The sequence below is a fragment of the Sus scrofa genome, chromosome 11 (assembly GCF_054392235.1).
Source record: "Sus scrofa isolate SSC_HxYL_T2T_F1_AM1 chromosome 11, Sscrofa_HxYL_maternal_Yorkshire_Landrace_v2.0, whole genome shotgun sequence".
NCBI lineage: Eukaryota > Metazoa > Chordata > Mammalia > Artiodactyla > Suidae > Sus > Sus scrofa.
In genome coordinates this window covers 58,510,995-58,655,173 of record NC_139393.1, presented here as the reverse complement: position 1 = coordinate 58,655,173, position 144,179 = coordinate 58,510,995, and the positions used below count along the sequence as shown (strand labels likewise).

The window sequence follows — 144,179 nt, the reverse complement described above, 5'->3', positions numbered from 1 at the left end:
ATGTAGCCAGAAATACGAACTTTCCAGCAAGCGTACATTCAGCCTCAGTTTTACCCTGGACATTTTAGCCCAGCTTATGATTTTTTTCAGATGCATGGACCAGAAAGAACCATGGACTAACTGCCTTTGTGCGACAGAGCCAGGAGCAGGACCAGGAGCAGGCCTTTGACCAGGTCTAGTCTTTCTTAGTCACAATTCACAAGAAGAAGGTCTTTCCTTAAGATATTGAGTTGTCTGTGTATCTTTCTCCATGAGAAAGTATCTCCTCCAGGCTCTTACAGAGCCCCAATGAGCAAATGGTTTTCCCACTTAAACAACAAAGAAGATCCTACAGTGGAGCTGTGGCCAAATTTGTCCTCTTCGTTTAGGAAGAGGAACTGTATACATCACTTTCACTGCTAAGAAGGCCGTTCATGATTTTGTTCTCCACAAAATCACTCCATCAAAACAAAACCCCCCTGGATCCAGATATCCTCAAAACTTGGTGCCTTTAGATTCTTTTATCTGGGCCCTCAAAGGACATAACTGGTAGACAAATTACCTGGAAACTCAAGCCTTGTGCTGCATACTTTCATGAATGATGTAAACAAGAGGAAATGAGGAGTTCCCACTGTGGCACAGTGGGTTAAGAATCCAATGGCAGCAGGTTGGGTGGCTGCAGAGGTGCAGGTTCAATCCCCAGTCTGGTGCAGTGGATTAAATTATCCAGGATTGCTACAGCTACAGCATAAGTCACAGCTGTGGCTCAGATTTAATCCTTGGCCCAGAAATTTTCGTATGCTACAGGTGCAGCCTAAAAAAATAAATTAATTAAAAAAAAAAAACAAAAAACAAGAGGAAATTAATTCAATGTTTCACAAAGAAAGAGTGACGCCCTGGAAGATGGCAGTTTCCGAGGTCATTCCCATTCCGACTGTAACAAAATTATGATGATTTGACAAGAAGCAGGGTAGTGAAGTTCTTAGAACAATTGTTTTTTCTTTGTTTGCTTGCTTCTTTGTTTGGGGGGGGGTTTGCTTTTTAGGGCCACGCCTGCGGCATATGGAGGTTCCCAGTCTAGGGGTTGAATCGGAGCTGCAGCTGCACATCGGGATCCGAGCCATGTCTGCAACCTACACCTCAGCTCAAAGCAACACCAGATACCTGACCCACTGAGCAAGGCCAGAGATTGAACCCACATCCTCATGGATACTAGTCATGTTCATTACCACTGAGCCACAATGGGAACTCGTGTTAGAGCAGTTTTAACTATGCTATGGGATCCTAAATGGGATTCTGGTATGATAAAAGGACATTAGGTAAAAACTAAGAAAACTTAAATAAATGATGGGCTTCAGTTGATAACAACATCAATATTGGTTCATCATTTATAACAAATGCAACCTACCAATACAAGATGTTAATAATAGGAGAAATTGGGTGTGGGGTACATGGGAACTCTGTAATATCCTCTCAACTTTTCTATAAATCTAGAACTGTTCTGAAAAACAAATTTAGAAACATAGGGAGAGGAAACTGATGAGGGAATATATGAAATAGGACTTGACCCAGAAATAATCATTATTGAAGCTGGATCATGGGTATAGGGAGATTCATTACACTCTTCTCTCTACTTAATATGTTTGAAATTTTCCATTGAAAAAGTTCCTTAAAAATAACTTTCAGGACTTCCCGTCATGGTGCAGTGGTTAATGAATCCGACTAGGAACGATGAGGTTGCGGGTTCGGTCCCTGGCCTTGCTCAGTGGGTTAAGGACCCGGCATTGCTGTGAGCTGTGGTGTAGGTTGCAGACGCGGCTCGGATCCTGTGTGCTACTGCTCTGGTGTAGGCCGGCGGCTACAGCTCCGATTCGACCCTTAGCCTGGGAATCTCCATATGCCACAGGTGCAGCCCTAGGAAAGACAAAAAGACCAAAAATAATAGCAACTTTCAGTAAGAAAACAAGATTCAGAAATACTATCTTGGACTACAGTTTCCGTCACAGTTCTATTTAAACATAAGCAAAATTACCAACTACTAAAAAAAAAATTTAAATAAGAAGCTTGATTTTGGAGTTCCGTCATGGCACAGCAGAAACGAATCCGACTAGGAACCATGAGGTTGCGGGTCCGATCCCTGGCCTTGCTCAGTGGGTTGAGGATCTGGCATTGCCATGAGCTGTGGTGTAGGCTGGCAGATACAGCTCCGATTAGACCCCAAGCCTGGGAACCTCCATGTGCCACGGGTGCGGCCCTAAAAAGACAAAAACAAAAAAACAAACAAAAAAAAGCTTGATTTTGACACATCAGTTCAATCTAAAGCACCATTTGTTTACTCAAAATAGTTCTCTTACATGATATTTCTAGCTACCACAGACAGCAGACAGCTGTGCTATTGAAACAGATTTGTGTGTATGTATAAATTTGCAGATGCTATACATCTATTTGCAATTAAATTGGCCCATGTTAATACTCCCGAGTTGACTTACTCTCTAGCTTTAAGATTGCAGCTTCCTTTTGCTTTGCTATCTCCATCCACTAGGCTTAGGTTGAAGACTGTGCTAATGAGCTGGCAAGTGTCTATAATTCAATAGCCACCACAGGCAACCCCAGCTCATATGTTCCACACGATTTATTACACAATGGTAAATATGTAGCTTTTTTGTTAAAGTTGAATAAATATCAGAAAAATGGTACTTGATATGCCAGCATCAAAAAGTTTACTAACAATAAATGCTGGAGAGGGTGTAGAGAAAAAGGAACCCACCTACACTGTTGGTGGGAATGTAAACTGGTTCAACCACTATGGAAAACAAAATGGAAATTCCTTTAAAAACTGAATACAGAGCAATCGTGTGGTTCAGCAATCCCACTCCTGGGTGTACATCTGGAGAAAACCAGAATTTGAAAAGATACAGGCACATCAATGTTCATTGCAGCACTATTCACAATAGCAAAGGCATGGAAGCAACCCAAATTTCCATTAACGGAGGACTAGATGAAGATGTGGTGCATACATACAATGGAATATTACTCAGCCATAAAAAAGAATGAGATAATTCCATTTGCAACCACATGAATGGACCTAGAGGTTATCATAGTAAGTAAAGTCATAGACAAATATCATATAAGGTCACTAATACGTGGAATCTAATAGAAATGATACAAAAGAACTTATTCACAAAACAGAAACAGACTCAAATACTTTGAACCCAAACTTAACGGTTACCAAAGGGGAAACGTGGTGGAGAGAGATAAATCAGGAGGTTGGGATTAACATATACCCACCACTAAATATAAAATCAATAAGTAACAAGGACCTACTGTATAGCACACGAAAATCTACTCAATGCTGTGAAATAACCTATATGGGAAAAGAATCTGAAAAGGAATGGCTATGTGTATATGTGTCACTGATTCATCTTTGTCGTACTGAAACTAACACAGCATTAAGTCAACTATACTTCAATAAAATTTAATTTAAAAAGTAAAAACAATATCAAGCAAAAAAAAAATCTTCCAAAATGATCATGACATGAGGAAAAATATACTCCCACACATTTCATTTTCCCTAGATAATTTTACTCTCAAAAAACTCATCAAACTACATAATTAAACACAATAAAAAAAATAATTAGTGGTAGGGTACCTTACAGTAATGGTAGATGTCAGTATTTTATAAATAGGGAAACTGCACAGAAGATTAAATCCAAACTCACAGAACTGGTAAGTGGCAGAGTCAGGTATATAAACACAAGTCTGAACAAAGTTAAAGCCCATGGTTTTTGAATTAGATCAGATGCCTTTCTTCTAAAATACTCAATACAAAGGCTTAAGCTGAAAAATCTAAATTGCTCCCTTAACCTACAGTCAGCCTGTCTCTTCTCCGGGAGAGACACCAATGGGTCAACACTAGCATTCTCGCAATTGTGCCATCAGGTTCAAAGACACACCTCTAGCCTACGTTTTGTTCTTCTTCTCCCTCAATTCCCTGTACAACTCATTTTTCTTATTTTCACATTCATCAGGGTAACCCAGTTGTTCTTATTCCAAAATTATTCAATCCCCAAACAATGGTTTTGACCTATTTTGCCATTGGCAAAGGTGTGGGGGTTTATAAGGTTATTGAGTTTCCACTGGACAACACAAGGGGGGTTTGCTATTATTTATGAAATATCTAGACTGCTGGTGTCCCACACATTTACGTTTGAAAGCCAAGTTGACCCCCTTGAAGAAACAGCCTGCAAGGAGAATTACGTGGGAGTCATACAAGCTATACTTGAATATTAACAAAGAAGAGTCTGGAAAATAGGAGCGCACACTCTTAAAATGCACTCAGTCATTTCAAACCTCACCTCTCGGATTTATACACTGTCGTGCATTTATTTACAAATACTTAGGAGACCTGCTTCGGGCTTGATAACACACTGAGAATGACTAAAGGAGCAACTTCCAAGGTCAACACCTCACCCCACTTACCCAGTTGACTCGGGTAGATGAGACCCAGCCCTGGAAAGTGAAAGAAAAACACTGCATGTGCACAACCCCCTCGGCCCACTGCTCTGTCTCCAAGACCTTTCTGAAGGGGTGATAATACTGTATACCTGCTCCGTGAGGAGCTGGACGAAAGAACCAATGAGAGAAATACCTGGAAACGGGGCACTTTGTGAACTAAGGTTCAGAAATTCAGATTTTACCCAGGTAACACTTTAACCAGCTGCATTATTTCCATGTGCCACCCAGAAGACTCACTCTTTGGCCCTGCCATTGTTTGAGAGGCTTCTAGGGGAAAAGGCCAGATTCTTGCCGGGGGCCTCAGCAACATGCAGGGTTCTTGGGAACCCTGAATTCTAATGCCGTTGTTAATCCTTTGCAATTTTTTTTTTTTTTCGAAACACTGCATGCTTTAGCTTCACCTACAAAAGACCTAACAGAGATTTTCTACAGAACAAACATCAGCAGAGGGAATAATTGTAAGGCCCTTTACGAAAACAACTGTTAGGACTATTTAGAGAGAGCCAGCAACGTACAAACTTGTCCTCACTTGCTGAGAAACCCAGGAGCGGTTCTGTTGAACCAGCCTTACTCACACAGTAGACAAGCCTCCCAGCCTAGCTCATGACGGGTCTTGTCATAATTCAGCTGGAGCCACTGGTAAATATCCACCTGTCTATTACTCATTAATAGAGAGAGAGGCAGGATGTCAGCTGTTTCCGTGACTTGGAGAAACATAGGCTTTGACCACCTCTGGCTTACTCTCAAAGTAAGACTAGAAACAATAAGGCAGACAAAGAAAAAAAAAAAGGACAGGAAGATGCAATGTCAAAAATAAAAATAAATCATCATTGTCTGATGGCTACAAAGATTACAGCCTTTAACTTGCTTTGCAGGTTTTCATAATTCAGCTTTGGCGGTTTGGTCATCTTCTTAGAAGGGGGGGGAAATGTCTCCAAACCGAACTGTATATTAGGAAATTGTATTCTGCTAAGGCCGCTAGGTGTTTCGAGCTTTATTACTTGCCAAGCCCCCTCCGTCGCTGTTGTTTCAACCATGTAACTGGTGCTGAATTCTGTTTGGGCAGTAAATAATTTGTCATCATAGGTTTAATTATGACATGATTAGAGATCTTCTAATGTGAATATTAAACAGAATTGTTTCCTGTTTTCACTTTTTTGTTTGTTTTTTTTGTCTTTTCTAGGGCTGATCCCAAGGCATATGGTGGTTCCTAGGCTAGGGGTTGAATCAGAGCTGTAGCCACTGGCCTACACCACAGCCACAGCATCGCCAGATCTGAGCCGCGTCTGCGACCTACACCACAGCTCACAGCAACGCTGGATCCTTAACCCACTGAGTGAGGCCAGGGATCAAACCCAAAACCTGGGGGTTCCTCATTGGATTCATTAACCACTGAGCCACAACGGGAACGCCTCCTGTTTTCAATTTTAATCTCAGGATGTACTTCCTATGTCAGACACAAAGCCAGTGACTGTCACAGACTAAGGTGGAAATTCAATGGCTCAACCCAACAACACAAGTTTACTTCTCACCCATCCAACAGTCCAGGGCAGGTGTTGCTGGAGGGCAGTGAACTTTCCATCACACAAGGGGCCAAGGACCTAGGCTATGCCCAGGTCGTGTCTCTCCCATTCTCCCATTCCTCAGCACAAGGGCACCACTGGCATTCAGCAAGGGCAGGCACAGGAAGCATGAAGCAGGCACACCCCGATCAGATGGCTTGGGCTCAAAGTGACACACATCACACGAGGGCAAAGGGACCCTCAGGTGCACTCCTTTCTGGGCAGCCATTTCCAGGGAGTCTACACCTTGGAGGAGGAATATAAATTCTAAGGGACAGGGAGCTCTCTCCGCCACAAGCACAAACCTACAGGGATGAGATGCACAAGGAAAATTATTTTCAAATGCCTCCCCCATTCATTAGGCAATGCCTTAAAGTTTACATAGTCTTTCATTTACGTTAAGACTGTGACCACCTGTTGTAAAGCTAATATGCTTCCAACTGTTCAGTTATTTACGTTGTGAACAGCTTTCTGGTCTCTCCTTTATAGAAGAAATTGGAAGGTGGAGGGAGCACAAGAAGATAAGAGCCTGAGAATACAGAGGGGAGAGGAAGGACTGGAAGGAGGCAAATTCCGACCCTGGCGATGGACAGCTGAGCATCCTGAATTCGGGAGCTCTGGCAACTCAAGGTCCGTCACACATGCAGCCAGCCAGGCTCTGGCCCTACCACCAGGACTAATGTTGGCCTTCTGTCAGCTGCCACGGCAAAGTCCTGGCTTAACCAGCTCCTAAAACTGGTTCCTTGCCTCCACATCCGAGCAGTGACTTAACTTTGCATGGCCATTTCATAGACATTTCATATAATCTTTGCAATAATTAATGAGCAGGATAGGCATTATTATTCACTTTATAAAATAACAGAATCACAGGCAGGTTAAGCACTCAGTCAAGTTAAGGCAGCTGTTACATGGCAGAGCCAAGACCTGAAATCAGACCTCTCATTCCCCATCCAATATTCTTTCCAATAGGAAATACCATCCTACTGAATATGCTTCTTTCTCCAGGCGTGGAGTTTCAGATACATTTTCTGGCACCGTCCCCCCGCCCGCCCCCCCCCCCCCGTGTCTAAAGCTCTGCTCCTTTGATGCCTTTATCCCACAGATAATTAATTATGGATCATTACAATCTGCCAAGCACTTGCTGACCAGACAGGCTGCTTCCCCTTATAAAGGTTAGTCTATTCACCAACAAATAAGTGTACACTTTTACATAATGATAAGTGCTACAAAGAAAACAAATGGTAAGTACAAGAAATGCAGGTGGTAGATGCAGAGAGACGGGGAGAGGAAGCCTACTTGGCCAAGGCTGTCAGGAAAGCCTCTCTAAGGGCTTAAGGCAAGACCTGAGAAATGCTGGGGCAGCAGCAAGAAGAAAGTGATGGAATTGAGGGTGCGAGTCTCTGGGCCAAAGACGAGATGGACAGGTACAAGGAAGGAGTGGGAAGGGTGCCCACTGAAGCAGGATGGGGGAGAGGAGCAAAGATGTTTGCAGTGGAGTTCCCCTTGTGACTCCGCAGATTAAGAAGCCAACTAGCATCCCTGAGGATGCAGGTTTGACCCCTGGCCTCCCTCCGTGTGTTAAGGATCCGGTATTGCCATGAGCTGTGATATAGGTCGAAGACATGGCTCAGATCTGGTGTTGCTGTGGCTGTGGCACAGGCCAGCCGATGCAGCTCCAATTCACCCCCTAGCCTGGGAACTTCCATATGCTAGGGGTGCAGCCCTAAACACACACACACACACACATGTGTTTGGAGAAGTGGCAGGTCCAATCATGGAAGAGTACAGATTCTACTGGATTTGCAATTGAATTTGCAAATTGACCTGGATCCACTGAAGGGTTTTTAAACAGGAAAATGATGTGATCACATGTATTAAAAGATCCGTCTTCCTGAGCTGTGGAGAGGAAGGGAGACAGATGAAGAGGCACTGCTGTGGCCCAAGAATGAGACGATGGTGTCTGGGTAGGGCTGCGGCAGACAGATGGAGCTCAGAGCAGAGCTGAGATATATTTTGGAGAATGAGAGGGTGGCTGATGGACTAGCTTTGAGCAGCACGAGAAAGGGAGGAATTCAGTTTCTCTTTTCAGGCCTTTGGCTTTTGCAACATGTTTCAAGTGTTCACTCACCCTGATGGCAAAACCCAGCTCAACTTTTGAACTAGGAAAGGATGGGACTTAGCTTATTTGACAGTGTCCGTGTTTCTCCATTCTAAGATGCATTTTTTCCATATTTTAATGCTTCTGAAGTCAGGGTGTGTCTTAACATCGGTATCAAAGGAAAGCTCCAGAGCAGTAAGCTGTGACAACACCGTCATCGCCTGTAAATATGCAAACTTAGCCCAGGTATCTGCTCAGACGGTCAGGTCACCCATGTTATTCGTGCCAATTGCACAGCAAATGGTGCATTTTAACATGTTTTATTTAACACGTTTGCATAGAGATTACACCAGAAAGCAGTCTTGAAACAGTATTGTGTATGCAGAAGAATAAGAAATAAATAAAGCAGGAGGACACAAATTTACTAAAAATGAGCCACATATTTGACTCTGGATGGCTGACTGTTTTAACATCAAACAATGAGCTAGTGCTTTCTCTGCTCTAAAACCTAAAAAGAGCCGCTAGAAGATAAACTGGGGCTGAGGGCGGGTGGAGAGTGGCTGGAAGAGCTGTCATGGAGAAACACATGAATGTATTGCCTGTCATACAGCAGGCAACGTATTCAAAACAGTATAAATTGCTCAACCCATCCATTCTATGGTTTCATCACAGAATTGTCAATGCTAGGATAGGTTCATTGGAGCCATTCACGTTCTGAAAACCTAAAACATTCAGCTGACTTCCAAAGAAGCTGCTTGAACCCTAGTGAGATGAAATTTAATTAATTGTGGAAAGATGCTATGTCTGACATTTTACCTGGACTTTGATGTTCTCTGCTTTAGGATCTTGACTGCCTTGTTAGGGGGAGCGACACCTCCTCCCAAGAAAGCTAAATGGACATGGGGTGTCTCATGTCTAACCCCTGCCCAAGAGGCCATCAGGCATGACCATGAGAGAAAGAAGCAACTACTTGGATTCAGAGGGCTAATTCAGCCTGATCGGCAGGTGGGTAACCAGAGCTGGTAAGAGGCAGCCAGCCGTATACAGGAGCTCTGGGCCGAGGGGAAATACCTGGTACTGAGAGGTAGCATCTTCAGGCAGACGTGGCACTGATGCATGGACCAAGCTCGACAAACCATGCTGACCCATGTCAGGAGCTTGGTGTGGAAACTAATATCCAGCACAAATGAACATCTCCTCAGAAAAGAAAATCAATCATGGACTTGGAGAAGAGACTTGTGGTTGCCTGATGGGAGGGGGAGGGAGTGGGAGGGATCGGGAGCTTGGGCTTATCAGACACAACTTAGAATAGATTTACAAGGAGATCCCGCTGAATAGCATTGAGAACTATGTCTAGATACTCATGTTGCAACAGAAGAAATGGTGGGGGAAAAACTGTAATTGTAATGTATACATGTAAGGATAACCTGACCCCCTTGCTGTACAGTGGGAAAATAAAATTAAAAAAAAAAAAAAAAAAAAAAAAAAAAAAAAAAAAAAAAAAAAAAAAAAAAGTTTGATCCTGTGTTAAAATGGAAAATCCTGCAAGAAAAGTAACAAAAGGATCTAAAAGCAAAGTGCCAAGCTGGATCACTCTCACTGCAATTATCCTAATTCTCCCTTATCCTATTGTGAATGCTCATTTATTCACGTTTTTTTCTCACTTTTGCTCCTTAGTTGAGAAACAAACCCATGCTGGAATGTTAATAATCTATGTTTGTAATTAATGTCTTCTTTGCCCTAAGTAATTTGCCTTTTAACAGCAGTTGTCTGGAAATATGTTCTGATTGGTAACATTTTCAAGCCAATAGAAACTGTTTTCACACGCGTGTCATCCCTTCCTGATCATCATTTTTCAATCTCTTAAATTCCATTTCTTCTCATTTCAATACTGTTTTGGAAAATCAATCAGATTTCCCACGGAAACTTGTTTTTCAGTCAAAAATTCCCAGGAAATTTCAATCTATACCAAGTTTTTTCCTGCAAAAAGGAAAGGAGAATTATCATGACACTTAGCATGAGTTGGTGGGGAGGGGGGTCATTTGAAAAAAAATAATTGACGCACATTCCCATTGTGGCTCAGCGGAAATGAATCTGACTCGTAACCGTGAGGACATGGGTTCGATACCTGGCCTCACTCAGTGGGTTAAGGATCCAGCGTTCTCATGAGCTGTGGTGTAGGTCACAAATGCGGCTCAGATCTGATGTTGCTGTGGCTGTGGTGTAGGCCGGCAGCTACAGCTCCAATCAGACCCCTAGCCTGGGAACCTCCATATGCTGCGGGAGCAGCCCTAATAATAATGATAATAATATTGATGAATTATTCCCTCCATTTGCTATTCCTCTTAGCAACCTGGCAGGACTAAAACATCAAAAGAATCTTACTTCCCAACAAAGGATGGCATTTTACAATTTAGAATATGGATGTTTTTATCCCCTTTCCTGACCAAACAGAAAGTACTAAGCCCAACCATTCAATTGAGTAGTACGTAAACAATCCTAAATATTTATCAAACAGCCCCTTCACTTTGCGCTGCACAGAAATACACACAGGTGTGAATAAAAGAAACATGGCTATGTCTGTGTTTGTGAGACCAAGACCTCGTACATCAAAACAGCCCGTATTCCATTCCCATTTTCTTGTTCTGTCACTCATTTAACACTGATTTAATACTTACAGAAGATAGTTGATAGAAAGACTTTCCATCAAAGAGGCACAATTTAGGTCACATATTTTGCTTACTCTAAGTCTTGACGCAAGTGGCAGTGAAAACAGGTTATTTTCACACCCAGCCTATAGTGATCAGTATTTGAAGCAAAAAGGAAAAACAACAAATCCATAACCACCCCATTTAATCTTTAACCTTGACTGTGTCTCTATCCAATTCTGAGGAATACACAGAGGAATTTTTTTAAATTGGAAGGGGGAGGAAAATAAAATCTATGTTCTAGAGAGCTGTACCTACTTAGAGCAAAAAAAAAAAAAAAAAAAAAAAAAAAATTCAAGGCAGACCCTCTTTGCAAACTTCCCTCTCTCAAACACATGGTTAAATAATTTGCAAAATGCGGGGAGCAAAGAATTTTTGCTTTCTTCTTGCACTTTCCACACCTTCAGCAAATTTTTTGGTTCATCACATCCCCTCCTCACATTCTATTTAAATGACATTAACATTTGTACTGGGAAAAGGATTGATCTTATCAACTTACTTAACAAAGGCAATGAAATTTGAAACAGACTGTGGGAAAATGTTAGCTCAATGGATGGTACTATATTTCTGTTTCTCTTTTCTGGGCCAGAATGTCAAAGAGATAAGTCCCTGAACTCACAGCAGTGACTCTCCCTGCCCTGGCTGCACATTGCCTGGCAGATGGCCGAGGGTGAACTAATGCTCTTTAGTAACTTAAGTACAAGATGAAACCAAAGCCAAGTTATTATCTACTATCTCACTTTTTTCTCTCAATCAGAGAAGCAGCTTCAAAATTCACACCATTCTTTTTTTTTTTTTTTTTTTTTGGTCTTTTTAGGACCGCACCCTTGGCATATGGAAATTCCCAAACTGGGGTCAAATCAGAGCTCCAGCTGCTGGCCTACACCACAGCCAGTGCAACACAGGATCCAAGTCGAGTCTGCGACCTAAACCACAGCTCTCGGCAATGCCGGATCCTTAACCCACTGAGCAAGGCCAGGGCTTAAACCCACATCCTCACGGGTTTTAGTTGGGTTTGTTACTGATGAGCCACAATGAGAACTCCTACAACACCATTCTTAAATAGTGAAATGTCTTCCTTAAAAAAACAAACAAACAAAATACAAAAAAAAAAAAAAAAAAAAACAACCTTGAGTTATTTTAAGGAACAAGCCCAGGAGAGAGTTTATGTATTTGTCTCAAAGCTAAAAGAACAAGAGGTTTTTGATAAGTTAATAGCTATTTTCCAGGCAATATTTTTCTTTCTCTGAAAAATGTGTTGATGATATCTCACACCTACCAAATAGTACATAAAACATTCTTTTACATACATTTTATATAGAACGTATATCACGAAAAGATGTTACCACTGTTATCAGACCACTCACGGGTCCCTCTCCTTGAACACCCCCCCTCCTCTCCAAGGGCAACCATCATCCTGAATTTATTAGATATTCCTTCCTTTTATACTTTTACTTGCATATGTGGATCACTAAACAACTTGTTTAGTTTTGTCAGCTTTGAGCTTTACATAAATAAAATCACAAAGTATGCATCCTTACATGATTTGCTTCTCTCACTTCACATCTTTTAAGATTTATCTATGTTGACAGTGGAGTTTTCATTCATTTATAGATACTGCTATATAGTATAACTACACCAGAATGTATGTACACATTCTAGAGTTGATGAACATTTAAGATTTTTTTTCTGGTTCCTGACTTCTCAGAATCCCACTACTCTGAACATGCTTTTATATACCTGATTCACGTTCCTGGGCAGGAATTCTTCCAGTTTTATCAAAGAATCTTAAACAGAAATTCTACCTTTACAGGCTAGAGCTAAACTCTTTTGCAAAAAGGTTCCACCAGAGAGCACCCCCACCAGCAATGGGTGAGGTGTCCATTGATCCACATCCCTTCCAATTCTTGGTGTCATCTAACTTTTCATTTTTGCCAGTTTGGTAAGTGTTATAAGGCATTTCATTCTAGTTTTATGTTTCACTTTAGTGATTACAAATAAAACATTTCCATGTGTTTTGCAGCCAGTCAAGTATCCTTTTCTATAACAGACAAGTCTATTCATGTCTTACCTATTTCACTATCGAGTGCACTTGTGTATGTAGATTAGTAGGTGCTCTTTACATATTTTTTTTTAAGTTTTTTTTTTTTTTTTTTTTTTGTCTTTTTGCTATTTCTTTGGGCCGCTCCTGCGGCATATGGAGGTTCCCGGGCTAGGGGTCGAATCAGAGCTGTAGCCACTGGCCTACGCCAGAGCCACAGCAACGCGGGATCCGAGCCGCGTCTGCAACCTACACCATAGCTCACGGCAACGCCGGATCGTTAACCCACTGAGCAAGGGCAGGGACCGAACCCGCAACCTCATGGTTCCTAGTCGGATTCGTTAACCACTGCGCCACGATGGGAACTCCCTCTTTACCTATTTACAATAGCAATCCTTTATAGTTGCAGATGTTCAGAGTATCTTCTCCCAGGCTTTCTGTTCAACTTTTCATTTTCTCTGTAGTGATCAAAAGTCGTTCATTTCAATGTGGTAATTCATCAATTATGCTTTTTAGGGTTTCAATTTCTTGTGTCTTAAGAAATCCTTTCTTGCACAAAGCCTATAAAGTTATGCTTCAATGTTGTTTGCTAAAAGTTTTATAGGTTTGCTTTTCACAGTAAGAGCTTGAATCCAGTGGAACAAACTCAACCAGCTTCCCCTGTTACCAATTTACATAATCAGAGTATAGTTATTAACATCAGGAAACACTGATACAACACTACTAATTAAACTCACTTTGTTATAATTTCATCAGTTTTCCAATGAAGATTTTTTTTATGGTCAAGAATCCAATCCACAATCCCACATCTTCTTTGTTAGCTCTTGTACATCCTAAGTCCCCCCAATCTGTGACAGTTCCTCCGTCTTGCTTGACCTGAATACATTTGCTGTGTACTGATCAGTTATCTTGCAGAATATATACCAGTCATGGTATTTATGCTGTGTTCTAATAATTAGAGTGGAATTATTCATTTTTATTAATACCAAAGGTGGGATGCTATGCCCTTTCCCCTTTATATCAAGGGGTTTATAATGTCAATATCTTAACCATGATCACTTGGTGAAGGTGATATCTGCCTGATGTTACCACTGTAATATTTTTTCTCTCTGCGTGACAAATTATCTTGGGAGAGATACTTTGGACTATGTTTTAATATCTTACTTCTCTTTAAAGTTTATCCACTGACTTTAGCATCCATTGGTAGATCTTGATGGCAACAATTATTACTGATCTGTTTGCCTAACACAGTGTTTAGGTTTCTGTCATTCTCTCTATGTTCATTCATTTGAATTCTTCTTTAAGAAAGGGCAATTCCAGAGGGTCTGTCATGGCTCAGTGGAATTGGCTCTGACTAGTGTCCATGAGGACACAGGTTCGATTTCTGGAGTAGCTCAGTGGGTTAAGGATCTGGCGTTGCCATTAGCTGTGGTGTATGTAGGTCGCAGACACAGCTCAGACCTGGCATTGCTGTGGCTGTGGTGTAGACTGATAGCTGTAGCTCCAATTGGACCCCTAGCCTGGGAACCTCCATATGCTGTGGGTGTGGCCCTATAAAGACAAGGAAGAAAGGAAGACAATTCCTTAATCCCATTTATTCAATTATTTATATCGGTATGGACCATCTATTTTAAACTATGGGCTATAATACAACACTTAAGTATGTTGTTCCTCAAGTTGGTCTAGTTTTGAGCCTTGGAGCTTCCTCACTTTGGTTCCAGTGGCCTTTTGACATGTTCCAGTCTTTCTTTTTCTATCATTCCTTTCTTTTGGTACCACAGGATAGTCCATTTCATCATGTATATTTTCTGCCCCTATCCTGTAAGGAATTTTCTGAGAACCCCTAGTTCCTCTAATTAGAGAATGGTATTTAGAAACCAAGATCTGGGTGCTAGGATTGCTTATTGCTACTGGGGTGTCATTGCTCCTAGACTCTCAACAGGGAAGGCTATGAAATAAGCTCATGTATACCTACACAAACACACACCTGTGTGTGTGCATATGCATGTGTGTGTGCGTGTGTGTGTGTGTACTCAAGTGCCTTGAGTTCATATTGATATTTCTGATTCTAAATCAGCACAAGATTCATTTTAGCCTTCCTTTTCTTATTTTACCTTTTTCTTATAAACTTGACTCTCAGTATCTACAATGCATTTTCTTATTCCCTTAATCCTAGTATACTCATAAATTACATGAGTATACCTAGAAGAAACATTTGCTAACTAGAGAACAGTTTGTGTTTATAGGGTTGGGGCTTTTTGTTTGGTCTTGTCTTTAGCCTGCAACATCTAGTCAAAATACTTTCCCAGAGTTACTCAAATTAGTTCTTAGCACTTCCATTCCCTTCAGTGAGGTTATGTTATTCATAATATAATCAGGTTCGTTTGTCACTATCTACATTCCATTTGGGGACCACTACATCCTGGTTGACTTTTTGTACATGAACCATTACTGTGGTTCTTAGAGTCAAAGATATTGAAATTTTAGCCTCAGAGAAGAGTATAACGCTTCCCTATCCACACAATCCCATTCCCATCTGTCCCTTCTCCACCCATTTTCCATCTACCTATTTTTCCCTAGTGGTTACCTTCATACATATATCTTATTTATTTTTTGCTGTTTAGGACCACACCTGCAGCATATGGAAGTCCCCAGGCTAGGGGTCGAATTGGAGCTACAGTTGCTGGCCACAGCCACAGCAACACCAGATCTCTGACCCACTGAGTGAGGACCAAGGATCAAACCTGCATCTTCATGAATACTAGTGAGATTCATTTCCACTGTGCCACAGTGGGAACTCCCATATATCTTGTTTAATGCCTTTAGTGTCTTGTTTTCTCATTTAGCTTTTTACCATCTAGTTTTTCTTTTAATGTCCATTTATTGCTTATACAGCAACCAACTTTTTCTATTTTCTCCTTCTCCCTTTAACTCCCAACCTTTAGTTGCACTATTTCTACTTGTGTTACAGTATGACATTTGTAAATTCATTTTCTACCCTCAGTCCTACTCTTATATAGTAGGAGTTGCAGCTTTATATATTTTTAAATGCTCACCTTCAGGCCATTTGCTGAAATTTTACCAGTCACCACAAAGTTGGATAAAGTTCATCCTCTAATAGATTCCTCAAGAGGAGGTGAGTACGGAATTCCAAGTTCTATGTTGAGAATTGTTTTTCTGTAACTTAATATTTAACAGACACCTTGGTTGTATGAGAAACCCTTGGTTATCCACTTTTTTTTCCCTTTTTGACAGCCATACCCGCGCCATATGGAAGTTCCCGGGTGAGTGGTTGAATTGGAGCTGCAGCTGCAGGCCTACACCACAGCCATGGCAACACCAGATCTGAGCCATGACTGTGACCTACAACACAGCTTGTGGCAATGCTGGATCCTTAACCTGCCGAGCCACAATGGGAACTCCAGATTTTCTTTTTAAATGTGCTCTCTTGCTGCCTTTGCTTTGTGAGTGAATTTTCAAAAGTCTGATCCCTAACTGTCTTGGCTTTGAAAGTTATTTGAATGTTTTACAGGAAGGCCTTGAGAAATTTATCCTAATCTCTGAAACCTAACACTGATATATTTTGAATTTTATGTGTAAATAATCATATGAAACAAGTGATATTTTTCTTGTTTCCTTTCCAATTCCCTTCCATCCTTCCTGTTTCTGCCTGCCACCATGGTCCAAGCATGGGCTAGGACCACTTTCTCAATTATAGCCCAGTCTAGTCCTACTCCCTGTGAATAATTCTCTATAACTCCTGGCTCTGTGCTCTTGGTCCTGCCCTCTGAGTCATCCTTCCTTTTCCATAAAAATAGCCTGAGGTTGCAGCAGAGTAGAATTCTAAGCTTATTCCTATTGACAGTAAGTTGGAAATCCAAAGTTTCCTTTTCACTTTGTGCTGGCTCTGCCCTCTTCAGTCCAAGCTGGTATAAGCAGACATTTAACTTAAATATAAAATGCTAAGACAGAAAGCAATAAATTAAAAGTATACTAAACACTTAAAGAGGCAATTAAGAAAATAAGCAATTTTAGGCTCTGGTGCCAGGCAGACTTTGGTCAAATGTACAATCAACCACTTGCTAGCTCTGTAAACATGGGCTCATGGGTGTTCTATTTCAGTTCTTTTATCCTAAAATATGGGTGAGGGGTATAAACGAGTAAACTCTTAAAATTCTTTCAGGAGGGAGTTCCCTTCATGGGTCAGCAGTTAATGAACCTGACTAGTATCCATGAGGACTCGGGTTCAATCCCTGGCCTTGCTCAGTGGGTTAAGGATCCAGAGTTGCTATGAGCTGTGGTGCAGGTTGCAGACGAGGCTTGGATCTGGCATTGCTGTGGCTGTGGTGTAGACCGGCTGCTACAGCTCCAATTCGACCCCTAATCTGGGAACCTCCATGTGTCACGGATGCAGCCCTAAAAGTTAAAAAAAAAAAATTCTTTCAGGAGTTCCCTGGTGGTGCATCAGGTTAAGGATTCAGTGCTATCACTGCTGTGGCTTGTGGCACAGGTGTGATCTCTGGCCCCGGAACTTCTGCATAACACAGGCACAGCAAAATAAATAAAACACTTTCAGAACTGCTGCATGGTGGAAACTAAATACATTCTAGTTATTGCAAAATGGTTGTTATTCCTTCCTACCCAGCATTTATATAAGTTCAGTACAGATTAACAAGGAAAAATTTGACAGGAAGAACTGAGCAAAGAAGGATTACAAGCTATTTAGCCATTTTTATCAATGTTCTTAAAAATATAATAGTGGTACAGAGTTCCTGTCGTGGCGCAGCGGAAACGAATCTGACTAGGAACCACGAGGTTGTGGGTTCGATCCCTGGCCTTGATCAGTGGTTTAAGGATCCAGTGTTGCGGTGAGCTGTGTTGTAGGTTGCAGATGCGGCTCAGATCTGGCATTGCTGTGGCTGTGGCGTAGACTGGCAGCATATGGCTCCGACTAGACCCCTAGCCTGGAACCTCCATATATGCTGCAGGTGTGGCCCTCAAAAGACAAAAAACAAAAAAATTGTGTGTGTGTGTATGTGTGTGTGTGTGTAGTGGTAGGATTATTATTTGCAGTTTTATGTTGTTTCATTTTAGTTTTTAGGTAACAGCTGCATCATTTAAAAAAAAAAAGGCACTGAATAGAAGTTAGAAAGCTTGGCTTTCCCTACTGGCTCCTCCTCTGACCAATAGCTGCTTGATGTGAGTAACTCACAACACTCTTGAGGCTTAGTTTTTATGTCTGCAAGACAGGAATTCTATTCCTACCCTACTTTCTCTCCATGGTGACTGTCACTATCAAATGACAGTGAAGCCGTCAAAGGAGGAGAGACCCACCAGAGTGCCTACTGGATGCCAGGTGCTTGATACACAGCATCCCATTTAGACCTCTTGCAAAGCTTCTTGATGTCTAATTTCGAGCAACATATATATAATGAAACGGAGACTCAGAAAGTTTAAGTCCCTTGTTTTGGGTCACTTGCTAAACAGGAGAGCTGGATTTGAGCTGAGGCCTGTCTCTAGCCTGCCCACTTTCTCATGACATTGCACTTGGAAAACCATCATCCTCTTGGCATGATGTCCCGGATCACGTTCACCAGGACGAGTGAGGCAGGTGTGGGAAGACAGAGCACAGATGTGCTCACGGAGGTGGGGGTGGGGAACTGGGGACAGAGCCAGTGCGGGAAGATGAGTCAGGAAGCCAGAGCCCAGGTGGGTGGCAGCAGTGCAATCAGATAAATGTAGGAAATCTCAGCGCAGGGAATAAAACATCTAGATGGAAAGGCATCCATAAGGGCCCCCGAGGTGGGGAGGCTTGCAGCCAAGGCAAGAAACCAACAGGAGCCACTGGGACCTCTGAGTCAGTGATCACGGGGCAGGAGTGGTTCTCCTGTTTTGTGCACTGCCTCACTCCCTGTGCCTGGTACATAGTAGCTGCTCAATAGTAATTGTCGGATAAATGTGGGGGTCTAAGAAGACGATGACAGGGCTCCAGAAAGTTACTATGAAGGTGAAGCTGGGTTGTCAGAACTAAAAGATCACTTCCATTTAATCTGCAAGAATGACTGACTTACTGCTGAGTCAAGAAACCCTGGCGTACAGAGACCTCTAATCAAAAGTTGAAAAAAAAACTTGGAATTCAGGTAAGGTTGGACCTGCAGGAAAGAGTCAAATGACTTGACTATAGAGGAAGAAAAAGAACCAGGAGGGGAAAAAATACACCACCACCACCACGTCCATCTCTTTCTCAATCTTGTATTGCTTCATCAAAGTCCTACCTGTCCTAATCCCATTCCAGCTGCCTATAAATGTTTTCTCCCTGCAACCTCTGCCCTGGATCAGTGAGCACTGGCTGTCTGGGGACACGTGCAGCTGGACTCTGAAAACACTTTCTTCAGGGGTCCAGATCCTAGGTCTCACTCAGAGTTCTCTTTTGAAAAAGAAGCCTAGCTCTCGACTCTAGATCATTCCCCCAGAATTCAGTCTGTGTGTCTGCAGGCTCAGGATTTTGGAACCCTTTTCATTGATGCAAACCCCAAATTTGTGACCTGATTCTCTTTGGATACAAAGCATTGACATCACTGAAAAGGACATATCAAAATGTACCATTAACTCTCACCAGCAGATAAGAACTGCCATACTGACTCCTCCCTAGACTAGGCCTGGGTCTGTTCCTTGATATGTGAACTTGTGGGGAGGGACAAAGCCTCACATAGTCCCATCCTCAGTTTGCACCCTCTCTCCTCCATCCCCAACACGACCTTGATCTCTCTCCTTGCTCCATCCCAAGAGCTTAGCCAGGAATTGCTGTCTGGTTTCATGGCCAGAACGTTTTTGAAAAAAGTTTTCTATTACAGTCGATTTACAGTGTTCTGTCAATTTCTGCTGTACAGCAAAGTGCCCCGTTGTACATATACACACATTCTTTTTCTCATATTATCCTCCATCATGTTCCATCACAAGTTCTAGATATAGTTCCCTGTGTTATGCAGCAGGATCTCATTGCTCGTCCACTCCAAATGTAAAAGTTTGCATCCACCAACCCCGGAACTATTTATGATATGCAGGTGCTGTCTTTATTTTGCTAACTCTCCCCAAATATGAGCTCTGGAAAGCTGCTTTACTTTCAGAACTACTTAACTCAGGATAAGGTATAGGTCTTACAAACGATTAGAAAACTTTGGTTTAAGGCAGCTACTCATAGAGTTCCCGTGGTGGCGCAGTGGTTAACGAATCTGACTAGGAATCATGAGGTTGCGGCTTCGGTCCCTGGCCTCACTCAGTGGGTTAAGGATCCGGCGTTGCCGTGAGCTGTGGTGTAGGTTGCAGACGTGGCTCAGATCCCTCATTGCTGTGGCTATGGTGTAGGCCAGTGGCTACAACTCCAATTAGACTGCTCGCCTGGGAACCTCCATATGCCGCAGGTGCAGCCCTAGAAAAGATAAATAAATAAATAAATAAATAAATAAGGGAGCTACTCATACTCTGCTCTAGTTACTGAAAACTGCAAAGTAAAGGTCCCTGTGGTCTTGTACTACATCCGTCTCTGGACACGGAGAAAATAAGTGTATCCGCCGAGTTGGACAAATGAGTGGGTTAACAGGGTTCTGAGAGAACACTTAAGCAACAGTCATCCTCAGTAAAAAAAGAAGAACCATCATGAGGCTTTACATTTATTTTTCTGTTATGATATGAGCTCAATCAAAATATCTGCTTGTCATATTTATATCCAAGGGAAAATAAGTAAAAGCAAGCGTTGTCTGTATTTTAACACCTGATACAGAGTGCAGACACTCCTAAAATATTTACTGAAGCTTAAAGACCAAATTAATCAAGCAGTTTCCCAGAGTGGCTCAGAATATGAGAGTCAAGAGAAGCAGAACATCTAATTATATTCTAAAATGAGGAAAACGGGAACCACTAAAAAGATTGATTTGAAGACCGCATAAAAGGCAGATGTCATCAGCAAGACTCTGAATTTTGTTGAATGTAGGACAAAGAGGAAAAAAAATGCTTTTATCCCAACTCTATTTTTTCACAGAGGACACTGACCCATTTTGTCCCTCAGAAAATTACTGCATGTGGGAATACAATTGCTAATGAAAAACCTTTGGGGAGTGCCTGTTGTGGCTCAGTGGGTTACAAACCCAAATAGTATCCATGAGGACACGGGTTCAACCCTGGCCCTGCTCAGTGGGTTAAGGATCCAGAATTGCCATGAGCTGTGCTGTAGGTCAAAGACATGGCTTGGATCCCTTCTGGCTGTGGTGTGGGCTGGCAACTACAGCTCTGATTGAACCCCTAGCCTGGGAACTTACATATGCTTCAGGGAGGCCCTAAAAAGGAAAAAAAAAAAAAAACCCTTTGGCTTCCTTTCAGTTCCTAACATGCGAGGGTTCATGCCATGGTTATCAAGAGAAATCTGCAGAAAATAAAGCCAAACAGAACTGCAGATCGTCCACTGGCTTAACCTTGTCAAGCAGGGATGAGACCGGAAGTGCCAGGTGACCCTGATGGACAGAGATGAAAATCAATGAAGAAAACACACTGCAGAAAAGGGTTGTGAAAAAGTTAATTCGGACCATGCTCCACCTTGGCCAAGACAGAAAAAACTGATAAACGCATTATGTGTTCCAGCAAACGGGTTAAGTTCCAGCAGCCTTTTGTAACCTTTCCACACTCCTGTTTACACAATCTTGATGCCAGGCAGTTAGGGTCATTTGGAGAGATAACATTTCTAATTGTAAAAATTATATTCCTCATGTCCTAATGCTGAGGTTATTACAGCTCAAAAAAAAAAAAGTAGAGCATGTTAAGGTCATAAATTAGAGCAAAAAGATCTGGAGGCCATAGCGATTTTTAATTTCCTAGGATTTTTTTTATTTTAGTCTTTTTAAGTTGCAGCAAAATATGCATAATGTAAACTATACCATTTTAGCCATTTGTTGATGTTTTTGGCCACAACCAGAACATGTGGAAGCTCCCAGACCAGGGAGCAAATCTGGGTCTCAGCTGCAACCTATGCCACAACTGCAGCAGTGCCAGATCCTTAACCCACTATGCTGGGCCGGAGATCAAACCAGTGCCTCAGCAGCGACAACGCCAGATCTTTAACCGGTTGCACCACAGCAGAAATTTCAGTTTTAGCCATTTTTTAATGTGCAGCTCAGTAGTATTATTTACATTGACACTGATGTACAACAAGTCTCCAGAACTCTTATTCCTGCAAAAAAAAGATTATATTTCTATACCCACTAAACAACTCTAACCACTATTTGACTTTCTATGTCTATTAATTTGACTACTCTATGTAATTCATATAAGTAGAATCATATGGTATTTGTCTTTTTGTGTCTGGCATATTTCATTTAGTATAATGTCTTCAATGTTCCTTCATGTTGCGTATTTGTCAGCATTTCCTTCCTTTTTTAGGGCTGAATAATATTCTGCCATATGGATGTATCACATTTTTTTTAATCCATTTATCCATCGTAGGACATTTGGGCTGCTTCCACCTTTTGGCTGTTGTGGACAATGCTGCTACAAACTAGTATTTTATTACATTCTATTTTAGTCTGTGTTTAACTGTGCCTCAGACCTGCATTCATGACAAACTCTTATCAAGTCACTCACACTCCTGCTGCATAGGAAGACTGACCACAAAAATGTGATAGGTCTTTTGCTAAGATATTGAATTTTATTAAAGAAAGGCAGAGTCCCCAAACATATTCCATGCCCACAAATTTCTTGTTCTCTGCTGCTGGATAGCACAAATTGGACAGGATAGCAGAACGTCCTCTGCAATTTTCTGAACCTATGCAACTCTGCCCCCATCCTGCCTCCTGTGTGATGCTTTAATGTATACCTGTAAGACACTTGCAAATATCTTAGGGAAGAGCTATAACGTGAAAAATTATATCCCACCCTGGGAGAAGGGGAATATGTCAAAATCTGGACATATTTTGGCTCCCTGGCTTTAAAATCTCACTTCCCAGGAAAATGTCAAAAGTATTCCTAAGAAAAAAATCATTCAAGAGTAAGTAGTTTTGGATTTAAGACAGTTCCTTGACAGTAAAAGGTTTATTAGCTCAACGAAAAACTCACTTCTTGGAGTTCCCGTTGTGGCACAGTGGTTAATGAATCCGACTAGGAACCATGAGGTTGTGGGTTCTATCCCTGGCCTCGCTCAGTGGGTTAAGGATCCGGCATTGCCGTGAGCAGTGGTGTAGGTCGCAGACGCGGCTTGGATCCCGAGTTGCTGTGGCTGTGGTGTAGGCCGGTGGCTACAGCTCCGATTAGACCCCTAGCCTGGGAACCTCCATATGCCGCGGATTCGGCCCTAGAAAAGCCAAAAAAAAAAAAAAAAAAAAGAAACTCACTTCTTTGCTAGAACAAATGAAAACTATCTCAAGCACGTCACATGGGAACCATTGCACCAGTATGGTCTATAACGTGTAATGAGCATCTCACAGGTGACCAGCCAAGTCTGCTTCCTTCCTGTCAGATGACCTTCACCACACCCTTGAGAGAAAGGACAGGAGTCATTAGATCCATTTCAGAGGTAAGAAAACTCATGTGCTGGGTGCATAAATGAGCTGCCACAGGCAACATGATCAGGAAATGAGCACATCAAAAGTAGGACCCTAGACTTTTCTGTCGGACATGGAACTGAAGAGTGTTTGTAAATTGCTATGAAAGATTCTAAAGTCAATTCTGTCTGCAAAGTCTAAAAAATATTTAATGTTTGTACTTTATGTCTTGGGGAGTTTTAATTTTGTTTCGTAATGAATTTGACTGTATTCTAGAAAGTATATCAGTCCACACAGTTTGAAAATTGAAAAAACAAATCCTTCACCAGAAAACAAATCCTTCACTGTTGGACTCAAATTCCTCTCAAGTGCAAATCAGTGCCTACACGGGTATGGGTGACAATCAGCCTGTATCAAGAATTCTACAGGTATACCTATAAATGTAATCAAACTCATTAAGCAATTTAAAAAAAAAAAGAATTCTACCCATCACTTCAAAATACTTTGTAATAGTTAAGAAATGCAAATATTCACAAAATATATTCTAAGCAGCTTATAGAAAACAGCATATAATGCCCAAAGAGGTCAAGGCTGCGTTTTAAAATAGCAGACATCAAGGACAGAATCTGAAAGCAAAGGTTCAAGGTTACCCGCAGGGGCACAGGATGGCGTGTTCTTTCCTTACGGCGCAGAGAAGAAACCACAGCCCTACCCAACCACGGCCCCGGTGCTGACCTATCCAGGGAGCTCTGGCTGTCAACCATTCCCTAGGACCCTGAACCTCCCTGCTGGAAAGGACCTCCAGTGCCTTCTTGTCATCTTGGGTCACTCCAGGAATAAAGGGTGAAGAGGGTCTCTTTGGCACCCACCTGAACCACCACATCATTGGCTGGGTGCATTCCTGTAGCGTTTTCTCTGTTCCCTTTCAGATGATCATTAAAATCAGGTTCAATACAATTTATCGCATTAAAATCAGATTCTTTTTTGAGATAATAAACTATGTTCTACTGTTTCTATCTCTGATAACCTGGTCCTTTGAAGTCACGAAGTTTCTAACAGGAACTGCCGTGATCATTCTTGTCAACATGAATTGTCTCATGTTCAGCGTTCCTTTCATTGCCTTAATTTTCAGGTAATTATACTCCTTTGTTCCACCCCACGTAGCACTTCACCTGCCTTGGTATTTATACATCCAAATAATTGCAGAGGGTTATCAAGGCCTATCTTTGCTGTCTCTAAGCCAGCTCGAGCCTATTTAATTCCCTTCCCTGTCCTCCTCAGTCAGTCCCTCCAACCCCTCCATCATCTTCCTGACTCCGTGTCTGAACCTTTTCCAAGAAAACGTCTACATCTTTCCTGGTCGCAGGCTCCCGGAACAAATGCGGTTTTCAGGTGCCATTTCATCAGAATCACTTCCCTACCCGGGGGTAAATCTCTTGAATTCTTCACATCCCTTTGGTCTTCTTCCCCCTTCTCATAGCCAGTGTGGGTCCAAGGCATTTCTTTGCCCAAGGCAAAATGAGGCTTCTTTTCTTTTATGCCATGTAGTTGGATTCGTTTCAGAAAGGTTCACGCACTCTCTCTTCTACACCCCCCCCCCCGCAACTGTCCCCTTTTGCTCCTGAATTTTAGATACGCTGCTAAATTATATGGCTGCAAGACACCATAAATAAATCCAAGGTCTTGTAGTATTTAAAAAGGTGGCAAAAGTGTGGACTCCGGTTATTCATTTCTAAAAGCCTGAGTGTCCTCCTCTTTAAAAGTGGACAGTAATGATCCAAATAAGAAAATGTATGTGGAATTAAGAGGATACAAAATTATTTATAATAGCTAAGGAATTACATAAAGTAAGTTTTTAGGAGTTCCCGTCATAGCTCAGCAGAAACAAATCTGACTAGCATCCATGAGGACGCAGGTTCGATCCCTGGCCTCACTCAGCGGGTTAAGGATCCAGCATTGCCATGAGCTGTGGTGGAGGTTGCAGACATGGCTCGGATCCTGCGTGGCTGTGGCTGGCGGCTACAGCTCTGATTTGACCCTTAGCCTGGGAACCTCTGTATGCAGCAAGTGTGGCCCTAAAAAGACAAAAGAAAGGAAGGAAAGAAGGAAAGAAAGAAAAGATTTTAATTCGGAGTCACAAAATGATTTGGTAAAAGTAAACACTGCATGCGGAAGAAATACTACTGGTCATCCACACTTTATACTCTCTCAAAAGTCTTCAAAATCACGAAGAGTCTATTGCTTACATATATACTGAGTCAGCGCTCGTCCTACCCAGGAAAAGGAAGCTACATACCCCTTCGCGTCTCTGTCCTTCCTTCCATGGCTCCTAAGGAGCAGCCTTTGTGAACCCATGAAATTTCATGTTTGCAAAAACCGTATTACGAAAACTACTTTTCAGTCAGGGTCTAAAGGGAAAGATATTTTGAGAGTGGCCAGATTACCCGACTCGTTTTTTTAAGTTAAACTTTTTCTGCAGGAAATGTTTAAATAAAGGCATTTGCTACAGCTAGCGTTTCCAAAGGCAGGCCACTGTACTGAACACACGCGACGGCGACCACGCACAGCTCTTGTTCCAGAGTAACAGCATTCCTTTTCCTCAGCTTTTCCGTCACATCCTTCACCCCCGCTAACACTCCCGGGGTCAGGATGATCAGCCTACTGGCAATTTCCGCACAGCCTCCCACAGAGCCTCCCATAAAGACCAGAGTTATTAGACAAGGACTCACCTCTCAGTTCGCAAAAGGATAGAATGTGCTGGATGTCGATGCGCTCCAAGCCAGGACGCTCGCCCCGCCCCACCCATATTTATTGGGTGTGTTGATGGCCAACAGCTCTCAGTTGTGTTCACCTGCAGTAATTGCCTTGCAGTGAAAACAGCCCCCTCACCCATGGTTCATGGCCCCACTCACCTGCATCCAATGATTGGTCAGAGAAAGACCTTAAAGGCTTAGAGTTGGCTGAGTTGCAAACCATTGTAGTTCAACTTCCCCGGGGGCCCAGTTCTGCTTCCTTCATTTCCTCTAGAGTTTGAACTCCCACATTGTCCAATAAGCCTCCTGTACCTAAATCTTTGTCTCCGAGTCTGCTTTCCAAGAACCCACTGAGGTCCAAAGAAGCAAACTCAGAAGTGGGATTTTGAATAAGGATGAACAGCTGGCCTGTTGGCCATAAGGACAGGGAGTAGAGGGGGCCTGGAAAGCTCCTGGAAAAGGTAGCAGTGCAATTGTTAAAACTTTCACCAGTGGAAGTACCTACTGTACATCACAGGGAACTCTGTTCAATATCCTGTAAATAACCTACATGGCGAAAAGAATCTGAAAAAGAATGCATGTATGTATATGTATAACCGAATCACTTTGCTGCATACCTGAAACTAACACAGCATTGTAAATCAACTATACTCTGATATAAAATAAAAATTAAACTATAAAAAAAAACGTTTTCACTAGTGGAAATCCAGACCTGGGTACCATGGCAAGAAATGCATGGGCTGATGCAACATATCAGACATTTGGATACATGTTGAGATCAGTAGATTCTATGGGGAAAGACAAATTCCTGAAAGTGACAGATCACCAATTAAAGTGTTCAAGCCAAAGGCCTCCTTAAGCTGTATACGGAGAGACTCTTATCTTTTACAACGAGAAGGCAAGAAAAATTGGGGATCTGACCCAGGACTTAATTGAAGAGGAGCAGAGCTCCAGAAGAGGTTGTATTCTCAACTTGACCCATGCACTACGCCAAAGTCAGGGCTTGGATGTGGAGGTCCTGAGAACATAGAAATGAGGTGGAGATATCCTGATACAGTAGAAAAATCTTGACCCCTCAGATGTTTCCTGAGCCTTTTGGACCTACGGAAGTGATCCACTCCTCCTGTTAAAGGCTAGTGTCTATTCGAATAATCACTCAGTCTATGATAAGGAAGAGAAGGGAGTTTTGCTTGAGCCAAGGTGAGGACTGTAGCCCGGGAGACAGAGATCCAAGAAGCACAATGACTGAGGCTTCTGTGGCCAAAAACTGCAACTTACATAGGTTGTCAAGAATTAGGATTGGAACTGGCAAGAAGCAAGGGTGCTAGTGAAGCAAGAATTGGTTGGAGTCTAAAAATGGTTGCATAGTGACAAGGAGAGACCTCAAGACTCTAAGGTTGTAGCTGGCCGCTAATAGTAGATAATTGTTTTGCAAATGGGTGGTTTTTGCAAATTTGACACAGTTTTGAAAATTTGAGTTGTTGGTGATGCAGAAACACATCTGAAACCATATCCACGACGGCCATGCAGCTCCATTTTGGATGCCTGAACCTCAGTTACTCCATTTGATTTTTAAATGATTTTAATTATGTCAGCACTACAGATCTCCTTTTCTTAAAAATGGCTAAGGATGGAGTTCCCGTTGTGGCTCAATAGTTGGCGAATCCGACCAGGAACCATGAGGTTTCGAGTTTGATCCCTGGCCTCGCTCAGTGGGTTGAGGATCCAGCGTTGCCATGAGCTGTGGTGTAGGCTGTAGATGTGGCTCGGATCCTGCGTTGCTGTGGTTGTGGCGTAGGCCGGCGGCTACAGCTCTGATTGGACCCCTGGCCTGGGAACCTCCATATGCCATGGGAGAGGCCCAAGAAACGGCAAAAAAAAGACAGAAAAAAAAATGGCTAAGGAACTTCTGCCTTACACACACACACACACACACACACACACACACACACACACACCATTCTTGACCTACTCCCACCTCCTGGCCACCAGGCAATAACTAGGACTGAGTCAAAAAAAAAAAAAAAATTCCTGCTGAAAAAGTATTGGATCTGCTAACAAAGCAAAGAGATTACAGCTTCGTACTGTCACAGGACCCCAAGATGTACCAGCAGGAACTGGAAAGTACAAGAGTGAAATTTAAGTACTGCAGCAACAGGAGCAGAGTAGCCACCTGAGCTGGAACGTTCTGTGACGACAGCACTTCTGTGATACAGAACCTCACATAGAGATGATACGAATGTGTGGCTAGATTGGCTCTGAGAAGCTTGGAGAGAGCGCCAGCCCTCACTGAATGAATAGAAATGCCTCAGTTCTCATGGTTCATGGTAAAGAAGAGATCAAAGACCCAGAGAGGTGGGCATGCTGGGGTGGAACGAGTAAATGGTCAAAGTGAACACATAAATGAATAAATCATCTTCCCTCTCCTTGAAAAGGTACATTTATACGTTGTTGCCAGAATTTTTCTTCTAAAACTCAAGCCTGATCAAATTGTCACACACCAAATAAAATTCAATCGAATTGTTTCAGATTTTTTTTATTATATATGCCTGGCATGTATTTGCCATATCAAAAAATATGTGTTACATAAATGAATGGACCTACTAAGCTCTCACGACTGCCTTCCTCCCATTACCTTCTCTTCTAAATATTTCTCATTTGCAAGGACAGCCACGATGATTTTCTCACCCTTCCCCAAAGACAACAGCCCTTCACAGCCTGTGCCTTTGTATAGTATAAACTGATCACTCTGCCTCAAATGCTATCTCGACATTCTTTTTGGTTGTTGTCTTTTTACAGCCACACCTGAGGCATATGGAAGTTCCCAGCCTAGGGGTTGAGTCAGAGCTGCACCTGGGGCCTACACCACAGCCACAGCAACACCGGATCCGAGCTGCATCTGTGACCTGCATCTCAGCTCATGGGCAGTGCCAGATCCTTAACCCACTGAGTAAGGCCAGGGATCAAACCCATATCCTCACAGAGACTATGCTGGGTTCTTAACCTGCTGAGCCACAATGGGAACTCCTCAACATTGTTTTATTCGTTCCCCCAACAAACATTTATGGAGTGCTACACACTCCCTCCCTGCCAACTCCAATTCACTCTTCCCAGCATCCAATCTGAGTGGTGTCCTCTGGGCCATGGTACCTTGAACCTTCCCACCTAGAAACCTCCCCTTTGAAGAGCTCCTTTTCAATAGCTGTCTTTCCATTTCGCTGGGTGCACTTGGAGCAGCAAGACCACCCTCTAGCTCGGACCCTGGCAAACAGGAAAATTGTTGCAGGTACCTATTTCTTTTGTCTCCCCAGTCTCATTTCAATGTTCTTCTTCAGCATCACTCCTGCTTCTTTGGGGAAACTCCTGCACCCTCCCTCTGCACCCTACTCTTTGCAGCTCCATCTGCTGATCACAGTTGATTACTCACAGACTTCAGACATGCCCTTAGTCACAGAGATGGGCATGTGACTTAGCTCTGGCCAGCAACACCTCTCCTTGGAGATCATGCTTGGTCCAAGGATGGGTAAGTGACCCAAGCCAGACCCATGAGAGTCCTTCTCTGGGATGTTGTATACAGACTCTGCACAGGCAGGACCTCCCTCTTCCCATGGGGGTCACTAAATCAACACAGCCCATGGCCAAGACCTCCTGCTCTCACCACTTGAAGGGAGCGCATCTGGAACAGGGAGAAAATGGCCAATGGGCAGAGGAAAGCAGAGCAGGCAGAGCAGATCTAACATTCTTTTAGTCTTTGAAGTCCCCGAGGCCAGATACAGCCCTAGTCATTTAGGTAAAGCATCCCCCAAAAACTGTTGAATGAACACAAGTGAAAATTTTTAACATACTTTCAAAACAGTGTTCATTGTCAAAACTCAATTCGAATAAATGATTTTATAAATTATTATTGAGCTTCTCCTAGGGGCTGGGCATTCTTTTACATGTTAGGCTGACATAAGCAAATACCTTACTCTTTTCATAACATAATGCCATTTTATATTGCTATTTGAAATTAGCACTTAACCTCAAAAAAAAAAAAAAGCCCTAAACAAGGGCTAAAAAACCTAAACAAGCCCTTAGAATTTCCCTAGATGTGTGTATTTTCCAGTGATAAACCCAACCTTCTTTTATTGTGTTTATAGTCTTTGTTGTTGGGATGATTTGTACTCCAATGTGAAAGCAGATAACAGTCCCCCAAATGGTATTGCTATTGGATCCGTCATGTAAAAGTCAGCTAAACAGTAAATACAATACACCAAATGAGGTCAGAAAGAAAAATGTATATATGGCATTCAAGGATTAAATACATGAGGTATAAACTCTTAGAGAATAACTCAAAACTGTGACATGTATTTTTTCCAAGGCACCAAATAATGAGGTTGGTAGTTTCAAGCAAATTACTCAGCTAGGCCTAGGTGTGTTTACCAAATCTGAATCTACGTATCAGAACCATATAGCCTTTTAAAACTATAGCTGTGTGGGTACTTACCTACCAGTAAGAATCTGAATCAACACATTTAAGATAAAGCCTAAGCATCCGTATTGTTTCTTTTTCCATTCCTAAGATCACAGCAATGCAAAGTCAGATTTGAGATCTAGAAAACAGCACAGCCCTCCCATCTGATTAAATCTTTCTTTTTCTCTAGCAGTCATCATGCACACTCAACTTTTTTTGACGTCCAGTAAGTGAGATATAAAGATAATATTGAAGAGACGGTCAACTTATGTCATTGAGGTCCCTCTGCTTAGGAAACACATGATATATTTCCATACCTGGAGTTCCTGTCATGGCTCAGTGGTTGACGAATCTGACTGGGGACCACGAGGTTGCAGGTTCGATCCCTGGCCTTGCTCAGTGGGTTAAGGATCTGGCTTTGCTGTGAGCTGTGGTGTAGGCCAGTGGCTTCAGCTCTGATTAGACCCCTAGCCTGGGAACCTCCATATGTCACAGAATCAGCCCTAGAAAAAGACCAATAAAATAAAATAAAATAAATATTTCCATACCCAAGAATTGGGGGGTTTATGAAGATCTCAGAACATAACTCTCCTGAATGTCAAGAGTCTTATAAATCTTAGGACTGCAATGGCAGCCACATTCTACTTAAAATCTTGAATTTTAGAACTTACATAGACTTGGAACCTCATTCAGTCTAACTCCCTCATTTTACAGAAGAGGAATCAGAGATATTGATGTTAGTGCACTAATGGATTTCATTCAGAAGGCAAACGAACTCTGAAATGTATATTTTAATGTAAAATTTTCAAATTCTGCTCTGGTGAGCACAGCAATCTCCCTCACCACAAAATCATTTCCAAAATACTGAAACTGGAGTGTCTGTCTGTGGCGCAGCAGAAATGAATCCAACTAGGAACTATGAGGTTGCGGGTTCCATCTCTGGCTTCACTTAGTGAGTTAAGGATCCAGTGTTGCCATGAGCTGTGGTGTAGGTTGCAAATGCGGCTTGGATCTTGCATTGCTGTGGCTGTGGTGTAGGCTGGCGACAACAGCTCTGATTAAGCCCCTGGCCTGGGAACCTCCATATGCCATGGGTATGGACCTAAAAAGACAAAAGACAAAATATATATATGGAAACTGAACCCTGGAGTCCATTGTGCCACTGGCTCAATCAAGAGCTAATTCCATCTGTAAAAACCTCTCAGTTGGCAACCGTGACTTCCTTCTATCTGTTAAAATGGTTGGTTGACCTGATCATTTATACAGCCTCTAATTTGAAAAACAAGGAAGATTCTAGAAATCAAGTTGAAAAAAATGGTGACAGATGATTGTGCTGTGTTCTAAGATGGACAATATTCTAAAACAGGGTAGATCATAGCTTAGGTTTATGGCTCAGGTTTATTTTCAGGAAACACTCAAGGCTTCTTAAGTTTGATTAGTGAATCTAAGCAGAACACATAACTTTCTAATCATAACCAACATCATGTTCAAAAAGAATACTAGGAGTTCCCGTTGTGGCTCAGTGGAAAAGAATCTGACTAGTATCCATGAGGACGCGGGTTTGATCCCTGGCCTCACTCAGTGGGTTAAGGATCCAGCGTTGCCATGAGCCATGGTGTAGGTCACAGACATGGCTCGGATCCCACATTGCTGTGGCTGTGACATAGGGCAGCAGATACAGCTCCGATTCGACCCCTAGCCTGGGAACTTCCATATGCCAAGGGTATGGCCCTAAAAAACCAAATATATATATATATATCACTTGTTGGTTTTCAAGATTATTCTACCTCAAGTGAAACTGATTTAACTTTCTTTGTAGACGTGCATAAATTGGTTCTTTTGTATGCAGTGCCAGTTTTTATAACATCGAGAATAAATGCACTGAAAAATGATATAGTTCTTAAAAGTTATCTGTAAATATTTAAGGCCTGTCTAGTTGAGGACACTTGTGGCCTTAGGTGACTTATAGTATGTCACCGTTTTATATAGCAACACTCTGAAGAAACCTGTCAAGTCTAGACTAAATTTGCATAAGGCAAGACTCAGTATGAAACAGATCTCAGATCATGTCACACATTTTTATCACACATATGAAGCTGGTCAGAGTCAGGATGTCCACACTGGATCAACCACAAGTCTGCAGGGCTGTTTCTGGATTATAAAAACTGAAAGTCACATTCAGGTAGCATATGTCATTGGGTCAACTCTGCTTCACACGACAGGGAAATATCCTGAGCAAGTAGGTGAACTTCTAATTTATAACAGAGGGAGAAAAAGAAAGAGTCAGATCTTGAAGGGAGATTATTTCTTTTGCTATTAATTCCTTCAGGCATTAAGCCCATATTAATCACACTCATTACAAACTAGGAACTTAGATCTGGAGCTCTTTGTTGATAAAGAAATAAAAATGTAGCACATGCAACTTCAGGATGTTTTTGCCAAATGAAATATCTGCACTAATTCATAAGGTTCATTTACTACTGACCTCAAATTTTCCATTTATCCCCAAAGTACAATCAATTAAACATTTTTTTTTTTGAGAAAGAAAACAACACTGATCCCTAGAATAGAGGTGTTGGCATATGTGGTGCAAACAGGAATATTTCCACTGAAACAAGTACATCTCTAAGAAATAGCTCCTCTTAAAGCCTAAAGCAGCGAGGAATCAAGAGAGTTGGGTTAGGCTGTGCAAGGAAGTTCTTTACCTCATGGCAAGTCAGAGCACGCAAAGACGGCAGAACTATTTCCTAAGATTTGCACAGTGGCTCCTCACACACTGAAAGGACTATTGAGCCCTATTCTCTGCACTTCCCCAAACAATGACACTGTGATTAGAGCACACGGCCAGCATTGATAAGAAGATTTTTATTCCTCACCAAGTTGACTTCAAAAAGTTCAGGTTTCATTTGCAGAATTTCTCAAGACTTAAACAAGTAACTAAGTATCTGTTTAGGTCACCCTTACTGAAGGGTGGCATGAGAGGGAGGCTGGTTACGAAATGTTAACCCGCCCATCGCCATGGTTATCTGAACAGGATGACCTGGTGTGGCTATTAGGGTCCCAAGGCCACAACAAGGCATCTTAAACCTTGGGAAATACAGACACAGGATACACTAACAGAACTTGCCAAAACACGGCTGTGAAATTACAAGGGCTGTTTAGTTAGTATTTACAGTCAGTGTTTCCCAGCCAAGTCTCTGAGGACAAAAAGCAACTTGGCATTGCCAGGATTCATCTACTGGCTCAGACTTTCGGGACTCATGAGACTTTATGAGAGCAAAGTTGTTTTTGTTTTTTTTTCCACTATAATGCCTATTACAAAACTGATGCGTGACTTCAGGAGAATATGTGACCAAACCTGATGACCTTAAACAACAACAAAAAAAGGTTGGTGGGCGTTCAAAGGACACTTTTTTCCTATTTTCTAAAAACAAATTGGTCCTGAGAAAGAGAATCAAACATCCTTGGCTTAAAAATAAAAACTAGACAAAAAAGAGAGAGAAAGAAATGAAAAGATACACCACTTTTTGATAGAAAGGCAAAATGTCAACTTGAATTTTCCTAAATCAATATATAAATTTAGCTTAATTCTAATAACCATACACATGATGTTTTAATTAAAATTAAAATTAGTTTCATTTTAAACTAAATGAAAAAGAAAACTAAAAATAAAACAGCAAAAATAACTTCAAAATTTGATGACATAATAGAACATTTCTACATGTTAAAGAATACATATATATCTTAAATCACAATGCTAAAAAATGAATTTTCATTTCAATGAAAATGAAATACTATTTGAAATTCATGTACACAGTGGGGAAAGGACAATCTCCTTAAGAACTGGTGCTGGGAAAACCAGAGAGCCACATGCAAAAGAATGAAACTGGACCACTGTCTTATATCATGCATAAAAATTAACTAATAATGGATTAAAAACTCAGGCATAAGACCTGTAACCATAAAACATCTAAAAGAAAACTTAGGGAGTTCCCATCGTGACTCAGTGGTGAATGAATCCGACTAGGAACCATGAGGTTGCGGGTTTGATCCCTTTTAAGGATCCAGCGTTGCCATGAGCTGTGATGTAGGTCGCAGACTCAGCTCGGATCCCACGTTATTGTGGCTCTGGCATAGGCTGGCAGCTACAGCTTTGATTAGACCCCCAGCCTGGGAACCTCCATATGCCATGGGTGCAGCCCTAGAAAAGACAAAAAGACAAAAAAAAAAAAAAAAAAAAAGAGAGAGAGAAGAAAACGTAGGCAGGAGGCTCCTTGACCCAAGATCAGGTAATGATTTTCTGAATCTGACAGAAAGCAACAAAAGCGAAAACAAACAAGTGGGACTACATCAAACTAAAGAGTGTCCACACAGCAAAGGAAACCATTAGCAAGATGAAAAGTTCACCTACAGAATGAAAGAAAAGATTTGCAATGCATACATCTGATAAGAGGTTAATATCCAAAACATATGACGAACTCATATAACTTAATAGGAAAAAAGTTTTTTTAAATCACAAGATCTGAAAAGACTTTTTTCCAAAGACGTACAGATGGCCTTGCATCCTGGTACATGAAAACATGTGCCACTTCATCAATCATCAAGGAAATGCAAATCAAACCACAATGAGATAATCACCTCACATCTGTTAGAATGGTTATTATCAAAAAGAAAATAAAGTGTTGGTGAGGATATGGAGGAGAAGGAACCTTGTGCCCTGTTTGTTGGTGGGAATGTAAACTGGTGCAGCCACTTGGAAAACAGTATGGAGGCCCTTAAAAAATTAAAATAGGAGTTCCCTGGTGGCTCAGCAGGTTAAGGATCTGGCACTGTCACTGCTGTGACTCTGGCTACTGCTGTGGAGTGGGTTCATTCCCTGGCTGGGGAACTTTCACATGCCATGAGCAAGGCCAAAAAAGGGGTGGGGTCATTCTTGGGACAGGCTGCATACCCATAAGAAGAAGAGAGAGAAAAATACTCGATATACTTATTTATTATGTGATGTGATATAAAACAGTTTGTGGAAAATGCTTTTGAGACACCATATCTGTGATAGTAAGGAACCAATCTGGGATCTAATCATGATTCTAAAATATATTGTAATTCAAATTAGATTTTTTTTTCTTTTTTTCGGCCGCACCTGTGGCATACGGAAGTTGCCAGGCTAGGGATGGAATTGGGGCTGCAGTTGCCTGCCTAAACCGCAGCCACAGCAACACAGAATCCAAACAAAATCTGTGACCCATGCAGCAGCTTGCAGCAATGCCTGACCCGAGTGAGGCCAGGGATTGAACCCCAATCCTCATGGATAATAGTTGGGTTCTTAACCCCCTGAGCCGCAATGGGAACTCCTCTTCAAACACCTCTGTGCTGCTCTCCCCCATTCTGCTTCAATTCCATGGGCTCCCTTCCCACTCCTTGCACCTCTCTGTCTCTTCTTTGGCCCACATCCTCAATTCCACCACTTTCTTCTTGCTGCCACCCCAGCATTTCTCAGGTCTCAGGATTAAACTTTACGGAAAAACAACCAGGAATTTTACGGATGTAGACGGTTTAACGTTATACATGGGCCAGTGCAAATTTAGCTAATCTAAAATTTTCCGGAAAATATTTTATTATATGTATTTGTCCACAGTACGGTTAAAGATTTCCATCTGTCTAATAATCAGAGAGGTAATATTTAAGCAAAAAAATAAGAAGAAGAAGGGAGTTCCCATTGTGGCTCAGCAGGTTAAGAACCAGACTAGTATGTATCCATAATGATGCAGATTCTATCCCTGGCGTCACTTGGTGGGTTAAGGAGCAGTATAGTTTGCAGACGTGGCTCGGATCTAGTGTTGCTGTGGCTGTGGTACAGGCCAGAACCTGCAGCTCCAATTAACCCCTAGCCTGGGAATTTCCATATGCTACGGGTATGGCACTAAAAAGAAAGGAAAAAAAAAAAAAAAAGAGAGGGAGGGAGGAATGAGGAAAGGAAGGCCCCAAACAAATTGAGAATAATATTTAGAATTCACGTCGAAAAAAATCTGATTTATCTAACAGCAGGATCTTCTAAATATCAATAAGAAAAGCCCAATAAAAAGTAAGTAAAGATTAGAAACAGATGTCACTGAAGAGAAAATATGTCTCCTAAAACTAGGAAAAGATCTTCAATCAAAAATTGGTTATAAAATGCTAGTTAAACTCTACTAAAATTCCAATTACCACCCATCTGATTAGCACAGTTCAGAAAGTGTGATGATATACAGTGAAGGTAACTGATCATGAACCAAGAATTCAGTTGCTGCTGGTGGTGTACAAAGGAGTCCAACCTTCATGGAAAGCAACTGGCAATATCTATCAAAATTTCCATGCACAAACTTATGGAATTCATCCAGTGGAAATACTTGCGCAGGGGCAAAAAGACATTGACATAAGGATCTTCACTGCAACACTGTACTAGCAAAAGTTTGGAAACTGCCATCAGGAAGGCACTGCTTGAATAACAAGACATCGAAATGATGGCAGACGCTTGCTTGTCTATCAGGTGATCATTCTCCAATATCTAGAAAGCTAACAGGTCATATTTCACCAATCCTCTCCCCCACCCTAGGAGATCAGTCTTGGAAAGTGTAAGTCAGTCTGGGTCATTGCATTCTCCTTGTTGGAATACGATAGTTTCCAGACCACTGTCTTTGGAGGAAAACAGTGGCTGGAGATAGAGGCTGAAAGGAGATTTACTTTTCTCTAACTACTCCTATGAACTCCTTGACTGTTGCAACAAGGACATGTATGTATGAAAAAAATACATAGAATTCGTAAATAACATCATCCTTTTTTAAATTAAGGAATCAAGGCCTAAAGATTAAGTTTGGGGAGGTTTTTCAAAAGCAGTAGCAGAAATGAAACCTCAGCCTACATACTCAATTCCAGTGATGCCCAGCCTGTCTAGATATAAGGTTTGCCATTATTTGCTTTAATAGCATCTCTTCGCTTCCCTGGGAAATAGTTTAGAGACTGAAAGCTAGAAGATCAGACAGAGTAGTTCAAATTCTGTCTCTGCCACTCCTTGAGAGCTATATGAGTTTAGGCAGGTAATGGCCTTAATTGAACCTCTGCTTATTCAGTATCAAACAGATAAACAGGAGTTTCCACCGTGGCTCAGCGGTTAAGGAACCCGACTAGTATTCATGGAGACATGGATTCGATCCCTGGCCTTGCCCAGTGGGTTAAGGATCTGGTGTTGCCGTGAGCTGTGGTGTAGGTCACAGATGCTGCTTGGATCCTGCGTTGCTGTGGCTGTGGCGTAGGCCGGCAGCTGTAGCTCTGATTTGACCCCTAGCCTGAGAATCTCCATAAGCTGTGGGTACAGCCCTGAAAAGAAAAAAGAAGAAGAAGAAGAAGGAGGAGAAGGGAGGGGGGAAGGGGGGAGGAGGAGGACGAGAATACTGAAACCTCAGGGTTATGATAATTTAATTACAGTTGACCCTTGAACAACATTGATTTGAACTGCAGGGGTCCTTTTTATTCACACGGATTTTTTTCAATAAATGTGACAGTACTACTGGCCTCTCCATTGGTTGAATATGCAGGTGCAGAATCCTGGATACCTGGATACACAATTGACTATCAGTGGCTTTTAATATCCATGGCTGGTCCTGGAACCAATGCCCCATAACACCAAGGAAAGACTGTAGTTTAAAAGAGATAAATTAGAAAAGGTCCTTAGCCCTGTGCTCCAGTGGATGTTGTTAAAACATGTTCATTTAAGGAAAGCAGATATAAATGAACTTTCGGTTCAAAATTTGGGGAATTTCTCAGGACTTCTTAAAATAATTTGAAAGACCGCATCAGGCATCATAAAACTAAGATTGGGATAACTCCTTTTAAATTAGCAAAAGAAGAGTTTTCTGGGCAGTGTTCCTCACACTTCAGCTTTGTCCAAACATCGGAATTACTTGGTGAGTTTTTTAAACTCCTGATGCCCTCTTCCCACCTTCAGCAACTCTGATTTAATTGGTTTGAGCTGCAGTCTGGGCAGCAGAATATTTTAAGAATTTTTGACGTTCTAATGTGCAGCCAAGGTTAAGAGTCACTGGCACAGATTCTTTATAAATTCATCTGCTCTTAATTAAGTTATAGCTGTTCTGATCATGTTGGTAGAGGTTTTGAGGGCTTATGCATTTCCCACAAAGGTTAGAAGTTTCTTCAGGACAAGAATTATCTCTTTCTTTCTAATTCTTTTTTTTTTTTTTTTTTAACCTCTGCCTTCTATCTTTCCTTTCGTCCCATTAAGTGCCCAGTTGAATCTCTATCTTCTGTGAATGGATTAGCTATTAAGACTGCAAGCTCTGACAGCTGCTGGAAGCCTCCCTCCTTTAGCGTTTTCCTCCTCAGGTGGTAGGTAACCTGCTTAATGAAAATTTGGGGGACACGCCTGCCACACTGCCATGGCTCCTTCTATAGGCAAACATTGCAGAAATGGGCTCTGTTCTCAGCCAAAGCAGCCATGTTCCCTGTTGTCCTTCTTTTCCTCCCATTTGTTTTCAACTTTTACTGGGTTAAATAATGATGCACATGAAACTGCGCCCAAAAGTAATGAAATACTTCGCTTTTTCTTTCAGACATCTAGGGAAAGAGTGTGATACAGCAGAGGAGCACTGGATTTGGAGTCAGGACATGGGTTCAAGTCCTGATCTACCACCTATGCTGAAGAGTCTCTTGCATCATTGCTCGACCTCAATTTCCTAACCCATGAGACGGGTAATAATAATATAGGGTTGTTAGGACAATGAGATAAAATATAAAGCATGTTTCAAATATTAATTAATATGATTGTGAAAGGAATCAGTGAAAACTTTAGGCAATAGATTAAACTGATTCTATGTAGCAATCATTTAATATCCCTCATTTAGAATAAAAATAGAGTTCCCACTGTGGTGCAAGAGGATCAGGGGCGCCTCTGCAGCACCAGGATGCAGGTTTGAACCCCAGCCCTGGCACAGTGGGTTAAAGGATCTGGTATTGTGGCATAGGTCACAACTACAGCTCAGATCTGAACTCTATATGCCATGGAGTGGCCAAAAAAAGAAGAAAAAAAAAAAAAGGGATAGAAATAATGTCTTTTAAGTATTTCCTTGTTCAGCAAATCTATCGGATCCCACATCCCTATCTAAAATTTAACTTGGTTGTCGTTATACCAACACCGTAAGATTTGTCATCTAAACACAAAGCAGGTATGTCATTGTTGAGCTACTCCTTTTCCCAAAGAACTCTCAGAAGGAAACATGATAAAAAAAAATAAAATAGGAGTTATCATCATGGCACAGCGGAAACGGATCCGACTAGGAGCCATGAGGTTGCGGGTTCGATCCCTGGCCTTGCTCAGTGGGTTAAGGATCCGGCGTTGCCATGAGCTGTGGTGTAGGTCACAGACACAGCTGGGATCTGGCATTGCTGTGGCTGTGGCGTAGGCCGGCAGCTACAGCTCCGATTGGACCCCTAGCCTGGGAACCTCCATATGCCGCAGGTGCAGCCCTAAAAAGACAAAAATAAAATAAATAAAAAGTAAAATAAAACAGGAAGAAAGCTAACGGGCATTAGCTAATTCATTCATTCTGCAGATGTGTGTTGAGAACCTGCCAGTGTCTTACGATCCTGCAGGGTGGCAAAGACCGGGTGAGGAGCTGTGGCTGAGGTACCGACCAGGACCAGCAGGGAAACGTGTGATTAATATTACCACTGGGAGAGATGGCCATCAGTAGCAGGAGACCTCACAGAGTCAAAAATTATAAAAGGAAAGCTTGATTTCACCGGCTCAAATGGAACCCAGGCATGGAGAACAAGAAGATCTGGTGGGTAAGACAGAGCACAGTTGGCTAGAATAATGAAAGCAGTTCAGTGCACCCGGAGCACATGAGAAGGAAAGTGGTGAGAGAAGAGGCTGGGCAGGTGAGCAGGAGCCCTGAGTCTTGGAACCCAAGTCAAGCATCTGGATTGTCTCCTAGGGGCATTGGAAAACCATTGAAATATTTGAAGCGAGAGTGACAGCATCAGATTTTGAGGGTTTATGTTTGTGTGTTTGTTCATTGGGTGGCTGTGTGGAGCCTGCGTCCGAGAGCAGGAATGAGGCGAGGAGACTGGATGTAATACTCCGGGGAAAAATACTTGTCATCTAGTCTTGTGTTGTGACAAATGGGATCAAAGGAAAGGACACAATCTTCATAAAACTTAAATCTGATCTTGTCACTCTTCACACTTTTTCTATTGCTCTTAGGATAAAATTGCAAAACTTCTTAGTACGGCTTAAAGGGCCCTTCCTGTCCTGGCCCGTCCTTCCGCTTATACACTGAGCTGCTCTGCTGCTTGTATGTACTAAGCTCTTTGGACTTTGAGGTCAGTCACACCTAACCTGCGGAGGAACCTCATGTAGGTCATAACTGTTTGGTTCACTGAGGAATACATGAATGAAGTGAATGATTTAAGAGAAATGTAACAATAAGATTTGTAATCAAGGAGATTTGGGAGTTGCCATCATGGCGCCATGGTTAACAAACCCAACTAGTATCCATGAGGATTTGGGTTCGATCCCTGGCTCGCTCAGTGGGTTAAGGATCTGCCATTGCCATGAGCTCTGGTGTAGGTTGCGAATGTGGCTCGGATCCTGTGTTGCTGTGGCTGTGACACAGGCTTGCAGCTACAGCTCTGATTGGACCCCTAGCCTGGGAACCTCCATATGCCACAGGCTCGGCCCTAAGATAATAGACCAAAAAAAGAAAAAGAAGAAGAAGAAGATTTGGAGGGGAGAAAGACATCGAGGATGAAACAAGGTCTCTGGCTTGAGTAACTGGTTGGTTTAGGGCACCTTTGGAGAGGAGGCAGAGAGGATGGTTCAATTTGGCTAATTTTTTTTTTTTTGACTTTTGTCTTTTGTCTTTTTAGGGCCACATCTGCGGCATATGGAGGTACCCAGGCTAGGGGTCCAATCGGAGCTGTAGCCGCCAGCCTACGCCACAGCCACAGCAACAAAGGATCTGAGCCACATCCGCAACCTACACCAGAGCTCACGGCAATGCCGGATCCTTAACAAACTGAGCCAGCCAGGGATTGAACCCGCAACCTGATGGTTCCTAGTCTAATTCGTTTCCGCTGCGCCCGAGGGGAACTCCAATTTGGCTAATACTGAGTTTGAAGTGGTTGCAAGTTCTCCAAGAGGAGAAGCTAAATAGCACTGTATCTAACTACTTAACCTATGCCAGATTCTGTGCCAGGCACTTTCCCACATATTATCTCATGCAATTAACTAAAGCCAAAAGTAGATTAAAAAAAATTAACTATGGTGATCTAATTTTAAAGGAGGCTCTACATTAAGTATGTTCATCTAGACTCTATGAGTAGCCCATATCTATTCATCTGGGGAAATGAGCAATTTAACCCTGGAGGAGTTAAACTGTCTAGCAATTTCAATCACTTCATTTCCAAAGTATCCCTATGGCACAGTTATGGCAAGACTTAGAAACCAAAACCAAGTATATATGGGTTGGTGAATAATCGTGTTCCCATGGAGAAGTTTTAGGTTGTCCTAGTCTTTTGCATGACTAAAATGACTAGATCATTTTAAGTAAGCCCAACAGAAATAAAGAGGAAAATACCCTACCACCTTCAGCCAACCAACACTTCTTATTCCACAGTGCTCTCAACACCAGATCTGTAAAGGTTCTCTTCTCCTACTTACCGCAAGGTATTAAAAGTCAGATCTGTGAACTATTTCTTCAACCTAGATAAGATACTTTATGCATCTTTATTACATCGCTCCCAGATAATATACTTTATGCATCTTTGCTACACATTGTTAGGTGCAACATCAGCATTTCCATGGCAACCTTCAAACCTTCAGACTCTAAATTCCCCAGCCATAGAACTAAACTCTTTGCTCCTTATTTTAAAACAGTGTTTCTCAAAGTATGATCTGTAGCCCAGCACACTAGAATTAACAAGGCTGCTTTCTTAAAACACAGTCTTAAATCCTTACTCTCAACTCTAAGTCAGGGTTTCTCAAAATGAGACCCAGGAAACTGCATTTTGAAAAAGCTGCCCAGATGCTGCTTATTCACACTAAAGTTTGAGAATTAGGATTTTTTTTTAAAGTAAGGTAGATAATTCTCATTACATATCTTGCTATCGGAAACAGTTATAGGAAAAAAAGAAATAGTTATGGAATGCCTTTTCGCAAAGAAGTAACATACCAGAACAATAAATACATTCAATAAGTTAATAAAAACTTGAATCCACAAGTGAAAACAAGAGACTGTTTGAACACTGAGTCGGACTCCTTGAAACAAAAATTTTAAATACCTACTGCTGCCACCAGCATAATTGCTGGAGAACTGAGTTACAAATAATTTACACAGAACTACTAAATATCAGATAAGTAGTCACTGATTACAAAAAAGTAAGCTAATTGAAAGGAGTGCTTTATAATCAAGATATTATTGAGAGGAGGGAAGAATAATGTTACAGAGTAATTCCTAAGTTATGAGGATTTTATTTTTAGCTTTTGTTTTCTGTTTTGTACATGTTTGGTTTTTGGTAAGTGCTTTTCAAAGAAGTTTCCTAAAAGGATGGCAAAAGTGATTCAAACTTGAATTAAACTCTCAATTACGGCCCACAAATTTTTATTCAATGTGCATCTCATTCTCCTAGAAAGAGTGTATGTGTGTGTGTTTAATACTCAACCTAAATAGGGATCTTTTGGTGTGATTAGAATTCTTTTGTTTTCCAAGACAAATAAATTCTGTTATTTGAGAGATGCTGGACAAATAGAGGTATGTGAGACTAGATCTCTGCTTTTTCTCTGCATTTTTTTTAAATTTGAAAAAAAAGAGAAGGAAAAGCATCATGTCTGTGAACAATTTTCAGTCACAAAGCTGCGGTCTTTTAGTATTCAGAGACTGAAAGGTTAATTTTTAAGTACTTTTCCAAAATAAATAGAAAATTCCATTATCCATCAATTAAACATAGGTAAGAAGTAACAGACATTGACCAGCGGAGAGATACATATTATGCATGCAAAGAAAATTAAAACTTGAGATGTTGGGTGGGGGGGGCTGTCGTGTGCTTTGATGTACAAAAGAACCATTGTTCGCGTGGGACAAAACCTCCCCAGTATGGAACAGAGATAAAAAGGAGGGAGTTTCTAGCAGATCAAGGTCAGCTGAGATCTATGAATAACATAAATGCTATTAATCTAGCACCGAATGAATCACGGGAGTGCAGCAGGGTATGGCTGGGTGGCAGAGTTCGTGGCAGGAGTGTTTTATGTCACTTTGTATTAGATAATGAGCATATTCATCAAGATTCCTGTATACTATCCGAACTGGCACAGAAGAAGCCTAAAGAAGCTTGAGAGAACAAATCAAAGAACAAGATCTGAAGCCCAGAAAGGTAATAGGATGTTCAAACAGTGCGGCAAGTTGAGATGTTTGAGGCACCCATGCAATCTCACCCCGCAGGAAATAGCGTGAGAAAGGACTTCTTAGTCAGTCGGATGGCGAGCAGCTTATTATGGATAATGTCGCCTCCCTCATTATGTCCTAGTTTAATAGTTAGAAGAGAGGCAGACAGTAATACCTTAAAAGACTGGATGCCGGAAGCCACGGAATTCTTTTCCTCTGATGACTCATTTCAAATACAAAATGACGGGAACTATGTCTAGTCACTCATGACGGAGCATGATAATGGGAGAAAAAAGAATGTATACATGTATGTGAAAAAAGAATGTATACATGTATGCTGTACAGTAGAGGAAAAAAGCAATGTATTGGGGAAAAAATAAAAATAAATAAAATACAAAATGAGCTGCTTTTCTCAGGGAAATATTTATAAAAATCAATCGTATCATTCTTTGTTTTTTCAGATTCAAATGTATGGGATCTCTTTCATCTAAGTCTTACTGAAATATATATTTAAAATATTTTTTATTTATTTACATCCTAGACCCATACCTCTTTTTTTTGTTTGTTTGTTTGTTTTGGTCTTTCTGTCTTTTCTAAGGCCACACCCACGGCATATGGAGGTTCCCAGGCTAGGGGATCCAATCAGAGCTGTAGCTGCTGGCCTACACCACAGCCACAGCAACACGGGATCCGAGCCATGTCTGTGACCTACACCACAGCTCACGGCAATGCCGGATCCTTAACCCACTGAGTGAGGCCAGGGATTGAACCCTCAATCTCACCGTTCCTAGTCAGATTCATTAACCACTGAGCCACGAGGGAACTCCTAGAGCCATACCTTTTAAAAACACAATTAAAGGTGTTGAAAAAAGGAAAAGAGATGAAAAGGAAGAAGAACTGAGCAGAAGATAGAGGACTTGTAACTGGTACTAATAAACTAATCCAAAAGAAAATAGGGAAAAAAAATCAGAATAAAAGAGAAAGTAAAAATAAGGAAATAATATCAAGATGAATTTTTTTCTTTTTAGGGTGGCCCTAAAAAGTTCCCAGACTGGGGGTCAAATCAGAGCTACACTGCCAGCCTACACCACAGCCCCAGCAACTCTTGGGATCCAAGCTGTGACCTATGCCACAGCTCATGGCAACACCAGATTCTTTAATCCACTGATCCTTTAACCCCCATTCTCATGGACACAATGTCAGGTTCTTAACCCCCTGAGCCACAGCGGGAACCCCAAGATGATTTTTTTTTAAAAATTCAAACTAATATATAGACTACAAACTAATACATTTTTGCTAAGGGATTGCATTTCCATCAGCCCAGTGAGACATAGAACCTTATAGAAATACAATGAAAACACATAAAAACCAAGTACCCTAGACAACTGACCCATAATGACATCTTCATTTGAACATAGCTAGTCACGTGTATTGAGCTCCTATTTCCACCTTATTCAGTCTTTTTTCAGTAACTATTAAATGTCTTGAATTAGTCATCAAGGGTACTACAGTAAACACAACGTACGTAATTCCTGTTTTATTCCATTTTGGTGGTTATAGAGGGTTGAAAAGTGTTCTCCAAAAATTCACATCAACCCAGAACCTCGGAATGGAACCATTTGGAAATGGGGTCTTGGATAGGATTTTGAGATGAAGTCAACCTGGATTTAGAGTGTGCCCTAAATCCCAGGGCTGGTATCCTTAGCAGATTTGCAAATGTAGAGAGACACACAGGGAAGGCAGTGATGGGACCTGGGAGGCAGAGATGAGTGTGCTGCATCTTCAAGGCAGGAAAGGCCAAGAATTCCAGCAGCCCCCAGAAGCTAAGAGAGCAGGGGAGTGCAGGGTGATTCCCCCCCTCACCCCCGCCCCAGAACTTCCTGAAGAAACCAACCCAGCTTACATCTTCAGAATGGCAAGTGAATAAACTTCTGTTGTTTAAGCCCCCATGTTTGGTGTCATATTTGGCAGCCCTAAGAACCTCAGACGGTGGTAAACAGTTAATGCAACCATCAAAACACAGATTATAGGAGTTCCCGTTGTGGCATAACAGAAATGAATCCAACTAGTATTAGGATGCAGGTTCCATCCCTGGCCTCACTCAGTGGGTTAAGGATCCGGCATTGCCATGTGTTGTGGTATAGGTTGCAGACCTGGCTCGGATCCTGTATTGTGGCTGTGGCATAGGATGGCAGCTGGAGCTCTGATTCGACCCCTAGCCCGGGAACCTTCATATGCCGCGGGAGTGGCCCTAAAAAAGCAAAAAAAAAAAGCAACCCAGATTATAGTACCCCTGAGCATAGGAGCAGCCAGAGGAAACAAGAATGCAGATGGGTTGCTGTCTTTAACAAAATCCTCAAGAAAGGGACCAAAGAAGGAAGGTGAGCTCACTAAGGAAAGGGACTTGGAGATGATGTAGCGTCATCCTACTCACGTGCAGCTAAAGAAACTGAAGGGATCTGTGCTTTGGCGTCCTTCCCCCTTCGTCCCAAGTGAGATGCACATGGTCCACTCTGTCTCGGGCAGGAAATCTCTGTCCAGCTGGGGCCCTAAATGATTCAGTTGGGTTCCCAGAGAATGGGAAGGTCTCACCAGTAAGATGGTAGCTACCAAGTGCATTTATTCTAGGGCACCTACCCTGTAAGCCACAATGGGAGGAGCAAGAAATATGAACTGTCTTCCAGAAATGCATCCACCATCCCAAGTATGAGACCGCTTACCATCAATCTGTAAGTAAAGTCCAGCCAGAATATCATGGGCTACAACTAAACATTCAAAACAAGGTAGAAGAAAGTGAAAGTGGGAGTACCCGTCGTGGCTCAGTGGTTAACGAACCCGACTAGCATCCATGAGGATGTGGGTTTGATCCCTGGCCTTGCTCAGGGGGTTAAGGATCTGGTGCTGCCGTGAGCTGTGGTGTAGGTCACAGACGAGGGTCAGAATCCCGTGTGGCTGTGGCTGTGGCGTAGGCTGGTGGCTACAGCTCTGACTGGACTCCTAGCCTGGGAACCTCCATATGCCACGGGTGCAGCCCTAAAAGACAAAAAGACAAATAAATAAATAAGGGGAAAGTGTAGAATATTTCCATCAGCGGCATTTAAAACAAGGACAGGATGTTGCTAACGAGCTTAGAGCAGACCAATTCTGTAAAACCAGAAAAGTAGGACAATGCCTGCATGCGCACACGCGCACACACACACACACACACACACACACACACCCCTATTTAATGGTGTTGAAGGACCACAAAAGTAGCCAAAAACTTGAGGGGGTCAAGATCCTTGGAGGAAGGAAAATTCAATGAAAGGATGGACAGGAAGTGGCTGCTGAGAAGGGCAGAGAAACTGATGGAAAATAGGAGCTGTCTCGTGAGACAGGAAGGTCAGCCACAAGAGCTCAAGACCACCAGGAGGCTCAAGATGCAAGAAGATCCCAGAGAGAAGAGAAACACAGGGAAATAAGCCGTCTTGCTCTCGAGACACTCGTGCATTTGTCCAGGGCGCAGGCCGAAAGAGAGGGAAGCAGATCCAAAACGTGCTTTGCTAAGCAGCTGAAACACTCAGCAGAGCTACTGGCAGTCTCGCCACACTGAGGGATTTAAAAAAAAAAAAAAAAAAAAAAAAAAAAAAAAAAGGTGTAGGAGCTGCCAAAGTGGGGGTGCCCAGGCACACATTTCAGGGCTTTGTGGGAGACAGCCTACATCTTCAAAGTCAGGGCAAACCCCCAAATTGGGAGCCTTAAAAAAAAAAAAACACTCAGACTCAAATCAGCTTGCTCCCTAACTGGATTAAGGTGACCTGCTTCTCTCCCCAACTGCCTTGTGGAAGCTCACGAAATTCCCTCCTAAGCAAAGGAACACCTTTGAGCCCTTCTGCAGAGTTTCATACATGAGGTCCAGCCTCCCTGGAAGATGACCAGACACACTCAGAGAGAGTGTGGAGGGAAAACCATCGGAGAACCAGACCCAGCTGTGGTTCCGAGACTGAGATGCTCAGACCCAACCTTTAAAACCAGAGCAGATTTCCACCCCGCTTTAGCACAGACAACTCCTAAAGGGCCACAGACTTAGAACACCTGATACTAGAATGGGACCTGGCGAGGCGTCTTATTACTCAGAAACAGGCTTGTCCTCTGAAGGCTGTTGTTCTGTGTAGAAGACCCTGGGTAAGAGGAGGGAAGTCAGACCCCAAGGCTCGATCCTTGACCCCTTAGTGGTTACTCACATGAAGCCAGTACTTCCCAAACTCCGAAGCTCTTGCATTAGGGCACAGTACTTGAATTTGTAAAGAGTAAAGCTGAATTGGGCAAGAGGATAGAAGAGGGTAGACGGCCTTCATCTGAAGAACAGGAAGCTCAGAATATCAGCAGGGAGATAAACCACAAGGTCCTACTGCATAGCACAGGGAACTGTATTCAATAGCCTATGATAAACCATAACGGAAAAGAATATGAAAAAGCATGTGTGTGTGTGTGTGTGTGTGTATCTTTTTTTTCTTTTCTTTTTTCTTTTTTTTTTTTTTTTTTTTTTTTTTTTTTTGTCTTTTTAGGGCCGTACCCGCAGCATGTGGAGGTTCCCAGGCTAGGGGTCTAATTGGAGCTACAGCCACCGACCTACACCACCGCCACAGCAACTTGGGATCCGAGCCGCGTCTGCAACCTACACCACAGCTCACGGCAACACCGGATCCTTAACCCACTGAGCAAGGTCAGGGATGGAACCCGCAACCTCATGGTTCCTAGTTGGATTCGTTAACCACTGAGCCATGGCGGGAACTCCATATATATACACACACACACATATATGTATATCTGAATCACTTTGCTGTACAGCAGAAATTAACACATTATAAATCAATTACACTTCAAAGAAATTTTTTCCTGCTATTGATTTTATTTTTTTTTATTTTGAAATGATTTTTTTTCTATTATAGCTGGTTTACAGTGTTCTGTCAATTTTCTACTATACAGCAAGGTGACCCAGTTACACATACATGTATACATTCTTTTTTCTCACATTATCATGTTCCATCACAAGTGACCAGATATAATTCCCGGTGCTATACAGCAGGATCTCATTGCTTAACCATTCTGACGGCAATAGTTTGCATCTATTAACCCCAGATTCCCAGTCCATCCCGCTCTCTCCCCCTCCCCCTTCACTTCAAAGAAATTTAAAACATATATCAATAAATAATTTTTAAAATACCAAAAAAAAAAAAAAAGAGTATCAGCAGGGAATTTCCTGTGAGTAGCAGTGGGGGTCAGACCCTAACACAGACTGACTACAGGAAGAAAGAAAATGAAGTTCCCACGTAGAGTTCATTATTACCCCTTTATTTTTATTCATCAGAAGCTAGAGGAGGGGTGGGAGAGGGGGCTTGGAGAATTTTAGTCCCCCTTTCTCTCTCACCCTGCCTCCACATTCATTAAGTCACAAATTAAAGAATTGATAAAATTAAAAGACAAGCCTTTCCATGACCTAGTTCAGTGCTCTTTCTTTGGTCTTTCCTGGCTTCCCTGCTCAGATACTGCATTTTATCCTCTTCCCTTGAGGTGCCCTAAGAGCGATGCAGGCTGTCCCGACTTTCTCCCCAGCCCTGGCACAGGGACGTCTCGGGGGTCACAGCTCCTGGGATGAGACAAGCAGGTGGAAAGGAAAGAGAGGGGCCCCTGGCTTTCCCCACTGGTGCCTCAGGTGGGCTTTGTGGAGGGGAAGCCCTGGGGCTGACAAGGACACAGCCGGGAGGGAACCTCAGCTCCACTGCACCGGGGCAGGGGACAGGCTTTGCTCTGGCCCCACACGCCCGCCCGAGCTCTGGGTGCCTCTGCACACTCAAAACCAAGGAGACGGCTTTTGCCCGCTCACTCCCTTCTCCTAATTACCTTCAGTGGTGAAGCAGTGAAGGCGGGATTCCTCCTCTTGGCTGGGAGTCTGCATTTTTATTGGCACCGTTCTACCCCCGAGACAATAGCAGATTGTCTGTGCGGTGCGCAGAAGGATCTTGTTCGGGCAGGCGGGCTCCAGTCAACATGCTCCACGTCCTCGGCAAAGGCCGCGCCGTGGGCCTTGTTCGAACCCGACTTGCAAGTCTCTTTTATAAAGATGATCACCCTAATTTCAACGGGCCAGGCATGGGGAACTCACGCAGGACTGACACCAAAATACGCCTGGAGTTCCCATCTGGGGCTCAGCGGAAACAAATCTGACTAGCATCCATGAGGACATGGGTTCAATCCCTGGCCTCTATCAGTGGGTTAAGGAGTCAGAGTGGCCATGAGCTGTGGTGTAGGTTACAGACGTGGCTCGGATCCTGCGTTGCTGTGGCTGTGGCGTAGGCTGGCAGCTTTAGCGCCGATTTGACCCCTAACCTGGGAACCTCTATATGCCACAAGTGCGGCCCTAAAAAAAAAAAAAAAAAAAATTAATTAAAAAAAAAAAAAAAAAAAAAAAACTCCTAAAAGAATCTGAGGGAGAAGCAGAAGCAGAGGGAGGATCTACCCCAGTTAGAAAAAGCCCTTCTCTTCCTCATACCTCTGACCTGGTTAAGAGCCTCCAAACAGCTTGGTGTTGGGTAATCCTAACCACAGCCATCACCCCGATAAGGCACTTTCCTGGCAGGAAGGTAAAGCACTTCAAGCAAAGCAGAGCTCCCTAGCAGGGCCCAAGGGTCTGGGCCCCAAACCAGCAAGCACCCTCTGACACCACAGTTCTGCCTCCACCTCCGGCCAGTCCACTGTCCCCTCAGCACCACGCAGGTAACCTCCAGGAAAGGCTCTCTTGGGGAACAAGAAATCTGAGCTAAGAGAAACCATTACTGAGACCCTCGTATAATCACGGTTGATGAAGCACAAAGCATTTTGGACTTCCCTGTCTCAAACATTTATGGGAGGACAGATTTTAAAGATAAGGAAATAGGGAGTTCCCTCTGTGGTGAAGTGAAATTGAATCCAACTAGTATCCATGAGGATGTAGGTTTGACCCCTGGCCTCACTCAGTGGGTCGGGGATCTGGCACTGCTGTGAGCTGTGGTGTAGGTCATAGACGTGGCTTGGATCTGGCGTTGCTGTGGCTGTGATGTAGGCCAGCAGCTGCAGCTCCGATTCGACCTCCTAGCCTGGGAGCTTCCATATGCCATACGTGCAGCCCTAAAAAGCAAATAATAAGGAAGATTCGTCAAGGTAACGTGTCTTGCCAGAGGTCACATGGCTCACAAATGACAAACCTGGTTATAAAATAAACTTTATGGGAGTTCCCGTCATGGCGCAGTGGTTAACGAATCCAACTAGGTTGCGGGTTCGGTCCCTGCCCTTGCTCAGTGGGGTGACGATCCAGCGCTGCCGTGAGCTGTGGTGTAGGTTGCAGATGCGGCTCGGATCCCGCATTGCTGTGGCTCTGGTGTAGGCCGGTGGCTACAGCTCCAATTCGACCCCTAGCCTGGGAACCTCCATATGCTGCAGGAGCGGCCCAAGAAATGGCAAAAAGACAAATAAATAAATAAATAAATAAATAAGCTTTCTGGGGAAGAAAAGACAAGCCCATCCTTCAGAAAAATTCCATATAATTTACGGAGATGCTCTGCCCTCAAGGAAGTGGAACATAACTGTCCCTCCTGTGTGCGGTATGTCCTCCCAGGAGGATGACATGAGATCATGGGGGCGACTTTGCAGTGAAGAAGCCTAACACAATCACAGCCACCAGGTGGCCAAGGTCAATATCAACTGTAAGCGATGTTGTGAGTGTGTACCCTTGACTGGATGTGATGAAAATGGCACGTTACCTCTGCTGTCTGCTTTCCCCAAACCCATCATCCCAGCCCAGTTATGAGAAAAACAGCAAATTCCCACCGAGGGATGTTCTACAGACACCTGACCAGCACTTCTGGAAAGTGGCAAGGTCAGCACAGACATGGAAAGCCTAAGAAACTGTCTCAGCCTGAGGAGCCTAAAGAGATACAACGATTAAATGTAATGTGGCATTCTAGATGGAACCTAAATAAAAAACAGTCATTAGGTGAAAGCTAAATCTGAATACATCATGGACTTTAGTTCATGAGAATGCATTGATAGTGGTACATGAATTGTAACAAATGTGCCATACTAACGCCAGATGCCAATTACAGGGGAGACTGTGTGCTGAGTATACAAGAATGCTCTGTAGTAACTTCCCAACTTTTCTGTAAATCTAAAACTGTTCAAAAATTAAAATTTCATTTCTGCCCCAACATCTCCGACAAACACCTTTCTATCACAACACACCGTCCTTTGTCTTAAGTAAGCCTTTTCTTGGTACGTAATTCAGTTACTTAAGTCTAGTTCCCCAATCAGACACTAGATTCTGAGAAGGCAGGGACCACGCCAGGTTTTGCTGAGTATTAAACCCCTACCACTTTTCACAGTGCCTGACATATAGGAGGCGCTCAATAATGCTGAAGGAAAGACACGAGTCCCAAGGGTGTTTAAAAGAGAGTTCTCTATTAAATTCAAGCATGCAACCCTAGGTTAGATAGGCTGCTAAAACATTTAGAGTATCAAAACAAGAAAATAGGATCCCAGTGCAGATTTCAACTAAGGTATTAATTCTGATGGTGACGATTAACATGGACATTTAAGAACAAGGTACAAACCACATGATCCAGCAATCCTACTCCTGGGCATATACCCTCAAAAGATGAAAACTCTAAATCAAAAAGATACATGCACCCAAATGTTCACAGCAGCACTGTTTACAATCATGGAATACAAGATATGGAAACAACCCAAGTGCCCATTGACAATTTAAGATGTGATATACACATGCGTGCGTGCACACACACACACACACACACACACACACACACACACACACACACACAGGAATATTACTCAGCCATAAAAAAGAATAAATATTGCCATTTATAGCCACAGATTATCATACTAAGTGATGTAAGTCAGGCAGAGAAAGACAAATATATCACTTACAAGTTAATCTAAAAAATAATACAAATGAATCTACAAGCAAAACAGAAATAGACTCACAGACATAAAAAAAAACTTATGGTTACTAAAGGGGAAAGGAAGTGGAGGGGGAGGGGTAAACTAGGAGGATGGATACAAACTTACTACACCTAAAATAGATAAGCAACAAGGATTTACTATACAGCACAGGAGACTATATTTAATATCTTACAATACCCTATAATGGAAAATAATCTGAAAATACACATGCATATATTTATACATACACAATAGAGTCGCCTTGCTATACACCTGAAACAAACACAATATTGTAGATCAATTCTGTTTCAATTAAAAAATAGAAATAAAAAAAATTTCTAAAGAACAAAGCACAAACTAGAGCAAGGCTACAAACATGAGTTGGAACCCACATTCCAAAGAAGAGGAATCAAAGAGTCAATGAACTTTGAGATAGGTACAAACAACACAGCATGACACTACAAGTCGGTGATACCAGTGTACTCACAGGATTACAGCATTTGTAGGCCTGAAAGTTCTCCTTCCACTGCCTTGGCTTGGTGGCTTTATTCAAAATTCTGTGTAGAGTTTAAGAGTCCCTACAGAAAGAAGACAAAATATTCAAATGGTTGCAGAATAAATAATTGCTCCTTGAGGAAAAGTTAAAAAGTTGAAAAAGTTAGCCAGAAAAGGAAAGAGCTAATAAGGGATGCAAATAACAATTACTTAATATGGAACGAGTGTTTCTAGACCACTTTTGTGACTTCACAGAAAACCAGACAAGAGAAAAATATGCTTAAACTGCCATGAGCCTTTATCATCAAAAATTTCCTCTTTTAATCCTGGCTAGCTTGAAAATTAGAAGGGTCAGCCACCTGGTTGACATGGCCCTACCAAGAAAGAAGAATGGCCTTCAAGAGAGGCTTTGATACCCTTCAACCTAAGAGTCTATGATTTGACTCTTCTTGACTCTGCACGTAAATAAAGTCTTGGCCACCAAGGCTTTCTTCCACCACCACCAACCATTCCACAACCTTCACATGGGCAGAACCCACTTCTGTTCTGTTCACCTTTCTTCTCGGCATCGAACTTGAGTGTCTGGCTGTTGGTGCTCAATCAATACTTGTTGAACAAGCACATTAATAAGTAAATCAACCTTGGGTCATGAAAAAGATGACCCACCATGAGACTTATGAGAACTCCGAGAAAAACAAGAACAAAAGGATGTTGCTATCATTGATTTCTACGCAATCATCTAAAAAACTTACATAGATATTCTGAAGAAACACCTAGGAAAGGAAAGGAATTAAAGCAGGGCCTGACCTATTATAACCACTGCAGCAAATGTAATTTCCAAGATGGCCATGTTAAATATATAACCCATCCCACATAACCCATCCCACACACATTTTTTTTTTTTTTGTCTTTTTGGGACCACACCCGCAGCATATGGAGGTTCCCAGGCTAGGGGTTCAATCAGAGCAACAGCTGTCGGCCTACGCCACAGCCACAGCCACAGCCACAGCCACAGTCACGCAGGATCTGAGCTGTGTCTGTGACCTACACCACAGCTCATGGCAACACCAGATCCTTAATCCACCGAGCGAGGCCAGGAATGGAACCCAAATCCTCATACTAGACGGGTTCGTTAACCACTCAGCCACGGCAGGAACTCCCCATGGCCCTTCTTAGAAAGTGACATTGACATGCCTCTGTTTCAGGGTTACATTCCCTTTCCTTGAACCCATGCATACCTTGTAACTGTCCCAAAAGTTACAAAAATCAAGCAGTGTGATTTCTGAGTTTAAGTTACACAAGGCAGTATGTGGCTTTCTCCTTCTCTCTCTCCCCCTTAGCATGCTTACCCTTGCAACCCAGCCACAATGTTGGGAAGAAGTCCAGGCCACCTTGAAACGTCACATATGGTGACCTCAACATCAAGCACTAGACACGTGAATGAATGAGGCTTCAGACAACGCCAGCCCCCAGCCCTCCACCTGGAGCCCCTGTCCCCATGGAGCAATTTCTCCTGTGCGCTGCCTGAATTCCAAACCCACCTAAATTGTAAAAGAGAATATATAATTATTTCTGTTTGAAACCACTGAGTTTCCGGTAATTTGCTACCTAGTGATAGTAACTAATACAAGTATTACTAAATGCTATCTTTCTTGGTTTAATTGGCTTGACTATCCCCAGTGCAGCTGAACAAATTTGGGGAACATCTATTCCCGTGTGCCTGGCAGAGCGCTGGTCACTAGGAATACACACACTTGAGCCAAGCCCCTCCCTTCCACCAGCTTCCTGTAGGGAATGAACACAAATAAAAAGTAAATTTCAGAATAATATGATCTGTCTTTTTTACCACCCTAGTGGGTCCTTCCTGGCTCAAACTTGGATCCTGAAATGCGGAGCTCGTGACCCCTGTGGGCACCTCTTGAACTGATTGGCATGTGATCGTTTGGCTTTTCTTTTTTTTCTTTTTTTTCTTTTTTCTTTTCTTTCTTTCCTTCTTTCTTTTTTTTCCCAGGCTAGGGGTCAAATCGGAGCTACAGCTGCCAGCCTACACCACAGCCACAGCCACGTCAGATCTGAGCGGTGTCTGTGACCTGCACCACCGCTCATGGCAACACCGGATCCTTAACCCACTGAGCGAGGCCAGGGATCGAACCTGCATCCTCATGGATGCTAGTCAGACTCGTTAACCACTGAGCCACAATGGGAACTCCTTGTTTGGCTTTTCTTATGATGGCGGGGACAAGAAATGCAGTTAAACAAGGAGGCATGGATGATATTTTCAGTGGCAGAGTTCCTGAGATCCAGAATGGGGCGGGGGGCAACCTGCTACACACCCGGGTCTGATTCGGAGTCTGAGAGGAGAGTAAATTGAGAAGTGAAGCAAGCCAAGGTCCTGAAAGATCCTGTGAGACCCTTGGTGAGGTCAAGGCTGTTTCGGGAGCCCAGGTTGAAGGCAAAGTCTGCAAGACATCAAGTCCTGAATTACCGTGCTGGTTATTTCTCTTTGGATTAATACATTCAATATCTGGGGATTTTAATTTTGATAAAACACACATAGCCTAAAATGCACTGTTTTAACCATTTTAAGTGTTCTGTTCAATGGCATTAAGTACATTGACAATATTGTGCAACTACCACCATCATTTATCTCCAGAACTTTTTCATCTTTCCAAACTGAAACGACACATCCATTCAACAGTAACTCCCCGTTTCCCCTCCTCCCAGCCGCTGGGCACGTTCATTCGACTTTCAGTCTCTAAAAACTTGACTATTCTAGGTGTTGGTTCACAAACTCAGGAGCTTCCCAGTGAACTCTAAAACAGAGGTGCAGGGAGAGACCCAAGACAGAGGCAGCCTGCTTCAGGTTGGGAGGTGGTAGTTTTTGGGGGCGGGTTTTTTTTTTTTTTTTTTGTCTTTTTGCCATTTCTTGGGCCACTCCCTCGGCATATGGAGGTTCCAGGCCTACGCCAGAGCCACAGCAACGCAGGATCCAAGCCGAGTCTGCAACCTACACCACAGCTCACGGCAAAGCTGGATCCTTAACCCACTGAGCAAGGCCAGGGATCGAACCCGCAACCTCATGGTTCCTAGTCGGATTCGTTAACCACTGAGCCACGATGGGAACTCCAGGAGGTGGTAGTTTTAACAAGCAAAGGAACTTACTTTCGAGGTTCATCTTCAGCCATGTGAGACGAGTAGCTGTCCGCCTCTGCCCACCAGCATCTTAACAGTTACAAAGTCTTAACGAGGTTCAGGCATGAATACATCCCGATGGTCTCAACACACGCTGCTCTCTAAAGCCTGCATCCTTGCAGACGGCTCCTAGCGTGGGGATGGCGGGTAAAACATACATTCAAAGGACTGGGCAGGGGGAGGAGCCTCCGGTGGCAGGTCCAGCCCGCAGGTGAACCAGCGGTCATGTTCCCTCAGTGACCTCCTCCAACACGCCACCCTTCACAATGGGCTCTTACAATTTCACACGTCCCTCTTTTTTCTGCAACATGCCCTAAATGGTCAGCAAGGGATTCCACTCATTTGGTGGCTCTCTGGCTAAACTGGAGGCAGATACTGCAGCAAGATACAGGCAGGGGCAAGGAAAACACAGATTAAGATAAGGATTCTCCTGGAGTTCCCATTGTGGCTCCATGGGTTAAGAACCTGACTAGTATCCATGAGGATGTGGGTTCAATCCCTGGCCTCACTCAGTGGGTTAAGAATCTATCACTGCTACAAACTGCAGCACAGGTCATAGACATGGCTTGGATCCACTGTTGCTATGGCGTAGGCTGGCAGCTGCAGGTCTGATTCAACCCCTAGCCTGGGAACTTCCCTATGCTGCAGGTGTGGCTGTAAAAAGAATAAATACATACATAAATAAGATAAGGATTCCCCAGAGTTCCCATTGTGGCTCAGCGGTTAACGAATCCAACTAGGAACCCTGGGGTTGCGGGTTCCATCCCTGGCCTCGCTCAGTGGGTTCGGGATCCAGCGTTGCCGTGAGCTGTGGTGTAGGTTGCAGACAAGCAGCTCGAATCCCGCAATGCTATGGCTGTGGTGTAGGCCAGCGAGTACAGCTTCAATTCGACCCCTAGCCTGGGAACTGCCATATGCTGTGGGTGCGGCCCTAAAAAGCAAAAAAAAAAGAAAGAAAAAAAAACAGCTGACACATTAGCAGACTCATCAGCTATGAACACACAACAGTCTGTTTGGATAATGACACAGGTACCTTCTGCAAGGCAGTAATAATATCCAAGGCCATCCTGTTTTGGAGGACAGCTTTTCTTCCTACAGATTTCAGGATTCAGTAATGACAGGCTTTGTCAGCTAGCATTTAAGTCTTGCTCCAGGCCAGTGGAAGGAACAAAGACTGTGGCCAAATGATCGTACCAGTGGAAAACAGAACATGCCCATCTGGCCTGGAGATGAGGGAAACTGGCAATGTTTATCACTCTGGGGTGAAGTCTGGCCTTTGCCCAGGGAACACCTGGGGCGCAGCGGCCCAATCTCCCAGGTGGAAACCACAGCCAAAGATTTATACCATATAACCCCTGGTTCCCACTGGGGACGACCCAATAAATACCTGGGCAGTGCAGCCAGTCAGTGCCACACTCGTTCCTATCTTTAATGTGACAGAATGACTGCACAGTTCCAGGGATACCCATCCTATATTCCTGTTATTATTGTGTTGGTTCTATTTAGAGTGACTTTTCTAGTCTCAACATAGTGATGCCCAGGTGCTCAAAGATCTATTACTTGGGTGATGACATGAATCCACCCCAAATCTAAGTGTAGCTCCTCCAGTGGTGGTATTTTTAGGACCTTGTTGATCAGCTTCCTGAGCTGCCTGTGTAGTTCGATTGATAGAAAAACAATACCCATACCTACCTACAGTGTGTGTCACTGGCCTGGTATCTGGATCAGTATGCATGACATTAGGGAATTAGGAGCACTACTCCTAGCTTATTCTTTCTTTTTTTATTTTAATTTTTAAAATTTTATTAACGAGTTCCCTTTGTGGCTCAACGGTTAATGAACCCAGCTAGGATCCATGAGGATGTGGGTTTGATCCCTGGCCTTGCTTAGTGGGTTAAGGAGCCAGTGTTGCCGTGAGCCGTGGTATAGGTCACAGACGTGGCTCGGATCCAGCATTGCTGTGGCTGTGGTATAGGCTGGCAGCTGTAGCATCAATTCGATCCTTAGCCTGGGAACTTCCATATGCCATGGTGTGGCCCTAAAAAATAAATTTAAAAAAAAAATCTATTGAAAGATAGTTGATTTACAATGTTGTATTAATTTTTGCTGTACAGGAAAGTGATTCAGATCCATATGCCAATCCCACCCGGGAACTACAGTCACCACTCTTTCGAAGCACCTAATCTGCTGTATCTATGGCAGGGTCAGTTGCTAGGGTTCGTAGCCATGCTCTGGCACCAGCTTCCTGATTTGCCAGGGGGTGTCGGTGTCTTAGAAGCCAGATGAGGAAGACAGAGGGGATGTATTTCCACACAGCCTGAGCCACAAGGGCTTATTCACGATCATCCACCCCTCAGCTTCCCACTGTCCAAGCCTTAGGTTTCATCCCCTTAGCACAGCCCAACTACCAGTGCAAAGGGTTAAGGGCCGGGGCTCCCAAGGGAGCACCAGCCAGACTGCTGGGCTCAGCCCATGGGCTGCTGAGGATCATTCCTCTTTCTAGCCAGATGGTGTCAGTGTTGGGCTGACTAGACCCTGTGGATGGGTTCGCTGAGACTAGACAACCGTACACTACTTACCAGCGGGTTTTCTGCCCATGCGCTGTCTCGCAAACGTTCCAGTAAAGCCTACAGAGGGTCTTGCTGCAGAAGCAAGACTTCATATGTTAACATTACATCATCAATGCAATGGGTCCTTTTACTGATGGGGGAAAGAGAACGGGGCCAGATCTCAGGCTACCATCCCATGACACATGGGACTGTGCAGGTAGCCTTGGGCAGCATTTGAAAGGTCCGTTGTTGCCCCTCCCATGTGAAAGCAAATGAACCTTGTGACTGGTGGCCAGAGCTACACTGAGAAAAGCATTTGCTCAAGGTACATTCCTAGAACCGAGGCCAAGGTCTCTGAGACGGTGGCAATATTGAGCACGGCTGCATGGGTTGGAGGCACTGCCTTGTTCAATTCTCAGTAGCCCATGATCATCTCCGTGAGCTTTTTGCTTTTTAGGGCTGTACATGTGTCATATGGAGCTGAATCAGAACTGCAGCTGATGGCCACAGCCACAGCAACACCAGATCCTGGCCACGTCTTCGACCTACACCACAGCTCACAGCAACACCAGAGTTACTATATATACTATATATAATATAATGTAGAGTTACTATATATACTATATATAATATAATGCTTTTGCTTTGCTCAAATTATTTGACCAAGGTCTTTCCTAGAAGACTTCAAATGGATGAATTTTGTCATCAGGGCTTTTGTTCATGTTAATATTTGGGGGGGTGAGCTAAAGTCTAAATTCAGATTTTTTTTTAATAATTTGACAATGTTCATGGAAAAAGACTCCCTTATAGAGACCTAAGCCTCTTAAGCAGCTTATGAAATTTCTTCCTAAGTTGTATGTTTCCCAGATCACAGAGAAGAACAGAAAATTTAGTCTGCCCCCTCAGTTTCCAAAACTAGAATAATACCAGCAACTTTTTTATTTTTTATTTTTTTTGTCTTTTTGTCTTTTGTTGTTGTTGTTGCTATTTCTTGGGCCGCTCCCGCGGCATATGGAGGTTCCCAAGCTAGGGGTTGATCGGAGCTGTAGCCACCGGCCTACGCCAGAGCCACAGCAACGCGGGATCCGAACCGCGTCTGCAACCTACACCACAGCTCACGGCAACGCCAGATCGTTAACCCACTGAGCAAGGGCAGGGACCGAACCCGCAACCTCATGGTTCCTAGTCGGATTCGTTAACCACTGCGCCACGACAGGAACTCCCAGCAACTTTCTAATGCAATAGAAAAGCAACAGAAATTACAGGAACTTTCTTCTTACTCCAAACTGCCCCTAAATCCAACATTCCACTGGCTTCTGGACAGTAGATATTGAAGGAGGCACATTTCAAACGTCAGTTTTCTATAGAATATGTCTACAAAAATATTAATTTTAATATTGTTCATAGTTGTCCTCAAAACTGGTAAGCTAGTAATTATAAAATATCCTATGTGTATACTACAAGCTTTAAAGTTCTCAACCTATAATGTCTTACATTTTTGGTCTCTTTCACATGTCCCACATCATTGCATCTCAACCATAATCCTGGTTATATGGCAAGCGCCCTCTTTCCTTATTCCATTTCCTTCTGAGAGAAACTGACCTAGGTCTGCCCGTCGATGGGAGGGAGGAAACAGAAGGGAGCAATACTTACAATGGACAATATAGATACATAGAAAATAAATATATATAAAATATATATAAACGTGTACAATAACATATTGACATAGATCCTTAATGCCTCAACCAAAACTACAAAGCACCAAACAAACAGCACACCTCAACAAAACGAGAAACGGATGCAAGAAACATCAAGGAATGAATTACGAACAGGTGTGTCCCCACCTGGCTCTCTCACCTACTCTCTTCTTTCCCCTTGACCATGAAAATTCTACCCAGCCTTGGTTGGGGGGTGTTTACCTGGCTCTGTTCAATATTCTTCCATGCCTCTTGCTTGTAGCGTAGTATTTTTATACTTCGCTTCTGCAGAGTTCTGACTTTTGTCACTGATTTTCCTACAACTCAAAAGCTGTTTTCAAGGAGTTCCCATTGTGGCGCAGCAGAAACAAATCCGACTAGGAACCATGAGGTTGCAGGTTTGATCCCTGGCCTCGCTCAGTGGGTTAAGGATCCAGCGTTGCCGTGAGCTGTGGTGTAGGTTGCAGATGGGGCTCGGATCTGACATTGCTGTGGCTGTGGCATAGGCCGGCAGCAATATCTCCGATTAGACCCCTAGCCTGGAAACCTTCATATGCCGAGGGTGCAGCACCAAAAGGACAAAAAGATTTTTAAGAAAATGTTTTCAACTATTATCCCTGCTACGAATGGCATATGTGTATTTGAGAACATGAAAGTAAATGTTGGCTTCTTTTTATTAGTCAAGCCCATTACTTGTTGGTCCTGGCATTGCTGTTCTAATAACCAGACCCCGAGAATGCTTAGTGCCGCCTCCCCTGCTGCCTGAGTGTGGAATGCACGGTACAACTCACAGGAAGACCGGGGAGAAGGGTAGAGGGTAATATTTCTGGTTATTATCTCACTAGACTAAAGAAGAATCTGCAGTTATTTTTGCTACTCATTTCAAAATAAGTATAGCAAAACGCAAGCATGATGAACTTCTAAGGGACAGCTCAGTCGTACATTTCCCTAATGGAGCAGGATCTCCAGGGATGAATTCTAGATAGAATGATTCTTAGAACATCTCTCTAGAGCTATGATTTTTATTCGGTATGGCGCATTATCATCAGCTGGGAGTTTGGGGGAAATCAACATCCCAGCCTCCGTTTCTGGAGGGTCCAATGCCACCTGCTGCATGACAGCGAATGACAGCACATTTCCTTCCAGAGTTTGAAGTTGTGGGCTTTTGGTCTAGTAGTACTGCTGATCTCTTTTTTCTTTTCTTTTCTTTTCCTTTTTTCTTTTCTTTTCTCTCTCTCTCTTTCTCTTTCTTCCTTTCTCTCTCTCTTCCTTTCTCTCTCCCTCTCTCTTTCTTTCTCTCTCTGGCTGCCCCACAGCATAAAATGGAGTCCCCGGAGCAGGGATCAGATCTGAGCCACAGCTGGGACCTACACTTGTGGTTGCCACAATGCTGGATCCTTGAACTTATTCTGCCTGGCAGAGCATGGCACCTGTGTCCTAACACTGCCAAGACGCCACAGACTCCGTTGTGCCACAGCAGGAACTCCTGATCCCTTCCTTTCTTATCATGTGCTTCCCTCTGTATCTAGCTCCTTGTGTACAGATGATAGAAACAGGGAGTTCTCTTGCGGCACAGAGGTTTAGGGATCTGGCATTGTCACTGCTGTGGCTCGCGTCGCTGCTGTGGAGCAGGTTTGATCCCTAGCTTGGGAACTTCCACATACCAAGGGTGAGGCTAAAAACAAAAAAACAAGTGCTAGAAAGTTACAAGTGTCAAGATCAACACATGAGTCAGCCTTCTTGCAGGGGAAAGCTAAGGCACGTAAAACAGATTTTAGAGGATTAATGAGCATTTCTTGCTTTGTGACCTCTCTGAGAGCCCTTCTGGTTTTCCTATCTTTGTGCACACAGCACAGCTCTCTGCAGGGCTGTATCTCCAGGGCAGGGTGGGAGCCTTGTGACAGATCAAAACTGTTTGTGCTGAGAAAGCAGGTACTTTCTCTATAATCCTGTAAAGAGAGCAGAATTGGATGAATTACCATATGGTTCTTGTCTCAGAAAATATAATTTTGTTTCAAATAGTATCTTTCCTTCTCAATCCTGGAGGAGCCTACACATGATGAAGAGAGGCCGTTTTACTTTTTTACCTAACAGTAAGACTAGATTTGGGAGCCAGATGAAGCCTGGACTTGGATATCAGCTCTCTTGCAAGCTCAGACAATTTGCTTAACCAATGCCTCAGTTTCCTCACCTGTCTGTTGGGAAGCGCCATGTGTACCGGAGGATTAGGGGAGCTTTATGCCAAAGAAAAAGCTAGGCATTATTAGCACATCTTTGCTCAGTGTGTTTGCTGACCAGGCTGCCAGTTAGTGTTAGCAGATGCCTCCAGGACTTGAAGTAAGCCCTCGCCTGATGTGGGCATTTTATCTGCCAGTCCCTTTGAAAGGGGTGATTATAAGAGGATCATGTTGACCTAGTGCTGGCTCCTTGTATCTTTTCTGTGGCAAGTGGAATTAAAGCAAAGGGTGCTCAGATGACAGTTGATGTTGAGGGGTGCAATCACGCAAAGAGGGAAGGGAGTTGCCTGTTTGCCGAGCAATAAAGCAGTCCATCCAGCTGGTGGGGGTGGAGGCCCTGGCATAGACCTCACCGGGCTGGAGCACCCCGCAGCCCGTGCCTCAGAGTTTCACTGCGAGCTGATGAGAGGATGGGACTTTGCAATTGGTGACTCATTCTTTTGCTCAAGGAGCCAGTGCTCTGAAATCCTAGTTGGGAAGTGATGACAAAATAGGCTAGTAGGCAGATTGCTTCTAATTCCAGGATAAATTACTCCACCAACTTTCTCTTACATTTTTTTCCCCTTTTTAATTCTTTTTTGGGCCTCACCCACGGTACATGGAAGTTCCCAAGCTAGGGGTAGAATCGGAGCTACAGCTGTCAGCCTATACCACAGCCACAGCAACAGGGAATCCAAGCCACGTCTGCAACCTACACCACAGCTCATGGCAACACTGGATCCTTAACCCACCGAGGGAGGCCAGAGATCAAACCCACATCCTCATGGATACATGAGCCACAACGGGAACTCCCAAAGCAGGACTTTTAAATGCTACAAATATTTTAAGCAGCCATAGAAAAACAAAAAAACAAAAAAAAGTCCTGCTTTATGATGGCTTACAGCTCTGTTTTGGTAAAAAAAAATTTCTGGAACCAGGTTATCAGGGGGGAAGATGTTAAGGTTGCCAAGAATCTCTGGCCTGGATAAGTTTAGAGAAGACCAAAATGTTTCTGGGTTTAAAATTAATTTTTCTTGGGAGTTCCCATCATGGCACAGCAGAAACAAATCCAACTAGGAACCATGAGGTGTGTGTTTGATCCCTGGCCTTGCTCAGTGGGTTGCCGTGAGCTGTGGTGAAGTCGAAGACACAGCTTGGATCTGGTGTTGCTGTGGTTCTGGTGTAGGCCAGCAGCTGTAGCTCCGATTAGACCCCTAGCCTGGGAACCTCCATATGCCTCAGGTGTGGCCCTAAAAGGACAAAAAACAAACAAAAAAATTAATTAATTTTTATTGCTTCAGGACCAAAATCATGTCCCAGGTTTCTCTGGCTAAGCCAACATTTAAAGCTTCTTTCCTCTTCTCAAATTTTTCCTGCCTTGGGCTCGAGTAGGACACCTGGAGCTGAAGCAGCTATCTTGTGTCATTGAGGCAAGAGTTGATAGACGAGGTATGAAGAGTGGTAAGGAAGGAGAAGCCTTGAGGTTCTCTGACATCAAGGAGCATTGCACCAGCCTTGGACCTACCTACCTTTCAACTTTTTTGCTCAATGAGAAACATAAATTCCTATTTGCTTAGTTATTAGTAGTCCATTTTTTTTATTACTGGTATTTAAAAGCAATCCAAACTGATACACAGATATAACTATCCATGTCCCTAGAATTGACAGGAGAGCTCCTCAGGCCATCAGGAGCCACCAACATGAAAAAGAAGTCACAAATCTTACCTGCCCACAGGGTTACTGATCGTCCAAGCTTCTTGCACATCTTTTATTGATTATCAATCAAGTCATTGCAACAGCAATGTGACAGCAGTGAGTTTACATCTGCTTTACTCTCCTCTTCCTTCTCTTCATTTTCCAGTTGGGGGGCAGCCCACAGATTGAGGCGTGACTAACTTCCCAGCAATTGCTTCTACCAATGCACTTAGTGAAAATGTCAACAGCCGCAATTCAATCACTGCCTCAAAGATCATTCAATGCTATCCACACATGATTTTGCCAAGGGAAGCTGGTGCCACTTTCAAATATCTACTTGGTAAAACAATACCTGGGAATGGCCAGCTGAAACAGGCACTCCCTTTTACAATGATCTAGCTCCCAAGTGCGTGACCTTGGTTTTCATTTTCAGAAATGAAATGAAGTCTGACCCTTCTTTTGAGTTGAGAGGGTCCTAGGTAAAGATCCTGCTGCTCATATGGACCTAAAAAACACCCACCTGCCTGGTTCTGCGGGATGAATGACCCTGAGCTTCACAGGTTGACCACACCGGGAAAGCCTTGCATGGATGCTTCGCTCTAGTGTGTTTGCAGTGATTACCGCAGCATGGAGCTTTGGGCACTGCTTCACGGTCCCCCTTAATATTTGTTAGAAATCTATATTCTCCCACCCCAAATTCTCTTCCCCAGACAAAAATAATCTTACTCAGAGAAATAAAATATAAAGAAGCCCTATGGAGATAAATATCTCTTGCCTTCAAGGTCCAGATTCTGGAATTGACACATTCTCAACTCCACACAGAAAAAGTCTGGGACTGTTCACAGCTCTGTGTTAACAGCGATGCCCTCTTCCTTTCTTTTCTCTCTCCCCTTCTCTTCTTTGTCCCCACCTTCTTACTTCCTGCCCTTTGTTCCTTCCCCCTCCTCCCTCGTTCATCATTTCTTTGCTACCATCAACCTAGTTTATCATTGTCCAACATCAAGAGTAAAATCCCGTATGAAATATTCTGCAGGAGAAATTACTTGTAACATGAGCGTCATCCTGTGCATTAACTTCAGCCATCCATCTATATCTGGCAAATCTCCGGGTCCTCAAATTCTAGGAAAATGTTTCCAAGAGGGCTAGTATCTTACATGTTTGTGAATTTGGTTTAGGGGGTTTTGGGTTGGTTGTTCGTATTTTAAGATTTCATGTCCTCTTGGGGGGCGGGGCATTCCCCCATCACTTTTGATATTTCTTCTCTGTGGAGGGAACCCCGTCAGTGGAAACCCTGAGGTCCTTCACCTCTTTATTAGCTCTTCCCCAGGGGAGTAATTTATCCAATGGATAAATTTGAAGTGTAAATACCTGGGAATGCTCTGCGCAGCTTCTCTCCTTCCTCGGGGGGAGCGGCTCCCAGGAGATCCTGCTGTGCTCTGTTCTTCAGGGGTGCTCTGCTCTGCCCCTGCCTTGGAAAGTCAGTCATCGTCCAGTACTTTCTGAGGAGAGAGAGTACATCTGCCAATTCTGGAGCTCCACAGAAGCTCACAGTGTCCATCCTGTGAGACCTACTGCTGACTAGAATGTCCCATTAGCTATCTTCAGTACACATGACTCAAATGCAAGACTACTGAATTCTCTTCCCCCCCACACACACTCATGGCTTGTGGACATTCCCAGGTCAGGGATCAAACCTGCGCCACGGCAGCAACCTGAGCCACTGCAGTGACAACGCCCAGATCCTTAACCCACAACGGAACTCCAAGGCTATCTGAATTCTTATATGTGAAGTCTTTTAGAGGAGGATTTTTGGACAGATCCAGCAGGCAGAAAATTAGTACGGATGTAGTTGAACTCAACACCACCACCTACGATTGGCATCTACAGACCGCGTGACCAACGATGGCAGATACACACACACATATGCTTTCTTCTCAAGCGCCTGTGTAACATTTACTAAAAGAGTGCACCCTCTGGGCCTCAGGGGATACCTTAAAATTTTAAAAGAATAAAAATTACACCGTATTTGTTCTCAGACCACAATGGAATTAAGCCAGAAATCAATAACAGAAGGATGACAGGAATATCCTAACATATGTAGAAATTAAACAATGCACATCTAAATAACACATGCGTCCGAGTTCCCATTGTGGTTCAGCAGTAACAAACCTGACTAGCATCCATGAGGACGCAGGTCCCATCCCTGGCCTCGCTCAGTGGGTTAAGGATCCAGCACTGCTTGTGGGCTGTGGTGAAAGCTGGCAGCTGTAGCTCCGATTTGACCCCTAGCCTGGGAACTTCCAAATGCTGCAGGTGCGACCCTAAAAAAAAAAACAAAACAAAACAAACAAAAAGATTCAGGCTCTTATAACATGAAATGTTCAAGTTTCATTTAAAAATTCTCTTGTCATAACAGAGACTGCAATTGTGTAATTACTAAAATCCAAACCAGGGGAAAAAAATGTCAAGAAATTCTCCTGTGACTGGTCAAGGAAGTATTTAATCTTACAAGTAGTTTAAATCCGAGAAAAATCCAAGCCATCTCAGTCATTGGTAATTTATTTCAGTGTAGTTCAAGAATCCTAAAAGAAGCAGGTAAAGCCTGCTGATTTTTAAGCCCTGAGTCCTGATGCCGTGTGGAGGTTTACAAGACAGCCCTGGCTATGGGAGCTTGGGAGGAGGAAAGGAACGAGCTTACCCAGAAAAGCATTGACCTTGAATTATGAGGTTAAAGAGTCCAGATATACAATGAAGCCTGAATTTTTCTGAAATACCTGGGAAATAAAGTTTGCAAGATTCTTGGAGGTAGGATTAATTTTTAGATTTTACTGGAGAAACATTTTATATTTTCCCAAGGATCATCTATTTAGTTGCCTATGTCCGTAAAAATTTAAAAAGCTTCAAAAAAAAAGTCTTAAACATGTACATCCTAGGGTACCTTGTTGCCAGTCATGCCACAGATTTGGGGGTGTCTTTTGAAAATCTTTTAAAATGGAAAAGATGGCATTCTTAAGTAAAAACATTAAAAGTACTGTTAAATTTTTTTAAATACTGTTAATTCCTTAAATAATTTATTTATATCACTCCTTTCCCAAAAGTCCAGAATTTTTTAGCATTCACTTATCTGTAACAGGTGCAGGAGAAATGAATAACCTGTGTAATTGTGTAACCGAGTTTTGTCTTCTTTTAATTCCTGCGAAGGAAAACAATGATTAGATGTGTTTACTTAGGGGGAGGAGTAACTGAATGCTTGCTGAGAAGCTAAAGGAGTTTTTAAAAGAGCAATGATGTACATTAGCTTTGGGTTCTGCCGAGGCTTCTGCCCACCCAGATGGAACTATAAAACCTTCCTTCTCTTCACTTCTCCCCAGGATGCGCCTTCCCAGATTTACCGTATAAACTTTTAACAAGTGACCTATTTGCAAAACTCTTTTCTGGATTGCCAAATACGAGTTGATAGAAAACTTCCTGTAGCTTCTTTTCCTCGTTATTTCCCCATCTGAACCTTACCAAGGCAGACATCACACACTACACGCACACACTGTAAATTTCTAAGCAACAAAAAGAAACAAAACAAGAACTCATGACTTCCCCTCCAAAATAAAAAAACAAGCCAGCATTCACAGCCCAGTCTACAGCATCTTTGTTCTGTGATTTCAGAATGCAATTAATTAGGCACCTTAATTTGTAAAAAATAGTATCTGCTTTAGCCTAAGTTTCCAACTGAATGCAAGAGTTTACCTAATTGTTGAAGTAAGGTTAAAGGGATGCATGATGATACTTAGAAGCAAAAGAAATAGAGACAACTTTAAATTTTGATTTGAAGTAAGCAAGCAGAATGCATTACTGCTATCCATCTTTTCAGACAATTTTGTAGAGAAAACGTTTTATTACACACAAAGCAAATCCACTTAGCCCTCAGTGTTATTTCCTTCTCTTTTATTTTGTCCTTTCTCTGGAATTTATATACAAGATATAAACTAAATTCAAATCTGAATGAAGACTAAAATATGAAAAAGTGATTATTCAGTTATGTTGAATTAGTTGATCAGCCATTATTACAACTCCCCAGATGTGCATATTTATAAGAGCAGTACAATAAAAACAGGATACTTGGAGATCCTTACTGTTGCTATTGTTCTTTAGATACTTTTCAAATATTGAAAACCCAGCAAATACAAGTATAGAAAAAGTTATTATGTTCTGAAGAAAAGCCATTATTTTCCCATACATTCTTTAGAGAACATGTTTTCAATGAGAAATTCATGTGTCCCTATAATTAGAAAACTTGAGTGCTCTTTCTGAAAATTTTGACATCATTTTATAAACTTTTAAAAAAGAAATTAGGAGTTCCCGTCGTGGCGCAGCGGTTAACGAATTCGACTAGGAACCATGAGGTTGCGGGTTCGGTCCCTGCCCTTGCTCAGTGGGTTAACGATCCGGCATTGCCGTGACCTGTGGTGTAGGTTGCAGACGCGGCTCGGATCCCGAGTTGCTGTGGCTCTGGCGTAGGCCGGTGGCTACAGCTCCGATTGAACCCCTAGCCTGGGAACCTCCATATGCCGCAGGAGTGGCCTAAGAAATAGCTAAAAAGACAAAAAAAAAAAAAAAAAAGAAATTACTCATAATCTTATTATCTTGATATAATTTTCATTCTAACACTTTCCTCCCAGATCTTGACCTCAGGTAGAGTTACTACGAATTTTCAGGCAAATTACGTTCTTTTTTTCTTAACAAAGATTTACCCTAAATTTTACTTCTAGCAATTGTCATAATTGTCATTTGAAGTAGTTTTAATAAGCTCGTCTATGGGAATTTGTCACATGGAAAAATTCAACAGAAGAAAAAATACTTTATAGAGATGTGCATGACAGCCTTCTATATAATAATAAAATAATGAATACGATCATCGTCCAGCAGTGGCAAAGCACCATGAACTGTACGGAATATGACGTTCGTGCTTTTTTCAAAAGGATGAAGGTTCTGATCACGGCTCTTTGGTGTGGTCAGCTCCGGCAACCCTAAGGGTCACGTTAAGTGTCACGGCAGCTTGAGTAATCTTACAGCGGTGCCCTCTGTGCTGTGTCTCTAACCCAAAAACTCACTTAACAGCACATAAGACTGATGACTAAAGGAGCCCCAGGCATGGCCCAACCATTCGTTGGCATTTAGAACAAAACAGAAGTGAAATACACCCCCAAATTTGGCAGTGGTACAAGCAGAGATGAGTTGACAAGTTGTAGACATTATTCTTTCCCCTCAAGCTCTTACATAAGGAAGCGCTATTGTGTTGAGCTGACCTAAGTCACCTGCTCTGGAATCCAGGCTCGGAGAGAGTAACCTGATAGGAAAAGGAGGCGGCATTGGACTAAACTGCATTGAAACCCTGGATGCAGGCAGCCTGGGTGGGGCTTGTCCCACGTAGACCAAAATATCCACTTCCGAGCACAGACTGTAAAAGTTCTTCAGCAGAAAAGGCCAAAGTTATGGAGTTCCCATCGTGATGCAGTGGTTAATGAATCCAACTAGGAACCATGAGGTTTTGGGTTCAATCCCTGGCCTTTGCTCAGCGGGTTAAGGATCCAGCATTGCCGTGAGCTGTGGTGTAGGTTGCAGACGAGGCTAGGATCCCGCGTTGCTGTGGCTCTGGTGTAGGCTGGTGGCTACAGCTCCGATTCGACCCCTAGCCTGGGAACCTCCATATGCCGCGGGAGCTGCCCTAGAAAAGGCAAAAAGACCAAAAGAAAAAAAAGAAAAGGCCAAGGTTATGACTGATGCCCACAGTATTCTTGCAGATGTGACCTATATCTCATCAGATGGGTTGGGCAAATTAGGACTTCGGGGTTTTGCAGGATATGGTTTTCCCATTGGAAATATACTTAAGAAATGTTTTAACATTACATCGTTATATACGAAGAACCCTCCCAATATGTCAAAATTAAACTGCAAATAAACAGATTAGGGATGGATTAGAGTTTTCATGAATAAGTTTGCTGTTCATTGTTACATCTTTAATAAATACTCTATTTCACTTATTTATGGTAAGTTAAAGACATGATAAACATTTCCACACTAGGGCTTTATGCACAAGTACTATTCCTGTACCTATAAAGAGGAAATACTTTCCAACAAGAGTATTTGTTACTTTCCATATTCTGAGAGCAGAGGCTGCCCTCCAGATTTCTTCTGAGCTTTGGGTCAACTTTTATTTTACTTACTGATCTCGCTTTGCTTCTGGGAAAGCTAAAAGAAGAAAAGAAACTGCTCTAAGGAAGGCTTGTGACCCTTCTCCCAGTGCCACTAAAAGTAAAGCATTGTTTTAATTCAAACAAACACAAAGGAGTAAGAAAGTCATCAAGTGCGTTTGCTTGCTTTGTTTTGCAGGTTTGAGAGAGAGGAAAACCACCTCCAAGATTCTGTGAACAGAAGGATGTGATTTGGGCTTGTTATCACCTCAGCTTAACAGCTTTGTAGGGTAATAGCCCTATCTCTTCCCTATTTAGCTACTGAATTTTTTAAAAAATGGTTTCCGTGAAAACCAAATGAATCTAGAAGCAGGTAGCTCCATCTCTCCAAACAAAAACAAAACAAAACTAAAACAACTAAGTTGAAAATATCAAGAGAGTAAAGTGAAAATAAGCAAACATGTGAATTCAAAATAAACTTTTTCTTTTTAACTTTATGAAGTAAGAACGAGCTGCTTCTTTTTTTCTAAATAACTTTAGAGAAGGTTGCATTGAGGTCATATGTCCCAAATAAGAATACACACTCATAAGCAAGTCTGACCTGTGGTGACCACTGATCTTTTTGCAAAGTAGAAATAAACATAAATTATCTTCATAAAGCTGACTTTTTTGCATTTGTTAAAATTAAACTGCCATCTGTCTCCTGACATACAAATTACTGTGACAAGTTAAATGAAGTTCCTTCCACACTCCAACCGAATTCCATGCCAGTTATTTTCACGTCACATAACTTCTATCACATGAACATTTTGTGAGGCCAATAATACATTACGAATCAAACTGATTTTCAAAAGGATGCATGACAGGTTCACATTTCCACATTTATCGAACTTTATTAACAAGTAAAACACATATTAGCATGTTTTATATATGGGCAAGGACATTCAATAATAAATGGCACATTATCATCTAAGAGTTGAATTTTACCAAGAAGGAGGTTTTAAAAAATAATATACCAGTATTTCAGGACTATTTGAAACAATTAAAAGAACAATTAATAGCAGTTCAAATATATAAAAGCTCACTGTTTACTATTTACCATAAGTGGAATCATTCCAATACAACTTCTATTAAAAGAAAAGATACGTACTATGCATGTTCTACACATCAAACAAATGGTGTCTAGGCAAGGCTGGGACAAGAGTAATTAGCTCCTGCTCTAATACTGCAGTTCCTTCTCTCAAAGGGTAGTGGGTTTAGACAGTCACTTCTCAGTACAGTGTGGTTATATACAGGGCAATCATATAATATCTCCTCCAAATTAGGACACTTACTAGAAAGGAGGCACTGTATAAGCTGAGAAAATAGGAATAACCAGGTCTATTATGAGCAAACTCAGGATATATGTCACTCTAGTTAGAGTATCAGGTGCACTATCATTAGAGTATGGACCAGTTGAAAAAAAATTATGTGAAATTAAGAAACCCTGAATTTTTCTTCGCTTGGACTTTTTGAACTCCATTTTCCTGCTATTAGAGGTTTTGCTGGAAATGTTAATGATTATTGTCTTAATAGGTTAAAATTTATGAACTTCAAAAGCACAGGATAGAGTGTATCCATTCGGAATAAAAGGCTAGAGATTTATATCTGTTCTTTTAAAAAGATATTTTCACTTAAACCAAGTATGACAGAATTTGTTTTTTAATTTTAAATTTCAAAAATGTATCTTGAACACACTACAGAGAAGTTGTAGTTTACCTTAAATTCAGTTTATGTTCTAAAAACATAAAAATGGATTTTTCTGGGCATAACTAAGCTTATTCAAATATTACAGAAAAAAAAAATGTGATTCCTTTTTGTATTAACTTCCAAGCCCCAATCACATTCATTCAAAAACTGTTTAGATACCCTAACAAGGATGTGATTTTCACTCTTTAAGGCAAAATGCAAAGGCAGTTGAGTGTCTCCAAAATACAACAGCAGCTATTCCATCCATCCAAGCACACAGGAACTGTACGGAGGATTTGATAAATGCAAAGGAGAACGTTCACTTTCTTAACATAATATTCTGAAATCCCTGATTGGATGATGAGGTTTAAGACTACCAATGAACTGTACCAATTATAAAGGATTATGCAACACGCACACTTGAATCTTACAACTTTGGGGGAAAAAAAATCAAAATAAAAAGTGAAGTTTTGACACTGGGTCAACACATTCACATGCAGAAACCAAATATAAACACCACAAAAACAAAAATAAAATTTTAGTAAATTGATGGATGATAGATGATTAGTCATTTTAACTTACCATGTATCATAGCTTAATTTCACTCAGAAATCATTACAAAGGAGAGTTCCCGTTGTGGCTCAGTGGTAAGGAACCCGACTAGTAACCATGAGGATGTGGGTTTGATCTGTGGCCTCCCTTAGTGGGTTAAGGATCTGGTGTTGCTGTGAGCTGGGGTGCAGGCTGGCGGCTGCAGTTCCAATTCAACCCCCTAGCTTGGGAACTTCCATATGCCACACGTGTAGCCCTAAAAAGCAATATATATATATTACAAAGAACAAAGTATAGGCCCACAGGAAATTAATATGCAACAGAGACCTAGCGCTAGTTTACATTTCTTATAAGTAAATTCTACTTTTAATTAATTTCCAAATCAGGCCACTAAATTAAATATTTTATTTTCTTTACCTCAGGCTATTGTTTTACTGAAAGGGGTGTCATACGGGTACTTTAATCAACAATAAAACTTCTATGCAGGGGAGGAGAATGAATGTGGGAAAACAAAAAAATAGGAGGCTCAATTAGCAAAACAAAACTGCATGTTTTATTTATCAAAGACAATGAAGTAAATAAGAAAATACAGAGAAATACAAAAGAAGTTATAAAGCGTAATAAATTTTGTGTTCAGAAATGGAACAAGTGATCCTGAATCGTTTTAGATGTACCTTTTAGTAGTCGGTGTCTAATAATAAACAAGCAATCAGTTTTATGAGTTCTATATAGCTGTATTAAATGATTTTTAAGTTTAAAAGATGATATAATTCCCATCATTTTTAATGCTGGCATTCAAAAGCAAAGATATAACTGAAAAGAAAACAGATGAGACATAAAATGATTTGCAAAATGTAGTAGCTTATGAATGTAAAACAGATTCCAGCAGTAACAATACATACTCACACTCTCACAAACCACACTCACAACCCCTATATTCCACAGACACATTTGCATAACTTGAAAACAGATATTTTGTATATCTCAATTCAGGAAATGATTTTTACAATTTAAGCCTACAATCATAAAGCAAGAAGCTTTTAAAAGCACAAGTTTTTCTTTCCTAAGTTAAACATCTAAAGAAGAAAAATATTGCAATGATATTGAAAGATACTTTTATTGGCCTTTTAAAAGACAAAATGCAAATGAGAATATCTTATTCAGAAAATTAATTTTCAAAAAGTCTTAAATGAAATAAATATAATATCTAATACAATTCTGCCTGCAAGAATATCTAGGATGGACAATGGCTGAAAACCAAGCTTCTCATTTGAGAATTCCTAAAACTGGCATGTCCCTTTAAAAAAAAAAAGGATTTTCTTACAAAGGACATGAGGAATACCCACATTTTTCTTAAAATTTGTCCTAAAACAAACTATCTTTGACGGCAAAATTTTCTATATATATTAAGTCCACTTAATTTAAAATTAATGAAAAGATATCTAGACACAATTTCTAAGAAAACAATGCAGAAAGTAATTTATGCATGGTTATTTACATAACGTTTTGCTAAATAATGATGTAAATATCATGTTCAAAAATCTGACAAAGCCTTTCTAATAATCAGCACTGCAAGTTTCAAAAAATTTTATATATAACAAAGGATGTGCAGAGTTACTAGATAAATCTAAGAGCCAGAAACTAAAGCATTTGACATGGTTAATCATTTCATTTTTATTATACTAAATGTCAGGTCAGAAGTCAATGACATTTACATGCTGGAAGACTGTTTATCACTCAACTCTTTCAATTATATCAAACACTAATCAAATATGACGAAACTTTACTGCTACAACTTTACGGTTTCTGGTTTCTTTCAAGAATATGCAAATCTTTTAAATGGGCACATATGCAAATGCGCAAAGCAAATGAAATATTAAGAGAATGAACAGAAATGGCTTTTAAGCATAAACCACTCTGCCATTCAATTTTGAAGCTCTATCTTTTCTTCACTAATTTGTCTTCCGTTTTTAGTAGTCTTCTATCCTATTAAAGTTGCAGATTTACAGATGATCTGGAAATTTCACATTGGTATAAGAAAGGAATGTCTGGTCGATGCAGTCTGGGGACAAAGAAAGATTAGTCTTAAAATGTATTAAGTTTCAATTATCTAAATGATAGCACAATAAAAAAACCCGTCTTACAAAAATATTATATTAAGTATATAATATCCTTTTGGTAAGAATGACACAGTAGCATATATCAGAATACATTCTAAAGTTTAAGCTTCTAAAAGAGACCATCTATAAAATATTTACATTATGTTTTAGACTCTTGAAAAATGCAAGCAAGATAATCACACTGAATACCATTTAAATTAGAAAAATTACTTTGCCTTTTATCTTACAGGTAACACTGACAAATTCTTACGGTCACTACTTGTAAAGACATTTTACCAGTTAGGAGTTCCCGTTGTGGCTCAGTGGTTAATGAATCCGACTAGGAACCATGAGGTTGCGGTTCGATCCCTGGCCTTGTTCAGTGGGTTAAGGATCTGGTGTTGCCATGAGCTGTGGCGTAGGTCGAAGAAGAGGCTCGGATCTGCGTTGCTGTGGCTCTGGTGTGTTGCTGTGGCTCTGGCGTAGGCCGGGGGCTACAGCTCTGATTAGACCCCTAGCCTGGGAACCTCCATATGCCACAGGAGCAGCCCTAGAAAAGGCAGAAAGACCAAAAAATAAATAAATAAATAAATAATAAATAAACAAAACTCAACAAAACAATTAAAAAAAAAAAAGACATTTTACCAGTTAAAGAGAAAATGTGACATCTTCCAGCAGGAGGAAAGAAACTTTAATGGAACATTTAAAATGATACTTTAATATAATCCAGAAATGCAATTTTATTCATTGTACTCTTTAAGCAGAAATACGTAAATTATGTTAGCTTATGTAAAACTCACACAAGCATAAAATTTAAGCAGCCAAATCACAAAGCATACAATTTATTTATACTGAGCCACAGCAACCTTGAAACCTTCTGCACTTAAACATACATCCAGAAGGTAGGTGTTCCAGTATGCATATTGCTTATGCAGTTCAAACACTTTAAAACTTTGGATCATTTACTTACAGATATGAAGTGTATAATATTTACCTTAAAAGCAATACAGAGAATGGAGCTATGAGATCTCTTCATGTGAACATTTACTAGCTGTGCAATAAATAAATGCCTTTACTATATACACAGCCTCCAGAGACTCACTGGATAACTAGTAAGACAACCTCTGCTCATTTCTTGTACCCACTTATTCAAGTTGTAGCCTTCACTGTTGATAGAAACTGGTACACATTAAGAAAATAATAATGGAACTCCTACTTTCTTCACAGAACTTTTTATTCCTTGATCCACTTTTTTTTTAAGATCAGGGCATGGCAAACTGCTTTTCAATCACAGATTTGGATTTTTTTTTTTTTTTAATCTACCAGGTATCTATGTGAATTTCACATTGTTTTATGCAAAATGCCCATAAAGTATAAGTGTTTTGTCATATTTTTTTTTTTTTTGAGTCTTCAAATGCTGTGCTGGTGGTTACTTCCTATACATCCTGTGGTCTGGTCAAGCTTTAAAAAGAAGTTTGAAAGTCTGATTTGAAGTTGTAGTTTACTCAGAGTATGTATATAGTCTTTTTCTTTCTTCTTTTTTTTTTTTTTTTTTTTTTTTTTAGGGCTGCACCTACAACATCTGGAGCTTCCCAGGCTGGGGATGGAAGCAGAGCTGTAGTCGCCGGCCTATGCCACAGCCACAGACATGCCAGATCCAAGCCATGTCTGCAACCTACACCACAGCTCAGGGTAACACCAGATCCTTAACCCACTGAGTGAGGCCAGGGATTGAACCCACGTCCTCATGGATACTAGTCGGGTACGTTAACCACTGAGCCACGACGGGAACTTCTCAGAATATAATTTTAAAAATTAAAATGTCTGAAATTCAATTTTAAAAAATTAAGTTACCTTAAAAGTTTATAACTTCTTAAATTGCAATTGGAACTGTTAACAGTACAAAAATAAATATGCTAAATTTGAGCAGACAACATGGGTACACATTAAGCATTTAACATGCATCTGATGAATGAATACAAGGGGAATAAAGAGTTATTAATATTTCTTACCTCTATAATAAGAAGAAATATCTTGTTCTATGAGCAGCTGCCATACTTTCAGACATGTTTCTGACTTTCAGGTAATTAACAAATCCTCTGAAGAAAAGAAGCAGGCCTGAGAAGGTTGAAATAATAAAGACACATTACATTCTTAGAAAGAGGGCATGATAAATTTAAAAGACAATTATAAAAGAGATCCTCTTGGCCTAAGGAATTTAATCTGTAGAATTTCATTCATTCCATAATATATTTTACACTATAGTGATAACTCTTTTGTAAGGAAATATAATAAAATTTTATTGCCACTCCCAAATTATTTCAATTTGTTAAGCTTAGATTATCAAAAGTGAAGCAAATCCAGCCATGAAAATCCAAAATTACACAAAAATATACTTATTTAATTATTTCTTCAAATAGCAAAGCTACTTAGTGCATTTTAACTGATTCAACCCACAGAAATCCCATTTTTACACTAAACTTTTAAACTAATATAACTACTAAGCAGACTATGACATATTTACTAATAGGAAGTACTTAAAAGAGACCACATGTATGTAATTGCTAACAATTGTGGTATAAAACCAATAATAAGCCTGTTGAGAAGATCAAGTACCTGTCATGTGCGAAATCTGTGTTTAGATTATGTAAATATGTGCATGATATAAATGATTTTAATTTCTAGTTCCTGTTTTCAAGTAACAATAAAAGACTAATTTATAATAAAAATTAGGATAAGAAAAATCAGGAAAGAAGACTTGACAAGCAGCCTCTCTAGTGGTTTCTTAAATGACTTGAGATGGATCTTCTATCTATCTATCTCAGGTTCTCCTCTGCAAAATAGTATTTTTAAATGGCAACCATTTAAATCACAGGTATTAGCTAAGCATAAAAAGCATTACCATTCTTAGTAGAGTTAAGTCTTTAATATGCTTAAGCATACAATTCTAGGGACATATTTATTAACTCCAGTAAATTTTTAACCAGGTAATGGTGGTGGGGGTGGGGGAGCAGCGATGGGAGCAGAAAATATGTATACCACCAGGAGGAAGAATCTGTCAATTTGAAATGCAAAGTCTCAAACAAATTGGTACCCTAGGTCTAAGACAGTAATTGAAGCACTAAAATAAGAAGCATGGTTATAATAAATTAGAGAGGAAAGATAGATGAGACATACAAATAAGGACTTAAACAAGGAGTATGGATTTCAGCTAAATCCTGACCATCTGTTTCTCATATCCCAACTCTTTCCATTTGTGACTCCCATTCTGAATGCTGCCCTCATGCCCTTCCAGATGCTGTTCACAGTTAATGATATTGTGATCCAAACGTACAAGTATTATTGAAAAATGTAAACCCCAATTATTTGTGAAATCCTTTCTTTTGTCAATGAAGCTGCTGTTTTGAAGACATATTTTGTTCTGCTCAGGCATTTTTTAAAATAAGCCAATTTATATCTAGAAACCAGTCACTCTGTAGCTATACTGTTTCTTGGCACTTTATGAAGTGCACAGCATTCTTCTGAGTTTATGAGAAAGCACCATTTTCACCGTGGATTAAATTTTCACACTCTCCTAAGTGCTAGTATGGACGTGGGGCCATCCTCTGCATTGTACTCTATGCTACTCTGTCCCACTGTTATCCTCCTAAGAGTCCTCAATCCCCTAATAATATTTAGAAGCAAATATGTCATTCGATACACTTAAATACCTAATGGACTTTATACATGTTTTCACTTTTAAGTAAGTAACTCAATAACGAGCACAGAATCAATCAGAAAACAATGAACGATATTAAAAACTTGCTAAACTTTTGTACAAGATGGACTCTCAATAAAACCACAACATTAGAATAATTTCACTACAATCATTAGAGAAATCTAGGATCTTTAGTAACCTTAACAACCACCAAAATTTTGCTTCCCAAAAGATCCTAAAGATGCAACGCCAGGACTAAATAAAAACTCAGGGAGAACACTGCCACCTACTGAAATACTATTTTCTGGTAGAACTATGTTACTAGAGAAACATGGGCTCTTAAACCTAAATACAAACAAAATACATTCTTCATGTCAAATACATACGTTTGAAATGTGGATTAAAGGTATAAGGTAATTTTAAGATTAACTTAACAATCATATATCTACAGCGGAAAACAAGGGAACAAAAACTGGAAATCCACAAAATTCATCAATATTAATAAAAGACATTCTTTGTAAGAAGAAAACTCAACAGAAGTACTGTGATCATTAGGCATGAAGTTTTTCCTTATGTCTGGCTGATTAATGATTAATGCAGGGTTCATTTCAAAAAAATGTAAAGAATGTTTCGATGATCCAAAAATAAAAGAATGGATAGAATATGCAACTCTCAACATTTCCTATGGTCATTAAAAGAAAATTATCTATGTATATTTTCCAAAATAAATGCTGAAGTCAATTTTCTTTTTTTTTGCTTTTTAGGGCCACATTTGCAGCATATGGGGGCTCCCAGGCTAATCAGAGCTACAGCTGCCGGCCCACACCACAGCAACAGCAATGCCAGATCTTTCACCCACTGAGCAAGGCCAGGGATCGAATCCGCAACACCTCATGGTTCCTAGTTGGATTCAGTTCTGCTGCACCATGACAGGGAACTCCTGAAGTCAACTTTTTTTTTTTTTTTTTTTTTTTTTTGTCTTTTTGCTATTTCTTTGGGCCGCTCCGGCGGCAAATGGAGGTTCCCAGGCTAGGGGTCGAATCGGGAACCGGCCTACGCCAGAGCCACAGCAACGCAGGATCCGAGCCGCGTCTGCAACCTACACCACAGCTCACGGCAACGCCGGATCATTAACCCACTGAGCAAGGGTAGGGACCGAACCCGCAACCTCATGGTTCCTAGTCGGATTCGTTAACCACTGAGCCACCACGGGAACTCCCCTCAGCTATTTTTTAAATTGTCTTAGGATTTTCAAGTTTTGTAGTATTATCATTCAACCACTGAGTCTTTTAAATTGATAGGCTCTGAATTTTAAGTTGGAAACCCGGAGTGTTATATAAAATCATCTGAATAGCTGAGATGATATGAGTGTTTGGACATGAGCATTTTGTAGTAGAAAAACTATTTCTCACAAATAACAACACAGTGTATTTACATTTCATAATTTTAGGAAATATCAAAACTGAACTAGATGCAAATTATTCATACTGAAATACATTAAGAATAAACTTACCAAGTACAAGAAATATCCACCAAAGCCAATATTGTCCATTGAAATATCCAGTAAAATAATCAGAAAACTATGGAGTGAACATAAATATATTAAATGTATTTATGTACCTAAATTTGAAAATCATAGAATTAGCCTCAGTTTCAGAAGGATTTATCTCAATCTTTAGCACTTAAAATGGCACAGAGAAAAAACAGAAAAGAAAAATACTTAATGACATACATATATAACTACTTGAGAAAAAACACAATAGCATCAAACATAAAATATCTTGGAAACAAAAATCAGTTTCAAATGACTTGTTAAGGAAGAAAGATAAGTGCTATGTATCTAAATCCAACATTTTCTCATTAAAGAGTTCACATGTCAGTTCTTTTTTCATAATCTCTCAAAGCCACAACCACCATCCCAAACACACTACAGCAACCCGCTGCTTTAGATATTAACACCAAAAGCCACATTAGTTTAATCTTATCAGATGGGGATGTTCTGCTGACCTCTAAAAAGAAGAGCTTTTGACCTTCTGTACACCCCCTACTGTTAATCACTGCCAAGAATACCAAGCACATAAAGACCCTCAACTCATTAGAGTCTTTTTATTTTCAAACTAGATGCTCCAGCATTCAGTTCCCAACAGTGAGCTGAGAACAGCTAAATGAACCTTGAAGTGGCATTTCAACAGTTCCTATTAGCGGCAGTGGTAGACAGTTTATAGTCTCAGTGAAATGAGACTATAAACAGGCAGATGGAAGGCAGGGTTTGGTGATACTGGACATAGGTATCTTTTCCTTGATTAGACTCTGGACATGATGATTTTTGTTTTCAAGTTTTCTTTTTAAATCAGTCTAATCTTCTTGTTTGTTCCATCTACTTTGTTTCCACTGGTCTCTAAAGTGAATCTGATTTAAATAAGAATGAGTTTGTTAAATTGCAGATTTGTCCTCAGATGTTATCTATCTCCAACTTCAAAGGTAATTATTTGCAACTATTCATTGGTAATTGCCATAAAAACTTTAAAATCTTATAGGTTTGATAATAACAAAAATGCTTACAAATCATAAGTAATGTCACTAGTAAGGAAGCATATCCACTAAAGGTTATCTAAATCTGTTTTTTAAAGCCCTTAAAATATTTTCACAGGAAGTATTTGCAATACATGAACCATGATTTAAGTTCTCAGAGTTTCAGAAATTTCAAAGTGCCATTATAGATGCAAATCTCACATATTCCTACACTTTTAAAATATGTACAATGAAGGGAGAATTGGAAAAGTGAGAAAATATAGCTTGTAAAGTAGGAAAGCACTACAATCCTTTTTAATCGAATGATTAACAATTAGAAATAAAAGGTTTTCTTACAGGTTTTGGAGACTTTAAGAACAAAAGGAATAAAAAAACCAGAGCAATACATTTTCAACCTTCTATTTTTTAAATATATTTTAAAATATATTTAATATATAATTTTACTCGGCAAGAGGCGACTAAAAAAAAAAAGAGCCATTCTTTACCAAAAGTATTTATCTGTAGCTATTCTTTATTTGTTCCCAAGTGAAGAATATAATTACCTCAAGTTTGAAGTCAAAGACAAAAACTCACTATGTAAAATGAATAATAAGCTTTTGGGCTCATTACTAAGTTATCAAAAGTATTTCAAAATCATAGGGCTGAGCCAAGTCGTGTTTTTGTTTTTGTTTTTAAGTAAATAAATCATGTTCACTGGTCAACCACAGGCTACAGAAATCAAATTTTGGAAAATAAATTAATCAACAATAAGAATTAACATGATTTCATTTTATTAATATAACACCAGTATTTTATTGTTTATATCTTGCCTACTTTCAAAAAGACTCGTCCATTTTTAATAAAATATATACGCATTTTTAAACAAGTGATAAAAACATCAAAAACCTTAGACAGAAATAATATCAGAATCTTGGGCTAAAGATACACTAAATCTGAGATTCAGAGCAACTCAGAAACAAAAAGAAAAGCAGCAGTGCAATTTATAAATGACTTACTATCTAATAAAAGGAAACACCAGGCTTTTAGGAGAAAATCTTTCTCTCAACACTGAATTCCAAGGGGCATGTCCTGCTTGGAGCTTTATAATAAAAGTCAAAGGACAGTGTCACAGAGACAGTGCAGGATTAGGAGACAGGTGCTGAACTGAAATCAAGCCGGATTCTAATCCAGATACAAACTATGGGACATTGAGCAAGTTAGCAGATCTTTTATTATTAGCTGCATCATCAATAAAATGGCTGGCTTGTTACCAGCATCACTGATACAGACAGGGTTAAAGAATTTAAGGTTTTCCCTGGCCCAGGAACTTCCACATTATACAGGCAGGGCCAAAAAACAAACAAAAACAAAAATCCAAAAAAAAAAAAAAAAAAGGAAGTTAGTGTTTGTGATGAATTAAGCCTGGATGGAACATAGTAAGTACTCACTGAATGGCAGCTATCATTATTTTATAACAATAGATTTTTTTAAATCCTTTTCTTATATCATTTTTCAATATACACTACAGGTATAATATTAACTAACCTTAGCTCAGGAAAGGTAATTTAAAGGGAAATTAAACAGTCTCAGTGATTAAACCTGATGCTGTTATATACCTTCAAAGCTCTGAGAAACACCAGTCTTTGAATTTAAGGTCTCCATCTTAATCACAATAACTGGAGTTGATAACTAGATCATCTAACCTTTTCTCAACCTGAGGTTCTATGAGAGAATTAGGTCCTATTATCTCAGAGGCCGGGGTGGCATGTAATACACTAATTTCTTTTTTTTATGAGTCTAGACTGATCCTAGCCGTTCACTAACCTCAGAAGAACTGAGAAAAATCAAATCATTTTCTGTATTCTGAGATTTAGGCAAGAAATCCTATTTGAATACTAATAATTAATTCTATTACTAACATAACCAAGGTTGGATATATGTACTTTAGCTCTTCTGAGGTTTTTCTAACACTAACTTCTGCAAGGGCAGCGACTGTCTCTTTATCTCAGTGATTGTCTCTCTTTATCTCTAACATAAAAGTCTAATCCCATGATTAGACTCATGGTGGGAACCCATTTTACATTTTTAAAATGAAATTAAAACAGAAACTAGCCAGGGGGGCAGTTCTTACAATGGCCCAGTTTAATCACCTTAGAATAAGCCAGCCCACAGGTCCCCAATCAAGAATCCCAAGAATCAACTGATTAATAACCAAATCCTATAATCTAGTCTGAACAGAGACAGGGTCTGATAAGACTACTGAAGCCCTGGGAAGTAATAAAATAAGCTTAAAAATAACAAGAAACACATAAAACTCGGTTTTAATAGTGCTGTAATAGGTAATTTTTTAATCAATTTGATAATGTAGGTGCATAACTGACATGTCTGAAGCACTTAAGAAAAGCTGACAAAATATGTGATTTCTACTGAAAAATTCAGGACTTAACTCATTCAATTAGAAATTGATGTTTAAATAAATAAGACTTTTAGAAAGTATATATATTATTAATTGTACAGCAGAATTTAAATGCGTGGGTAACTTTTAAAAAGTTATTAATTAACATAGCCACTTCCCTAGCCTTAATCTAATGAAACTTTGTAAAACTTTCTACCTTTGTAAAAAGGAGCCAAAAGGGGCTTTCAAGTGGCAAAGAAAAAGAGCTGGGGGAAGATTATGCTTACAATACCACTCCTGTGCAATGGTTACAGAAAATTATCTGGGGACTAGAGAAGTTGTTGAGATGGGAGAAAGAAAAGGACGTCCAGTTATTTCCCTCTATACCACCTTGTAAATGATATGAGGTAGATAGAGGGTGATTTCCAGGAACCACAGGAAATGAAAAGAAAGGCATAGAATGGAATTCCCAGTGTGGCTCAGCGGTTAGCGAAACCGAATAGTATCCATGAGGAGTTGGATTCGATCCCTGGCCTCACTCAGTGGGTTAAGGATCCGGCCTTGCGGTGAGCTGTGGTGTAAGTTGAAAATGCGGCTCGGATCTGGCATTGCTGTGGCTGTGGTGTAGGCCAACAGCTACAGCTCTGACTCGACCCCTAGCCTGGGAACCTCCATATGCCTCAGGTGCGGCCCTAAAAAAGACCAAAAATAAGTAAATAAATAAATAAATAAAAACTTAAGTTACAACACTAATACAAAAAAAAAGATAAGATTCAAACTCAAATTTTTCTGATTTCAAAGTTCTTTCAACATACAAGCTCTCATATAATACAGTCATAAAATGTTCACACCAGAGATCCTTATAATAATTAAGTATAGAAGTTAATAAATCTTAACATAACTGAACTCACATACATAAAATGAACATTTATGAGCCACCTGGGAAATTTCATGTATTTTAATTTTTAGAGACAAAAGTGACAGGGGCTATCAAGACACTCACCCTGACAATAAGAATCCACTTGATCAATGAAAGGCCAAATCCACAGATGGCACCATACCTTCCAGCTATGGTATTGGTGATACAGAAAGATAAACAAAATCCAAGCCAGTTGAAAATAAATGCCACTGAAAGCAAGAGAAATAATTCTTTTAAAGACCACACTTTGGAAACAAATTAACAAGAAACATACACAATATACTTCACTGATCAATAGAAACAGCAGTTCCCTTCAACTCTATACCAATTAAGTCTTCTTTATAGACTATAGTTTACCCTTTGCAAACGTATTCATTATTCAAAGCATTTTTTTATTTTAATGATTTTTATTTTTTCCATTATAGCTGGTTTACAGTGTATAAAGTATTTTAACAAATGGGTAACCTTGGTTTCTTGTCAGTTTGGTGAACAGGAATCAATTCCTTAAAGGTTATCACTAAAAGTTGAAACCATACTTTTATTTATTTATTTATTTATTTATTTATTTATTTATTAAAGATGAACTGAATAAATGACTGCTCCAGAGCAGGTACTGTTCACCGTCCCCACCTCTTACCTAACAAAACCTGTTGTTCCCTTTCGTAGGAACCAACCCACTTCTACAGCCTTTATTTCAGGGAAGGATGGACCCCATACTAAGCCCCCATAGGTCAGGCTGAGTCTTTTGGGAAAACTACAGGAGGCCAAAACTCCCTGCCAGTGATTTTTTTTTTAATTGGACTTCTGAAAAACATTCTTAAAAATACAGCAAGGAGGACAATGTAGTTTAAATAAGTGGCTCTAAATTGATCATTGTTGAAGCTGGGTAATGAATATACAGGAGTTTATTATATTCTAGGTAATGAATATACAGGAGTTGGGTAATGAATATACAGGAGTTTATTATATTCTAGTCTAGTTTGAGAGTTTCAAAAGTAAAAGTTTTTTAAAAAGAAAAGGAAAGGCCCTTCATCTTCCACTGATGTCATGTTTAAGAGATATACCTGGAACTGCCGCAAGGATCTTACTATCAGCCTGAGGAGTAAACCATCATTCCAAGGGGAGAGAAGAAAAGCAGGGAAAAGCAGAGCCACAGCACTGATAAATGGTCTGTACCTGAGGGCTGCTCATCCAGGGATTTCTTGGTTTGTGAGATAATCCCCTAACTATTTAAAATAGTTGAGTAAAGGTCTATTACTGGTAGCAGAAACCATTCTGACACAGGTCCTTGAAATATAATCAAAATGCCCTCTTTATGTCCAAGATATCAACATTACCAAAATAAAAATAGTAGAGTTCCTGTCGTGGCACAGTGAAAACGAATCCGACTAGGAACCATGAGGTTTCGGGTTCAATCCCTGGCCTTGCTCGGTGGGTTAAGGATCTGGCGTTGCTGTGAGCTGTAGTGTAGGTCGCAGACACAGCTCGGATCCCGAGTTGCTGTGGCCATGGTGTAGGCCAGCAGTTGCTGCTCCACTTTGACCCCTAGCCTGGGAACCTCCATATGCCATGGGTGTGGCCCTAAAAAGCAAAGTAATAATGATAATAATAATAATGACAGTAGTAATAATAAATCTAAAGATCAATTTGAGCATAAGTGTGGTCTTGTTCAGTGTCCATGTTCTTACCCTGAGTATCTCCAACCAACCCTCAGGGAGAATAGAGCAAATTACCTATAGAAATTATGATCTTTCAGGATTCTGAAGACAAAAAGGAAACATTTTAGGATATGTTGAAACAGAATGGCTATTTCTTTGAAGCAATGTCCCTACTCCTATAATTTCCTCCTTCCTAATACTTGCTAATCACAGCTTTTTTCCTCATTTATGGAAGCTGTACTGCATGCTGCAATAGTGAGAGAAATGGACTGTAAAAGAGGGGAGCCGTGTCTGAGTCATGCTGTACTCATTCACTCTGTATATGACCTTGGACTCACTGCTGATTTCCCTAAGCCACAGTTCTCTGATCTGTAAGCTGCTACTTCACAAGACTGATAAGAGGATTAAGTGAGAATGTAAAGAGCTTAGCACAGTACAGAACCTGGCAGTAGTGACTGCTGAAAAATGTTAGCCACACTCACTACCCATACAAAATGCTCTCTTCACATTACAAAGTAGGTCTTCTCCTTCCCGCAAAGAAAATTCAGAAGACACTACTGTAAACAAAGCTTGTTTACACTGCTTTTTAGCTACCACAACACTGAACAGCAGAGACAGACTATTTCCATCACTGCAGAATAATCAATTGCACATAGCTGCTCTGTATCTCATTGGCTAATATCTGTGTTCGCCGTGGGGAAAGCACGGAACAAGAAATAGCTTTATATCTATTTACAGTAAAGAATTTACATGAACAAATAGCACTAGAGACTCCCAACTGGTTGCCACCTACGTGTTGGTGGCAAGCTGAGCTATTTCTCTCCTCTGCCTTCAGGGCAGGCAGATGAGGTTTGCAGCACAGGACAGCGCAGTCCTAAGCACCTTACTTCTTCATCCCCGGGTGCTATCGACACCGTAGCATTCTGTAAGCATGCCATGATGTTAAAAGAGAGGAAGCACCAATGGAGAAAACCCCAAACAGCAAAAGTATGCTTTCACCTTTGAGTATGTATATGTTTATCTTTGGGGAAAAAAATAATTTAAACACTGTCCAATGTCTTCAAAATCAGACTTACCAACATCTATTATACATATCATTGTACCCCAAAGAGGAAAAAGATCCCAAAGAACGGAAAACGTACTTAATGAACCACCATGTTTTCTTCACGTTGTCTGCTAGCAGCATGAATGTCTAAATTGTGCTCATGTGCTATAACTTGCTATAGATTAAACCGTGTTCCCTTCCAAATTCAAAGGCTAAATAGCAGTGCGATGGTATTTAGAGAGGGACCTTTAGGGAAGGAATTACAATGAAATGAGGTTATAAGGGTGAAGCCCTAATACAACAGGATTGGTGTCCTTATAGGAAGAGGCAGAGACACCAGAGAGCTCTCTCTCTCTGCACACAGGCAGAGAGGCCATGCGAGGACACAGCAAGAAGACCGCCATCTGCAAACCAGGAGGGGACCCCACCAGAGACCAACTTTTCTGGCACCTTGATCTCCTAGCCTCCAGAACTGTGGGAAAATAAATTCTCATTATTTAAGTCACCCAGTCTGTGGCTCATATATAAGCAGATAAGGCATGTATGAGGCCTTTTGCATAACACTTCAAGGATTAAGAGAAGCAAAACATTATCGGAGGACACATATATTTCTTTCTTTACATTTTCTGAACATGAACAATTATCTTACCAAATTTAAGTGTAAACTTTTTTTAGGATTACTTGCAGTAAGAGACTGAATTGTAGACATAGAAAACAGAGGAGAGAATTAAACCAAGAAAATTTTTTTGGTGTATTTTTGGTCTTTTTAGGGCTGCACCCACAGAATATGGAAGTTCCCAGGCTAGGGGTCCAATCAGATCTGTAGCTGTCAGCCTACACCACAGTCACAGCTACATGGGATCCGAATGGCGTCTGCAACCTACACCACAGCTCATGGCAATGCCAGATCCTTAACCCACTGATTGGGGCCAGGGATCGAACCCATATCCTTATGTATTCTAGTCAGGTTCGTTACCACTGAGCAACAACAGGAACTCCAAACCAAGAAAAGCCTTTAATTAAAACATTCTTACTGACATTCAAGGCAGTTTTTTTGCATATATTATATAACCTGAAATGCTTAAATTATAAATCACTTTAAACAGAATTTATTTCTGGAATTTAGAAATAGACAACAGAACAGATTCTAGACAATAGCTACTCTATTGTTTAAGAGGCATAGAAAATATAGCAAGTTGCAATTTGTAGAACAGCCACTAGATGGTAGTGACTACAAAAAAGCTATGCTTAGCAACACAATTAAACAGGCCCTGGCATACAGCCTACCCCCAAAAAACATCAGGAAATGAAGGTAAAAAATAAGTCATACTTTACTCTTATAATATTAGTAGAATATGTTTAGAACAGGAAGCATAAAGATGTAAGGTGTAGAAACAATTTAGTAAAAATGAAATGAAAGGCAGATAATTTACATTAATGTATCAAATAGATTTATTTATATTCACATTGGCTAATATACCACCATTGACCAAAAATAAGGTAAACCAAGTGCCTAGGTTACTGTGGATTTACAACAATGGTATATCAGTGAAATGTTTTCATACCTAAAAAATAAAAATTGAGAAGATAGCATGTTTACGCAAAATACAGAAATGAGATAATAACTAAGCTCTGAGTTGAATAATTAGATGGTGTTAAATAACATGCTTTTATAACTAAGAAACAGGTATTTATACTACAAATAACTACAATAAAAATAAATTTTTTTTTCTTTTTAGGGCAACACCTGTGGCTTATGGCAGTTCCCAAGCTAAGGGTGGACTATGCCACAGCAACAGCAACATCAGTCTGCGACCGAGAGAAACATAGGTCTGAGACCGATGCCACAGCTCACCACTATGCCGATCCTGAATCCACTGGGCAAAGCCAGGGATCAAACCCACATCCTCATGGATATTAGGTGGGTTCATGAGCCACAAAAGGAACTCCTTAAATTATTTCTTTTCCAATTAAAATGTGTTACAAGACATAGCCATGAAAGGAATTAATGTTTATGCTACTCTTTTTGTTTAAAAAAAAAGTGGGAAGCCTTATTACCATACAGCATTATCAGTTCAACTAAAACTAAGGAAAAAAATTAAGGTTCACTAGACTAATAGTATAAAACAGAATTATTTGTAGCCAAAGTGTTCATTTTATTTTCATCCTATTTCACATCACATCTAACTATAAATTGTAACTAAAACCACAAGATATAAATATTGCATATATGTTAATTAGCTAGTTGCCAACTTGAATATAATTCAGTAACTCTAAAGAGAAAAAATATAACTGCCTGCCTATCCACTCACACAATTCTAAGTGGTTATCTACTTCTATTTTCAGCAAATGAAATGAAAGCCAGAACGGAAGAAAGAAACCATTTCAAAATAGAGGAGAAGTTCCCATCTTGGTGCAGTGGAAACAAATCTGACTAGGAACCATGAAGTTGTAGGTTCGATCCTGGGTCTCGCTTAGTGGGTTAAGGATCCAGCATTGCTGTGGCTGTGGTGTAGGCGGCAGCTGCAGCTCTGATTTGACCCCTACCTGGGAACCTCCACATGCCAAGGTGTGGCCCTAAAAAGTTAAAAAAAAAAAAAAGAGGAAAAGGAATTTTCAGACTCAAAAGTTATCCAACCTCAGAAAGTATCTACTTTCAATATTTCCTCCTCTTTTTTTTTTTTTTTTTTTTTTTTTTTTGTCTTTTTAGGGCCTCACTTGAAGCATATGGAAGTTCCCAGGCTAGAGACTGAATCGGAGCTACAGCTGCCGGCCTATACCACAGCCACAGCCACACGAGATCTGAGCCACGTCTTCGGCCTACACCACAGCCCACCACAATGCCAGATCCTTAACCCACTGAGCAAGGTCAGGGATCAAACCCACATCCTCATGGTCAGGTTCATTACCACTGAGCCAGGAGGGGAACTCCTATTTTCCATATGTTCTATTTTTTAAGTTGAATGTGGTACTTTAAATAAGTAAAATTCCTCAGTTTTATTATCAAAATTAACTTTACAGTTAAAATAAATTACATCAGCACTCTATAAAAGAAGGTAGGAAATCTTAATCATTTCACCAGGTTGAGGACAGAAATTAACTGTATCAAAATCTAATAAATTTACTTACTTGACTATCGGGTTTCCAAAACTGATTTTTACTTTAAACAGTTGAGTGTCATAATATTATTTACTGAGTGTACTATGTGCCAATCCCCGTGTTAAGAATTGAAATAATAAAGACTATAATGAAGACTTCTCTCAAGTAGTTAAGTCTACTTTATAAAGTCAAATAATAAATTAAGAATGTTGCAAAATGTTTAAAAAATATTATTTAGGTTTCTGGTCTTCTGATTACTTTCCATTCCCCACAAATAAGATAAACTTTCATACTTTTGAGTTTCAAATCACTGTTCCAGTTGCTGGGACTACTTCTGTTTCCAACCCTTCCTCCTGCTTAAAAGACACTTAAGTGCAAGTCCTCTGCTCCAAAAGCAGAATTTATCATTTCATTACACACACTCCTGTAGTTCCAAGTGGACGTGCAGCATTTCACATACAAAAACACATTTAACTCAACCTAACACTGTAAATCAACTGTACGTCAATAAAAAATAAAAAACCATATTAAACTTGAAATATGCTTATATACCTCTATGCAGTCAGCATCTAGAATAACAACTACAATACAAAGTCACCTGATAGGTGTTTAATAAGTTCTAGGGTTTGTATTACAACATATGATCGAGTGGTTCAATATCCAGAGCAATTTCCATTTTAAACAAGGTAGACACATGCTGATAATATTTGCCTTTCTTCACTGTCTTATGTTGTTCTAAATATACACATAGCCAATATACCCCCCAAAATATTTTGGAAATGAAAGAACACTTACTGAAAAATGCCAGCATGAAAATCCCATCATTACCCACTCTGAGCTGGTCTGCATCACTGAAGTCATCTCTTGGTGGACATTCTTCCTCCTGAATCTGTAAAACTTATAACATTAGAATAGCTCACTCAACTAAATACAACTTTATTATCTTAAGTGTAAAGATAAAAATTTAAATAAATTCTAATGTCCTCAATTCACCATGCAGACAAAATGAGATGATAAGTACAATGTCTGGCACATAATAATCTCAAAAAATATTAGCAGGTATTAATTTATCATGGGTACCCTCAAAAAGAGTAAGTGTGAAAGTAAATTAAAAAGTTAAAAGTCGAATAACATCAAAGTAAGACAGATGTGACACTGCTGCATTAGCGTCAAAGAGAAAACGGATTTTTCATAATCAGTGTTGGACTCTGAATTGGCACAACCTCTATGGTTGGCAATTTGGCAACATTCGCCGCAAGTGAGGCCCTAAAAAGCAAAAACAAAACAAAAACAAAAACAAACAAAAAAAAAGAAATATTCTGTATAAATATACACATACATTCTCACTTATAAGAAATGATGTATTAAAGACGGTGGTTAACATGCCTGCCATAAGAGTTAAAAATGAGACAATCTAAATGCCCATCCACAGTAGACTACGGCCAGGAGATTATTCTCTGAGATTCTTTCACGCTTCTGTGTGTCTTCCAGGCAGAGGCAATGGCAGCCTTTTTTCTGTACTACGTTTTCAAAGGAGTTTATAGTAGACAGCTTTGGGAGAGAGAAGTAGTATCTTGTTCCACATTAGAGATAAAGGCATGCCTACTGACCATTAGAAAATACTAGGTTCCCTAAACTCAGGGTTCCACACTGTATCGCTTGGCCCTCTCTGAGTTGACCTGTGGGACCCGAGGCTTGGGAAACTGGTATGAGAAAAAGCTAACACCCTGGCGGCTACTACTGCTGTGAATAATACAGTTTCTGTCTCTGACCCAGCAGTCTCACAGTTTCAGCAATCTTCTGTGGACATCCATAAAACTATGACAAACTAATCGATTAGTCTGCAAGTAAAGTAAAATCTCAGACCTACATTTATGATTCTTGTGGCCAATGAAATAAATTATTGTATATCTAAGACAATGAAATTCAAAAAGCAGGAGTTCCCATCGTGGCACAGTGGTTAACGAATCCAGCTAGGAACCATGAGGTTTTGGGTTCAGTCCCGGGCATCGCTCAGTGGGTTAACGATCCAGCAATGCCATGAACTGTGGTGTAGGTCACAAGCACGGCTTGGATCTGGCATTGCTGTGTCTCTGGCGTAGGCCGGCAGCTACAGCTCCAATTGGACCCCTAGCCTGGGAACCTCCATATGCCGTGGGAGCAGCCCTAGAAAAGCCCCCCCCAAAAAAATTAAAATTCAAAAACCAGCAGAAAAATGTTGAAATTAAATAGAACAAAAAAGTTTGCAACAGTCTAATGAAATATATTAAGTGAAAATCATTTGTATAGTGCAACATTGTTTTGTACAAAAATAATACAAAAACATACTAGGAGCTTCTGCTAATGGGTTAAGAATCTGATTGCAGAAGTTCCCATCGTGTCTCAGCATAAACAAATCTGACTAGTATCCATGAGGATGCAGGTTCGATCTCTGGCCTCATTCAGTGGGTTAATGACCCAGCATTGCCATGAGCTGTGGTGTAGGTCACAGATGCAGCTCAGATCCCACATTGCTACAGCTGCAGTGTAGGCCAGCAGCTACAGCTCCGATTCAACTCCTAGCCTGGGAACCTCCATATGCCGTGGATGTAGCCCTAAAAAGACAAAAAATAAAAAGAATCCGACCACAGCAGCTTGGGTCACTGTGCAGGAATGGATTTGATCCCCAGCCCAGCACAGTCACAGTTGTGGCTAGGATTCAATCCCCGGCCCAGGAATTTCCATATGCCATGGGTTCAGCCAGAATAAATAATAATATACAGAAAGATTAATAGAGTTGCTTGTGAATATAGAGAAACTTCTCTGAAAGTACATACAAAGTCTGTATCACTGACTGCCTCCAATATTCAACAAATATTGAAAGAGCCTTCTATTCTACATCAGACTTTGATTCCTGGGACTTGGCATACTGAAAGTACATAAAACAAAGATGCTTCTTTTCTGAAATCTATATTCCAGTGGTGGGGTCAACAACAAAGATGTAATAAATAAGATGTTTATATAATTATTAAAAGATGTAAATGCTCTGCAAAAAAAAAAGTAAGTAAAGGATGTTTAGAAATGCCAAGAGGTTAAGAGTTACAGTTTTAATAAGTGTCATTAAGATGACACTGAGCAAAGACTTACAGGAGAGGTAAGAGAGTTAGCTATGCAGATGTCTCACGAGTGTTTCAAGCAGGTGTTTCAGGCAGAGGGATGAGCCAGTGGCAAGGTCCTGAGATAGACTGATAGGTGGCGTGTTACAGAATAGCAGAGGTGAACATGGTTGAACCAGAGTGAGCAAGAGAGAAAGGAGGAATAAGGCTACAGAGTCCACTGAAAGACTGAACTATACTGAGTGAAGTGGAAGTTCTGATCAAATGAGTGACATGACCTGACTTACAAATACATTATTTCATGCTACACATACACAGTCTCAGCTGGGTATTAATGTTTCAATTTTGTGTTAGTACACACAGAGGCTCAGAGAAGCCAAGTGCCCTGTCCAAGATCACATAGTTAGGTCAAGGCAAGACATGAATCCAGAATCCCAACGTTCTTTCCATCCAATGCCAGTAGTCTCACTACTTATGTTGCCTTCCTGGAAGAAAAAGACTTTCAAAACCATATTGCTCGTTATTTAAGCACAAAGATCTCTTAAACTCTGCAGTCATACATCTGAGGCAACCCCCTTATGGTCAGTTTAATAACTGGCAATAATTAAATATATAGTAATAATTTTTATATAACCTCAAGCTAATTCCAGAAATAATATAAAGCACAGTATGAGCCCCCAAACCACTGTTTGTATGATGGCACAAATATAAATATTACATAAAACTTCTGAACATAACAATCCAAGAGATTTTATCATAGGACATCGTTTCTAAAAAGAGAGAAGACATATTCACAAAGATGTCCTTTACAACATGAACACTGGGAAACACAAACACACTTGAAAAGAATCTCACTGTTCACTAGAGAAGAATGGCCGCTGTATTATAGCATATTGATTCCATGGAATTTCATTCAACCTTCAAAATAACAAAAAACATTTGCCAAAAAACATTTAAAAAATAAAAGATGGTATCTATGCAATAATTTCAACACTAAACACTGATTTATAAACCCTAAAATTGGTTTTAAAAATATTTTTAAATAAAGAGCTGCAATAGAACTGTGGTATTTCTTCTAATTTCTCACACTGGCTAATTTAAAGAAAGCATCCATTAACTTAATTAACTGTTATTTATTAAACAACAAGGATGTGCCAGATAATAGCTAGGTAACAAATACAAACACAAAGGTCCTTATCTTGGAGTTGTTCACAATTTAGCAAGTGCTGGTTTTTATGTCAAAAGACAAGTTACTTACACACAATTTTAAACAAGGTGCAAAAAATAAATAAATAAACCCTATCCACTATATGATTATAAGACTAAGTAATAAGCCATGTTCTAAAAGTTTATAAAACAAACTGTGAAATCCAAATATTTCTCAAGTATTCACTAAAAATGGGTTGACTACAGTAAATCTACTGAATCATCACATAATCATACTTGCAACCCCACACATCTGAAATAAGAAATACTAGAAAACACTACTGTTTCTAAGTCTCCTCACTATCTATGTTCCCCCAATGAGACTGGATTTAAGAAATAAACTTTGGAGTTCCCATCGTGGCTCAGTGGTTAACGAATCCCACTAGGAACCATGAGGTTGCGGGTTCGATCCCTGGCCTTGCTCAGTGGGTTAAGGATCCGGCGTTGCTGTGAGCCGTGGAGTAGGTCACAGACGTGGCTCAGATCCCGAGTTGCTGTGGCTGTGGTGTAGGCCAGCGGCTGCAGCTCCAATTCGACCTCTAGCCTGGGAACCTCCACATGCCGCAGGAGCGGCCTTAGAAAAGGCAAAAAGACAAAAAAAAAAAAAGACAGACCTTTGCCATTTCCAAGGTCCCTAGGGAGACAGACGCTCCCTGAGAAGAGCAGTTACTGTCCTACTTCTCTGAAAGTGGGTGCAGATACACACAACGCACGTGCAAGTATATATGCAATAAGCAATCTGGAGTTGGTTTTGGTAAAATTAAAAAAAAAAACTCCACATCTTATAGTCTATCCTCCTTCCTTATGAGTCCCCTTCTCAGTCTCAAAAATCCTTAATAAATGAGTTATATTCACATCACTATCTTAACAGGGCCCTACTTTCCTCCTCAGAGGGAAAAGGCATAAATAATAAATGTGAGGTTTACTGATGTGCCCAAAACTCTGATGATGACGTTTAACTCTGTGTGTGCTGGAGAAGGATGGGCAGTGGGAGCAGGAGCGGAGAGGGCTGAGGCTGATGACAGAAGCCCATCCAGGGAAACCGCTCACCTGCCAGATAATCTTCTCGCCGGGCTCTGGCCTGATGACAGCACAAGAACACCACACATACAAACACCTTCCTCTCCCCCTGCCCCTCCAGCTTTCCTGTGTCAAGTGATACTTCTGTCTTCTGCCTGAACAAAATGGGATGAATCCAGGATTTGAAATAACATCTCTAAAGTCTAAAGCAAAGAAAAAAGTAACAAACTCTAGTCCTGCTTGCAGCCTACATTAAAATGTAAATAATTTCCACCTTTCACCTGGCTATAGAACAGCACACACACATCTCATTGACTCTCCATCATGGGGGCAGCCAATCCCTTCACCAGGGCAAGAAATAACAAATACGTGCATCGCTGGTTCTCTTACTAAGACAGGAAGATGAGGGAGAAAGGGCGGTGGAATCCTTAACTATCATTCCCAAACCCTAGGGTGGAATGTGTTAAAAGGACCAAAAAAAAAAAAAAAAAAAAAAAAAAAAGTGATTTGAGAAACATAATTTTGTAGGCCTTGTAACTTACTTCTCTGTTTTTAACCTACCTTGAGTTCATTGGCAGGGTCCCAGGACTGTCTATGCTAACATATAAAAAATAATTTATTATAGTTATGAACCAAAGAATTAAACTACATAAGGATAGAAATAAGGACACCAGAGTTCCCGTCGTGGCTCAGTGGTTAACGAACCTGACTAGTAACCATGAGGTTGTGGGTTCGATCCCTGGCTTTGCTCAGTGGGTTAAGGATCTGGCGTTGCAGTGGCTGTGGTGTAGAGTGGCAGCTGTAGCTCCAATTCAACGCCTAGCCTGGGAACCTCCATATGCCACGAATGCGGCCCTAAAAAGAAAAAAGACAAAAAAAAAAAAAGAAGAAGAAAGAAGGACACTGACAGTAAAGAGTCGATGGGGTGAAAGCCAGCACTTGAGATCCCTGAAATCAAGATTTAGGAAGTGGTAAATCTTTGGTAAAAGGTGCTATCTAGCACGACCACCAGTTAAGACAGGGGCAGGGGAAGATCAATAGAAAGAGAAAGAGAAACAGAAAAGAGGAGGTTAAGGAATCCAGAAAGTGAATTTAACTAGGAGAGTGCCAATTTCACCACAAAATGATGATACAAATAAGCAGTAGTAGAGAAAATACTTAAAAAAAAAATACACAGAGAACGATTTTTGATATTACAAAATGTCTGTAACTGTTACTACAAATAATATTCTCAGAGGGAAATGATAGCGCTGTCTTACTCTTTGAGATGTTTCTGCTGCTGCGGCTGCTATGGCAGCAGCTTTGGCCTTCTCAGCTTCATCATACGTAGGAAGGGAGGTAGCAACACTGTAGGGAGGTGGCACAGGATAAAAGTCACTGTAAACTTCTGTATCTGAAGAAAAGGATTTAAAAGAAGATAACCATTAAGACAAAGTCATATCATTTTTTTATAGCCAAAATATAATTTAATGATTTATAAAACATCACTGAAGACTATTACTGCTATCTGTAGTCCTGTTATAAGCTATATCACACACAAATTACTACTACATTATTTACATTATTTTAGTCTTATATTTATTATCAAGAGAAAACTCATATGTATCATCTAAAGGCTGATACACAAAACATTACCATTAGGAATGAGATTCTGAAAACCTGTGCAAGACAAGGAGGTAAGAAACTCACCATATATGAGCATCCTCTATGTGCCTATTGCTATGCTCAAATAATTTCTCTTGCCCATAATCCCTCAGTCGAATAGTAAAAACAGCAGGAATAATAGTAAGGAACACTGATATGGTACGAGCCATATACTATAGCCCTTCTATATACATTAACCTTAGCAAGTCTGAGGTGCAGAAAAGTTAAGTGCTTTGCCCAGTATCACACAACCAGTAAGCGGCAGAACCCAGGGATTTCCTGACTCCACATATTTTGTACTAATAATCTATAAGAGCTTAACTTTTGTATGGCAGCTTTAGCAACTCCTAAGCAAACTTAAAGATTAATTCTATTTCACTCTTGTCCCTTTCTCTCACATTTTGCCCACATCGACCTAGTTCTTTAGATTTTTTTTAATAAAGAATTTCTCCCTCCCCAATTTTTAAGCTATTTTTGAAATATGATCTCCAGGAATGCATTACAATATTAAGTTCAGACTGCTTATTTTTTAAAAACTGCATTACACTTATTGCTCACTTGGTATAAGTAAAATAATTCATACAGGTCAATCAACAGATTAGTCTTATGCTAGAATCACTGATATAAAAAGCAGGTAGATTCTAAAAAGTAGTATAGGAATTCCCATTGTGGCTCAGCAGTTAATGAACCCGACTAGTATCCATGAGAACATGGGTTTGATCCCTGGCCTCACTCAGTGAGTTAGGATCCAGCATTGCCATGAGCTGTGGTGTAGGTTGCAGAGGTGGCTCAGATCTAATGTTGCTGTGGCTGTGGTGTAGGCCGGCAGCTGTAGCTCCGATTCAACTCCTTGCCTGGGAACCTCCATACGCCTCAGTGCAGCCCGAAAAAAAAAAAAAAAAAAAGACCAAATGATTCATTTCCAACAAACTAAAGGCAGCAGATGTGACACTGTGACTTTTGAGGCAATGTCATAACAGGTGACACAGATTCCATTCAGAATGCTTGTTCCTGGAATCCAGCCTCCACTCAGCAAAGAGCTCAGATAAAACAAGAGGCCATACAGTTGTTCTGGCCAAGAGCCTCAGCGCAGGCTGAAGCTAAAGCCTCATCAATTACCAAACATGGAAAAAGGAAGCCTGCAAATGCCTCCAGTCCAGTTACCACCAGACAACAATCACATGAGACCTGAGGAGAGAACTTCATTATGGAGCCCAGTTCACCCCCTAAACCATGAGAATTAATAATAATAAGCATTTGTTATTTTATTCTATCAGGTTTGAGGTAATGTGTTATACAGCAACAACAGTAGCCACAACAAAGAGACTGCAGTTTCACTCATAGCATCTTCCATCATATAGTGATTAACTTAGCGTTACTGGGAAAATACAAATTGTGGCCAGAGAAACAGATAAGGGTAGTTCTTTTGAATGACCTGAAAGGATGAGATGAAGAGTAGGCAGGCAGCAATCACTGCCTTACATTCAAAAATTATTACCATGTCTGCAATAACATTACATGCAACATACACCCTTCACCCACTCACATACACCACATCCCCACTCATATTCATCATTAATAACACTTTGTTTTATGGCTGTATCAGTAAATACATATGCATACACGAATGGGTGTATTTATACATGCATGTGTGTATGTATACATGCGCATGAATACATATGTGTGTATGTGTGTATTTATTCCTTCCAAAAGTTATACAGCTAATCCACTGGGAATGGATTCTAGTAAGCATAAAAAGGTTTAAAGAGGAGTTTCTGTCGTGGCGCAGTGGTTAATGAATCCAACTAGGAACCATGAGGTTACCAGTTCGATCCCTGGCCTTGCTCAGTGGGTTAAGGATCCGGCATTGCCATGAGCCGTGGTGTAGGTCACAGACGAGGCTCAGATCTGGCGTTGCTGTGCCTGTGGTGTAGGCCAGAGGGAACTGCTCCAATGAGACCTCTAGCCTGGGAACCTCCACATGCCGTGGGTGCAGTCCTAGAAAAAAAGACCAAAAAAAAGTTTAAAAAGCTACTTTTTTTTCCTTTTTTTAATTGGAGTGTAGTTGATTTGCAATGTTGTGTTAATTTCTTATATACAGCTAAGTGATTCAGTTATACCCATATACACATATTCTTTTTCATGTTCTTTTTCCACTATGTTTTGTTATAGAATAATGAGTACAGTTCCCTGTGCTATACAGTAGGACTTTGTTGTTTATCTATTTTGAATATAGTACTTTTATCTGATAATCCCAAACTCCTAATTTATCCCTCCCCACTCCCCTTTCCCCTTTGGTAATCATTAGTTTGTTTTCTTTCTTTTTTTTTTTTTTGTCTTTTTTTGCCTTTTCTAGGGCCGTTCCAGAACCTCATTGTTCCTAGTTGGATTCATTAACCACTGCACCACAATCATTAGTTTGTTTTCTATGTCTGTGAGTATGTTTATGCATTCATAAATTTATTTGCATCATATTTTAGCTTTCAAAAATACATGATATATGGTATTCATCTTTTTAAGAGCTACACTTTTAAATTAATTTTTAAAACAACAATGAGAAAAGTAATGTATGAAGTACATCTTTGGAAAAAAAATCTTTAAAAAAAAAACACAAAAAACATAAAGTGGCTCAGCAGGTTAAGGATCTGGCATCGTCACTGCTGTGGCTCTGGTTACAGCTATGGTTTGGGTTCAATCCCTCGCCCAGGAACTTCCACACGCAGCAGACACGGCCAAAAGACCCCCATAAAACCAAAGACGTCCATTAACAGACTTGATAATTACTAAAATCACACTAGCAAAAAAAACAAAAACAAAAACGAAAAGCATTACTAGCTGCTTTATATTGAAAAGGGCAATACCTGAAGTTGTAGGTACTTCCACGGTAATACTACTATAAGGTGGAGGAGAAGAGTCAGCCTCAAGTCCTGATGCTGAAGAAGCAGCCTGCATGGTCTGTGGTACTGGGTCTGAAGTTGATGGCTGCTCTACTGCAGATGATTCTGAATTATCCTCTTCATTGTGAAGCTAGAGGAGCAAAGCAAAAAGAAAACAGTAAAAGAAAAAATGTGAATCAAAGTTTTCAGGCAAAGAATCATTTTTTAGCTAAAAACAAGGTAAAATAGCATTACAACGAAAGATTAACAAAAAAAGACTAACAACAACAAAAAAAATTTTTGGCCATGCCCCACGGCACACAGAAGCTCCCAAGCCAGGGATCGAACTTGTGCCACAGCAGTGACCCAAGCCAGAGCAGCGAGAGCACCAAATTCTTAACCTCCAGGATATCAGGGAATTCCAGAAGAACAAAAAATTAAAAGTTGAGAACTTTGAAAGTTTCTTTACAGTATGATCAAGTTCAAATTGTTAGGAATCCATAGAGGAGAAAAAAATCATGATTACAAATAGATTCAAGTTCACTCAGTTCTACAATAAATATTGTCTACCATGTACCAATCACTGTGTACTGCAAAGTAAACCTCCTAATACAACCACAATACCATTTCTAGTACACTAGTATCTAAATAACTGGAAATGTAAACTGAATTAATGAAATGGAATAATAATACATAAACATTCTCAAAATGTGAAAAACTCTAAGGCTTCCCAAGTATCACATATAAAAATGTGCATGAAATGTTGAAAAAATGTTTTTCATTACATCAAATTTACTTAAAGTTCAATAAGTGCCAAATAATATATTGAGATCTTTAATCATTTAATTCATTTAACCCTCACAACAAACCTGTAAGATAAAGACTGTTAAACTGTTATCCCCATTTGAAAGATTGAAATAAAAAAACAAAACAAAACAACTTTGGATGTGTAGAGACTTAGAATAATTTGCCAAACATCACAACAGCTTAGACAGGTAAGGCCACAAATCAGAGCAGTGTGAGTGTATACCTCTTACTTTATAGTTGTGGGGGGGGGAAAGAAAGAAAGAAAGGAAGGAAGAAAGTAAGTAAGTTAGGAAGGAAGGAGGAACGAAGCAAGGAAGGAAAAAAATTTTGTCACAGGGCAAACCTGCGTGTTGTGATATAATGAAACAAACGTGCATTTTGGATTTTAGAAAGAAGAACATGCAAATTGTTACTTCACTTTCTAGGAGTTTCAATAAATTTATTTTCTTTGTACCTCAGTGTCTCCACATCTAATTTCTAAATGTAGCCAAAATCCTCCCAGAATTGTAAAATAATATTTGGAAATCGTCTAGCATAATGCCTAACACACAAAAGCATTTAACAAATACTAGTTTCACCCTTCTTCCTTGAATTTAATATACTTATTTCATAAACTCAGAAACAGAAATTAGTGTGGTGCTCTCTGTCAGTTCAATAAGCAGTCACTCATTTGTCTCTAAAGAATTTTTTTAAATATGCAAAATGAGTAGTTCCCATTGTGGTTCAGCAAGTTAAGAACCTGAGGATCCATGAGGACTTGAGTTGGATCCCTGGCTCGCTCAGTGGGTTAAGGATCTGGCATTGCCACAAGCTGCAGTGTAGGTTGTAGATGCAGCTCAGATCAAGCATTGCTGTGACTCTGGTGTAGGCCAGCAGCTGCAGCTCTAAACCAACACCTAGCCTGGGAACTTCCATATGCAGCAGGTACCACCCTGAAAGAATAAATAAACAAATAAATAAATAACAAAATAAAATATGCAAAGCAAAAGAGGACATCAATTTACTTCATTGTTTTTTATGTGTCTTTTTAAGTCATCATACTAGCAAAACACTTTTCAGAGTTCAAAAATGTATCACAACTTTTAACAAACCAGTATAAACAAGCCTAAAATCATCTCAAATTAAGAAGATAACCTTTTGCATAACACTGTGGACAAAAAAATGTTGCCTGCCATTCCAGTAAACAACAAATGTTGCCCATCATGGACCCAGCAGCTACTGCAGTCAACCCCAGATGGTGCACCCTGACAAAAACAAGATACTGGCCCTAGATAGTTAAGATGCATGTTTAAAGAATAAATTTGGAGTTTCTGTCCTGGCTCAGCAGAAACAAATATGAGTGGCATCCATGAGGACACAGGTTCGATCCCTGGCCTCTATCAGTGGGTTAAGGAGCCGGCATTGCCATGAGCTGTTAGTGTAGGGTGCAGATGCGGCTCAGATCCAGTGTTGCTGTGGCTGTGGTGTAGGCCAGCAGGTACAGCTCTGATTCAACCCCTAGCCTGGGAACCTCCATATGCCACAAGTGCAGCCCTAAAAAAAAAAAAAAAAAAAAAAAGACAAACACACACACAAAAGTTAAGAATAAATTCAATGAGCCCAGACTCTTGCATCTCCCCATACACAGAAAAGTACTAAAGTCATTAACTTAAGACGTCTGTTTTTATAGAGTTCCTGTTGTGGTTCAGCGGGCTAAGAACCCAGTGTAGTGTCCATGAGGATGCGGGTTCCATCCCTGGCCTCCCTCACTGGGTTAAGGATCTGGTGTTGCTGCAAGCTGTAGCATAGGTCACAGCTATGGCTTGAATACAGTGTTACTGTGGAGTAGGCTCGCAGCTGCACCTGCACTTCAACCCCTAGCTGGGAACTTCCATTTAAAAGTCTATTTTTTTGCAATTAGCAGTAAACTTCTGATGCTCTACTACTTCCCCTCCCCCAACCCCAGAAAAAACTGCTATATATCCTGGCTCCTCCCTCACCTGTTCAGAGCAGTTCCTCAGAACTATCTAAGAGGTTATCTCCTAGGCTATAGTCCTCACAGAAGGTTCCCGGATAAAACACAACTCACTATTTAGGTTGCAATTTTTTCTTCAGTTGACAGCACCAAAGTTTATATAATAAAAGCTACTCACAGAAACTGAATTTGAAGGTCAAATAAACATAAAGTCAACTCTGTATAAGCTTTTATGTATATTTACTTGCAGCATTTTTCCAAGTGGTCACTACATGAGCACCCTCTTGACTAGCGACTCTGCCCTGGTGTCCATAAAGCATCCTCTACTCCCAATACAAGGCACCCAGGAGAATTCCCAACGTAACTATCTTTTTTTTTTGCTTTTTTTTAGGGCCACACTTGCAGCATATGGAGGTTCCCAGGCTAGGGGTCTCATCGGAGTTGTAGCTGCCGACTTGCACCACAGCCACAGCCACAGCCACAGCCACACCGGATATCGGAGCTGCATCTGCAACCTACACCACAGCTCACAGCAACACGGGACCAGGGATCGAATCCACAACCTCATGATTTCTAGTCAGGTTCGTTAGCCACTGAGCCACGACAGGAACTCCTGAACTTAGTCATCTTTGACCACTTTTAAGAATAAAAATATCGGATGAGCAAGTTAAGGTAAATAAAGGTAGAGATATATAATTAGCAATGGTGTCTATTTCCTAATATAGCATGTAAGTACGCTTAGTATATATTTTGTAATTAATGTTACTAAACAAATAATAGTGAAGATGTCAAAAAGAGAAATCCACTTTTCCATATCTACTAATTTATTTATTTATTTATTTTTGCTTTTTAGGGCCAAACTGACGGCATATGGAAGTTCCCAGGCTAGGGGTCAAATTGGAGCTGCAGCTGCCAGCCTACACCACAGCCACAACAACACAGGATCCTATACATATTACTTCATTCTATCTTAAGGTGATAAAATATTAAAGTAATAACTGGAAGCTTTGCTTCTGAGAAGCTAGAGGCCTCAGTGAATGTTTTCTAAACACACCAAGATGAGAATGCATGGATGTGCTATCAAGTGTGGTTCAGCGAAAGGTGCCCAGAGGAAGGGCCTGGCAGGTTAGCCGGAAGTATGGGCTTTTCGACATTTTCCTTCACACTTCTTTTTTTCTTCTTTCTGCTTCAATTTGGGCACTGGTCAGAATTACAGAAGAACTGTAAGATTAGGGCGAGAGGCGGGGGGGATTCCTAAAGTTTTTTTAAAAATAAGTTTCTAAAGAGCTAATATATTTTGTATACGACCATACTCTGACTATACTTAGTTCCAGGGGACAAAACTATAAAGAGTTGGTAGTAGCAAGGAGATAAATTCCAGCTCAATTAAATACAAAACAAAAAAAGAAAACTTTAAAATTTTTAAATTAGAACTTTTTAATTTTTAGAGTACTAACTTTTCTATGGAGCAACAAACCCCTTCAGGCAGATTTTGGATGACTATCTGGCAAGACTGCTGTATAACTAGGATGACCATACAGCCAGTTTTCTCAGGACAGTCCCACTTTACCTCTGTTGTGCCAGGGCCCCATTCAGTTTAGCATTTTTTTCCACCCCTTTCATTCTCAAAAAAAGAATATGGTTGGTCAACCTACATATAATGGTTTTTTTTTTGTTTTTTTTTTTTTTTTTGGTCACAGCATGTTGCAACTTGATATAGGATCTCAGTTCCCAGACCAGGAATTGAGCCCAGGCTGCAGTGGTGAAAATGCCACGTCCTAACCACTAGACCACCAGGGAACTGCCATGGGATTCTTGCCCTTTGTACAAAAATAGTAGATGACAAAGTAACTCTAAGATAATATGACTGTAGAAAAAAACCCTGGGAGTCTCTGTCATTCAATGTTGCCTTATCTAAGACCTGATTCAGAGAAGCAAACAGATAAAGGCTGCAATAAAATCAATCTGCAGAGTTAAGTACTCATTTCAGTCCCCCAAGAACAAAGTGAGCTCCGTTATCTATGCTCCTAAGGATATGGTGCTTCTGCAGACAGTCTGTGTTCTAAACCAACAGCTCAGAAGACAGGTTCCCACAAAATACTGGTGTTTATTTAGCAAATGGAACTAGATTTTCTACCAACAAAACTGAACTACAGCAGTCTTCCTCATGTGCACACATAACATGAAGCAAATTAACAGAATCTTCTTAATTTTAGGTTTATTCTCCCCCAGTTTTTTTCCACTAAACTTTTGCTGTGTCTGGATACCTTTCCGCTAATGAGAGCTAGCCTATGATAAAGCAATGATCAGGAAATGATACAAATGATTAGGAAAGTGGGCATAAGCAACAAGTAGATGCTAAAGGAAAAACTGCAAGCTGGCAAACTGTGCCTAACTTTCAGCTTCTTCTTTTGAAAATACAGAAGTTTGTTTGCAGTTTTATATTTCATAATATAATATAGGCATATTTCTGCTGGTATAAGTGTTTCTTGTTAGTATGAAAGAACATCATTATTTCACGGGGTTCCACAAAGAGCACCATGAGCTTCAGGTGCCTGAATAAGTTTGCAAAACAACTCTTAAAAACCAAGTGTTCTCAGATATTTTATCAAAACATGACTAAGTGTCTTTTAAATGAAAAGGGTTTTTATTTCAGGTTGAAACTGCTATTACCTGCTCATGATACATCAACTGAAAGGTGCAAAAGAGTATTACAGTATAACTGAATTTTTTAAATAATAAGAGAGAGATTATTTGTGTAATATCTATAAGCAATCAATACTTCTAGAAGAATACACAAGAAACAGCAAAGAGCTACAGGTTGGGAAGAAAGACATTTCATCATTCTCTACTATTTGAATTTTTACCCTAAATATAAATTAATTTGAATCTTTAAATTTTTAATAAATAAAACCAAAATGCAATAAAAATAAGACCTCTAATTTCTGGTTTGGCATGTCTCATAAGCAACAATGTAAAGTAAACACCATGTCCTAAGATAAGGAGGATTTCTGCACATAAAATGTAATAATATCATTATAATAGCTCCCCTGGGTACACACAATTTTCTATTGAAAATGAAACAATCTGAAACTGTAACCACACAAAAAATATATTTGAAGAATCCAAATGAGAAACTGTACCTTTTTTTTTTTAAGGGAAAGATAAAGAGAGGGATAATTAATAGGGAACAGAGTGATTAAAGAATACAAGACCAAATTTATACAGCCACACTAGGCAGTTTTCCTGAGCTTTTGACTTGGATATCCATTCACTAATTTATTTCATTAATTTATCCATTCTTTTTTTTTTTTTTTTTTTTTTTTTTTTGTCTTTTTGCCATTTCTTGGGCCACTCCCGCAGCATATGGAGGTTCCCAGGCTAGGGGTCAAATCACAGCTATAGCTGCTGGCCTACGCCAGAGCCACAGCAGCGCAGGATCAGCGCCTCATCTGTGACCTACACCACAGCTCACAGAAAGGCCGGATCCTTAACCCACTGAGCAAGGGCAGGGATCGAACCTGAAACCTCATGGTTCCTAGTCAGATTCGTTAACCACTGCGTCACCAAGGGAACACCAATCCATTCATTTTTTAAAAACATATTTTTTAAAAGGGCTCTAGGTTCTGTATGTTCAAGTCTTTCACTCCTATCATACTGCACTGCCTAGCTGACTTCTACACAGTTTAGGTCTTAGCTTAAAAATCAGGTTCTCAAGGAGTTCTCATTGTGGCACAGCAGAACAAACCTGACTACTGTCCATGAGGATGAGGGTTCAATACCTGGCCTTGCTCAGTGGGCTAAGGATCCGGCATTGAAAGACACAGCTCGAATCTGGCATGACTATGGCTGTGGGTAGGCCAGCAGCTGCAGCTCCAATTCAACTCCTCGCCTGGGAACTTCCATATGCTGTACGTGTAGCCCTAAAAAGCAAAAAAAAAAAAAAAAAAAAAAAATAGTTCCCAAGAAAGCCTTTCCTATCTCCTAAAAGTAGATTAGGACTCTGATGTAATCATAAAGCACACTGTTCTTCCAAGCACTTATCATAATAGCAATTATTTATGTAATCATTCATTTACAATCTGTTTTCCTGCTGAAGTAAGAGCTCTACAAAAGTGGAGGCTGTTGAACACTGAGAAAACAAAAGTAAGCTCCAAAGTATTTGGGTTCAGCCTTGCTTAAAATGAAAACAAAACGTAATATAGGTCACCAGCAATAAGAGCATAAAATTGAAAGAAATAACCTTGCTTTTAGTCTCCAACTGCTAGTTATTACCTTAGTAAGTGAAAAGAAAGAGAGCATATTTATATCCCAAAGACCTCCAAGGAACAAAGAAACCAAACAGATGGGATAAAAATCTTATATAAATATCTATTTTCAAAAGAATTCAGCCTCCAGTTAAATTCCTTTTTATATGCTAAAACCACAATGTAAATATGCTAGATCCTAAGATTCTCTCTTTGAAAACAAAGCACTCTATATGGTACACTCATTACTCATGTTCACAGTCCTTTAATTAAATGACAAATACTTGATCTTATTCTTACATTTTTCTATCAACAGAAAGGTACTCATTTCAAAATTCTCTTCAGCTTACTCAGATCTTACCTAAGGAAATACATGTTTACAAATCTGCCATACAATTATGCCTCTTTAGCAATAGGTCAGTATGTTCTTAATATATTATTAACAGATTATTAACAGCTTGCTGATCTCATAGTCCAAGGGGAGAAAAAGAGAGAAAAGAATAAAAAAATTTTGAGTGCTGGAAAGCTTCTCCTGCTTTCTTTCATCTAAGCTTCTCTCAATCTAGCTCACATCAATTTAGCATGAAAAGACCATAATGTATGTCATAAATGCCTACATCATTTCATCACAGAAAATGTTCAGCCTCAGCCTCACCTTTTGTGGCTTTATATTAAAATATATGTTACATGTAACACATTTTAAGTTTACTTTTACAAGACGGCATTTTTCAAATCTGGCCATTACCTTGGGTTTTTGTCTCTCCACAATCCAAGCAACTTTCTGAGATATACTTACCACCGACTACGCTGTGGTCTTAAGCAAGTAGGTTATCCACTGCAGATGTGTGATTGTCTCCCTAAAATCCCATCATCCCCCTCTCATTACAGATTCATAGTCATTTGGGTGGGATTGAAACCACCATATTCCAAGACTAGACCCTGACTCTCTACATCGGTCAAGACAATTATCTCTTTTGGCACAGCAACTGCTTCCCAATCAGCGCAGGGTGCCTGAGTCAAAGGGGGGCAATAAAATAAGCTAAGATTATCCACTTGGAGGATATACAAAACTGCTGTGAAGGAGCTCCCGTTGTGGCTCAGCGGTAAGGAACTTGATTAGGATACACGGGGACACACGGGATTCGATCCCTGACCTCCCTCAGTGGGTTAAGGATCCGGTTGCTGTGAGCTGTGGTGTAGGTCACAGACGTGGCTTGAATCTGGCATTGCTGTGGCTGTGATGTAGGTTGGCAGCTGGGACTTCAATTCAACCCCCAGCCTGGGAACTTGCATATGCCACAGATGCAGCCCTAAAAAGACCAAAAAACAAAACAAAACAAAAAACAAACAAAATAACAAAACCTGCTGTGGAAATGATGCAGAGTAATTCCAGTGTTTAAGATTTCTTTAAGTGGCTCAGGGACTATACCACAGAAACCCCAATGGAGAAGATGCCCCTATGCATTTTTTAAAAGCAGAAGAAATTTTCAATGATAATATTTGATCTATAAAACTATTCAAATCATGAGTTTTCAAAATAGTCTAATGCTCAGAGTTCCCTGGTGGCTCAGCAGGTTAAGGACCTGGTACTGTCACTACTGTGGCGCAGGTTCAATAACTGGCCAACTTCATGCTGCAAGTGAGCAAAAAAAAAAGCCCAATTCTCTGATTTTTACAAGCTAACATACTGGTATTTGTAAAGAAAAAAGTGTTGTCTGCCATTCCAATTCTACAAGGATCATGTCATTAGTCACCAAAGGGGCCCAGAGACAGTACACCCTGAGGGGAATTCAGGATGGAGAAAAACAGGAAACATTCCTTGCTTTGGATATACTGGCTTTAGACAGTTAAGATACATATCTAAGAAAACATTTCAAATGCCCTCAGACTCTTATATCTTCCCATACACAGAAAAGCACTAAAATCATTAGCTTCAGCTGTCTGGGGTTTTTTTTTTGTGATTAGCAGCAACCTTTTCATGTTTGACTACATGTTTTTTATTCCCAGCAAATAATGTTCATATATATTCTGGTTCCTCCCTGACCTCTTCCAAGCAGTTTCTCAGAGCTGAGAGGCTACCTCTCTCAGGCTGCAGTTCTCAGTAAGGTTCCCAAATAAAACTGAACTCACAACATTTACATTGTGTGCTTTTATTTCAGTCAACATATCCTATCCAATATAAGCAATGATAAATATAATGACAATGGCAACTGTACAGAAGGTTCCTTTCTATTTCCTTAATCAAATTAAATAAGAAACCTTTGACAGATTCTCCACAAAGTTTCTTATTTGCATGCACCCAAAATAAGTCAGCAAATGTGGTAATTAGTGAAGTTTTTTAAAAAGCAGAATTGGCTAAGGAGTATACCTCATAATAAAGAAGTGAAATCTCAGAGATTAAAGTATAGTAACAGTATTTAAATAGAGATCATCGGACCTGAAATCAAGTCCCCTTTCAGCAATCAAAATCTTGAGCGTTCAAGAGATTTTAAAAGCAAAACTATTCAAGTATGAAAAACAAGGGCTTGTAAATTCTAATTGCCAACCATTTCCTTCCAGGAAACGACCAGTTGTGAGTTTGTGCTGTGCTTCATGAGGCCCTCCAAGCTTGCAGACTCTTTAATTGGATCTGGGAACGCTATTACCTTCCCAGGCAGATCATAAACTTCTGAAATTTAGGAAGCATGCTTTATTCATCGTAGTATCCTCTAAAACAGGTAGCAGGGTTTAGGGCATCAAGTAAATTTCACATTAAATATGCAATCCTCTAAGCTTCCCAGAGTTTTTCTACCAAGAGGCAGGAGAGCTTGGTCAAGTAAAGGATGTGTTTGTTACTGGTTACAGTTTCCTCGGTTCCTGTCTCTCCATAACAAAGCATTGGAAAGGCAGACGTTTTACAAATTTATTAAAGTGAAAGTACATTTTCAGAGAGGGAGAGAGGACTCATGTGCACGGAGGTTAAAAAGAGGGCCTGACTGACTCTGCAATAGTCTGTATACCCCACAATGCGACCTGAGTGGAGACCCAATTTGATCTTATGATTGGTTTGGGGCAGGACACCTTATTTGCATGAGGAACAGGTTATGTGGTGGGCGGGTGAGGAATGGGTGACATTCCTTCTCGAGTAGGAAGTGAGCAGCCCCAGCTGATCAAGGTGGCGAAAGGGGCATTACAATGAGACATGGCCAGAGGCTTTGGGGTTTAATCTCCTTCAATTGGACTTGAAGCCTGTAACACACTGAACGTCTTAAGATCGATAATCATACATTTTATATTTTTACACATGGTAGAAATTTGAAATATTGAATCATTCAACTTTTGCAGGCCATCACCATAACTTAATAAACAAATATTTGTCCCTGAAAGCTTACTAAATTAAACTAACGGTATTTTCCCAAAACCACAGATAAATGAATTAATACATCCTAAACAAGAACATAAATTCCAATCCCACATCACCCAAGTTTTTAGAATAATTACTTTAGGAGTTCCCGTCATGGCGCAGTAGTTAATGAATCCGACTAGGAACCATGAGGTTGCGGGTTCGGTCCCTGCCCTTGCTCAGTGGGTTAATGATCCAGTGTTGCCGTGAGCTGTGGTGTAGGTCGCAGACGCAGCTCGGATCTCGCGTTGCTGTGGCTCTGGCGTAGGCCAGTGGCTACAGCTCCGATTAGACCCCTAGCCTGGGAACCTCCATATGCCACAGAAGTGGCCCAAAGAAACAGCAAAAAGACAAAAAAAAAAAAAAAAAAAGAATAATTACTTTAGAGACAGTCTTGCCACAGCTAGACAAGACAGTGAACAGTAAAGAAAGTCACAAACATCACAAGGAGCTATCCTCTCCCACCACAAAATCAAAAAGTAGTTTACTATTAAAGAATATAAATATAAAAACCAAAAACCAGTCATGAAAAGGGGTGATCTTTTGATACAAGTTAACAGACATGAAAACTCCAGGGGAAAAAAGATAAGAAATAATGAAATACTCAGAAAGGAACATAAATGACTTAAAAGTAAATATTGCTAATAATTAAAGAAGCAAAAATCATGTTAGGATGGAGCAGAATTTCAACTACTGCTAGTAAGAGTATAAATTCACTCAATCACCTTGAAGAACAATTTAGCAATTCTAGTAAGGCTGAAGGTGTGCAGGACCCAGTAATTTCACTTCTAGATGCCAATACTAGAAAACTCTCACATAAAGAGGCATGTACAAGAATGTTCATGGAAGCATTATTTTTAATAGTGAGATGCTGAAAACAACTGTCTGGTCAGCATGAAATGAATAAAAATATCATTCCACAATTTATACAACACAATTTTAAACTGATGAATATATTTATATTAATCATTATAGATAAATCTTTGAAACATGCTAAAAGAATAAAGCAAGCTGAGAAAGTATAAAATAGTAAAATACTGTAACAAATACATTTTCACATAATCTAAAACTGAAATATCTGGGAGTTCCCCTTGTAGCTCAGCAGAAACAAATCCGACTAGTAGCCATGAAGATGCGGGTTCAATCCCTGGCCTCACTCAGTGGGTTAAAGATCCTGCGTCACCATGAGCTATGGTGTAGGTCTCAGACTCGGCTCAGATCTGGCATTGATGTGGCTGTGGCTGTGGCTGTGGCTGTGGCTGGCAGCTATAGTTCCAATTCAAACCCTATCCTGGGAACTTCCATATGATGCAGGTACAGGCCTAAAAAGACTAAAACAAAAACAAACAAACAAAAACTAAAATACCTGTTGTATATGGACACATGTTATAAAAAAATTCACAGAAATTACATACATCAACTTCAAGATAATGCAAGAAGGGAGGAGAAAGGCATTAATGAAAGGCTTTAGTTTATCTAGAAAGAGAGAGAAGGAAGGAAGAGGGAGGACAAAACTAATCAGAAACTTAAGACAGGATTTCTTTATAATGCTGTTCATTATAATATTGTAATAGAGGAGTTCCCGTCGTGGCTCAGTGGTTAACTAATCCGACTAGGAATCATGAGGTTGTGGGTTTGATCCCTGGCCTTGCTCAGTGGTTTGGGGATCTGGCATTGCTGTGAGCTGTGGTGTAGGTCACAGATGTGGCTCAGATCCCTCATTGCTGTGGCTCTATCGTAGGCAGGTGACTACAGCTCGGATTAGACCCCTAACATGGGATCCTCCATGTGCCAAGGAAGCAGCCCTAGAAAAGGCAAAAAGACAAATACACATATATAAATATAATGGAAAAATGAAAATAATCTATTCATCCAAAATAGAATAAACACAGTGTATCAATGTAATAGAATACTACACAGACATTTAAGACAGTATTTCCAAAGGATACTTAATGATACAGAATATGCTCATGATACAATGTTAAATAAGCAACAAATTGTGTGTGTGTTTAAGTCATGTACTATTTATCTTATTTTAAAGAAGATAAATCTTAACACTTTCAAAATGTTAACAGACCAAATAGGTAGCATGGGTGCTGCTTTGTACTTTCTTGGTTTTTTTTTTTTTTTTAACTTTTCTGTATCTTTTCTAAGATCTCTAGAACAGAGATGAAAGGAAGTATGAAACTTTATTTTTTGTTCTTAATGTAGGACAGAATGTGTTAAGTTAAAGAGATTTCCATCTGGGGAGTTCCCATTGTGGCACAGTGGTTAACGAATCCGACTAGAACCACAAGGTTGCGGGTTCGATCCCTGGCCTCGCTCAGTGGGTTAAGGATCTGGCATTGCCGTGAGCTGTGGTGTAGGTTTCAGACGAGGCTCAGATCCCGCATTGCTGTGGCTCTGGCGTAGGCCAGGGGCTAGAGCTCGGACTAGACCCCCTAGCCTGGGAACCTCCACATGCCATGGGAAGCGGCCCTAGAAAAGGCAAAAAGACCAAAAAAAAAAAAAAAGAGAGAGACAGAGATTTCCATCTATGTGTAAAGGAATAAGTTTTTACAAGTTAGAAAACTGACATTTGTAAAACTTCTCAATGACAAAATAAAGAGAAAGAAAGAAAGAAAAAGAGAAAAAGAACAAAGAAGGAAAGAAAGGTAGGTCATCACAGACTTTACATCCATTCAATAACTTTTTTTTTTTTTTTTTTTTTGGGGCTGCACCCTTGGCATATGGACGTTCCCAGGCTAGGGGTCTAATCGGAGCTGTAGTTGCCAGCCTACACCACAGCCACAGCAATGCAGGATCCAAGCTGTGTCTGTGACCTACACCACAGCTCACAACACCACCAGATCCTTAACCCACTGAGCAAGGCCAAGGATCAAACCTGCATCCTCATGGATGCTAGTTAGATTTGTTAACCACTGAGCCACAACAGGAACTCCATTCATTCAATAACTTTTTATAATCATTATCATATTTAAAGGAAGAGAAAGTCAGGTACATAAACCTAGATATGATGATGGCTTTGTTATTTTTCCATCAACCAGTTAACAAGCACATAAAGTAATAACAACACGTATCCATTTGAGTGTGATGGGTCTAATGAAACCCACTGTAGAGGTCAAAATGATTCATAAGGGCTTTTTCTTTGTCTCTTTCCCACCTATACCAAGAGTTTTCTTCATAGTGCCCTTTTGCCTTAACTAGTTCATCACATTATATATTCATCTACATAATCTATAAAAGCATTTGTTTTCACAGTAATACCTATTCCATTGAACCCAAATGAGGATGGTACCTAACACTGTGAGCAACACACTACCGCTATCTCAAGTGCTTTATTCTACACACACACACCCCCAAAAAACAAAAAACACAAAAACTTCACAAACTTTCCACAAACAACTCTGAGACAAGGCTCGTTAAGCATTCAGCATAGGAGTTCCTACTGTGGTGCAGTGAATTAAGGATCTGGCATTGCCACAGCTGTGGTGTAGGTTGCAGCTGCTACTCAGATTCTGTCCCTGGCCTGGGAACTTCCATATGCCATGGGTGCAGCTGAAAAATGTTTTAAAAAGCACTCAGCATAGCAGCAGTAAGCTATTGTGGCAATAGCTGTTGTGTTGGTCATTATTCTCCCACTGCAGCCCTACAAACTACAATGTAATTATCAAAATCAGTGACATTGATGCAATACTCTATACATGTATTTTACCAGTTTCCATACTAATGTCTTTCAGAGCAAAAGAAAACAAAAAACAAAAAAAAAACTGTTTTTTTAAATCAGGATCTAAAAAAGTGTAGAGAGTGCTCCCTGTAGACACTTAGACAGTATAAAGTGTAGACATGCATAAAGTGTAGACATGTATAAGTGCTGCCTCCATCCAAACCAACTAAGAAAATTAGATACTTTCATATTATCTAAATATGCTCTATATAACAGGAAAGTGCAAAAATGATAGGGATGTGTCACAAGCACATAGAAGCAGATGGTCAAACCTGGGGTGATCTGAGCCTCAAAATAAATGATGGTAGTATAAGATTACAATCAATAGAATAAAATTTAAATTCATTAGTTTATACTGATATAAATGAATAAATAAACTGGAGGCTACAGGAGTTCTTCCTTATAGAATTCTTCATAATAATGTAGAAGAAATGACAGAATTGGGAAATCACCATTTGACAACCATTGTTACAAGCCGTCTTTCACAGGCAAAAATAACCAGTGAATCCTAAAACCAATGGATGCAAGCATAATTTTTTTAAAGGACCTTTGTGGAGTATACTATAAAATAACCAATATGAGCCTTTCTAAAACATTAATGTAATCAATGACAAAGAAAATTAAAGAACTGTTCCAGATTAAGCGAGATGAAAAGACACAATAACTAAACACAATAGCGAACCATGGACTAGATCCTTATCTAAAAAAAAGTGTTTTTCTTTTGCTATGAAAGACATTAGTAGGGAAACTGGTAAAATACATGTATAGATTAGAGTATTGCACCAATGTCATTGATTTTGATAACTGCACTGTATTTCGTAAAAGAATGGCTGTTTTTAGAAAATATACACTGAAATATTTAGATATAAGGGGACAGATAACATGTCTGCCATTCACTTTCAAATATTGCAGAAAAAAATACAGCATACGTGTATACACACATATACAATGAGAACATCACAAAGCACTATGTGATCAAATGTCAAATTTAAGGAACCTGGGTGAATGGTATACAGGAATCTCTGTACTCTTTGTACTAGTTTTTCTAAAATTTTTTTCTTTTCTTTTTTTTTTTTTTTTTTTTTTGTCTTTTTAGGGCCACACCTGTGGCATATGGAGGTTCCCAGGCTAGGGGTCTAATCAGAGCTGTAGCTGCCGGCCTACACCACAGCTACAGCAACGCCAGATCTGAGCCTCATCTGCAGCCTACACTACGGCTCATGGCAATGCAGATCCTTAACCTGCTGAGTGAGGCCAGGGATCAAACCCCCATGGTTCCTAGTCAGATTTGTTTCTACTGCACCACAACAGGAACTCCAAAAATTATTTTAAAATAAAGTTAAGAAAAACAAAATGCTATATGGCAAGATGGAAAAATATATTGTATAAACAAACTGATTAACTTAAAACTCTAGAATCGCAGCTTCTAACTTTAATTCTATCACTAGAGACCTCTATGATCACAGAAAACCTGTACACCTTCAGTCACTTTACAAAACAATTTCTCCACATTTAATCAAAATCCTGTTTTCCTTCAATGGCACTCCATCCCTCAAAAGCCTCTCAAGCAAGAAAGTTAAATCCCACACCACTCTCCCTAAACTGGAAACAAAGCAACAAGGAAAAGGTTCTTGGATGTTGCCAATGCCAGACCAGATCCTTTCTTGAAATTCACACTATCTGCAGGCTGCTAGACTTTCTCTCATCCTATTCTTACTACGTACAGGGTCCAAATCTTTCCCCATGAGTATAAGTTACCAGCTGGCCCCCTTCCTCCAATATCATCCCTTCTCCCTTAATTCCTCCTATGATACAAGATAGCTAAACCAACTTTAACACATCAGCTATGGGACAGGAAGTAATGATATTCAAAGTTGAATGGCCTAGTAACTACATAAGTTCTCTACTTCCCTGACCTGATCAACATCTAGACCTGTTTCTACTTAGAAAATACTCCCTTTCTATATCTTAACTTCTGGTCACAACCTCCTGGCCTTTACTTTTCTCACTTTCTTACTTCCACTAAGTCTATTCCTTGAGCCCCCCATTCACTGCCATCTGGTTTTACTTTCTATCCTACATAGCCTGGACTACAAAGTAAAAACCCTGCATGACACCCTCAATTTCCTAGTTCCCATATCCTCGGCCACATCTACCCCATTGAGACCCAATTTAGGACGAGTCTGTCTACTATATCTCAACAGAAAGAGGGAAGCAAATCCCATAACTCTGTAGATTGGTGCCAAGTACAAATTTAGTTTCTGATCCTGGCAAAGTCGTCACAGCCAGTCATCGCCGTGGCAAGTGTTTCAGCTTCACCACTCTTCCAGTCCCGACTCCTAACCGAGGAATTCTCAGTCACAATCTTTACTTCCTATTTCACAGAGGAGAAGAGGATTTCAAGCAAAGACCCTTTGAATTTTTCTGCCCTCCAGCTCTAATGTACAGCTTCCATGGATATTCTTTGCTCCTGAATGCCAGATAACTGTACAGAGAAGAGCCTGCTGCCCAAAGGATCTTTTTTTTTTTCCTATACATTATGTTTTTCCTTTCTTTTCTCCCCTAACTTCTTTCTCTCTGTCTAGATGTCTATTCACACCATACTTAAAAAAAGAAGAAAGGAAAAAAAAAAAAAAACCCTGCCCCAGGGTAAAATTTAAAAGTTTATCTCATCCTTTTTGAACTATTTCCACCTTGCCCTTCTTTTCCTTCAGTGACAAACATCCTAGAAGGAGAAAGACAATTCTGTGTACTGCTATTTCCCATTTTCTCCCCATCCATTACTACCTGGCTTTCACTCAAACAGCTCTCACTAAGAACAATGCCCTTCCAATTGTTAGATCCAATAACCTTTTTTCGGTACTCATCCTAGCCAAAATCTTGAAAACAGCCATCCCTGGATATCCTGTTACCCCAGGACCCTCCACCCAAGCCTGCCAATAGCAAAAGTCCACAGGGGCTCCAATCCCTACATAAAATGGCACAGGGCAGTTGATCCTCCACATCCACAGACTGCAGAACCCAAGAACTCAGGGCCAACTGTACATTCATCACGGATGAGTGTAGTTCTAATTGGCTTTTCTTTTGCTTCAGAGAATTATTCCCTTCTGGTCTTCCTCCTACCTTTGACTATTCAATGTCTCATTTGTAGAGGTCCTTATTTTCCTCTGCCAAATTTATTTAAAGAGTCTGAGCAAAAACTGAATCGAGAGCTGTGGATATTGCTTCTTATGCACAGAGTGGCTGGACTGAAACTCCGGTCGATGCAATTAATTAGTTTGATCTGGTTTCATTCACAAGAGCATAAGGCAACTGATCCTATGAAATATTGTTAAAGTTACCTTCACAAGCTCATGTGTCATTGGAAAAATTAGTATGGGGTACTGTCTTGCACATTCTTTTAGGTAATCAGGTTGTAGCTAAATGAATAGAAAAGGTATTTGAAGCCAGAAAATCTAAACTTAAGATACAGATCTACCACATCCTGCATAACTTGACTGGATCTTTATTTATTTTCATTCAGTCAGCCACTCATCAGTCGCTCAACAAAACATTACTAACTGCCTAAAATGTCTGAGGCAGGTACTATACTGGATGCAAGAAATAGGTGTCAATCCCAACCTATCAATCCCTAGAACTCCTAACAGCTAGGAGCTCAGAGGCAAGGTCGTAATACAGTATGACTAGAGCAACAACAGTGGTAATAAAGGAAATAAAAGTATGGCTACTCTATCACCAGTAAACCAGACTAGCAAGAACCAGGCCTGAAATACCATCTTTTTCTTTTCTTTCTTTTTTTTTTTTTTTGTCTTTTTGCTATTTCTTGGGCCACTCCCGCGGCATATGGAGGTTTCCAGGCTAGGGGTCGAATTGGAGCTGTAGCCGCCAGCCTACACCAGAGCCACAGCAACGCAGGATCTGAGCTGCATCTGCAACCTACACCACAGCTCACGGCAACACCGAATCGTTAACCCACTGAGCGAGGGCAGGGATCAAACCCGCAACCTTGTGGTTCCTAGTCGGATTCGTTAACCACTGCGCCACGACGGGAACTCCTGAAATACCATCTTTCTTCAGAAAAAGTTTTGTTCTTTCCTCGGCAAATGCAGAGAAGCTAAGAACAGAATCCCCAAGCAAACCTAAATACAGTAATATCAATTACTAAACATGCTGTTGATGACTCATCCAGGAAGCACAGCAAATGCCAAGATACGACTGCAGGCACTAGTTAAAGGGCTCATCCACCATAAACTGGCTGATAATTCTAAATACATAACCCGAATAATTTCAAAATATCAGAAGCCAAATTATCTCTCTCTCCCCCCTTCTGTTTCTCGCAAAAAAAGCTGCCAATTATGTACCCCTATACTGATTCACCCTATATGTTTCTTTATTCCTGTATAAATAATACTTACCCTCATGTTACGGTGATCACATTTCTAATGGCACTTGTCAACAACAAAAAAATATTATACCAAGGTTTCCCACAAGACTTGATATGACCATGACTGGCATTTTCTTTTCTTTTTTTTTTTTTTTCCTTTTTCTTTTTAGGGCCACACCTACAGCATATGGAAGTTCCCAGGCTAGGGGTCGAATTGGAGCTGCAAGGGTCGGCCACAGTCAGAGCAACTCACGATCTGAGCTGTGTCTGCAATCTACACACAGTTCGCAGCAACACCAGATCCTTAACCACAAAGCAAGGCCAGGTATTGAACCTGCATCCTCATGGATACTAGTCAGGTTCATAACAGGCTGAGCCACAACAGGAACTCCCTTGACTAGCATTTTCTAATAAACATTTACATACGGAAATTCATTACTGCGCAGATTTGCACTAGTAGCAAAGATGCACAAGACAAAAATATGTTGTGCCTTTGAAGAAACTAGTGTGAAAATACTATCCAGAGAAAAGCTAGATGGTCCTCTATGGTACTCAAATTCCAACTGCAGTATACAGAATAAAACAAATCTACCAAACAGTTTTGGAGGGGAGAAAAAACCTGGTGATCTAAATTTTTTAACCTTGCTTTTTGAAAGACTGAGTTTTGCTTTTTTTTTTTTTTTTTGTCTTTTTGCTATTTCTTGGGCCGCTCCCGCGGCATATGGAGGTTCCCAGGCTAGGGGTCGAATCGGAGCTGTAGCCGCCGGCCTACGCCAGAGCCACAGCAACGCGGGATCCGAGCTGCGTCTGCGACCTACACCACAGCTCACGGCAACACTGGATCGTTAACCCACTGAGCAAGGGCAGGGACCGAACCCGCAACCTCATGGTTCCTAGTCGGATTCGTTTACCACTGTGCAACGACGGGAACTCCCCTGAGTTTTGCTTTAAAGAGAAACTTTACTTAGCATAAATAAAACACTGATAAAGACATACTTGAAAATTTTTCATTACATAGTACAGTAATGTTCCTTTTAATTAACTAAGTCAATGAAAAGCACTGTTCAGGAACATACTGTGTACCAATAAATGAAATGACAAAATACTGGCACAAATAGTTCTGAGACTATCCTCAACCACCCACAATGGACTAAGAATATGAAGCATATTGGTTAAGTACACAAGCTTTAAAATCGACTTTTCTAGACTCAAATCTAGATTCCAGCACTTACCAATTCTGTGATCTGCTTGGGCCTCATTTTTATCATCTACAAAACGGAGTCTATTTTCTCACAGGGTTTTCATAAAGACTGTAAAAATTAACACGTGTAAATACTCAGAATAACGCCTGACATTGTAAAGGCCCAATAAATGTTAATTTAAAAAAATGCACGTAATATATATTATCTACTTTAGCTCCTACAACAACCTTCTGAGATGAGTCTAACGGAACAAACTAAATAATTGAACTGACACACCTACTAAGGGGCAAAGTCAGGATTCAAACTCAGGTTTTACTATTTCTAAATTCAGATTCTATTTTTTTTTTTTTTAAATGGCCGCACCCATGGCATAGGGAATTTCCCAGGCCAGCGACCGAATCTGAGCCGCAGCTTCAACCTACACCGCAGCCACGGCAACACAGGATCCTTTAACACTTCACTGGGCCTCCACAGAAACCCAAGCCATTATCTACTGCACCACAGCAGGAACTCCAATTCAGACATGTTTCAAGATGCCTCCAATAAAAATTCATAAGTAGTAACCTACCCTGCCACAGTACTACCTTTATGAGTACTTCTGATACTGATTCAAGTACATACACACACACACACACACACACACACACACACACACACACACACCATCTCTGAATCCACCCACCCACTTTTCTTCAATGCCACCATTACCCCTTACCTAAACTACTGCCAAAGCTTCCTAACTAAATGGCAAAACCTGACATTTGGAAGGTCCCCAATGAAAAGGTTGATTCACCAGGAAATGACACAACCCTAGATCGCCAAGTCAAGAACGCACACACACAGCTTACAGAATATAAAAAAGCAAAGGCAGCACACTCAAGTATAAAAAAAAAAAAAAAAACAAAAAAACAAAAAAACTTTCAACACAAAAGAAAAACAAAGCAAAAATACTAGGAAGAAAATTAATGCAGGGAGTAGAAAAAACAAAAACCTAAAAATCTACAGTTGGCTCAAGGTCCAGCATGGCAGTGTAGACTCCCAACAGTTCAACCCTCCCACTGACAGCAACTATACACTTGGAACAAACACACACAAAAAGACCACCTGAGTATTCTGAACATTACAGAAGACAGAAATCCGGAGGGAAGTGAACCTTGGAGGGAGAACCAGTAGAAAGGAGAGTTTCCCCTTTTGTTCTTTTTGCAGCTTTGCTCTGAGGCAGAATCAAAGTTGTGGAGAGGCACCACGGCCTGAGCTACTAAAACCCCCATAGAACCCTTGCTATTTTGAGCCAGTGGAAGCGTGGGACAGAGCCTAGGCAGGCCAGAAAGTAAGGGAACAGCACCACCCCTGCAACCACGCGTGTGTAGGACTGAGCCAAAACAGGTAAGTAAGGTCTAGGCAATACGCTTAGATCTGAACCACTGCACACAGAATGTGAGGAATACTTACATTCTAAAGCTGAGTTGGCTATCTCTAAAATAAATTAGGTACATTTTCCAGAGGACCATAGCAAAACACTCAGAAGATCTAAGATAAAATCCCAAATTAGTAGAAATACAAAATGTTAGAAAATTGCAATCATTCTCCAGGGAAAAGTCAATCAAAAGATGCCAATTACAGGATGATTCAGATTACAGTTACCATAAAAAGATTTTTTTTTTTTTTTTTTTTAGGGCTGCACCCACAGCAACATTTGGAGGTTCCCAGGCTAGGGGTTAAATCAGAGTTACAACTGCTAGCTTATGCCACAGCCACAGCAATGCAGGATACAAATCGCGTCTGTGACCTACACCACAGCTCATGGCAATGCCAGATCCTTAACCCACTAAGCAAGGCCAGGGGCCAGATCCTTAACCCACTAAGCAAGGCCAGGGATCAAATCTGTGTCCTCATGGGTACTAGTTGGGTTCGTTACTGCTGAGCCACGATGGGAACTCCACCATACAAAGATTTTAAAGCAGCTATTAAAACAATGTTCTGGAGAGTAAAGCAATATTACCTTGAAATCAATGAAATGACAGGGAATCTCAGCAGGCAAATAAAAAACAGCAACAAAAAAGAACCCCAAAAAATTTAAACTGGAAAAGTAAAATACATGAAAAAAAAAATTCACTGGATGGGCTCCATAACACAATGAAGATAACAGAGGAAAGAGAGAGTAAATTTAAACTGATAGAATTTATTCATTCTAAATAATAGGGAAAAAAAGTATTGAAAAATAAATAACCTGAAGTTTGTGACACAGCTGGTTAAGGACCTGGCATCTCACTGCAGCGGCTGGAGTTGATGCTGCGGCACAAGATTGATCCCTGGACTGGGAATTTCTACATGCCTTGGGCATGGCCAAAAAAAAAGAGAAAGAAAGAAAAGAAGCTAAGAAACAAAGAGAGATACAGAGACTTGAAACCTTTAAAAGGTTTTGAACTTCCCATACTGGTTCAGCAGTAAAGAACCCAACCAGTATCCATGAGGACGTGGGTTCAATCCCTGGCCTCTCTCAGCACGCGTTAAGGAACCTGCGTTGCCGTGAGCTTTGGAATAGGTTGCAGACGTGGCCTGGATCCCAAGTGGCTGTGGATGTGGTGTAGGCTGACAGATGTACCTCGGATTAGACCCCTGGTCTGGGAATTTCCATATGCCAAGGGTGTGGCCAGAAAAACAAACAAACCTTTAAAAGGTCTAGAAAACACGTAATTTGAGACTCAAAGGAAACAGGAGATTACAGCAGGGGAAAAAATTGAAGAAATAATGTCCAAGACTCTTCAAAGAAGTGAAAGTAAATTTACAAGTTCAACTTCAGTGAGGTTAAAAGAGAACAAATTAACAAATTCGAAGAAACTACACCTAGACACATCTTAATAAAACTTCTAAAAATCAATGATAAGAAAATTTATTGGAAGCAGCCTGAAAAAAAACGTTACATACATACATATATATATATTATATTATATATATATATATAAAACAGCAGGTCCCCAGTGGCCTACTAGTTAAGGATTCAGTGCTATCACTGACTTGGGTTCAATCTCTGGCCCAGGAACCTCTGCATGCCTCAGGCACAGCCAAAAAAAAAAAAAAAAATCACATACAGAGAAACAATACTTCAACTAACTACAGGTTTCTCATCAGAAACCACAGTCCTCATAAGAAAATGAAGCAAAATCTTAAAGTGCTAAAAGAAAAATACTCAGCCAAGAATTCTACACCTAAAAATATATCTATATACTTCAGGAATAAAGGTAAAATGAATGTATTTAAAATAAAAAAATAAAATAAAACGAAAGAAAGATAAAAGAATCACTTAGATCTGAGCTGTACTCTAAGAAATGATAAAGGAAGTTCTTTAGACTAAAAAAAATTGATAACAAACTTTTTCCTTCAGGGAATGGTCATTGTCTACGTATATATAAAAGATTCTTTTTTCCTCTTTAGTTTTTTAAAAATATGTGTTACTATTTAAAATAAAACCCCCCACTGGGATTGTCAGTGAATGCAATAGTAGTACATAGACAATTACAGCATCAGGGCTGGACAGGGGTAGGGAGTACGGAGATCTATACCATCACAAAGTTCACATTTTACATGAAGTGATATGACATTAATGTTAACTACATACATATAAAACTCTTCCCTGCTTATTATAATCTTAAAACAAGCACAAAAATAGTAATAATAACAATATTGTAAAGGTGAATAGGTAAAAAAGGCAATATGAATTTTGAAAAGGACGCTAAGAAATTTTTTTGATCAAAAGAGCAGCAGAAAAGGGTGAAGAGGAACAACAACAGCAAAAACAGAGAAAAGAGTTCCTGTTGTGGCTCAGCAAGTTATAAACCTGGCAAGTATCCGTAAGGATGCAGGTTCGATCCCTGGCTTCGCTCAGTGGGTTGGGCATCCAGCATTGCCGTGAGCTGTGGTGTATGTAGGTCACAGACATGGCTGGCTAGGATCCCGTGTTACTGTGGCTGTGGTGCAGGCCGGCAGCTGTAACTCTGATTTGGTTTCTAGCCTGGGAACTTCCACACCCAGAGGGTGCAGCTCTAAAAAGGAAAAAAAATTGTAATAATAAGCCAATCATATCAATAATTACATCAAATACAAACACTCCAGTTAAAAGGCAGAGGCTGTCACAGTAAATAAAAAAGCAAGACCTGAAGTTCCCACTGTGCACAGTGGATTAATGATCCAGCTTGTCTCTCTGGCGGCATGGGTTCAACCCCAGCCTGGTGCAGCAGCTGTGGCATAGGTCATAGCTGTGGCTCAGACTGAATCCCTGGAACGGGAACTTCCATATACCTTGGATGTGGCCAAAAAAGGGGAAAAAAAAAAAGCAAGACTTTTGCTCATTTTGCCACCAAGAGAAGACACACATTAAGGACTAAGACAGGTTAAAAGTAAAATGAAAAAGACAGGCCATGCAAAAAATTAGGAGGCTGGAATGGCTGTATTAATATCAAATAAAACAGACTTGAAGACAGAGCATTGCCAGAGACAAAGAGAGGCATTCTGTAATAACAGAGCCTCAAAACAAAGGAAGTGAAATTGAGATAATTAGGGGAGATAGACTGCACAATCACAGCAGATTTTAACACCCCCCTGTTCAGCAACTAACAGAATAACACAAAAACAAAATCAGGAGTTCCTGTCGTGGCGCAGTGGTTAATGAATCCGACTAGGAACCATGAGGTTGCGGGTTCGGTCCCTGCCCTTGCTCAGTGGGTTAACGATCCGGCGTTGCCATGAGCTGAGCTGTGGTGCAGGTTGCAGATGCGGCTTGGATCCCGCACTGCTGTGGCTCTGGCGTAGGCCGGCAGCTGCAGCTCCGATTCGACCCCTAGCCTGGGAACCTCCATATGCTGCAGGAGTGGCCCAAGAAATAGCAAAAAGACAAAAAAAAAAAAAAAAAAAAAAAAAAAATCAGCTACGACACATCAGATAAGAATAATACTATGAACCAACCTGATCTGAAGTAACACTATATCCAACAATTGAAGAATATACATTCTTTTCAAGTGCACATACCCTAGGCCACAAAACAAAGTAATGAGATACTGCTTATGTTCTCTTACCACAAAAGAATTAAACTAGAAATTTTTAAAAAGAAAGAAGTCCCAAATAAATGGAAATTCCAAATAAATCAAACTTAAATGGATTCAAGAAATGATCCCATGTAGCAAAGTGATGAAGGGAAGTCTCAGTATGACAGCTGCGTATAAGGCCTGGAGAACAAATAGTACAGATATAAACAGGAGGATGGAAAGCTCTGGGAAGAATGCCTTCAGAGAACAAAATAAAGGAACTAATAATTACTCACATTTGACCATGCAAAAATCATAGCTGAAAAGCAAATACCAAAAAATGACCAGAGGATCTGCAAAGAATGAACAACAGATACACAGAAAAATAGAGAAACAAAAATCAAGCCAACTCCATGAAACAATTTAAAAGCTACACAAAATATACCACCTGACTTAGTAGTGAACAATACTTTCATAGTCATAAAATGTAAATACTAATTACTGATTTAACCAAACATTAGGAACTTTTCATACACAGAATCCTCACATACAGCACCCTTACTTTATAGATAACGAGGCCAGGGCATAGGAGAGCTTAAGTAAGCAGCCCAAGGTCAAGCGCTTGTAAGTGAGGTGCTAAGATTTGAACCTAAGAGGCGAGACTATAGAGATCATGATCTGGGAAGGGAAAGAGGCAATTAAGAAAGCAGAGCAAAAGAACAAATCAATAACCTAAATATACATATACATTAAAATACAGGGTTAAATAAACAAAGCAACTAAAAAAATTAAAGACTTTTCTTTTGAGGAGAAATCTTGCAGAACAAAGGGTGGAAAGGAGACTGCTGTTTCTCCTTCTTTTGGTGCTCTAACTTTTAAACCGGTATACCTATATTATTTTAATTTTAAAAAACAAGCACAGGTCAAAGAAAACTCACCTACAAGCTGAATCCAGCCCACTAGGAAAGATTAACAAGTCTGGGGTTTGGACAATTGGCTGGCTGGGTTTGCTTACCAGCTAGTGACTACCAGGTTCATCCTATACCAGGTCTGGCACCAACGTGAATAAAAGGAAGGTAACTATAATGAAAGTTCTAGGATCTTTGACGCCTTTTAACTCAGCTACGTTTACAGTAATAGAATCAAATCTGCCCTCCAAGTTTTGCTGCATAACTTGAGCAGATCCCCCCTCAAGCAGTCTTCTGCAAAATGAGAAGGCTGAAGAAAACGAAAACGATCACTAACCACTTCCACATATCAGGAAACTATTTTCCCTCTTTCCATAAGTAAGCCAAGTAACCTAACCATGGTTAATTATCTTGCACATGCAGGTCACCACTCAGATGAGGAATTATGTAAAATTACCAGAATTCGTTCAAACCGATTTCTCAGCACTATCCCAAAGTCAAGTACATACCCTAATGGCCATCAAGACTATCAACACTGCGGGCAAGGCAATATATTGTTATTTTTATCTAAGAGAACTCTGAAAAACTGTTCACTTTATAAATGTATCAGTAACCTCACATATACACTTGAAATCATTCAGAAAAGGCATTCATTTTTTTCAAAAAGTATTTACAATGCATTATAAAATGGGCCGAGAAATACGCTATATACTAGCATAAACAAGACAGATCTAAGCCCTACTTCCAACTGAGTTTACAAAACACACACTATAAAAAAATAGGACTACGACAGGGATATGTGTGCAGTGTTCAAAGAGCACAGAGAACTTGGTAGCAAAGGGCAGGAAGTGGAGGTGGGGAGGCAGAGGGTGAGGGCAGGTGTTCTGGAGAAAAGAATATTGAGAGAGATCTAAATAAAGAGTAGAAAGTCATCCTGGAGGAAGGAAAAAGAAAAGAGAAAAGGAGAACAGTATGTTCAGAAGGTAAGGGAAAGAGCATGGTCTGGACGGTGGCTGGAGAGGCACGGGGCCAGAGAACAAAAGTTTCATAGATCAGGATACGCTGGGTGCGTGTGCAGCGCAATGACAAATTAAGCACCGTGAGGTAGGCAGAGGAGTGCTAATCCTTCCCCTTTGGAGGAAATTGCACAAAAAGTCATGCTGGTATAAATGAAAGCTCTACCCAAAAGAGAGAGAACAAATGTTCTCTGAAAGCTAGTGGATTTCTTCAGTCTCATATCCTACATATCCCTTAGGCTACAGGTCCTAAGAGTCTCAACATTAGTAAAGAGGTAAAACCATCCAGCTTATTTCCTTATTTTCAAAGCCTCTTCCAAACAGCACAATTTCTTTATATAATGTAGTGGGTAATTCTGGAGAAAGGTCATAGACAAACTAAACCACAGCACAGTCCTAAACTTTTAATATATTAAATTGTTGACGTTCAAACAAATCTTAAAAGTAAGCAAGTCAAAACCTTGAAATAATCTAATAGTAAATCTCAGACTACTACAGCGTTTCCCAACTTGCATTTGGCATGTCTTTAACAATAATTTTACCCACACCTTAATTCCAACCAAGTGATCAAACTTTTGGAAGAAACCGTAACAACATGGCATGAAAACATAGAGGATGATTTATAATTACGTGGTAGATAGCCTAGCCTTAATTACAATGATTTTTGAGTAAATTTCCATTTAATAAAAGTCAGCAGAAAATATGGCATAGTTATTTAAACTATAACATACATATAATCAGACAATGTTTTAGCATGTAGGTAACATTAAGGTAAGAATAAAAAGAAAATTGTCTCTAAGTAGTCAATATAAAACAGATGAGGAAGGAATTCCCATGGTGGCTCAGCAGGTTATGAACCCAACTAGTATCCACAAGGATGCAGGTTCGATCCCTGGCCTCGTTCAGTAGGTTAAGGATATGATCTGGCGTTGCCGTGAGCTGTGGTGTAGGTCGTAGATGAAGCTCGGATCCTGCATTGTGTGGCTATTGGGCATAGACCAGCAGCTGCAGCTCCCTAGCCTGGGAACTTCCATGTGCTGCGGGTGTGGCCCTAAAAAGCAAAAAAAAATACATATATATATGTATATATACACACATCAAAGCAGTACCCACAACTCCATAGTCAAAGGTACTAAGCAGGGCCACTGCACATGGCTTCATGGTTCCTTACTGAACTACTCTATGGGGGTGTACCCCCTTCACAGTACTCCTCAGCTCCACTTCCTGCTTCACTTGTTTCCATTGCGCTCATGGAAACCACGTGGATTCCCAGGACTTGACTTGTTTGGTTCCTACCTCCTTCCTTCCCCCTGAGTGTTAAGAGCTTCATGGGGACAGATCTGTTTTGTTTACAGCTAGATCTTTCAGTATCCCGTGTATGATAGGATATATGATAGGAATGAGTGAATGAATGGTGCTAGCTCAAGACCAATTCCACAGAATCAAAACTTTGCTTATATTATTTTATTCGAATTATTATTTTTTTTTTTTTTAATTTTGTGGCCACACCTGTGGTATATGGAAGCTCCTGGGCCAGGGATTGAATCTGAGCCACAGCCTGTGCTCTGCTATGGCAACACCGGATCCTTTAACCCACTGCTTTGGGCTGGGGATTGAGCCCACACCTCTGCAGCAACCCAGGCTGCTGCAGCACTCCAGTGGGATTCTTAACCCATCTCGCAGTGTTGGGAACTCCTAATTCTTATTTTTATGTTTGTTTTTTCTTGGGCTGTTTCAGGTTGTGTGTGTGTGTGTGTGTGTGTGTGTGTGTGTGTGTGTGTGTGTGTGTGTGTTTTGCATTACCTTCCAGCTTAACATATGTTGTTAATGTCTGTGCCTCTCCCCGCCACCATCAGTTGTTTGTCTTCATGTCCATGCATGCCTCTCCCTCCGTGGGAGATGGAGTTTATTTCCTCCACTTTTGAATCTGGCTGGATATATGACTGTTTCAACCAAAAGAATACAGCAGAAATAACATTCTAGACTCCTCTAAGCCCAAGCCTTAAGAGAAATGGCAGCTCCCTCTTCCATGATGAAAAAGGCCAAGGTCACATTGAGAGGGCACATGAAGAGGACATAAGAGAACTGAAATGATAGCAGTCAGCAGTCATAACTGAGCTCCCATTCAATAGACATCATTAGAGTTCCCTGAAAGCTCAGCAGGTTAAAGATCTGGTGTTGTCACTGCTGTTGCTCTGGTTATAGCTGTGGCGTGGGTTTGTTCCCTGGCCCAGGAACTTCTGCATGCCATCAGTGCAGGAAAAAAAAAAAAAAGAAAAAAAGAAAAGAATTTTAAAAAATAGTCATCATCATAGGTGCTAGCCAACAGAAATTAGTCACCTGGGATGTTCCAACCCAGTCAAGCCCCAGAACACCAACTAACATCACACAGAGCAGAAGAACCACTCTGCTGAACAAAGAGCCAAACCAAGGAATCTTGAAACATAATAAAATGCTTGTGTTTAGAGCAGTTTGTTTCAAAGCAATATAAAATTAAAACACCAAGATTTGAATACCAGAGCCGCACATGTGGATCATGCCTCTTATTTAACTTTTTTATGTCTCATTTTTTTCATCTGCAAAATGAGGATCATGACATTATTTCACCAAAGTGTTCTAAGGGATAAATGTGCTCATATGTGTAAAACACTGAGCAGAGTTCTTAGTATATTCCCGACACAGTACAAAAAGACATTATCATTCTATTATTGCTCTTTTAGTATCGATAAATTACTTATTCCACCATCCTTATTTATTTTCTTTAAAACATCTATTACTATCTGAAATTATGCTTATTTATCTGCCTCCCCTCCACCAAAGTATGAGCCATAAGACAAGAACTGTCTTGTTCACTAGCACCTAAAATAGAATTTGGCAGATACACTTCATAAATTAATACATATTGAATAAGTGAATAAGTTATAAGACCTTGATTTCATAGTTAATCAATAATATCTAAAAACTGCTCCCATATGTTAAGTATAAATCTGACAAGAGGTATTCAAAATATACATTATGCATATAAACTATCTATAATGTGGTATTTTCAGAACATAATTCCAATGCATGTACTTGTTACTGCACAAACACTATATAATTATTAGATCATGGATTGTTCAAATATGCCTAAGTGATGGCTAGCATCTGATTGAGTGTTGTTCAGGTATTCGAAAGCAGTTTACTCACTTGTATAATCTTTTTTAAGTGAGCCGTACTCAAACTAACACACATTTTCAGTTACTACTACTACATGCATAGAAACAGCCGGAGAAACTTTTCCTGTCAATTTCTCCTATTACAGCTGTCAGCATTTGCCTTATATATTGAGGTATTCCTATGCTGGGAGCATATACATTTACGATTGTTTTATCTTCTTCTTTAATTGATTCTTTGATCATTATGCAGTGTCCTTCTTTGTCTTTTGCAACATCTTTATTTCAAAGTCTGTTTTGTCTGACATGCGTATTGCTACTCCAGGAATAGCTTTTTCCATTCCCTTACTTTCAGTCTGTATGTACCTCCAGATCTGAAGTGGGTCTCTTGCAGAGAGCATATACACGGGCCTTGTTTTTGTATCCATACAGCCAGTCTACGTCTTTCGGTTGGAGCATAAAATCCATTTATATTTAAGGTAATTACTGATATGTATGATCTTACTGCCATTTTCTTAATTGTTTTTAGATTTGTTTTTGCAGGTCTTTTCTTCCTTTCCTCTTTTTTTTCTCCTGTGATTTGAGGATTATCTTTAGCGTTGTGTTTTGATTGCTTTTTCTTATTTGTGTGCAGATCTATTGCAGTTTTTTGGTTTGCACTTCCCATGAGGTTTTGATATAGCAGTCTATATATACACAAGATTGTTTTAAATTGCTGATCTCTTAATTTCAAATGCATTTCCCATATCCTGCATTTGTACTCTCCTCTTCTCACAGCTGCTGGTTTGGATATCTTATCTGTAGGTGGATGATTTCCTACTTTTGCTATATGTTTGCCTCTCCTGGTGAGCTTTCCCATTTATGATTTTGTTTCTTGGTATGGTTTCTTTTTTTTTTTTTTTTTCCACCTAGAAAAGCTCCTTTAGCATTTAAGCTGGTTTGGTGGTTCTGAATTCTCTTAGCTTTTGCTTGTCTGTAAAGCTTTGATTTTCTCCATCAAATCTGAATGAGAATCTTGTTGGGTACAGTATTCCTGGTTGTAGCGTTTTTTTCTTTTCATCACTTTAAATATATCATGACACTCCCTTCTGACCTGTAGAGTTTCTGCTGAAAAATCATCCGGTAACATGATAGGGATCCCATGGTATGTTATTTTTGCTTTCCCTTGTCTCTTTTAATATTTTTTCTTTCTCTTTAATTTTTGTCAGTTTGATTAATATGCAGAGAAACTTTAATGTGAGGTCCATTCAAAAACAAATTGTCCTGGCAACACAAATTAACATAGTACTGGTCTACAAGTTATGGAAACTTGGTTTTAAACACACTCTAGTATGAATTTCCTCAGAGTTTTTTAAAGTTTAAAATCTATTTTAAAGAGGAAATAAAAATCAGACATTCACAGAACCCTGAAGCACCCCTGAGGAAAAGCACCGATACAGAAGGTAGAAAGACACACAAAAACATAATTCAGTACAAGTTCTCCAATGTAGTGATTCTCAACTTTTCCTCTGCCTTGATGCTGAGACAACGGATGCAAGAAACTTACCCTGCCTCCCTCTTCCGATTATAATTTCATAGGTGTTTTTACATTTAAGGAACAGGATTTTTATAAGCAAACAAACCAGAGGGGTGTGGTACAGAACTTTAGATGAGAAATAAACATCTGTAAAGTCAGGGAAGTAAGAGAGAAGAGATTATAGTTGAAAAAGTAATAAGCATGTTCTGCTGAACTCCAGCAGTTAGTGCACAAAAATTCAAGGCGGGGGGGGGGGGGATTGCTCAGATGTGGCACTGTATAGGTATGAGAAGGTCCAAACTTGTATGTTAAGAGCAGAAATTGATACTTCAAAATCCAATAAGCCCACCTGAATGGCTAAAATTAAAAAGACTGACAACTCCAAAATTTTGGCAAGGAGATAAAGCAGCCAACATTTTCATACATTGTCGGTCTAAGAGTAAAACAGTACGCTTGGAAATGGTACACAGACTTGGAAAAAAGTCTGGTGGTTTCTTAGAAAATTAAGCATACACCTACCCTATTCCCAGTAATTCCATCCAAGAGAAATGAAAACATATGCCCACCCAAAAGATTCATATAAGAATATTCTTAACGGTTTTATCCATAATAGCCAAAAACTGGAAACAACTCAAATACCCATCAACAGAGGAATGGATAAACAATCTAGTATATTCATACAATTTATACAATGAAACACTATTCAACGATAAAAAGAAATGCACTATTGATAAACATAATAACATGGATCAATCTCCTAAACTTCACGTAGAGTGAAAGAAGCTTTGCAAACTATATGCTGTATGATTCTAGAATAGGCAAAGCTAATGTGAAGTAGAAAAAAAAAAAAAAAAAAAAGAATAGCAATCACCTGTAGGATAGCAATCTACAGGGAAAGGTCATGAGGGAACTTTCCAGGATGACAGTAATGTTCTATACTAGTGGTCAGTAAACTTGTTCTGTAAAGGGCAGAGGAGCAAATATTTCAGGCTTTGTAAGCTCTGCCTCAAATACCCAGTTCTGTTACTGTAAAGGAACGGTATGGGTGGGCTATAACAAAACTCGAATTATAAAACAGGAGTTAAAATGTGGTTTGCTGATCCCCGCTCTATATTTTAAAAGCGATTTGGGTTACACAGGTGTATGTGCTTGTCAAAACTTATCCAACAGGCCATGGAAGACTTGTGCATGTCAATTTTATCCCAAAGAAAAAGAACCATAAAGAAATAATGAACTTTAATATCCACAATTTACTGTGGGTAAGCATCAAAAAATAAGATGGACTGACAGATATCCAATAACACAAATAGAACAAGTTGTTGGTAACCACAGACCCTACAATTGGTATATGGTATATGGAAGTTAACTGTACAGTTTTTTCAACTTCTGTCTATATTTGAAAATTTTAATATTAAATGAGGGGGGAGGAAGGTGAATTCATAAGAGGCCATTATAAATTTTTAAGCCAAGAAAGGAAAATCAAATGCATATTCTACAAATATAAATACACTGAAGGGTGGCCAGATGAAGGAATAAAGTGGTAAGCAGGCTGTTACAATAGTCCATGCCACAGAAATTAGCATCAACATTTGAGGCATAAGTACAAAGTGAGTTCATGTAGAGAAGAAAATTCAGAGAAGTAACTCCTGCACATCAGGAATAAGGAAAGAGTTTCAAGGAGAAAGCTCACAGTGTCAACAAAGAAGAAATTAAGCAAGAACAGAACCAAAGTATCTACCAGATTAAGCAATGGATAACCCTGATGATGTAAAAGAGGTGTGGTAAGAACGTAAACCAGATAAAGGATAGTGATAAGTTCAAAAGAATCTAGCTGGGACAAGAGAAGAAGGCAGTAATAACTAGAAGACAACCTAAGGTAGAAGACTCTAATACTCCTTTAAAACGGAAAACATGACACTGAGAGGATTCTTATACATAAGCAATAAAGGTCAAGGTTACCACAGCAGGAAGAGGTGAACTAGCTTGTTTGTTTGCTACAATGTTTCACCTTGCTACAAAAGTGCTGAACCCTTGGTCCAGAGTTTCTTAGCTGTGACCCACTATGTGCATCCATCTAGATAGCCATCACCCTCATGGAACTTGGTTACAAGGAAAATCAGCTCAAATATGCTGATGTTCATGAGTTTGCAGTGCTGTGAGTAATAACGTCATTTGTTTCTGACCTGGGAGTCTCCTGTTTTTCTGCCAGCAATCATTAAACATTAACAGACCAACTATTAGCTTGTAAATATGGTAAGATCAAATCTTAAAACTTTTCACAGCTCTTGACGTGGACAATAAAAAAAACTAGTTGGATATTCATGTTGCTAAATAAAACAAGAGACAAAAGGTGGTCGCCAGCAAAAACTGAAACAAAAATAATCTTTTATAGTTTACTTATCTTACATTACGTACAATAATATTTATCATGTGCCAGTTTCTATATTACATTATATAGTACATTATATAATTCTCATAATAATCCTAAAGAGGCTAAGTACTAATACAATGAAACTGAGGTGTCAAGATGCTAGGTAACTAAGCCAAGGGCTCACCAACTGTAAACAGCATAACCTAAATATAAGCCTAGATGACTTTAAAAGATGTGAGGTTTTTAAACTATTAATAGTCAACCTCTTTACCAGTTGATTTATCAAGGGCAACTCTAATTCATCACAGGGTGAATACTTCATTATTTTTATAGAAAACTAACATTTTGGAAATGTTCATATAATCAAAGTTTTCTTTAAAAATCTGTAGTCGAGGTTTAGGAAGAGTTAGGTTAAATCCAAACCTTCGTCTTTATTGCAGACTCTCTCATGGTCTTAATATGCCAAGGCATGTTTTTATACACTAATACATATTATAAATCTTCTAAGACCATCAATTATCATCATTCTGGAATACAGTTTGGGAAACAACTGTTCCAACCAACAGTGCCAATTTAACATGTACACAGAATACCTCTGAAAGCTTAGTAATCAGCTTGGCAGCTCAGGTAAAGGAATCCTTTAAAATAGAAAACATCAAAGACAGAATGTGGCATAATCGCTCCAAGCCGCATCGACTGCTTCACAATTTGGCAAGCCCATTTCCCACCAAATAAAACTGAATCCCCATAACCCAAAGGAACTACACATCATACCTGGCTTTTTCTGAAATTAGAAGGTAACAATTACGGCTTTTTGTATTTGTAGCTATATAGTGTTATCACTATTTCACTTAACAAAATCCAGACCCTTTTAACAATGGAGGAGAAGAAGAGATCACAGAAAAGCAGTTTCCACATGAAGCCTGTGAATTGGCTAAGAGTCATACGTCATTCTGATGATCCTGGGCATCACCATTAACTTATCAATATGGAAAGCTAAATTTTAACTCTATCAATAAGTGAAAAATCAACATCAAATGCCATTTCACCACCAAGCACGTGTTCCAGTCTCCTACTTAGTCAACTCTAAACAGCCAAAAACTGAAATTGTTTATTGCTCAAGTTCATTAATCATTTCAGAGCTTTAGAAAAAAAAAAAAAAACTGAGCTAAAAGCAGCTGCACAACAGTCGTGTCCATCAATATAAGCCCGAGGTGCAAAGTGGTCAACTCAGTTGCCCTTTTTTTCCCTGCTCTGCTCTGAAGGACTGCCTCCACCCATTCAAAGTCTATGTAGGATACAGCTCCAGTAGTTGGGCGTGGGGGTGGGGGGCCTTAATATACCTGACATCATTATTGATTAAGCCATTCTCAAGGAAACTAAGAATTAACCTAGACAGATGAAACTTACAATGGAACTACACAGGAACAGGAATTAAAATCCAAATTTAAACTGTGCTAAGATTCTCAAACATTCTGCCTTACAAGGAAAACAAACTGATGTCCTACCTGCTTAAAGCAAGAAGTATCTCTACAAGGACAGATTTTTGCCCTCTGCTCTGAAGGACTGCCTCCACCCATTCAAAGTCTATATAGGAGACATTTCCAGTTTGGGGGTGAGGGAGGAGACAATAAAATATATGGTCTACTTATTTTGAACGGAGTTGTAGAGAAAAAGAAAATATCTTAAAACTGGCACAATTTTCAATATTTTGGTATGAGGAATTCTCAAAAACAATAATTAAATCAACTTAACTAATCATAGCTCTATTGAGAGCAAATGACACTATAATAAATTACTTTAAGGCACAGATATATCAGTTAAAAATGTTTTGAGTAGCGATTGTATATGAGAACATGGCTGGTTCTAATAAACAGAACCCCCAAAGAGAAAGAATTTAAATCAGCTAACACCATTAAAGGAAACAAATAGGAACAGGAAAGAAAAGAGAGCAGAGAAAAGAAACACGTTCCACTGGAAACAATATTCAATATTACCTATTGTATTTTATTTTTGCTAACATCTGCAAAAAAAAAAAAAACACCAAAAGCAAATACACTAACAACTTGAAAATTGAAAAATGCCTTTCCAGATTGGCAGCAATATTTTAACCGTTCTGAAAATACTGATAAGTTTTCACAGAATTCAGAATATACATCATTTGAAGGTTTGTAAACCAGATGAAATGGAAGCATCACGAGCTTTTATCTTAGGAAAAAATGCTAAATTACATACATTGGGATTTCATCTTTCCGTAGCCTTCATCTTTGTCAAAATGCACTTATTAATAGAAATTCTTAATTCACAAGTCTCACCCTACACAAATAGATTCAAAATGTGAAATCTGCACCAACCTACCCACATTTGTAAATTTCACAAATAGTTCTATTAACTGCACCATCAGTGCTCCATACCAACGTTTTTCTCCTCTCCCTCAGTAAATAGGTTTAATTAACACCTCAAAGTTTACAGTAATATGCTACCTAGCTGCAAGGAAATGATCAACTATTGCTGAGTTCATTTTTTAAATAAGGCTTACAGTAGGAATCTCCAATGACACCACCAGAATATTAGAGAAAAAAATACATTAGAAAAACTGACATGGAAAAATATAGAGGGACACTTTTCACTCATTTCGACATACAAAGATTTATATGGTCAAACTGGAAAACCTGATATTTAAGGAAAATAACTTTTCAAACAAGACCAGCATTTTTTTTCCTAGTAAAATTTCATTGCCTCTCCTGCTAATTTAAAAAAAAAAAAAAGTGATAAGAGAAAAATAGTCACCCTTAATTCTAATAAAACAGAAAAGGACAAAACCACAACGTTAACTAGAGCTGAGAAACAAGATCAGACCCACGACTATTCTTCACAGTTCGCACAACTTTTAAACCCAAGTTTTCGACCAAATTCACATCCCACCCGACGTAGGGCTTACATCTCCCTCCTCCCCTCCGCCCCCATCTATGACGGCGATCACCTCCCCAGCAGGTATGTGAACTCAACACCATTCCCAGTATACAATCCACTGGAATATCTCTGAAGTGACTGGGTCAGGGCATAATGAAATGATCGAGAAAGTGGGAAATAAAACAGACCTAAGTTTCAAAGGAAGGGTTGGGGGTGTCTTAGCAGCGGGTTATAGGGCGCGAGTGAAGGATGGGGAGCTCAAAGGAGACTTGAGTCGAGACAGAAGGGTCTCAAAGGAGCCACAGGCAGGCTCCATCCAGGAGGTGTGAAAGAAGCAGGGTCCTGCCAGAAGAGCCAAACATAAACTAGCGAGCACTTCCCCTTCGGGAATACCTCGAGGAAAGGGACTCTGGGGGCCACGGCGGGGGTGCGATGCCCGGGGTCCCCGGCGGCGCAGGAGGCCGGGGCTGGGGCCAGGAACTCACCACCTGGTAGCGACCAGTCCCAGGCTGGTGATGATCCATCCTGCCCGGCTCGGGATCCGGCTTCCGAGCGGGCGAGTCCCCTCGGCGCTCAGCACTCTCGGTCACCCGGGTCGACGACGTCGTCGCCGCAGCGACTCTTCCGCCTCTGTTTCTGCCGCCGAGGCCGCCCGGCCCGGCCGCCTCACTTCCCGTCGCTGCCGCAGAAGCCGCGGAAGCCTCCGAGTCGGCCGCAGCTCCGGGGAGAAGCTCCGGGGCGCCGCGCGCGCTACTGGGCATGCTCGGGATGGTCGCGCATGCTCGCTGGGGCCTCCGGCGTCCCATCCGCGTCGCGAATGGGGGGGTTTGACTAGGTGGGAGGAGAGGGAAAAGTCAGGCAAGTTCGGGGGAGCAATCTAGGCTGTCAGCCTGTCGGGAGTGGGCGGTGGCAAAAGGAGAGGGAAAAAAAAAAATCACCGTCCTTGATTGGTCTTCTCTATTGGACGAGTTTCACGCAGGCACAATCACACCGCACAGACACATATCAACAGAGGGGACGCCTTCCTAAAACACCTGAGGACAGGTCACCCTGTTACCCAGCACTTCCTCATATTACTTACCCAGCCTCGGACATTCCTAAAATGCTTATTCAAAATGATGAGTGAGATAAGGGATATCTTTAAAGTTGTTTTGTTTGTCCCCTTCCTGGTAATAAGAGATTTAAGAATCCAACGGGAACTCTTCAGCCATACACTCCTATTTCTCGCCAAGGAAAGAGGCCTCTAGAGCACTAGGTTACTGGAAGGGTACAAGAAAATAATGAAATGATGTAGGACTATTTTGTGGTCGTATTCTCGTCAATAATTCCGAAGGGTTTAACAGTAAGGAATCACTTTGTGTGCAGCATTGTAAGACAATCTCAGTATCTGGTTAATTACACATGACCTACTATGTGTAAGTATCTGCCACAGGGCACAAAACATGTTTCTCTAGCAAGTACAAGTATGATGGGGCAGCATAAAACACGCTTTAACACAAGGACCTACTTTCTAGATACTCTGATAACCAAGATCCCACATGACCTGGCTCAGCTTTTTTACTTGACTTCACTCCTGAATCACCAGAGGAGATTACTTAAGAAGACTACTGCATAGCCCTGATCACCTAGTTAAAATAACAAAAATACAGTAAAGAGAGAAACTCATCGAGAGATCGATCGATCACCAACTGGAAAGTGTAAGCCTTTCTGATGGTGTTTTTCAAAGCATTGATCAGGTTCCTCATATTTTTGCCATCTTGCTTCATCCAGTGGTAGAAAGTTTTAATAGGCTAATAAGGGAGTTCCCACAGTGACTCAGCAGAAACAAATCTGACTAGCATCTATGAGGACGCAGGTTCAATCCCTGTCCTCGCTCAGTGGGTTAAAGATCCCTCATTGTCGCTAGCTGTGTTATAGGTGGCAGACACGACTCGGATCTGGTGTTGCTGTGACTGTGGCTGTGGCCAGCGACTATAGCTCCTATTCAACCCCTAGGCTGGGAAGCTTCATATGCTGTGGGTGTGGCCCTAAAAAAGACCAAAAAAAAAAAAAAAAAAGCTAACAAAAATGAAACAATGATATGTCACAAAGTTTTTAAGTTTTCTTTTGATCTAATGATGTATTTTAGATTCTAAGAAAATAACATGACATTTTATTGTGTTATTGTACAAGAGCTCACCTTCACAGTTTCACACCAAATGCTATCACCTTTCAATGATCAAAACAACCACCAGTGTCAGCAAAATGAAATTAGATCCCTACATCACTTGTGATCTATACTGTTCATTTAGAACTTAAAATTTTATATGCAGTTGTACTTTCATTAATCATTCATATGTCCATTTGATTTTCAAATAGACTGCAGCTCAGGACAGAGGCCATTTTTTTACACCTAACACACCCAGAAGAGTAATGAGCAAACCAAAGGCCTGACCAAAAGTAGACATCCTGACTCTTGTTAGAGTAACGAATTATTTCAATTTTAGTCTCCTCTCAAGTTTGTGAATGTTTTGCCAATCTAAAGAGCAGGTGACAAAATTCAACAGGAAAAGTTAAAAAAACCCTTTCCATGAGGACGAAGATTCAATCCCTGACCTCACTCAGTGGGTTAAAGATCCCTCATTGTCGCTAGGTGTGGTATAGATTGCAGAAATGGCTTGGATCTGGTGTTGCTATGGCTATGGTGTAGGCCAGTGGCTACAGCTCCAATTAGACCCCTAGCTTGGGAATTTCCATATGCCACAAATGTGGCCGTAAAAAGACAAAAAAAAAAAAAAAAAAAGGAGCAAGCAAATGAATAGGCACTTCATGAAAAAGAAAAAAATAATGTACAATAACCATACGAAAATATATTCGAATTCAGTAGAAATAAAAGGAAAGCAAAATGACTGAGATACAATTTTACTTCCACCAGACTAGCAAAAACTAGTCTCTCAATACGAAATATTTGCAGGGATGAAAAAATCAGAACTCATTCACCGTTGACAGTGAGATGATATTGGTACAACTGTTCTGAACAACAAGCTGACAGTACTGAAATAAAATCAAAGATCCACACAAAAAAGAAAAGACCTTCCTCATTATCCCCCTAAACAGCCCATTCTGAGCTCCTTTTGCCCATTTCACAACTGAGCCACTATGACCTATAATGGACTGTCACAAGCAGAGGCCCTGAATTGTCCCACTAGGAGTGACTTATTTGGGATGAAATGGGGGTAATGATATTCTTATCATTTTAGAGGACTTAAGCAACATTTGCTATTTTCAACCTTTAATCTCTTTCAGTGGCAACAAGTCTAGTGTAACTGGTGGCCATATACTACTATAAATACAGGTGGAATCTTAGAATTACAGCACCTCTTGTTCTGGCCTAATCAATATCCATCTCCAAGTACACAGCCACCAAAAATTTTACAAATGCCACACTGCAGGACTGAGGCAGATACAGAGATAAGATGTCTGCGTTCCTTGTCAAGAAAGCACACCTTGCCTAGCTGCCATCCAGCTGTGAGTTTTGTTGGGGTTTCCTTCAGCTTTCAACCTTGAGGTCCTGCTGTTTTCAGGGTAGAAACCTGTTACTGACAAACAAGGCAGTGGTACAGGTCTGACCACTTTTGCCTGACATTGGACCCCTTTAAGGGGCAATCACTACTTTAGAGCTGAAACTAGCAGAGATTTTGTCAGCGCTGCAGTGCTATGACAAGACAACTCTTCCTGCCCAATCCTGTTTCTTTCACAGGTGTGAACTCCCCAATAAATCTTCTGCACTCATAACTTCCTATCAGCTTCTGCTTCCTCAAGAACCCAACCTAGACAAGCACCAGGATTGCCGACTGAAAGAAAAACGCACAACATAAAAGTTGTGGGTCAAGTTTTACTCGAGGAACTTTCCCATCAGCCTCTCCAATAGCTCTGAGGGATTGCCAGGGTATCTATGAACTTTTTTTTTTTTTTTTTTTTTTGCTGGGAAAACATGGAGTCCAGTAGTAAAAGACTACTGCTAATCACAAAGAACAGACATCTCAAATTAAAATGATTTTAGTGCTTATCTGTGTATGGGAAGATGCAAGAATCTGGGGTCCTTTGCAATGTTCCCCTAGATATGCATCTTCACCAAGGACCAGTATATCCAAAGCACAGAATATTTTCTGGTTGTCTCCATCCTGAATTCCCTTCAGGGCACACTGTCAGGGGGACAATTGTGGTGGCTAATGGTTTAATCCTGGAATCATTGGAATGAACTGGAATGACAGGCAACATTTTTTTCTTTACAAGATGTAAAGTGAGAAAATCATTATTTTCAATATTGTGTTAAATGACTACAGCCATAACTGAGGTTTCATCTCCAGAATAACCCTCAATACCCTCCACTCTTAACCATGTTCTCCTGTGGACATATCTACAGCCTTCAAATTAAGAATGACTTCAATTTTGTTCTTTGTTCTTTTTTCGTCTTTTTTTTTTTTTTAGGCCCACACCCAAGGCATATGGAGGTTCCCAGGCTAGGGGTCAAATCGGAGCTGTAGCTGCCGGCCTGCACCACAGCCACAACAATGCCAGATCTGAGCCACGTCTGCGATCTGCACCACAGCTCATGGCAACACTGGATCCTCAATCCACTGAGTGAGGCTAGGGATCGAATCTGCATCCTCATGGCTACTAGTCAGGTTTGTGAACCACTGAGCCATGACAGGAACTCCTGATTTTGTTCTTTAGAGTGATGCTCTCAGGCCATGTCACAGGGTCCCCTTTGCCTGGACACCCTTCCCACTGAGAATGTCTCTTCCCTTCCCAGAAGTAGAGTTATTCCTTCCAGAGGTAAACTAATTTCTTATCCTCCTCCATAGCCTTTTTTTTTTTTTTTTTTTTTTTTTTTTGACAGAACTTCCTGAGCCAGGGATCAAACCTGTGCCATAGCAGTGACCTGAGCCACAGCAGTGACAATGCCAAATCCTTAACCACTAGGCTACTGGGGAACTCCCAGTCTCCTTTTATTTCTAACGGGGTATGCTAAATAGCATATATATGTGCCAGGATTTTTGTTGATATTCCAACCAGTTAAAGAGCAGTAGACATGCCATTGCCTGCAGATGGCCATGTATACAGGCCTAAATCACAGGCAGGCAAATGTTCTAAATTTTCCTACTCCCTCAGTGATTTTTAGGGCTTTTTAAAACCAATTTTTAAAAATTGAAGAATACTTAATTTAGTGTTGTGTAAGTAGTGATTTTTAATTTTGATATCACTTCTTCTATGACAGAACATATCACTTAGAACTACTGCCCCTTCAGTAGCTACTGATGGTTAGTATGACCAGAGGTTCTAATAATTATTGCATTTGGAATATGTACAATTTTATATATATATACCTAGAGAATGACTGAAAAGATGCAAAATCACATTCCTAAAGATTTCTATCTCCGCCTTCTAAAAATTCACTAGCTTAGTTTCTGTACATTAAATTCTAAAGAAGATTTGAGAAAATACAAGAAATTATTGTCATTTTAGTACATGAAAACAAGGATAATTATTACTGCAGTTTTCCCTCTGTTACCATGTATGTGGATCTTTTAAGCAGTTTGTAGGCTTGAGCCTCAATTTAGCTTCACATAGTGTTCCTTATTTAACTGGTTCTGAGATTCCTGTCATCTGTTCAGCTCTATAATTTTAGAGAGGAAATCTTCGAAGGGAGCAATTTGACAATCAAGTATCTACTTCCTTTGCCTCTTTATTCTCATCCACTATGTTGGAAGAATCTAAAATTCAGCTAATGTTCTTTATCGGTCAGAGTTCAACCAAAGCGACAGAACCAATACAAGATACATATGAAAAGATTTATTATAAGGAATTAGCTTATGCAGTTGTGGGGGCTCCTGAGGCAAGTCCAAAACCCATAACACAGGCCACTGGAACTCTAGAAGAGTTCTAGAAGCTGCTGTCTACAAGCAGAATTTCTTCTCCCTCAGAGACTCCTCAATTCAGCTCTTAAGGCATTTCAAAAGATGTTTTTCAGGCCCACCCAGATTATAGAGGATAACCTCCTTTACCTAAAAATCAATGCTTGTATCTATAAAATACCTTTTCATCATGCTTAGATCAGTGTTAGACTGAATAACTGGGGCCGTAGCCTAAGCAGGTTGACACAAAACTATCCCACGTTTATTTAAATAGTACAAGCAGAAATTGTCTCTAGGTCATACACGATTGAGATAGAGGGGAGAGCAGAAGAGAGAAGGAGAGGAAGTACAAGAGAGTTAGCTTAGAGATTTAAGATAAATTTTGGAGTTCCGGTCATGGCTAAGCAGAAACAAAACTGACTAGTAACCATGAGGACACAGGTTCGATCCCTGGCCTCACTCAGTGGGTTAAGGCTCCAGAGTTGCCATGAGCTGTGGTGTAAGTCACAGATGTGGTTTGGATCTGGCGTTGCTGCGGCTGTGGCACAGGCTGGTGGCTACAGCTCCAATTCGACCCTTAACCTGGGAACATCCATATGCCGTGGGTGTGGCCCTTAAAAGACAAAAAAAATAAAATAAAATAAAATAAATTTTCGTACTAAGTAGTTTCTATCAGCTTTATTTTATACATGTACTGTTACATATTGAGGTATCACCAGATTTGATTTTGATAAACTATAACTCAGTTAACAATATTTTAATTTAGCATTTTCCTTTTTCCTTTGCTTGGTCATGAGCAACAAATATGAGCAAATCAACAGTCATTTTGCCTTGGGAATTACTTTTTTTTTTTTTTTTTTGCCATGCCCACAGCAGGTGGAAGTTCCCAAGCCAGGGATCTAACTGTATCACAGCAGTGAACCCAGGCCGTAACTCTAAATTCGTAACTGCTAGGCCTCCAGGGAACTCCTTGGGATTACATATTTTATTTTATCTTATTTTATTTATTTATTTTCTTTTTTAGGGCTACACCCATGGCATATGGAAGTTCCCAGACTCGGGTTGGAA

At 40.3% G+C, this 144,179-nt stretch overlaps 2 protein-coding genes and 3 long non-coding RNA genes across 7 annotated transcripts; 2 read left to right on the top strand and 3 right to left on the bottom strand.

Moving 5' to 3' along the window:
* Positions 1 to 29,509: 29,509 nt before the first annotated feature.
* Positions 29,510 to 66,565, bottom strand: LOC146398650 (uncharacterized). Its single transcript, XM_084982076.1, has 3 exons — positions 66,254 to 66,565; positions 55,870 to 55,995; positions 29,510 to 31,138 (listed from the first exon to the last, which is right to left on the bottom strand). Exons 1-3 carry the CDS (start codon positions 66,441 to 66,443, stop codon positions 31,125 to 31,127), a joined length of 330 nt encoding a protein of 109 aa, XP_084838202.1. The 5' UTR covers positions 66,444 to 66,565; the 3' UTR covers positions 29,510 to 31,124.
* Positions 66,566 to 73,880: 7,315 nt separating this feature from the next.
* On the bottom strand, positions 73,881 to 138,453 carry NDFIP2 (Nedd4 family interacting protein 2). Of its 3 annotated transcripts, XM_001926577.6 has the most exons (9): positions 138,296 to 138,453; positions 137,700 to 138,045; positions 100,600 to 100,765; positions 97,354 to 97,487; positions 91,569 to 91,662; positions 85,056 to 85,180; positions 80,660 to 80,726; positions 77,462 to 77,567; positions 73,881 to 75,412 (listed from the first exon to the last, which is right to left on the bottom strand). In XM_001926577.6, exons 1-8 carry the CDS (start codon positions 138,307 to 138,309, stop codon positions 77,464 to 77,466), a joined length of 1,050 nt encoding a protein of 349 aa, XP_001926612.2. In that variant the 5' UTR covers positions 138,310 to 138,453; the 3' UTR covers positions 73,881 to 75,412; positions 77,462 to 77,463. The 3 variants fall into 3 exon arrangements, 2 of the variants coding, with proteins under 2 accessions (XP_001926612.2, XP_084838195.1); XM_084982069.1 differs by lacking the exon at positions 138,296 to 138,453 and having other exon boundaries at positions 137,608 to 137,948; XR_014819673.1 differs by lacking the exon at positions 138,296 to 138,453 and having other exon boundaries at positions 74,449 to 75,412; positions 91,569 to 92,908; positions 96,919 to 97,487; positions 137,700 to 138,070.
* On the top strand, positions 89,397 to 92,910 carry LOC146398649 (uncharacterized). The gene is made up of 2 exons (XR_014819688.1): positions 89,397 to 90,151; positions 90,548 to 92,910. It is a non-coding gene; the product is annotated as an uncharacterized LOC146398649 (long non-coding RNA).
* LOC146398648 (uncharacterized) lies at positions 105,040 to 109,734 on the top strand. Its single transcript, XR_014819689.1, has 3 exons — positions 105,040 to 106,747; positions 107,335 to 108,725; positions 109,197 to 109,734. It is a non-coding gene; the product is annotated as an uncharacterized LOC146398648 (long non-coding RNA).
* LOC146398647 (uncharacterized) lies at positions 105,624 to 111,157 on the bottom strand. Its single transcript, XR_014819690.1, has 2 exons — positions 108,368 to 111,157; positions 105,624 to 106,720 (listed from the first exon to the last, which is right to left on the bottom strand). It is a non-coding gene; the product is annotated as an uncharacterized LOC146398647 (long non-coding RNA).
* Positions 138,454 to 144,179: the final 5,726 nt, after the last annotated feature.

Coding starts and splice junctions, on each gene's coding strand:
- LOC146398650 (XM_084982076.1), bottom strand. CDS start 66,443: ATGGACACTGTGAGCTTCTGTGGAGCTCCAGAATTGGCAGATGTACTC. Junction 55,996..66,253: donor GCTGCGCAGAGCATTCCCAG/GTATTTACACTT, acceptor GATGTCTTGCAG/ACTTTGCCTTCAACCTGGGC.
- NDFIP2 (XM_001926577.6), bottom strand. Junction 100,766..137,699: donor GGACTGGTCGCTACCAGGTG/GTGAGTTCCTGG, acceptor TTGCTCCTCTAG/CTTCACAATGAAGAGGATAA. Junction 77,568..80,659: donor GTGGATATTTCTTGTACTTG/GTAAGTTTATTC, acceptor CAACCTTCTCAG/GCCTGCTTCTTTTCTTCAGA.